At 38.4% G+C, this 144,179-nt stretch overlaps 1 protein-coding gene, 1 non-coding gene and 1 pseudogene across 3 annotated transcripts; 2 read left to right on the forward strand and 1 right to left on the reverse strand.

The window, feature by feature from the left end:
- Positions 1–4,646: 4,646 nt before the first annotated feature.
- LOC125279172 lies at positions 4,647–4,760 on the reverse strand. The gene has a single exon (XR_007187343.1). It is a non-coding gene; the product is annotated as a U5 spliceosomal RNA (small nuclear RNA).
- A 5,109-nt stretch (positions 4,761–9,869) lies between these two features.
- On the forward strand, positions 9,870–107,808 carry lrfn2b (leucine rich repeat and fibronectin type III domain containing 2b). Of its 2 annotated transcripts, XM_048208398.1 has the most exons (5): positions 9,870–10,047; positions 84,385–84,483; positions 95,329–96,725; positions 102,828–102,993; positions 103,220–103,507. In XM_048208398.1, the coding sequence occupies exons 3-4, from the start codon at positions 95,350–95,352 to the stop codon at positions 102,958–102,960; spliced, it is 1,509 nt and encodes a 502-aa protein (XP_048064355.1). In that variant the 5' UTR covers positions 9,870–10,047; positions 84,385–84,483; positions 95,329–95,349; the 3' UTR covers positions 102,961–102,993; positions 103,220–103,507. The 2 variants fall into 2 exon arrangements, with proteins under 2 accessions (XP_048064355.1, XP_048064354.1); XM_048208397.1 differs by lacking the exons at positions 102,828–102,993; positions 103,220–103,507 and adding an exon at positions 106,703–107,808.
- Positions 107,809–127,666: 19,858 nt separating this feature from the next.
- Positions 127,667–138,607, forward strand: LOC125279002 (annotated as a pseudogene).
- Positions 138,608–144,179: the final 5,572 nt, after the last annotated feature.

Here is a 144,179-nt window from a genome sequence, read left to right on the forward strand (position 1 = left end):
TTATCTAGAGAAACCATCGCTTATTTTCTAAAAAAATAAAATTTTATACTTTTTAACCATAAATGCTCATCTTGAACTAGCTCTCTTCTTCTTCTCTATTTGAATAGAGTGTATTACTGCCCTCCACAGGTCAAAGTTTGAACTAATTGTTACTTGCACTAGCAAGTGCAAGTATATGGTTAAAATGTATAAAATTGTAATTTTTTTTAGAAAATGAGCAATGGTTTCTCTAAAAAAGACTCTTATTCCTCGTCTGGTATCGTTTAAAGCTCTCTGAAGCTGCACTGAAACTGTAATTTTGACCTTCATCCGTTTGGAGGCCAGTGAAGTCCACTATATGGAGAAAAATCCTGTAATGTTTTCCTCAAAAACCTTCATTTCTTTTCAACTGAAGAAAGAAAGACATAAACATCTTGGATGACATGAGGGTGAGTTATCAGGAAGTTTTAATTTGAAAGTGAACTAATCCTTTAATTAGAGAGAGAAATTAGCGACATCTAGCTCTGTAAATAAGGTAGTCAAATGAAACTTAGTTTTGAACAAAGATATTTGTATTCAACACAGATATAGTTACAGTGAATTGCATATTACTATTTCTATTTAAAATAATTCAGAGGATGCAAGCATTACAGGGCTGCCACACACAGTCTATGAAATACATAAAATAGTAATAATATTCATAAATATAATTTCAGGGGAAAAAGGACTAAACATTATGGTGACTCAGTTGCAGATAATAATGAAACTTAACCCCTTCAGACCTGAATTATGTTCCACTGAGCAAAAATAATACATTTTTATCCACTTTATATTTGCTCTTCTTTAATGTATAAATGAGTCTGAAAAAAAAAAAAAGATTTGTGCAAACTCATTTTTTTATTAGATTATTTTTTCATGTCCACTACAATGGACATCAGGGCTTAAGCAACAAAAATTTGTCATATTTTAACCATACATTTCTCATGAGCTAGAGTTCAAACACAATATGTGAACTATAGCATTGAAGATTTTGAAAATAACACACACTGTAACAAAGAGCAATGCAATAAGAATGTAAAGAAAACGTAAGATGTTTAGATGAATTCTCAAAAAACGTTTTGCATTTTTGTGACATATCAGGACACAAATGTGTATAATGACATGGGTATGACAGGTATTACAAGGAGAGGGTAACTTATGAGAACATTACCCCATGTCCCCATTTTTCAAAAGGCTTATAAATCATACAGAATGAGTTTTTGTGAGAAAGTAAAAGTGTGCACAGTTTCCTGTGATGGTTAGGTTTAGGGGTAGGGGTAGTGTAGTTTCACTCATGGTTTGCTTCTTACTTAAAGAAAAGAACTTTTATAGTGAAGGTTGGTAATTTCTCATCACATCCAGAACATCTTACTAGTGGGGTTCCCCAGGGGTCCATTTTGGGCCCTATTTTGTTAATATATATGCTCCCATTGGGATTAATTTTTTAAAAATATGGTATCTCGTATCACTTATATGCGGATGACACGCAGATCTACTTGCCTCTAAAACCTAATTGTACTGATTCTTGTGCTACACTCCGTAGCTGTTTGGACGAAGTTAAAGTATGGATCTGGTTCAGTTAAATGAACGTAAAACGGAAATTATGATTTTTGGTCGTTCAGCGTTGAACAAGGCGGAAATTGACATACTAGGTCCATGGGCTTGTCATTTGTAGGACAGAATGAAAAACCTTGGAGTCATCTTCGATTCATCTCTAAAATTTGACAGTCAAATAAAAACTGTAGTTTGGAATTGTTTCTTTTATCTGAGGGCAATAGCTAAGTTAAAATCAATCCTGTCAACTAGCGACTAAAAGTCATCCATGCTTTTATCTTCTCCAGGATAGATTACTGTAAAGTTATTTATTCTGGAACCTGTCAGACTTATGTTGCACGTCTCCAACTTAGAATGCTTATGAAGGGTCAGAAGACTGATCATGTTACTCTGCTGTTGTCTTCATTAGGCTGGTTACCAGTGTATTACAGGATCCAATTCAAGCTCTTAACGTATGTCTTTAAGGCATTACATGGAATGGCGCCAGAATATTTGGTGGAGCTCATTAAGGGGAGACACTACAGGCAAAAACACTGTGTTTTCAGGCACCTGTCAATTTTGAGATTTTGCACTTTTTGGCTTTTCATAACGTATTTTTTCAGACTGGTGGAAAGAAAACATACAAAATACACTTTTAAGTGTACATTTTATAGCACTTTATCTATTTGCATCAATAGATTTCAATTACAGTAAATGTCTTTAAAGGCCGTTTTCTCAAAATGAGTTTTTTCTCCTGCTCTGAGTCAGAAATCTCCACTTCAGCAGAACTTATATACACCAAACTTTACAGTTTTATTTATTACAGAGGGATTTGTTGATATATAATTTGCCTGATTTTATACAAAATTTTATTCCTAAAAAAATGGTGAAAATAATTTTTTTTGCTGGCTATTGATAGTATTTTCTGATTTATGGAGTGATAAAAAGAGATATCCAAAATTCCCTCTGTAAAAACCTTTGAATTTAAAATGTCCAAAAAATTAAACGAGAACTGTGAATCTGACGTCATCCAATATTCTGATTTTTGTTCTAGAAATTTATGCAAATTAGCACATATTTAATTAGATAACACCTCATTTGCATATTTAAACATTACATTTTAGAAAACTTGTAATACAAAAAATGTTTGCAATTTTTAATGTAATCAATCACCTAGGGTAGTATGGTGATATCTATTAGTTATTTTTTTTACCCTATTCACCTGGGGTGTCTCGCCGCCATATAAATCACATTTAATGTTGAGATCTTCAAACAAACTTTTATTAGTGATCCCAAGAGTACGTCTTAAATCCAAGGGAGACCGCGCATTTGCTGTCACTGGTCCAAGATTATGGAATAAGCTTCCCTTTGAGGTTAGATCGTCCTCTACATTAGGTATCTTCAAGAGTCGTTTAATATTACATCTGCTTTCTCTGGCGTTTTAACTTTACACAGAAGTATTTATTATTATTGATGAGGACTATTATTGATGATGATGTGTTTTGTTGTGTTGTTTGTCTTTTTGTATTTTAATCATTGATTTTGTTTACAATGTACAGCACTTTGGAGCTACAGAGTAGCCTGAAAAGTGCTCTATAAATAAATAAATAAATACAAAAAATACAAATAGTGTAGGGGGATGGAAAATACAGTTTGTACAGTATAAAAACCATTACGCCTATGCAATGTCCCCACAATTCACAAAAACAAACGTGTGTGCGTTCCAGTGTATACACTCATTTCACATTTGCTATTTCTGTTTTTCACTAAAACTAATGAAAAACTGAATGACAGCTTATGATCACAACACAGAAGACAAAATCAGAAAGAAAAAAAAAAAAATTGTATTAAGACATCAAACTTCAAAAAAAAAATCCTGTGTTCTTCAGCTCTGAAAGATTTTCAAATTAACTTTGAATATTATCACTTGATATTATTAAGATTATAGGTGCAAGTTGATGATGCCATGAACATAGATCTTCATATAAAACATAAAAAAGCAGCTCCTCCTCCTCCTGTCTAGTTGGTAAGTCTTTTGTGATGCCTGAAGCACAATCAGATTAAGTTATGGGTCATTCTTTCATTGTGATTGGTAGATCAGGGACCAATCAGTGACCAGGCAGTATATTATAAACCAAAATCCATGTGATGTCCATTTCAATGGACGCAGGGTCTGAAGGGGTCTCTAACAATAAGGCGGGGCATCATTTTGACCAGAAATCACTCTTGTTTACTTTAAATGGACTCATATGAGCCAGTGGAAATTACGAGAGGAGAAAGGGAAGAGAAAAGTTTTGATGGTATTCATGGTAATCCACAGTTATTTTTTTATTATTAGTAATGGTTAATACTTGTCTGTCTTATATTTTTGTTATTCATAATAAAAAAGTGTACCTGTTCATCAGAAAGATAAAGTATATCATTGGGTTATCCATTTGTCATGTAAATTTATAGTAAAATAATGGCAAACAGTTTATAATATACTGTTAATATACTACAGTATGTTACTAATTCCATGCACTGAATTACAGTACACTGTAAACCTAAGTTAAAGAGGAAACCAATTGCCTTAATCATTTAAGTTTAATAAAAAGCTGTATTTATACTGTGGAAGTACTGTGAACTTATTTCATTTGAGTCCACTAATATCTCTTAGTATATAATTAAACTATAAACACTGTTCACTGGTGTAAACATACTTTGTGTATCTGATACCTGAATTATGTAAATTCATTTAAAATAGAAGCAACAATTTAACTCATATCTCTTGGCAGTTACATGTTAGCTAGCAATAATTAAGAAATGGTGTTCAGGTAAGATTTAAAAAAAAAAATCTCATTGCAGGATGCATAGATCTCAAAACACACTTTTGATACAAGATGCGGTAACAGAAATAGCCTAACAGCAAAATAGAAAGATCATATTTTTGACATGAAAAAAAGAAAGAAAAAAAGAACGCATTGGCTATAGCTTTTGCCCTTTATAAATACTGTGTTACAGTGAATCATTCTGCAAAAAAACTGCTTCAAAAAGTTTCCGTTATGCCATCTTCGCTTCAAACACAAACCAGTCTCTGTTTTTGAACAAAAGCATGCAGCTCTGCTGTGAGCAGAGCCCCCAAAATATCAAAAACTAGCAAATGCTCCCCTCCATGGAAATCTTTAGTAAAATGTGAAAGATTTATACGTGAATGAAGAGAAACTCGAGCTGTGGCCCTGAGACTTTGGGCCAATGTGCTCCCACTAAAGCACCACAATGCTCAGCGAGGGTAATATCTGGTGCAGGATCCTCCCACCCTGCTTTTTTCTTTTTTAAATCGTCGAGCCATTTCCATTGCACGTAATGTAAGGAGAATCTGCCCCATCACCAGATGACCTGTCAATCCCTGTGTAAGAGGATGTCACTGAAGCCGATAGTATGTTGAAGGCCAGTGGTAGTATTCACGTGAGACTTTTATGAACTTCCTGGAAGCTAAATGAACAAACCCTTCATCCCCTGCCATTGCAGGTTAATTCCTCCATAGGACAGGGTAAGCTCCTCTTGGCCAAAATAAAAAGGTTAAATAATAACTCCAATAGTGGAAAGCATATCCAGCATTAAGTGACTTCTTCTCAAGGTTTGCGTATACAAAACAGTGCCGTGCCGTGCAGAGACGCACCCGAAAATCTTCGTTAGTATAATGGACAGTATCTCCACCTGTCATGCGGAAGACTTGGGTTCAATTCCCTGACGGGGAGGCTCCATCTTTATGATGGCCAAACACCTTGCATGAGCTCAGGCTTTACCATCACCTTCTGGATCTTCCCTCCAGATCTTCACAATGGCGTCCAGATGTCCCTCCTGTTTTTGAAGCATGGAGATAATGGATTCCAGTTCAGTTATACGATCACTGTGATGCTGGACGTTCCAGTTTTCTGATAGTGTCTGCGTTGGAGTCCACTTTCTGTTGCACAGGCCCTAGCCAGTCTTTAACTTCTTGTCTAACTATGGCGATCTCTGACCGCAAATCCGTTGACAAGGAATCAATTTTCTTGCATATATAATTTTCGACAAGACTCCAGAATGCATTGAAGGACAGTTATATTTGCAGAAAAACAGTCTGCAGCTTGTGCATGAAATTTGTTTATTCGTTCTTCTGTTTACTTGTCTTTAATGCTTGAATTTTATATTTGTTAGGCAAGTATTATTTTTTTTTATGTGATCATAAATTGGAGTGGAGAATTGTGAAATTTCTTAAATATTAGAAATTTCATGTTTAAGAATGTTTAAAATGTTGGTATCATTTTGTTACAGGTCATAAACAACAAAAGCAATAACTCAGTATTTCAAGCAAATGTTTTAAGCAAACACTGTTAAAGGGTTAGTTCACCTAAAAATGAAAATTCTGTCATCATTTACTCACCCTCAAGCTGTTCCAAACCTGTATGAATTTCTTTCTTCTGCTGAACACAAAAGAAGATATTTTGAAGAATGTCAGTAACCAAACAGTTGATGGGCCCCATTGACTTTTTTCAAGTCAATGATGTCCATTAAAACGAAAACACCAATGATAGATATTTTGAAGAATATATTGGGTAATTAAAGGGATAGTTCACCCAAAAATGAAAAGTTGATGTTTATCTGCTTACCCCCAGGGTATCCGAGATGTAGGTGACTTTGTTTCTTCAGTAGAACACAAATGATGATTTTTAACTCCAACCGTTGCAGTATGTCAGCCGTATAATGCATGTCAATGGGAACAAAATCTATGAGAGTAAAAAAAAACATGCACAGACAAATCTAAATTAAACCCTGTGGCTCGTGACGACACATTGATGACCCAAGACACGAAATGATCGGTTTGTGCGAGAAACCGAACAGCATTTATATAATTTTTTACCTCTAAAACACCACTATGTCCAACTGCCCTGCGCATCCGGTTAGTGCGGTCTGATCACGTTCTGATGACGGAACTGATGTCTCGCACTCATTGAAGCAAAGCGCGAGACATCAGTTCCATCATCAGAATGCGTTTTCTGACCTCACTAACTGGATGCTAAAGGCAGTTGGACATAGTGGTGTTTTAGAGGTAAGAAATGATATAAATACTAAGGGTGTAACGATATATCGGAGTACGATATTTCACGATGCAAAAATGTTACGATATGTATCGTAGAGTGATGGCGATACTTTTATGATATGACGGCAGTCTAATCTTATTGGTTGAGCTGCCGACGTGACCTACTCTGCAACATGGAGGTGGCAGTGAGAGAAGCCGGGTTGTCACCGCATATTAAGGGTGTGTCTCAATCAGCTCTCTAGTTCAGTAAGTGTTTTGCGCACACATCGAATCTTGCAAGCAGGTTTAAACGTTTCTCGCGTCAGTCGCGTGAGAAAAGACATGACTTTCTTTCACTGCAGTGCCACAGCAACAGCTGTGCTCACAGAAAAGCAAAAGATGCTTATTCAAATTGTGAATAAAAAAAGAATGCAATAATTTACAAATCTCATAAACTTATATTTTATTCACAATAGAATATAGATAACATATCAAATGTTGAAAATGAGACATTTTGAAATGTCATGCCAAATATTGGCTCATTTTGGATTTCATGAGAGCTACACATTCCAAAAAAGTTGGACAGGTAGCAATAAGAGGTCGGAAAAGTTAAACGTACATATAAGGAACAGCTGGAGGACCAATTTGCAACTTATTAGGTCAATTGGCAACATGATTGGGTATAAAAAGAGCCTCTCAGAGTGGCAGTGTCTCTCAGAAGTCAAGATGGGCAGAGGATCACCAATTCCCCCAATGCTGCGGTGAAAAATAGTGGAGCAATATCAGAAAGGGAGTTTCTCAGAGAAAAATTGCAAAGAGTTTGAAGTTATCATCATCTACAGTGCATAATATCATCCAAAGATTCAGAGAATCTGGAACAATCTCTGTGCGTAAGGGTCAAGGCCGGAAAACCATACTGGATGCCCGTGATCTTCGGGCCCTTAGACGGCACTGCATCACATACAGGAATGCTACTGTAATGGAAATCACAACATGGGCTCAGGAATACTTCCAGAAAACACTGTCGGTGAACACAATCCACCGTGCCATTCGTCGTTGCCGGCTAAAACTCTATAGGTCAAAAAAGAAGCCATATCTAAACATGATCCAGAAGCGTTTTCTCTGGGCCAAGGCTCATTTAAAATGGACTGTGGCAAAGTGGAAAACTGTTCTGTGGTCAGACGAATCAAAATATGAAGTTCTTTTTGGAAAACTGGGACGCCATGTCATCCGGACTAAAGAGGACAAGGACAACCCAAGTTGTTATCAGCGCTCAGTTCAGAAGCCTGCATCTCTGATGGTATGGGGTTGCATGAGTGCGTGTGGCATGGGCAGCTTACACATCTGGAAAGGCACCATCAATGCTGAAAGGTATATCCAAGCTCTAGAACAACATATGCTCCCATCCAGACGTCGTCTCTTTCAGAGAAGACCTTGCATTTTCCAACATGACAATGCCAGACCACATACTGCATCAATTACAACATCATGGCTGCGTAGAAGAAGGATCCGGGTACTGAAATGGCCAGCCTGCAGTCCAGATCTTTCACCCATAGAAAACATTTGGCGCATCATAAAGAGGAAGATGCGACAAAGAAGACCTCAGACAGTTGAGCAACTAGAAGCCTGTATTAGACAAGAATGGGACAACATTCCTATTCCTAAACTTGAGCAACTTGTCTCCTCAGTCCCCAGACGTTTGCAGACTGTTATAAAAAGAAGAGGGAATGCCACACAGTGGTAAACATGGCCTTGTCCCAACTTTTTTGAGATGTGTTGATGCCATGAAATTTAAAATCAACTTATTTTTCCCTTAAAATTATATATTTTCTCAGTTTAAACATTTGATATGTCAACTATGTTGTATTCTGAATAAAATATTGAAATTTGAAACTTCCACATCATTGCATTCTGTTTTTATTCACAATTTGTACAGTGTCCCAACTTTTTTGGAATCGGGTTTGTAGTAGTAAAGGTAATACAAGGGCTAGAAATCAATTTATACTTTGCTGAAACTTCCTGATCCTCTTGGAGAGCGCAGTTCATGGTTGCATAGCAACGACCGACGCCACGGGAGCGCAAGCGCTTTGGAAAGAAGGAGAAGTGGTGCGGCCACTCCTTCCACGCGTTTTTAGACGTAATATGTGAACGGTCCCTTAGGATTCTTAATTCTAATTCATGTTAAATTTAACATTTTTTTCAGTGACAGACAGACCTATTCAGCTGTTAATTTGAATACAGAAGGCTTTTATTAAACCTTGAAATGTGATCTTGTATGCACAACAAGGAAAATTATTGAAATTTGTTAATGTTTTTTAAATAAATCTTATTTGAATTTCAATATCATTTTGTTCAAAATATCGTGATACGTATCGTATCGTGACCTGAGCGTATCGTTACACCCCTAATAAATACTATTCGGTTTCTCGCACAAACCGATCGTTTCGTGTCTTAGGACATCAATGTGTCGTCACGAGCCGCGGGGTTTAATTTGGATTTGTCTGTGCATGTTTTTTTGTTTTTTTACTCTTATAGATGGAGTTCCCATTGACATGCATTATACGGCTGACAGACGGCAACGGTTGGAGTTAAAAATCATCATTTGTGTTCTACTGAAGAAACAAAATCATCTACATCTTGATGCCCTGGGGGTAAGCAGATAAACATCACATTTTCATTTTTTGGGTGAACTATCCCTTTAAATACCCAATATATTCTTCAAAATATCTATCATTGGTATTCAGCAGAAAAAAGAAATTCACACATATTTGGAAACACTTGAGGGTGAGTAAATGATGACAGAATTTTCATTTTGGGTGAACTAACCCTTTAACACAAAGTTAACAAAACCTACACGTTTTAATGCTAGCTAATAAAATGCAAATACAAAGTGAAAGAAGGTGAAGTGAGAGGTTTGATCACAGAACTTACCCTGTCCTGTTCAACTTTGCCTTGTTTTGCATCCTCACTACTTTATACCAGACCTGACATTTGATGTCAATATCTTTTTTATTAAATAATACTAAAATAGTGTGGTAACATTTTGTGGATGGATTAGTGATTCAGCATCAGCATCTCTCTAACCCTAACCCCGCAAATAATCGGATTTGCTTTTATTAAAAAACAATCTCTAGAGATGCTGCGCATTGTGTATGTTCCTGATTTGCCGGTGCTTATGTAAACTATATATTAAGTTTAAATCCACGGCAGCATCTAAAGTCCGTTTATCAGATAAATAGAGACGGCTGCAGCGCGCCCGGGCTCGTGCACGTGTGTTTGATGCGAGTCGTTCAGCACGCGCACAGCGGATGTGTTTCTGCTCGGTCACTCTGCGCGGACGCAGAATGTCGATATGGATCGAGTTTAAACAGTGGAAATGTAATAAAACGCTCAAGAGGTAATGCTGTGTGTTTAAGCGACATCGATGGACGATCGTGACTCGACGTCCCGCACCAAAGGTGAGAGCCGCTGATGTGACAGTGAGGTTGTGTTAGCGATGGAAATTGATATTCGTGATAAGCTGCTTAACACATTAAACTCGAGATAGACAGGTTGACTGATGCCGAAGAACGTTTGCTGGATGGCTTAACTAATAACTTTAGTAGAGGTGGTTTATATCACACTCAGGAGGTTTTGACTTCGGTTCGATTTCGTGGCATTTGGTCCCAAATTTTGCGCGTGCACTTATCTCATATGATCGCTTATATAGGATAGATAAGCAAAAGTGTCATTCTGGTTCTGTGTGATTTAGTGAGTGACATCAGACTGATTTCTGAATACAGTCCGTCTGATCCTCTCTTGGGTTTACTGGTATGAATAACAGACGCATAACGGCTCCAGGAAGCTTTCTATTTTAAAAGATTTCAAGTTAAAAATTTTCCTGGATGTGCAAGAAAAATGTATGCATGTCCTTTAGCGGGTCTCTTATTTTTTTAGCCTCACTTAATGGTCATGCAGTGTGACAAACGTTAAAAGTATAACTTATAAAAGCTGTATGCGTAATCATTTTAAGATAATTAGCAAAATGCATTTTAAAATAGTTGCAGATAGAGTGTATAGCATGTCAATTTAAATGTTACTTGGAGACCGAAGTGAATCAGTATTGTAATGATGTCAGTTTCGTCCAGGCAGGGGTTGAAAAACCAATGAATGTTTAGTTGAAAGGGCATTTCTCCCTCAGAATTAACCAATCCTCATCACACTGCTGTTTGGACAGGTTGGTATGTGATGTCCAGCAGTGCAATGCTTGTACTTTTATAAATGCACACAGTTTTTATTTTTATTTTTTCATTTTTTTAATCCTTAAATCCTAAAGTTAACCATGTAATTTGTAAGCCATTTCCACTGGACAGTGGTTTGGACAAATGATCACAGTTTGAATGAACACGTATTGTACAGTATTACTTTATTAACTTTGTAAAGCTAGAGTCTATGAGTTTATATAAAGAGTTTATGCCTACTTTTCTACTACTTAAAGATGAAGTATGTAAGTGTGTGCATATATATATATATATATGAAGACTTCAGATGCAAAAGGCTCTAAGAGCTGAAATTTTCTTCTAAAATGAGTGTTTTTATCAGGCTGCTATGTTTTAATTTTAGTATTTTCACTTTATTGGCAGTTAATAGATCCTTTTCATTACCGTTAAAGTGAAATAACTGAACATAAACATAGGAGCCTGATAAAAATGATCATTTTAGAAGAAAATTTCAGATGGCACTTAAAGGCTTTTGCATCTGAAGTCTATATATATATATATATATATATATATATATATATATATATATATATATATATAATGTTAAAATACATTCTATTAACCCAGAACATTAACCCATCAGAATAAACATTGCAATTGCAATTTAAAATGCGATTTTTAAAACTATCAAACCAAAAATTATAAAGGACAGCAGGTTTGTTGTGCTTATTTGTGAGGCTGGACAATTTGGCCAAAATGTTGTTTTATATATATATCAATATGACTAATAATAATAATAATTATTACTAAATACAATCATTAAAAAAAACAAATAAGAATGATTACTGATGTAATAACACAATTTCACTGCAGGGGGCCTATAACTTTAAAATCATTAGAAAGGTCTAAGGTTTTATTATAAAATGTTAAATTATTATGATAAAATTTGTGACAGTAATTTCTTATTTTTTGTCTTTGCATCTACTGAGAAAAACTTCCAGCACACTTCTCTACACTGGAGAAAATCATTTTAGCAGGTGGCATGCTCACTCATGAGATTTATTTGTTTGTTTAATTTTTAAAAATGGTCTTCTGTGGTATCATCCACACATGCAAATTTGGTTGATAACATAACTGCAATAAAGAAATAGCCTAGTTAACAATCACTTGTTTAGGATATATGATCGATTTTAAATTAAGCACATAAAACCTTCCTTGCCATGTTAGGTCAAACTAACTTTGCTTAAATCAAGTTTCTAATGTTGTTTATATGTCTATGTGGTGTTTTTGCTTTAAGACCATGCGCAAATTCATTAGTGTAAGATTATTTTAATCTCCGTTTATTGTCCCGAATCGTGCCTCATTCTCAGTTTGTCTTTTTCACTCATTGAATGCATCGAAAGCCTATGGGAATGAGTCATGAACATGAAGCCAATCCGTTCACAAAACCTCCTCCCAGTCTTACTTCAGTACATGGCATGTACAAGGGGTGGTGTAGCAACTGTCCAATGAGAATATACTTTCATGATATAGGAATGTGGTACATATAAAAAAACAAGTCTAAATATGGTCAGTTTCCAGACAAGTAACCATGCCTTCCTGGGGCTCCAGTAAGGCCTAAAAAGCAGGGACCTTTCCAAGAAACACACACACATGTACATAGTGTACATTAAAACCAGATGTGTGATGAAACAATAACATCTCTTCTCCGTTCTAATTTTGCAGCCTTAAAGACCAGGAGAGAGAAAACAGGGAGAAACAGGGAAAGAAAAGTCAGGCTGATAAGAATATCTTACAATTAGTCAACACCATTGCTGAGTATTTTCTTCTTATAACTGCAGTGAACCAAAGACAGCCTCAAAAAGCGTGTGTGGGCGGGCTTAAGCATATCATTAACTATGCTGCGAAGCAAGGGGTCTCAAGAGAAGCCAGGTTATATTTTTCTGTTGATATAAAAATCAGGTACATTTAGCAATAATGATATTACAATGTTATGATGAACTATGTGTCTGACGTTCTGAGATGTTCAAAGCATTTCTAAGGATGCTGATGAATGCGGAAACACATTATTGGCTGCTTGATAACATAGTCAAGCCAAAGGCTAATCATATTAATTACCATTTTGTGTCTGATGTTGTAGAGAGCGATACATAAAACTCATTACCATTCTGATAAATCGACTTGTAGGCGAGCCTGTATAATTTGCGCTTCCACTTCATTTTTTTGAATCAGTTTCTGGTTCAAACATATATGGCTGAATTAAACCAGTATTTCCACTTGCCATTGTGGATCAGGTACTCTGACTGAGCTCGTGTGATTGGGTGGAGGCAGTGATAATTCGCTTATTCATGGTTCCGTGTATTTCTGCATAATATTTTCCAATGTAAATGATTTTTTGCTGGAAAACACTTAAATATGTCCAGAGCAGTGAAGGATACATCTATGCTGCCTTCAACAGTCGATCAGATGAAGGTGTCTCAGGAGACAGGAAGTGAAGCTATTCAGCTAACATTGGATTGGAGTGTGCCTTGATGCCTTCAGATGCATTTTTAAGCTTTCAGATGCAGCCGCGGACACAACTTAAGCAGTGACTCGTGATAAAAGTGGCGGTCGCTGTTGTATCCAGAGGAAGTTTCTCACACCTAAAGTCCTAGCTGTGGTCAGTGCTTGCGGTGGGAGGATTCTTGCCGGCCTCCCACTGTTCTTTTGGGTTGTTCCTCTATCTGCCCTTCCATTACCAGTTATTTTGCTTCAATACTTTAAGTTCACAAGTATTATCCTTCTCTGCAGTCAGTGGCAGACCTGGGGCTTCAGTGTCTCCCACAGAAACACACTCCGTTTCACTATCCCTTATCTGAACCCTCTCTTTTTTACTGATATTGCATGATAAGATGTGCCACTGTCACCAATATGCTGACAAAAATAAAAGTTTCTCTGAGCTACATACAAAATAAATGTGATTATGATTCAGAGCTCTGCTGGGAAGGAGGCTGGACCTCTTGGACTGTAACTGAACACGCTCTCATGAGATTGTGCTGCTCTGTTTCGGGATTTACACTGGACCGCTGCCAATCAGATCACTAATCACTCTGAAATTAAAAGCCAGATAACAGCGATGACAGTCAGACATATTTTTAAGAATGGGAACATTACAAAACAAGCAACAACAACAAACAAACAGTCAAAAAAAAAAACTGAAACAGCAAAATAATCCAGTGTAACAGTGTTAGTTATTGTGTAAATTAAACAAGATTATTGTAATGCAGCTATTATTATTTTGATTCTACATTTTAATTTCCTGCTCATGTTCTCTTAAAGGGTTAGTTCACCCAAAAATGAAAATTCTGTCATTTATTACTCACACCGGGTCCTAACCAGATGTGATAACATTCCAGCAACAAGCAATTTGACTGTCCATATTATCCCAGGTGAGAAAAAAGTACATTTCTATAGTATACTTAAAGTGATTAACTTATGTACACTAAGTGATTAACTTATTAAAGGTCCCGTTTTTCGTGGTTTTTTGAAGCTTTGATTGTGTTTATAGTGTGCAATATAACATGTGTTCATGTTTCGCGTGTAAAAAAACAGTATTTTTCACATAATTTACTTATCTGTATACCGCTGTTTCCACTGTCATAAAAACGGACTGATGACTTCCTTGTTCTATGAAGTCCCTCCTTCAGAAATACGAAACGAGTTCTGATTGTGCCAGCGGTTCCTGTGTTGTGATTCGACAGCAGCTTCTGCTCCATCTTTCAAGAATATTCTTTGTGCGAATCCGGCATTAAACTGATTGAGATTGAGGAAGCTATCCTCAGCAAAATGTGCTGCACATAGTTTTACATGTGGATTATAATTTTCGGGAACCGAGTTAAACATAAATTGTAACCACTGATCTCTAAGTACAGCGTCCCTGGGAAGGCCAAACAAAGGTGATTGGACTGCGGGATGAAGATAACAGCGTTTCGACGACATGGCGACAGACACACTCTACAAACGCAACTCTTGCTCTTCTCCGTGGGAGCGCAACAAGACCACGCCCCCTTTTTTGTGTATTCCTGTGTGCGGAGGTTAGTCAAAAAACTGTTTTAGTGACGTCATTAAAGAAGGAAGTAGAGGGATGTAGTCCAAAATGGCCGTTCGATGTAGGCGACTTCTGTTAAATAAAATATCTCGCTTGGCATTGAACTTTGAGCTTTAAAATTTTACAGATTTTATTTATACTCTAACAACAACATTACACACTAACTAAAGTTTGAAACATGGGATCATGAAGAACGGGACCTTTAACACTTGTAGTACACTATGGGTTCAAATGTACTATAAGTAGTATCTAAATACATTTTTTAAATGGAGATAGTATATTAAAAGCACATTTTAGTTCATATTCTCAAAGTAGCACAGTTGAGCACACTTAGATGTTCTTAAGATGATCTTAAGAAGTACTAAAGATTAATTTTTAGTGTATTAAGTACAAAATTAGTGCACGAAAATAGAGCACTTTTTTTAGGGTTAGTTCACCCAAAAATTAAAATTATGTCATTAATGACTTACCCTCATGTCCGTTCATCTTCAGAACACAGTTTAAGACATTTTAGATTTAGTCCGAGAGCTTTCTGTCCCTCCATTGAAAATGTATGTACGGTATACTGTCCATGTCCAGAAAGGTAATAAAAACATCATCAAAGTAGTCCATGTGACATCAGTGGGTTAGTTAGAATTTGTTGAAGCATCAAAAATACATTTTGGTCCAAAAATAACAAAAACTACGACTTTATTCAGCATTGTCTTCTCTTCCGGAATCCTTTCCATTGAACTGATTCCATTGAATTGATTCCATTGAATCCTTTCATCTGTCAGCGTTGGTAATGCACTTTTACGTCACTGTGGTTGTTTTTGGCGATTAGGACATCCGCGACATGCACACTTATGCACCATTTTAAAAAATATAGCAATACCAGAATACAAACAATGTAGAATAGCTTGAATACAGCGTGCGTCTCCCTCAGACTGTAAACGAAGCTCTGGCGCATCGGATAACACGTCAGCAGCGTCTTACATCAGCAGCGTCACTGTGGAGTCGTGAACCACACTCCGGAGCAGAAGGGGGCGGTAATGCACCAATAAGCTGGATGCCAATCGCCGTAAAACAGGAAAGAAGAAGAAGAAGAAGCGGAGTCGTGAACGCGGATTGACAACAGACCCGGAAGAGAAGACAATGCTGAATGAAGTCCTAATTTTTTGTTATTTTTGGACCAAAATGTATTTTCGATGCTTCAAGAAATTCTAACTAACCCACTGATGTCACATGGACTACTTTGATGATGTTTTTATTACCTTTCTGGACATGGACAGTCTACCGTACATACATTTTCAATGGAGGGACAGAAAGCTCTCGGACTAAATCTAAAATATCTTAAACTGTGTTTCGAAGATGAACGGAGGTCTTACAGGTTTGGAACGACATGAGGGTGAGTCATTAATGACATCATTTTCATTTTTGGGTGAACTAACCCTTTAAGTATATTATAGAAATGTACTTTTTTTTCACCTGGGTTATGATATTATCATTGCCATACTTTGTGTTGCTGTTCCAGCCGTGATGTTGCGAAGAAATTGAAACCGTTTCTAAAATAGTATCGTCGCATGTCGCTGTCATGACTGGTTAGGACAAAAACTCTGATTAACATGGAAAAGATACCTTTTATTGTGTGTCGCCGTGTCGTGTCTGGTTAGGACACCGTGTCACCCTCGTGTCGTTTCACATCCGTAAGACCTTCGTTTATCTTCAGAACACAAATTAAGATCTTTTTGATGAAGTTTGAGAGGTTTCTGTCCCTCCATAGAGATCCATTGCAACTTCCACTTTCAAGGTCCAGAAAGGCAGTAAAGACATCATTAAAGTACTCCACGTGACTCCAGTCGTAAATTATGTTTTTTGTGTGCAAACAAAGCACTTGTGTCGCTTCATAAAATTGAAGTTAAACCACTAGAGTCACATGGAATACTTTAAAGGTCCCGTTTTTCGTGGTTTTTTGAAGCTTTGATTGTGTTTATAGTGTGCAATATAACATGTGTTCATGTTTCGCGTGTAAAAAAACACAGTATTTTTCACATAAGTTACTTATCTGTATACCGCTGTTTCCACTGTCATAAAAACGGGCTGATGACTTCCTTGTTCTATGAAGTCCCTCCTTCAGAAATACGTAACGAGTTCTGATTGTGCCAGCGGTTCCTGTGTTGTGATTCGACAGCAGCTTAGCGAACCTTGCCCGGAAAGGTCACGCCTCTTACCATAACGTGGAGATGCACGCGCTCAGTGTTATTGTAAACATGTCTTTAATTTTACCCTATCAATTTGAGCCGGAATCAGACCCGGTGATTGGACTGCGGGATGAAAATAACAGCGTTTCGACGACATGGCGACAAACACACTCTACAAACGCAACTCTTGTGTATTCCTGTGGGCGGAGGTTAGTCAAAAAACTGTTTTAGTGACGTCATTAAAGAAGGAAGTAGAGGGATGTAGTCCAAACTGGCTGTTCGATGTAGGCAAATTCTGTTAAATAAAATATCTCGCTTGGCATTGAACTTTGAGCTTTAAAATTTTACAGATTTTATTTATACTCTAACAACAACATTACACACTAACTAAAGTTTGAAACATGGGATCACGAAGAACGGGACCTTTAATGATGTCTTTACTGCCTTTCTGGACCTTGAAAGTGGTAGTTGCATTGGATCTCTATGGAGGGACAGAAACCTCTCATTCCTCATCAAAAATATCTTAATTTGTGTTTGAAATCGAACGAAGGTCTTATGGATGTGGAACGATATGGGGGTGAGTGATAAATGCGAGTATTTTCATTTTTTACTCTTTAACTGCAATGAACTACTACTACTACTACTATACAGTGACTAGACAGCAGAAATATACTGTGCATTTTTAAACTTTTATTTTGCATTGTGGAAATATGATGTTTGTTTATCATGAAGAAACACTGTATGTCTTAAGTCCACACAGATCTCCAGGTTTTCAAATAATACCTCTCTAAGTAGCCCTTGGGCCTCAGAGGATCTGCTGGCTATAAATAAGGGCACATATGTTCTGGCTGACGTGAACTAATCTCCCTCTGAGCCAATAGAGCGAGATCTGTTTCACTGCTTTCTCACAAAGCTCATCGTCCCCTCTTACAATTCCGTGTGATTTTTCCATTCTTCACATAATGCTGCTCTCGTCTCCCTGTTCCCCCAGTCACCTTTCCGTTTTCACAGCCGTCTCTGCCACGTAAGACTGCAAGCTGACAGACAGGCTTTGATCTGACAGGACAAGATGTGATCAGGATTGAGTTTGTTTGACTCAAAATCCCTTGCCATATGTCATACTTCATTTGGATGCTCGTAAATCATGGATGCCACCGTGACACAACATCAGAAGAGCATTCAGCTCACCGCACAGCTTTGAAGTAGGGAAAAAAGAAAAACGCACCATTTGTACAATGATATTTCACTTGCAATCACTACAATGTGATGTTTACATCATATTAATTTAAACAAACAGGGAAGGCTGGTTATATTCAGGGACGGTAATTGAATCATTAAAGGGATGTTGAGCAGAGAAAACTGATCCTCTGATATTAGCATGAAGTCTTTATCTTTACATATTCTGATTATAGATCATTTAAACCAATATGAGTCTGATAAAATAAACATAAAAATTGCATGATATTTTTTTATTTAGTACTGTCCTCCTGAATAACAGATGTTAACACTTAGTCCACAAGACAAAATAATAACTGAATGTACACAAATGAACCAGTTCGAAAGATAGCATACCCTTGAATCTGTTGTTACCTGGATGATCAACAACTCTTTCTGTGTTTTGTAATAGTTGTTCACGTCTGCTGCTCTTCAGAAAAATCTTCAAGGTCCTGCACATTCATTGGCGTTCCAGCATCTTCGGCATATTTGATCCCTTTTCAGCTGTGACTGAATGCTTTTGAGATCCGTCTTTTCACACTGATGACAATTGAGGGACTCAAACACAACTATTACAGAAAGTGAAAACATTCACTGATTCTCAAGAAGGAATTGAACATTTAACTGAATATTTTTTTTTATTTTGTTTCAAGGGTATATACTTTTTTCATTCTGCCCTTCAGAAGCTACATGAAATATTTAAATGTTCCCCGAAGATAAAATAAGTACAATTTACTCTGATCATCCAATTCAAAAAGTTTACACCCATCGACTCTTAATGCATGGTTGTGGAATTTCTGAATAATGCGCTGTTTCTTAAGATTATACAGCAAACTAAATAAAATAAAAATAAATAAATATAGAAAACAACAACAACCCACCAGCAAGCAAAAAGGTTTTCCAGTTTAATGTTCTGAATGCCATGTATCTTTGTTGTATTACAATTTTGGTCATATACAGTGGGTTCAGAAAGTATTCAGACCCCCTTAAATTTTTCACTCTTTGTTATATTGCAGCCATTTGCTAAAATCATTCAAGTTCATTTTTTTTCCTCATTAATGTACACACAGCACCCCATATTGACATGATGAAAAACACAGAATTGTTGACATTTTTGCAGATTTATTAAAAAAGAAAAACTGAAATATCACATGGTCCTAAGTATTCAGACTCTTTGCTGTGACACTCATATATTTAACTCAGGTGCTGTCCATTTCTTCTGATCATCCTTTAGATTGTTCTACACCCTAATTTGAGTCCAGCTGTGTTTGATTATACTGATTGGACTTGATTAGAAAAGCCACACACCTGTCTATATAAGACCTTACAGCTCACAGTGCATGTCAGAGCAAATGAGAATCATGAGGTCAAAGGAACTGCCTGAAGAGCTCAGAGACAGAATTGTGGCAAGGCACAGATCTGGCCAAGGTTACAAAAAAAAAAAAAATCTGCTGCACTTAAGGTTCCTAAAAGCACAGTGGCCTCCATAATCCTTAAATGGAAGATGTTTGGGACGACCAGAACCCTTCCTAGAGCTGTCCATCTGGCCAAACTGAGCTATCGGGGGAGAAGAGCCTTGGTGAGAGAGGTAAAGAAGAACCCAAAGATCACTGTGGCTGAGCTCCAGAGATGCAGTCGGGAGATGGGAGAAAGTTGTAGAAAGTCAACCATCACTGCAGCCCTCCACCAGTCAGGGCTTTATGGCAGAGTGGCCCGATGGAAGCCTCTCCTCAGTGCAAGTCACATGAAAGCCCGCATGGAGTTTGCTAAAAAACACCTGAAGGACTCCAAGATGGTGAGAAATAAGATTCTCTGGTCTGATGAGACCAAGATAGAACTTTTTGGCCTTAATTCTAAGCGGTATGTGTGGAGAAAACCAGGCACTACTCATCACCTGTCCAATACAGTCCCAACAGTGAAGCATGGTGGTGTTTTTCAGCTGCAGGGACAGGACGACTGGTTGCAATCGAGGGAAAGATGAATGCGGCCAAGTACAGGGATAACCTGGACGAAAACCTTCTCCAGAGTGCTCAGGACCTCAGACTGGGCCGAAGGTTTACCTTCCAACAAGACAATGACCCTAAGCACACAGCTAAAATAACGAAGGAGTGGCTTCACAACAACTCTGTGACTGTTCTTGAATGGCCCAGCCAGAGCCCTGACTTAAACCCAATTGAGCATCTCTGGAGAGTCCTAAAAATGGCTGTCCACCAACGTCCATCCAACCTGACAGAACTGGAGAGGATCTGCAAGGAGGAATGGCAGAGGATCCCCAAATCCAGGTGTGAAAAACTTGTTGCATCTTTCCCAAAAAGACTCATGGCTGTATTAGATCAAAAGGGTGCTTCTACTAAATACTAAGCAAAGGGTCTGAATACTTAGGACCATGTGATATTTCAGTATTTCTTTTTTAATAAATCTGCAAAAGTGTCAACAATTATGTGTTTTTCTGTCAATATGGGGTGCTGTGTGTACATTAATGAGGAAAAAAATGAACTTAAATGATTTTAGCAAATGGCTGCAATATAAGAAAGAGTGAAAAATTTAAGGGGGTCTGAATACTTTCCGTACCCACTGTAAATTAAGCCACTGGCTCCTGGTTGCTTTGGCAATGAGCAAAACTAACACCAAAGCGATAATCCCACTGGTCAGCACTCACATCTCACAGCCACATTTTGACGGACAAATCAGGTTAATCAGTGTTCACCCAACTAATCACTCAACCAACTCAACCAATTCTGGAGTCACACCAACAGTACATGTTTGAACTCCTCCAATGTAAACACACCTGATTCAACTCGAGACTCCAAGACCTGAATAGCTCAGATTAGGGAGACATCCAAAACATGTCGTGTTGGTGAACCTCTAGGAACACCTGAACAAGCTATTCAAGGTCTTCAGGATCACAGAAAGCTGAAGTGGAAGCCAAGTATTGTAATCCACACGCAGAATTTGTCCTCTGTATTTAACGCATCCAAGTTAGAGCACACATTATGGGTGCTTCTCAATATCCTTCCTCGTTTCCTCACTCCTCCATCCTATGACCCGGAAACCGATTGAGCTCAGCCATCTTGAAGGGCATCTCAATTCTCTAATTTCACTGTGAGGAGGCGAGGATCGAGGAGTGAGGAGGCTTCCCGAGGAGTCATGAGCGAGGATACACCGGTGCATCCTTTGCGGAAGTCTTTCTCGTTGAGAAACATGACGCATGCATAAATCCCCCTTCATATCTGTCACAAAAATTTAAATGCATGCTTTAATGTATGCAGTTTAAATAAACTTTACATCTCACATATTTCAACGGGGCATCTTGCTTTGTTAATATATATTATATATTTTTTTAAATAACCAAACTTTAACAGCATATGGGTAGATCCCTTGAGTGCAACTGATGACGTTTTAGTGACACTAAAGGGAGCGAGGATATATCATTTCACTTGACTCAATTCCTCCATCTTCACTTCTTTTCCTTGCGTCCTTCCCTCGCATCCTGAAGGGGTGGAGACGCAAGGAAAGGAAACGAGGATGCACAAACAAGAATTTAGAAGCACCCTATGAGTATAGCGAGCAATGAACAGACACACACCAATGGACAGCCATTTTATACTGTGGCGCCCAGGGAGCGATTGGGGGTTAGGTGCTTTACTCAAGGGCACTTCAGTCATTTCCTGCCAGTATTGAGATTCAAACCCGCAACCTTCAGGTTACCAGTCTGATTCTCTAATTATTAATGTTCCATCATAAAAATGCTTGACCTTAGATGTCCAGTTGCTATTATTTCAAATAATATCACAAAGTGTTAAAAACATATTTGTCTGTTGCTAAGCCCCAGTACACACAGCAGTAATTAGCAGAAGTATTGTTAAAGATTTGGGTAAGCGATATTTGAAAAATGCCGTTTGAAAGTTGGTAGGATTGACACAACCAGACACAACAACAAACATTTAGCCAATCAGCATTAGGGGACGGTGGAGGAGAGAGAACGAGCAAGAGGGAGATTTTAAGAAAGACTGTAGAAAGAGAGATGGCTGAGAGACATTACAAAAGAGAAAATCTCAAGAATATTACTGGAAAATGAAGGGTTATGATCAAAGCTTTAGGACCCGTGTTAATATTAGAAAAGCTTTCCAGCACTGGAGAGAGCTAAGCGGGAAGGCCTGAAAACAGATGTGGAGGCTGCTTTGATTCTGCTTCACATGTGAGTAACACTGGGTTTGAGTGTCATTGTTTGAGCTGCTGTATTGTTGGCAACTAACAACGAACTCTTGTTTGTGTGCTGTACGTTAATTTTTTGTGCTTCCTTGTCATTCATTCATCATCTTCGCTTTATTTTTCGTGAAGCATTATTTTGTTGCACTTCTGCTACGATTAATAGACATTCAGTCTTGCATTGCATGCGTATCACATACCAGCTAGTGAGAGTTGTGCAGGCTGATGCAGCAGGGTTGCTGATGACTGCTAGAGAATGCGGTGTTGTTTACTGTTTAGCGTCCTTGTTAGTTCACCCACCTTGCATTGCCAGTGATCACGGTTTGAGACCGACTCGGAGCCGGGTGGTTAGGATTGGAGGGTGAACTTTGGAGTAGTGTTGCACGATATACCGATACTAGAAAGGTATCGCAATACCCTGCTTTTAAAAATGGTCCGGTTCTTCATTTTATTAGTACCGGTACTTTGGGTGCCAGCTGTATTTCCTAATGTGCCACAGCAGGGAGCAGTGTGCGTGCAGCACGCTGCTTCTAAGGCACATTGAGTGTGTTTATTCCTCTCAACTGCGCAACGGCTGTTATTGTGACGAAACGAGAGGTATGGTTGCATATACAGGTGCTCTTGCAGGCCGTCTACAAATTGTTGAGAAAGCAGATGCACGAAGCGAAATATGCCATTATTTTGCTTACATTGCCGACAGTCAGGGCAAGCCCACGGACACCACAAAGCCCGTCTGCAAAAGATGTTACAAAATAACGCAAGCGAAGGGAGTCAAAAGCATCTTGCCGACAAACATCTCGATTTGTACAAAGAATTTAAAGAGCGGCAGGTTAGTGAATGTGATACCAGCATTATTTTTATGCTCTCAAACATTAAATGAGTGTTTTTTATTTATTTTACTCGTGCAAGCAGACCTGAGGTGTATTATTGAGTCTAAGTTTAATAAGTGATATCTGGTTGCAAAAATAAAATTAATTTAAAAATACATAAATATGTGAAGAGTATATACGGTTATTTTAAACCAATTTATGCTTTAATAATTGCTCTAAATATTTACATGAATATAATTTTTACAATAATCTTACTGTCAATAACACCTACATGTATAAAAAAACAGCAAATAATTAACAATTTTATTGAGCATGAAAATAATAAACATTAAAAATTATATTGAATCTAACTCTAACTTCATGGCAATGAAGCTCAAATCCAGAAGTATCAGCCTGCACACTGGTGAAGAAAGAAGTTCTGTCATATGTTATTTATTTACTTTTCCTGCTGTTTTAGGTTTTTGTCATAGTATTGTTTAAGTATCGGTATCGTGATATTTAAGTTAGGTATCGTATCAAAGTCAAAGTTTTAGTATCGTGACAACACTACTTTGGAGGCGTAGCAATGAAGAGAGGGGTGTGTTTGTTTTGGTTGTTTTTAAGTATCAACAATGTTCAGCAACGACTTTGAGAAATAATTTACGGCACCTTTAATTATCCAAAAATGCACCATTCATTCACAAATAAAACATTTTATACATTCAGATTTCAAATGAATTAAAGGGGCTCTATGTAATAATGACACCCAGTGTTCAAAATAGGCACTGCAGTCTAAATTCAAAATATTGTTTGCCCCGCCCCCTCGTTCAAAGACGCGGGTTGCCAGCAACAATAGGGAGCGCAATTCACAATGAAAGCTGAAGAGACTTACACACTGTAAGCTGATGAGTTGATGTATCTGTTTCAATATGCTGTTGTTCATTGAGATTTTTAGATGGATGCAAAGGCTTTTTAGGTCAGGAAGAATCTGTGATTCTCTGACCCATTTTGTTTGCTGGTTTCCATGGTTGCAATACACGCTGTTTTCCACCAACTGGCAACCTGTGATGTCGAAATACTATTGGATAAACTGACAGCACGAGGTTTCGCACAGACCAAAACAAAGACAGACATTCCGACATGGAACACACATTTCAAAGTAGAATATCTATCTGTAGCATTGTTTTTCAGAGAAACAAGTAGGTGAACTTAGCATGTTTCCTAAATATCTGCAAACATATCAGGGTATTTTTATGCTTTATTAAAGTAAAAATCTTACATAGAGCCCCTTTACATTCCAAAACAACAAATACAAGTACAATATATATTTCAAAGTGAGTTCACTAAAATTCTGTTCTTCTATTAAACTCTAACTGACAATACGTATGAATAAAAATGCATATTTTTCATAATAAACAGAACTGAAATCATCAGTGGCTCCCCAAGTAATGCTCCATCTCAAAGTTCACATCAGGAAGTACAGATCCCAGAATGTGTTCTTGCTTCAACCCTTTTATCGAGGATGAATCAGTGCGGACTTCAGACAGCAATGGTGGACGAAAAAAAAAACAGCATCATTTTTGAAAACGCCACTGTTGTTGTTTTTTTTGTTTTGTTTTTTTTTATCAGTTTTTTAGGCAATAGTGTTTGAACTTCAAATCTGCTGTCACTTTATAAAGATATTGTCTATTTAAAAACATGCTCTGATGTTACCTGAATTGTGCAGTCCGGGCGATCACCGGGCGATCAGTGCTCATGTTCCCTGCTGAGAACAGCATGATCTCGGTATGTCCTTCTCACTGGCTCTGATGTTTCTGTAGTGGTGAAACATGAGATCATTCATCATATTCATCAGTTCGTTTTGGGTATATGTAATGGGCAATCTTTCATCTCACAAAGCAGTTATTTGTTTCTGGGGAAATCATTTTGGCTGAGGGCAAAGATACATTTAATAGCTTTATATTTTTATTTAAAGGTGCCCTAGAATTAAATATTGAATTTATATTGGCATAGTTGAATAACAAGAGTTCAGTACATGGAAAAGACATACACTGAGTTTCAAACTCCATTGTTTCCTCCTTCTTATATAAATCTCATTTGTTTAAAAGACCTCCGAAGAACAGGCGAATCTCAACATAACACCGACTGTTATGCAACAGTCGGGGTGTACGCCCCCAATATTTGCATATGCCAGCCCATGTTCAAGGCATTACACAAGGGCAGAACGTCTGGATCTGCACAGCTGAATCATCAGACTAGGTAAGCAAGCAAGAACAATAGCGAAAAATGGCAGATGGAGCAATAATAACTGACATGATCCATGATAACATGATATTTGTGAATTGTCTTTCTAAATGTTTCGTTAGCATGTTGCTAATGTACTGTTAAATGTGGTTAAAGTTACCATCGTTTCTTACTGTATTCACGGAGACAAGAGAGCCGTCGCTATTTTCGTTTTTAAACACTTGCAGTCTGTATAATTCATAAACACAACTTCATTCTTTATAAATCTCTCCAACAGTGTGTAATGTTAGCTTTAGCCACGGAGCACTATCAAACTCATTCAGAATCAAATGTAAACATCCAAATAAATACAATACTCACATAATCCGACGCATGCATGCAGTATGCATGACGAACATCTTGTAAAGATCCATTTTGAGGGTTATATTAGCTGTGTGAACTGTGTTTATGCTGTTCAAGGCAAGCGCGAGCACCGGGGGAGGGGAGCACGAGATTTAAAGGGGCCGCAACCTATATATCGGTGTATAGTTAATGATGCCCCAAAATAGGCAGTTAAAAAAATGAATTTAAAAAAATCTATGGGGTATTTTGAGCTGAAACTTCACAGACACATTCAGGGGACACCTTAGACTTATATTACATCTTTTAAAAAGATGTAGCCAAGCTTGGTGTACTTGGTATTGAGAAATGTCTTTTGTCTGTGTTCGCCCCAAAGATTTGTTAAAATCTAAATGTGACAGGTGAGCACTAGCCAGTTGGATCAACATTTGTGTGTTAGTTCTGGCCACTGCTGAAGAAACCGCTGATCTTGAAGCCTTCATTATACCTCCACTGTTTTAATTCCCACTGTTTCCAGTGTAGATTTTGATATGCTACAGTTGCATATGGTCTCTCGTTTTGATTAGTGAGACATGTGCATATAATGGGGCCTCCAGGACCATGTTTGGGAACCAGTGGTGTAAACGATGCACCAGAATCTCTTTTGATCATTTCGCCAGTAACTCAGCAGGACTGGGATGTGCCTGTGCCAGAGCTAAACAGAGCAGAAACCTTGCACAAGCTCTTCCCGTTTTATGAATTCTGAAATCAATTGCCCTCACATTTACAGCTCATCTAGACAGTTTTTGATTCATTTTGAGTTTTGCTCAAATGCTCAGAGTTCTTCTCTTTCATGTGCTCGATTCAGGCAGAAAAAGATGAGCTGTCACAGGAGTATGGTTAAGTGTTGATTGACTTAAAGAAGTGTGTCATTTATTGTCATTAATTTTTTGTCCCAGTTTAAACAGAAGAAGTGAGAGAAAGAAATTTACAGGTTGGTTCTGATGAAAAGCGTAACACATGAATAGGCATGTGACGGTATCAAATTTTCATGTTGCGATTAATTGCTGAAGCTTTTATCACGGTATACGGTATTATCACGGTATTGAAATAAGTTGCAAAAGAAGTGTTGTCATAGTATAACAGGTTTGTAATAACAAAAATAACTCTGAATGTTTAAATACAATAATACAATACACAAAACATATATAAAGTAAATTTTTCAAACAGATTATAATGCAAAATAATTAGGCTATAAAGAACAACAGGTAACACTACAATAAGGTCTCATTATTTAATGCATTAACTAAGATTGAGCAATAGCTACATTTGTTACAGAAAGTATTAGTTTTTGTTAATGTTAGTTAAGAAATACAATTGATTATTGTTAGTTTTCTCTCAGGTCCATTAAATAAGCTCTTTTTATTTTAGTAATGTTATTAAACAATAACTAAGAAATTAACATTAACTAAGAATATTTAATACTTTATAAGTATTTTTATTGTCAGTTTGGTAATAATGAATTAAAATGTTAACTAATGAAGACATATGTTTCAAACTTTTTCTGAACAATACCAAATAATCAGAACATTTCTAATAATTAGAGCATGAGGTAGTCCAGATTAAAATATAAGGTTTGAAAATAGACTTTTAAGTCTTCAAGTATTTGGTGATGAACAACATTGAGATTAAAAAAAAATTAATGGCTGTTTGAAGCATTTTAAAAACTTAACTAGTTCTTAACTTTGTTTGCGCGGTTTCCGGGGTAACCGCTGCATTCTGCTGTTCCATCAGCGCCCTCTGCTGTCAGAGAGTGAACGTGCACTTTCATTCAGCGCGTCTCCTTCACTCGTTCCGCTATGTGCTTCTCATGTACTTTGGGTTTGTTTACATCTGAGCGCGTGTTCTTTTGACGCAGAATACAGCAATGTTTTGCATTTTATACGGTTGATGGGTAAAGTATTCTTAATTGCATTATAAAAAAATTAATAATTGGTAATAAATTATTATTTACGGTATTTTAAAATGCCCACGATAACAATATCGTGCATATTCATTATCGCGATTTATCGCATTACCGAATATCGGCACATGTCTACACATGAATTACCAATAGCAGATGTGCTGGTGTTCAGGAAACCTTTTTGAAAACAGTATTTTTGCAGTTCTGGTTGGTGATTTAGTTTAATTCAGAGAGAGCAAGAGTTAGTTCCAGTTATGCAAGACTCTCATTAGAAGAGAGACCGCATGTCTGTGTCAGCGTGCCATGAATGACCTGGTGCCACATGCCGTGCCAATTTAGAGAGTCCTGTCATAGTTCATTTGCTCAGCAGTTCACGCCGTGTCTTTTCTGACATATGCCATCTAATTCAGTTCCACTTTCTCCTGCTGTTATTTTCTATCAATGACAGCACCATGTGGGGGCTTCTGAACCCTTCATTTCTGTTCTGTTTTTTAATTTCACTAATCACTAATAAAAGGATGATAATTACACAAGTTTAATCTACATATACTGCTTCCAAAAATATAAGAAAAAATCATACTTAAAGATATTATCAATGCACTGACAATGTTTTAAAAAATGTGGAAAGGATCTGGCTGTTTGAAAACCATCTCAAAATTACGGTATTTTGCAGTTTGTCCAGCATGTGGGGAACGTTGATCCTGGAGGGCCACTGTCCCTCAGAGTTTAACTCCAACCCTGAAAAAAACACTCATCTATCTGTAACTTTAGTAATCCTGAAGACCTTGATTAGCTTCAGGTGTGTTTAATTAGGGTTGGAGCACAGTGGCCCTCCAGGTTCAACGTTCCCCACCCCTGCTGTAGACGCTTCAGGACTGTCAAGACAAACTTTAATGTTGGCCTGAGAAAGCCTGGCCAGAACGTTTGAAGTAGTTTCAAAAGCTTGAAGATTGAGACCGCTTTAAGTATGAAGAAGTTTTAAAAGCTCAAAGTTTTCAGCGCTTTCTGCAGTGTTTGAGCTGGAGGACAGGCGTGCTTTTACTTTACTAAGGCTGCATCCGAAATCGCACACTTCCCACAATATAGTATGTGACGAGAACTATGTCTGAATTCACAGAGTAAATTCACAGTTCACTCATAAAAAAAGTACCCGGATGACCTACTACTTCTGACGAGAAGTGTGCATATGATGGACACTTTATTTTTCGGTATCAAATGAGGCCAATGTATGTTTTATTTTACTGACTTCTGAAAGTTATGAACAGTCTCAAAGGGTTAGTTCACCCAAAAATGAAAATTATTTATTACTCACCCTCATGTTGCTCCACACCCGTAAGACTTTCGTTCATCTTTAGAACACAAATTAAGATATTTTTGATGAAATCCGATGGCTCAGTGAGGCTTGCATCACCAGCAATAACACTCCCTTGATTACAGTCGTTCAACTTTAATGTTATAAAGCGATGAGAATACTTTTTGTGCACCAAAAAAACCAAAATAACGACTTTATTCAACAATATCTAGTCATGGGTGATTTCAAAACACTGCTTCATGAAGCTTCGAAGCTTTACGAATCTTTTGTTTCGAACTGCCAAAGTCACATGAACTATTGAAGTTTCAAAACACTTATGACGTAACGAAGCCTCGTTTACTGAAATCACGTGATTTTGGTTCTCTGAACCACTGATTGAAAAACATATTTAAAACAGTTCATGTGACTACAGTCGTTCAACTTTAATATTATGAAGTGACGAGAATACTTTTTGTGCACCAAAAAAAAACAAAATAGCGACTTTATTCAACAATATCTAGTGATGGGTGGTTTCAAAACACTGCTTCATGAAGCTTCGAAGCTTTACGAATCTTTTGTTTCGAATCAGTGGTTCGGAGCGTGTATCAAACTGCCAAAGTCACGTGAACTATTGAAGTTTCAAAACACTTGTGATGTAACGAAGCCTCGTTTACTGAAATCACATGATTTTGGCGCTCTGAACCACTGACCACTGATGTTTTGAAATCGCCCATCACTAGATATTGTGGAATAAAATCGCTATTTTGTTATTTTTGGCGCACAAAAAGTATTCTCGTCACTTTATAATATTAAAGTTGAAAGACTGTAATCACATTAACTGTTTTAAATATGTCTTTAGTAGCTTTCTGGGCATTGAAATAGGGAGTGTTATTGCTGGCGATGCAGGCCTCACTGAGCCATCGGATTTCATCAAAAATATCTTGTGTTCTGAAGATGAACAAAGGTCTTACGGGTGTGGAACGACATGAGGGTGAGTAATTAATGACAGAATTTAAATTTTTGGGTGAACTAACCATTTAACCACCAACTTGTAAGACTAGCCTTAGCGGTTTATGCAACCGCCCCCTGTTGCTATAGAAACAGTCAATGCTCTGAGATGCGCACCTATGACTGCAAATGTGCATTGGCTGGTCCAGCCTGAAAAATACGCTTTTTTAAATGCTATATTAACATAAGAAACCACATTTATGAGACAGTTGTTGTCAGATTTCATTGGTGATTTCAAATATGAAATGTAATCATAAGCTTGGTGAACAGCTTTGAAGAATTTGATGTTTCCCCATTCAAAAGTTGCGTCCCCAAATGACGCACTATACACTATGCACTTATACACTATGTACTTGTGCACTATGCACTCATCCATGTAGTGCGTGAATTGTATAAGGTTATTTTGTCATTTAACAACGGAGTCCGATCCTCCCTTCCCTTCCTCTACGTAATTAAAGCTGCGACAGTTGAGTGCACGAAGTGTCCAACATTCCACACTTCGTTTTTCCCGTTAATTTAGTGCATCATCCAGGTATTTAAAGTGCACTTTTTCTTTTTGGAATTTTCAGTGTGAACGCACTACTGCACTATTTGTACTTAAAAACGTCATAGAATGGTGCACAAGTACGCAAATTGGGACGCACCTAATGAGATGTACTTGCAGACGCATTTCAAAGATGGCTGCTGAGTGAAATGACTTGCCTGAAATTTTCAGCTTATATTTCGGCTGATAATTTTTGAATGCTGAAATTTCGGTGGATCCCTAACCAGAAGATTACAGAGAACTAAGGGGGAATCAGATTGAACAAAACTTACCCATAACTCCATACATGTCCACTGAACTCCATACTGTCCACTCAATACCACCCAGAATACCTGGTGGTTTTTGTCAGTAAAATGTTCAGCGTAGTACATTTATTAATAATAGCTGCATTCACATGGACTAATAATCTGTTTGTTTTCGGACTAGTAGCACAGTCGGATCAAAAAAATCAGACGTAACCATGTCAGTCGGAATAAATAGGACAAATCCGATTGATATTTCATCGTGATTGTAAGGGGTGGGTTAAACCTTTTATAATCCTCTCAGTAGGACATGTAAACACTTGATCAGATTGAAAACCAAAACTGGAAAGTTCTGTGCATGTGCAGTGATGTAGTGTAATAACGTATGACGCATGGAACAAACTGTTGAACGTAGTGTTAGTGTCAATCTGACATTCTCCTTCCACACAGGATGATGGTTAGTTTGCGCCAACAGCTTGTTTAATTTAAATTGGTTAAGTTTAAGTTTATACAGAACACAGGTTGTATTTACCCCAGAATCTGCCTTAATATCTTCTATTGTGAAACTGTACAAATGGATAAGACATCACTGGACATCATTGTCCATTCAGCTTGATATGGATTTCAAATCATTTTATGGTGTAATTGTCCCAGAATTGTGTACTGGTAAATAACCTGGCTTGAATCAGCGAAGGGATGTGCTCTTATCAGAGAAACCCAGCGTTGTGCAGGAAACAATATGACTTCATTAACTTAAAGTGCATTTCAGATATCTGCGAACGAGCAGCCAGAGCCCACAAGCACTAATGCTCTCACACTGTGTGTGTGCGGCTCATGATCTCTCAGAGACTCAGACCACACTGCCATAAGTGCAGCTTGTCATTTCACAGATTTTATTAAGCTGCTTTACAACAGAGCAACAATCACATTCCGGAAAAAAAATATAAGTAAAAATGCATTCATTTATTCCGGTCGGAGATTCCACCATAAGCGGTGGTTCAGTGTGTTTTTATTTTATTGTCCTTTGTAAATTCCCGTTGCAGTTCTGTTTGACGTTGATGATCCTGGTCACTGAACAGCGTTTACCTCATACTGTCAACAAGACAACAATGATACAACATTTGTGTTTGTTTTTCTTCAGGAATATTGCAGTCGGGCATTTGTACTGTAAAAAAAATAATAAAATAAACACAGGTTGATCAAGATTATCTTGTATCACCCTGAAGGGGTTTATTTTGCGATAAGAACCATCTGGCTGTACATTATTTCACGGCTACTTGATGCATAAGTAAACAATTGGACACAAGATGGTAATTTGAGTTGATACATTTTATTTGGCCACTTGTAATAAAAACAGTTCATAGCAAGAGGCTTTATTTCAAAACAACAGAACAAGTTTAAACAAGACCAACATGTACAATTATCCTGCTTATTGCATGGCTACTCTTCAGATAAATAATTATGCACTCAAGAAATATTGATTTATAATATTGATTTATAATTTATACGCTGATTCATAACGCTCCGAAGCTTCCTGAAGCAGTGTTTTGAAATCGGCCATCACTATATAAGTCGTTATTTTGTTTTTTTTGGCGCACCAAAAATATTCTCGTCGCTTTATAATATTAAAGGTGCCCTAGAACTTTTTTTAAAAAAAATGTAATATAAGTCTAAGGTGTCCCCTGAATGTGTCTGTGTAGTTTCAGATCAAAATACCCCATACATTTTTTTAAATTCATTTTTTTAACTGCCTATTTTGGGGCATAATTAGAAATGAGCCGATTCAGGGCTATTGGCCCTTTAATTCTCGTGCTCCACGCCCCAAGAGCTCGCGGTTGCCTTAAACAACATAAACAAAGTTCACACAGCTAATATAACCCTCAAAATGGATCTTTACAAAGTGTTCGTCATGCAGCATGTCTAATCGCGTAAGTACAGTGTTTATTTTGATGTTTACATTGATTCTGAATGAGTTTGAGGCTGTGCTCCGTGGCTAACGGCTAATGCTACACTGTTGGAGAGATTTATAAAGAATGAAGTTGTGTTTATGAATTATACAGACTGCAAGTGTTTACAAATGAAAATAGCGACGGCTCTTGTCTCTGTGAATACAGTAAGAAACGATGGTAACTTTAACCACATTTAACAGTACATTAGCAACATGCTAACGGAACATTTATAAAGACATTTCACAAATATCACTAAAAATATCATGTAATCATGGATCATGTCAGTTATTATTGCTCCATCTGCCATTTTTTGCTGTTGTTCTTGCTTGCTTACCTAGTCTGATGATTCAGCTGTGCACAGATCCAGACGTTAATACTGGCTTGTCTAATGCCTTGAACATGGGCTGGCATATGCAAATATTGGGGGCGTACATATTAATGATCCCGACTGTTACGTAACAGTCGGTGTTATGTTGAGATTCGCCTGTTCTTCGGAGGTCTTTTAAACAAATGAGATTTATATAAGAAGGAGGAAACAATGGAGTTTGAGACTCACTGTATGTCATTTCCATGTACTGAACTCTTGTTATTCAACTATGCCAAGATAAATTCAATTTTTGAATCTAGGGCACCTTTAATATTGAACCACTGTACTCACATGAACTGATTTAAATATGTTTTTAGTACATTAATGGATCTTGAGAGAGGAAATGTTATTGCTGGCTATGCAGGTCTCACTGAGCCATCAGATTTCAACAAAAATATTTTGTGTTCCAAAGATTAACGAAGGTCTTACGGGTGTGGAACGACATGAGGGTGAGTAATTAATGACATTATTTTCATTTTTGGGTGAACTATCCCTTTAAGACAACCCTAAAACCAGTGACTTGACTTGTAGTCACAGCTCATGTGAGTCTTACTATATTTAGACATAGTGTGGCTTCAAATAGGTTAAGTGGTGGAGATATATTGATTCACCTTCTGTGAGCAAAAGTAGACCTTCGTCAGCTTTTCCAATCAAGGGTAATTGGTTGAACGGACTCAGCTATTTATGGACTGTGCACAACTTAAGAGAGCATCACCAGAACAATGGCCTCAAGTCGATCCATTCATATTTAATTAACTTAAAAATAGACCAGCACTCAGAGCCTGACTTCCTACAACTGCTCAAGAATCAGCATTGACAGTCATGTTCCCGGAATGAGAGCTATTCCACAAAAGGATCTTCCCACATTACAGCTTTATTGACCTGCCGAGTGGGCACAGGATTATGTAGTGCTTGTTACTTTTGTTGGCTGAAGATCACAGTTGTTACTTGAATGCTGCATTCAGTGTACACTGACGTACATTTTCTAAAAGAGATTTATTTTTGTTTGTTTGTTTTGTTTTTATGTAAGCTGAAGTGCCTAATTAGTGAGAGGTGCAAAAATAACTCTTAAATGTTTTTGAATCTCCCGTTTATTGTGTGCCATTTAACAGAACATCATCATATTTTGGTTGGTTAGAACAGCCTGAACTGATACCAGTGACAAAGCAATAACAAGAATTGAGATTACCAACTAAAACGGCAATAATCTAGCCTTCTAAAACATCAAAGAAATATTACATTATCATACTCAGTAGAGCTTTAATCTTTGTGGCACAGGAAGTTCAATATAACATAATGTAGGTTATTGTGTGAGAGGGCGCTTAACCAGACAACCAATCAAAATGTGACTTCGCAAACCAGACTGATCTAAACTAGTGTCTAGAGGCATCCCATTTACACATTTGGCAGACGCTTTTATCCAAAGCGACTTACATTGGATTATACTATACATTTGTATCTGAGTATGTGCAATCCCTGGGATCGAACCCATGACCTTTGGCATTGCTAGAGCCATGCTCTAACCACTGAGCTACAGGAATGCATCCCAGCATCTTGAGATTGATTTTTCATCTTTGCAAGTCTTAATTTCCTATGCTTGATCGTAGTGTGGTCTTCAGTTGCCTCACTGCAGAGAATGACCTCTCACATGAACATGGTCACTGGTGGTGTGAGGTAGATTGAGAGGATGGTACTGCATGTTCATGTGATCCAGTGTTTCTTTTGCTGTTGATGTCAGCACTCTTTGAAGTTTTCGTTTGTTCTACACTTTACGTCTGTGAATCTCCTGGTTGATGGATTCTGGTTGAGGAAGGCCTACTCTGCAACTTGACACCATGTTGCTTTTATTTTGTGAGTTTGGACAGAGCTGGAGGTATTTGGTTTGCAGCAAGCAGCTGGCTCAGAATTTTCCACAAATCTGGTGTTTAGTTGGCTTGTCACATGGTCAATAAAATTTTAGAACAGATTGTCAGTCTGTAATGACGCACACACTTTTTTTTTTATTGGAACCACGTCAAAGAGGCTGGAAATATTTCACTGTAGTCCTCCTCATTCCAAACTCGCAATGTTTCCTAGTTCCTGGAGGCACACCAGCACTACACACTTTGGATGTCTCCCTTATCTGACCCTTATTTTACATCTTGGAGCCTTTACTAATGAGCTGATGAGTGGAATCCGTTGTGTTTGATTAGTTGTAAATGTGTTCTGTTGGTGTGACTCCAGGAACAGGGCTGGGAAACACTGCCATAGTGAGGAAGCGACCTGAGCCTAATGTTGTCAAAAGTACCAACTTCGATACCAAGTTGGTACTGAAATTTAAAAAATGTGACGCTTTAAGCGCTGTTGAGCAGATTCATAAACACCTCTGACTGGTCATTGTGTTCACACGCTCAACATGTCTGTGATTAGCTACAACGATCAACGCACGGGAGTGTTTGAAAGCACACAGAAGACTGGAAGACTCCCGTGTGTATCTGTGTCGCTTGGTGAAGAGCGTCATTGATGTCTATTTACAACATGTTGAAATTGAAAAATTGATTGAAATTGAAATTGAAAGCATTTATTGTCATTGCTTTGTATACAACGAAATTAGGAGCACTACTCCAGACTGGTGTTTTCCAAACAAATATACAACCATATAACAATAATAATTAACACCTTACAACTCTTAGTGCGTTGCGTTCAGATATTGCACATTGGACATACTGCACCTTTTACAGAACAGCAGTATAGACAGATTAGAAGTTTACAGTAGAATAAATAAATGTAAATAAATAACATGGCTGGAATAATAGTATACCTTTAGTGCATTTTTGAGTTTAAAGTCCAGATTGCAACTGGAAAGAAACTGTCCTTGTGGTCCTTGATTAAACAGATGGTGCCCTGGGTGAGATGTGTCCCCAATGATGCCATTGGCTTTTGTAAGATAGTGAGAGCAGGCAATGCTTTCCAGGGAGAGAAGTGAACAGCCAGTAATTTTTTGGGCTGTATTAATTATCCTTTGAAGGGCTAACTTGTCTGCTGCAGTGCAACTGGAATACCACACTGTAATGCAGTACATTAGCACACTTTCAATGGTAGAGCGGTAAAAGGACACTAATAATTTACGGTCTAGGTTGTTTTTTCTGAGCACCCTAAGGAAGTGCAGCCGTTGCTGTGCCTTTTTGATTATTTCCGAGGTGTTAGCAGACCACGAGAGTTTGTCCGATATTTGGACTCCCAGGAACTTAACACTCTGAGGTCTGAGGTATCGCCGGCGATACCACCGCGTTTTTTTTCTTACCAGTGTGAAGACTCAAAATACTCCGTCAATGTTGCACATACAATTAAGAGTTATACACCATTTTAATCTGTGGAATATCTTCTTTTATTTGTGTACACTCAGAGTAAAAACAAAATGTTGTGCTTTTTGTAAAATAAAGAAAACTAACATGATGCATGATCTCTCGTCTCCCTCTGAACGAAGTCCAATCGGATAGTTCTCAGAAAATGAACTGTAACTTAGTGAATACTAATGACAAAAAAATTAGACTTATGTCTAAAGAAACGTTGAAATGTCAGGCTTTAAATCATGCAAGTCAAATCGAAAACAAACATTCTCTGTTTATGTAATCTGTATGAAAAGAGAGCCATGTCAGAAGTCCGTGATTCAGCTCATTATCCACTAATGCGGCCACGCCCACAGAGCCAGCGCTATTCAGAGGCAAATTCAGAGGCAATACATGCATTCATCATCTCAATCGTGTATTTATTATCTTGAAAAGTGTTTATCTGGATGTTAAAGCCATGGTTAGCGATCTCTAGAAGACATGCAGTTAGTTCCTGGTTCTTCTTCTTCTTTATATGGATTTGTGGCCTAAAGGTGCACAGAGAGCGCCCTCCGGCTGCAAGTATGAATTGAAAACACCATTCCTGAAATGTCCTCTTCTTCTTTAGAATAATTTGTGGCCTAAAGGTGCACAGAGCGCCCCCGGCTGCAAGTATGAATTGAAAACACAGTATCCAGCACTCATAGTGATAAGAATAAATATAGAATAAATATTACTCCTCTGTATAGAAAATTGACATAAACATATAAGAATCCATCAATATGTCTCCAAATGTGCATGCTTTTAAACTAAAAACCTATATTCAGACTCTTTGCATCACAGAAATACATATTTTAAAGAATATAATAGAATACCATTATTTTAAATTGCGCTGAGACATGATTACAGAGGGTTTTTTTCACAGCCTACCTGACTGAAAGGCCTCATTAATATGCAAGTCATTTCAGGTCATTATTATGCAATTCTTTTGTCTTCTCAGGTGCAAATGACCCATTATTCATGATGATTCATGCCTCCACGCATACTGTGTTTCTTGACAAAAAGTGACTTACAAAAACTAAATCAAGATTTTGTTTTATATGAAGGAGTAAGCTGCATAATTTTTACATGTGGACCTTCTCCACACAGTCTCCATTGATGTGAAGTGGGGCTGGTTCAACCCTGCTCCTCCTGAAATCAAAAATAAGCTCTTTTGTCTTTGAAATGTTCAGGGACAAGTTAAGTTGAAGAGTTGATCATTGTAGCCAATCACAGACATATCTGATGAGCTTGTGAACACGATGTCCAATCAGAGGTGTTTGCAAATCCACTCAACAGCGCTCAAAGCGTCAGATTTTTAAAATTTCAGTACAGACTTGGTACTGAAGTCGGTACTTTTGACAACACTACCTGAGCCACCTCTCTGGCCTATTTGTGCGCAGTCATAAGGTGACTTATGTCATCTGGTGACTGTAATTCATTTAATCCATGTAGCGTAGGGCAGGGACATCTGACAGGGCGTCTGTTGTCATAAGTTGTTATGCTGGTTGGAGTTTGACGATGTTCCTAATTGTATTTCTACGAAAGCAGAGTGGGCTACATTGAAGTGATCTAGAAAAGCACCCACTGTCTTCCCACTGGAGCCCCAGCGTGTGTCCAAAATGAGTGGGATGCTTGTGTTTCTGTGCTTCCTTCCTGTAACACGTTCTTCCTAACAGAAAATGCAGAGGAAAAGCTCTGCAACATTCTCAATGAGGAGGATTTTAGAGCATCCATGGACTGCCATGAGGTTGAGTGTGTGTCTTTGACAATGTGTGAATAGTGCCCACGGTTGAAGTGCTCTTAGGCATAGATAACCCTGCTACTGGAGGGTTCAGTTCCAAGCCTGCTCCAGCACACTTTCCCGTTGATTTCAAGTGACCCTGGATTGGGCTGCCCCTGCTGTAATGCATTGCTGTACTCCATTCTCATTGTGCTGGCTCTATCATACCCCTGCCCTATGAGAGAGGATGGCTTCTGTAATAGATGGCATCTTGTATAGCAAGATGACCCAGAACCTCTTCACATATCTGTGCTCCATTGCCATGTTTTGGGTAGTGAAAGCAGATCCATGCATGTCCATTGTTTCCTCTGCAAGGAGAGAGAAACCTTGCTTTTTTATATCCTTAACTTACTAAATCTCAGCTTCACAGTTTGCTCATAGTTCATTTTGAATCCTTGATCCTATGTATTTGGCATGTTTTGCAAGTTGATGACTCAGTGTGGCATCAAGTGAAGATTTTCATGTGAGGAAATGATTAAATTTCCCATCTTTACTTTCAGCTTTCCTGTCCAGTTACCACGCAGTGCAGTATCTCTTTGACAGATCCTGGCTTTAACAGATTACAAACTTATCTTTCTCCTTCCTTGTCATTTTATAGTGTAATTGCTTTTCACTAAACTTGTTTTAGGGCAATACTGGTTATGTTTGGACCACTTAAAAAGACAGTACTCATCTTCATTTGTTAGTAGTTTATTTAAAACGTGGCTGGATTAAATTCACATTGAAAAGTCTTTTTGACTGACACCGGCTCTCTCTCTCTCCTCTCTTCCAGTCTGTTCTTCTCAAGCATTACTCTGCATGTGTGATGAGTCTCTCTGAGTCTTTTCCCTTTGTGTCCCCTCTGCTTTTTTTATCAGCCTCCATTTCTATGTCCCTCTGCTTGCCGTAACCTGCTCCCTCCCTTTTCTGGTCTCCCTCTGTCTTTAATATTACATTTGTTTTGTTTCTTTATCTCTCTGTCGTCTGCTCTTTGTTCTCTCTCTCTCTCTCTCTTACTCTGCCTGTCCCTTTCTCCTCACTTGTCTCCCCTGACTAGATGTATTAACTGTTTCCCCACCATTTTCCGTCAATAATGAGATGCTTCCCCACCACTGACGAGTTTTCCCAGCAATCTGTTTTCACTGATATATGGTAGGGGACAGTGTCGGGCACGTTACTTTAAAAAAGTAATTAGTTACAGTTACTAGTTACTTCTCACAAATAGTAACAGAGTTAGTAACCGAGTTACATAATTATAAAAGTAACTAATCACCAGGGAAAGAAATTATTGCGTTACTTTAAAAAAATGTAAATATGTCAAATAATTTGGAATCCCCTAATATTAAATTATTCTTGATCCGACTCATGATCCGCTCTTGCTCACGACATGAAATTTCTCTAAACTGTACTACGTGTTGGTAGCCATCAAAGAAAACATAGTTTCATATTTATGTTTAAATATTCCTGTGTTATGTTTTGAATTAATTTATTTGATTATGAAAAGTGAACAGCATGAGTAAGATGCATCATAAGATGCGCAATATATGGGGAGACATGGAGTGGGTCAGACATGATTTTGATCACTTCATTAAGTTTTGTTTTGTAGAAAGCCTTTCTTTAAAGTGAATTTTGTTTTGTAAAAATTGCATCTTAATTTTAATCAATGTTTCTTCAACCAATTGCCTGGATTTAATAAAAAAGAAGCAAATATAGCAGAAAATATAATTATGAAAGAGGCGCCGGCGCGATCACTGGCACGAAACTCAGTGTATAGGCTGCTTGCCTCACAAACATGAGAAAAATATCTATAGAAAGCTTGAAATATCCACTTTAATGAAAACAAAATAATTAAAAACGAAAAGAAATAGGCTACTTTGATTATGCATTCTCCCTCTAGGCACGTCCAGTATGCGGAGATGATGAGAGTCAGCAATGTCAATCTTTGCAGCCGACACTGATTCAGAAAACGTTTATTAATAAACAATTAAAATGTCTCCTTTGCTGTTTTTGTCACATTCATAATCATTACTTTTGGCGGTTCTTTATGGCAAGCTTTATGCGTTCGCTTGAGTGCTGTATAGACTATATTAAATGCTCATTATTATGGTTTATTCTCTCCAGTATTTAAGAAATAAAATTAATATGAATGTGATTAGTCAAATAATGGCTTAAATGAAAAACTACTAGTCGTCTAGAAAAAAAAAAAACTATTTTCGATCCAGCATGACACAAAGAGTGTTCTGGTTTGAGCTCGCGCTCCGCTCGCATGCTCACAGACACACACACACACACAGAGCATCAGACATTATTATCAGTTTAAAATTATATTTGTGTACGACTAACCCCAACACACACCAGACAAAACACTTTGCAGGTCATTTGGCTGAGAGAGAGCCTACTCGGATGAAAACCGCTTCAGAGAGCTCAATTATAGTAACGCGGCATTTTTTTGTCAGTAACGGTAACAGCGTTGTAACGGGGAAAAAGTAATTAGTTTGATTACTCGTTACTGAAAAAAGTAACGCCGTTTATTTATAACGCCGTTAGTCCCATCACTGGTAGGGGATGCTATTACACATCTTCTGAAAGAGAATCTCCTGATCAAAACACAGGCGAATAAGAAACAGAAATAAGTATTAGAAGCATTGCTGGCGCACATGTAAATTAACGTCCAAATCACCTAGATCAGTGACTGTCATAAAATAAGTCGCTAAACTGCAGGACGTGTTTGATAATAAAAAGAGTTATCGAGACTGTGAAAGTGATGATGTTCTCCAGCGCATCCTCCGAGACGGAGGGAAACACGGGCAAGCAAAGTGAACTTTAAGCTTTGGGTTCGTGCCTAAATGGTAAAAACACACAGAAATATGTCAAAATACCCATAGGAATATGTTGCTTGCCAATAAATTTCATGATACTAATTTGAGCTGAATGAGGCCATCCTATCTTTCACTTCACCAATTCTTTAAAAAAAATGTATCTTCCTACTTTAAATTGAAATCCTGTAAATAGACAATTAGTAGCCTACATACTCTTCTCTTCACATTCACACATTCTACACACAAGCATCAGTGTGCAATTAATCTACAATTATCTTGTCTTAAAACTACTAATGTGGTCAAAACTCTCTTAATCTCTAACATGACATCAAACACGCCTCCATGCGTCTCTCCTTCAATCGCTCTTTCAGTGGTACTTAGGTTGCCAGATATTCATTCCAAGGATCAGTACACATTAGTAAAAGGATCCATTTTCATTTTTATCTTTGTCTACAAATAAACCTTTTGGTGGCCATGGTACATTATAAAAAGTAGCCCAAAAACCTGCAACCCATGACTTTGTAATTTTTCCCATGACTGCATTTTCAAAATAGCCCAATTTTGTGGGAAGACTGAGACCCTGGCAACAAGGAACACTAGAAAGTCAAGGCCCGGGGCTTTTTTGCTCGTTATGCCACATTTAATCATTCTGGGAAGGCCCGGGTGAGGGACGTCACCCCCTCGGCCTGGTCGTTGTGTCGGGCTGGTCGTGATGCTCAAACAAACAGATCAGTGTCAAAGTCACAGTGTTTCACTCTTCAGCACAATCAACCTAATATTAATCAGACTGATGGATCAATTGGACTGAAAAGAATTATGTAAACACCTCAGGCAATAAGTCTGAGCTCAATTTGATTGAAAGGAGTGGTGTAGATATTACACAATTTGTTTGTCAGGATTATTTTAACCATATAAATACTTTCTCAGTTGGATTCAAAATAAACTTGCGCACATGCGTGATGTATATGTTTACATACATATTGTGAATCTGTGTATGTTTGTCTTTGTTTTACAAACTGGTTACTGTAGGAGACATATTTCCTAAAAAGCTTTTCTGACACACAGTAGTGGCCAAAAGTGACGTCTGGCCTGGGAATGATGAGTTAAAATTGTATTAATAATCATATTTTGTAATTGTGCTTGGAGTCGATTGTTTTATTTGTGATAATAACACGTGCAAAAACAAGAATGAACCAACAAAATATTAATAACTGATTATGTTGTACTCAATGCATGCTTTTTCCTGTCAGCTTTTTGTTTTTATATGTATTTTTTTGATTTAAAAAAAAAACAAAAAAAACCTGTAGCTGCAGTTTACCACGTTATTTGCCAAAAAAAAAAGTCAGATAAATACCTTAATCAAGTTTAGTGTATTGTTCTTCCCTCATATTTAAAATATTTAAAAATATAAAATATTTTTCCTCATATTTTGGTGGTTATTTCAACTTATAGGGTCATTTAAAAAAAAAAAAACATCCCCAAATCAGTCCCCTCTGGACATCATTGACGACATCGCGACGAGTTTCTCTTGTTAAGAACGTGACGTCTGGACCCTGTAAAACATGTAGTGCACATGTAAACATATGTGAATTGTCAAAACTTTCGTAATCTGATAAAGGACTGGATTCTTTGGAATGACGGACATCAGTGCATGTAAACATACCTGCTGACTCTGAACATGACATACGAGAAGTCAGAAATCACACTTTATGCTTCAACATTTTATTTATTTTAGATGAACTGTGAAAGTGCGCATCTTCATAGCAGTTGTGTACTTAACATGTCTAATCAAGCCTGTCTACAGATGATCTGCAGTGGGCCAGAAGGTCGTGCATTTCACTAATCTGCCTTTAAGCCTAGAACTTTCCTGAGAGTTGAGTGGACGGAGAGTACAGAGAGCAGCTGAGGTCGAGCCGCTGGTGATGATGTTCTCCATCAAGGCTCAGTTACAGAGCAGTTACAACAAATTTAAGCAGTTGTATATAACATGTTAGTGGGTAAGAAGTGCCATAACCTTAATCTAGAAAATGGCATAATTCTTGTCATGTGACCATATTTATAAAGGCCTTATCATATACAGCTCCTTGTGATTTGAGAGATGCACCATGCTGATGAATGATCAGTGTATTAAACCATGTAAAGGATTTAGCCATGAATTATCAAGGGAAGCGTTTTACTCTAAACGCCAGCTGTGGGGTGAAGTGTAAGATGTGCCAGTGGCTCAGCTCATATAGAGATGAAAAATACAAGATGTTGAATATTGTTTAACTACATTCAAATAATCTGCATGTTAAACCTTTATGAATGCATGCACACATGTGTAACCTAACAGTTATTGCATAATCAACAGCCACTGATGTGTTGGACAGGTCTTTCAGAGAATGTTTTTTGTGACTCATCTTTTCCTCAAGTAGTCTGTTTAGCAGAGTGATTATGCCTGAGTTTTTATTCTTTGAGTATAAATGTATTGTTGATTACAGTTTGTCACCTTGTCAGTCTGAAATTGTGTATTAAAGGGTCATGACCCTAAACTGAATTTTCTGAGATTTTAACAGTTATGTGTGTTGAACATCACAATTATATCGTCCGTTATTTAGTTAATTTTAAGCTTTTGTGTCAACGTCAAATTATGTGGCATTTTCTTGTACTTTAATACATCGATGACTCATGAGTCTAGTGTCCTTATCCTATGAGAAGATGTCTTGCTTAATTATTCATGACAGCACACATTCATTTCCTCTGACAGGTGCTTAAAACAGTGAGATCCTTATTCAGATGCAGCAATGGGTCAAAATGAGTGTTTGTTTTTGCTTTGTAAGAGTCTCTGCATCAAATAAGTTCTTTTCAATTTATCCTTTGACACAGACACAATTCATCCACACTGTGAGTGTAACCACTCTTTATGGTCATTTAATTGATAAAACGTTCCAAAAACAAGCCTCAAAAGTTATTAAAGGTGCCATAGAACGTGTTTTCAAAATATGTAATATAAGTCTAAGGTGTCCCCTGAATGTGTCTGTGAAGTTTCAGCTCAAAATACCCCATAGATTTTTTTTTATTAATTTGTTTAATTGCCTATTTTGGGGCATCATTAAATATGTGCCGATTCAGGCTGCGGCCCCTTTAAATTCTCGTGCTCCCCGCCCCCCCCGAGCTCTCGACTGCCTTAAACAGCATAAACAAAGTTTACACAGCTAATATAACCCTCAAAATTGTTCTTTACAAAGTGTTCGTCACGCAACATGTCTAATTGCTTAAGTATGGTATTTATTTGGATGTTTACATTTGATTCTGAATGAGTTTGATAGTGCTCCGTGGCTAAAGCTAACATTACACACTGTTGGAGAGATTTATAAAGAATGAAGTTGTGTTTATGAATTATACAGACTGCAAGTGTTTAAAAAATGAAAACAACGACAGTCTTGTCTCCGTGAATACAGTAAGAAACGATGGTAACTTTAACCACATTTAACAGTACATTAGCAACATGCTAACGAAACATTTAGAAAGACAATTTACAAATATCACTAAAAATATCATGATATCATGGATCATGTCAGTTATTATTGCTCCATCTGCCATTTTTCGCTGTTGTTCTTGCTTGCTTACCTAGTCTGATGATTCAGCTGTGCACAGATCCAGACGTTAATACTGGCTGCCCTTGTGTAATGCCTTGAACATGAGCTGGCATATGCAAATATTGGGGGCGTACATATTAATGATCCGACTGTTACGTAACAGTCTGTGTTATGTTGAGATTCGCCTGTTCTTCGAAGGTCTTTTAAACAAATTAGATTTACATAAGAAGGAGGAAACAATGGTGTTTGAGACTCACTGTATGTCTTTTCCATGTACTGAACTCTAATTATTTAACTATGCCGAGGTAAATTCAATTTTTAATTCTAGGGCACCTTTAAAGATGCAACAGCCATTCATATATTTTCAATGCAGAGTACAAATGCGAACATATACAGTCAAACCAAAAACGATTCAGACACTAGATATAATTTTTTATATTTTTTTACTAGTGGGTGCAGGACACTATAGTTCATAAGTGAGAATAGCATATAACTTTAATCACAAAATAAAGGGAAGTGCAACAGCAACATAAAGTCCAGTCCTGGTCCTCTCTCGTCCTTCACTGTCGTCACTCCTCCGTTTATCCTTTTGGAACTGCTCCATGGGACTCGAGGCCGGTGTGTGGCGCTGGTGATGCTCATAACTATTCTCAGCCCCGCCCTGTTTGCCACACTGTCCATCTATGCCTTTATGTCCACATGGATAGGAAAGTGGATGTAAAGGCATAGATGAATGGAACTGTGAATGAATGGAACTGATTTGACATTTAATATGATTTCTGGTCTGTGTCTGTACATTTCGTCCCCTCTGTGTCCGTAAAACCTCTCTGAATTATCACTGTTGCTCAGAGACAGTGGAAGGGAATGACTGAGACGTTCCCGTGAACCTGTTGTGATCTTCAAGAGGGATTTGAGCAGGTGCAGATAAGCCTGAAGAACTGAGCTAATTAGCGCAGATGAATTTATCCTCACACGCACTGATATGCAGGCCAATATCTCACACGCTTAAACATATTTTATTTTTACTTTTTCTGCACACTGTACTGTTTTCAGTACTGTCCTGTTGTTGTAACCTTTGCAGAATTATGAGTCAACATGAAAGGCCACAGGAGCGATTATGCTCTTTTGAGGCTACATTTGATGAGAGCAAAAGCGATATGTTCTCCGCTCATCTCTGAGAAGATGGATGCTGAAATATGAGATGGCAGAGATTCAGCAGCAGCAGCATCATCTCCCGCTGGAGCGCTGTGTGTCTGAAGAATATAGCAGTGAGGAAAGCAGGATTACACCCGGATAATCAGATAACCTCAGCCCTGAGGCTTTTCTGTATTTAACCTACTTAATTGCAGCGCTGGTGATTCTTCAGGAAGTCCCATCAAGAAACGTTACAGTAATAAACAGTTAGAGCTTGCTGATAAAGCTGAAACAAATGAAGAGTTCCATTGCAAAAACCTCTAAATCCATCTAATAGGTTTTCTTTAAATTAGCATTTTTTTACCAGGCTCCTATGTTTTGGTTTAAAGGTGCCATCGAATGAAAAATTAATTTACCTCGGCATAGTTGAATACAAGAGTTCAGTACATGGAAATGACATTCAGTGAGTCTCAAACTCCATTGTTTCCTCCTTCTTATGTAAATCTCATTTGTTTAAAAGACCTTGAAAAACAGGCGAATTTCAACATAACACCGACTGTTACATAACAGTCGGAATCATTAATATGTACGCCCCAATATTTGCATATGCCAGCTCATGTTCAAGGCATTACACAAGGGCAGCCAGTATTAACGTCTGGATCTGCACAGCTGAATTGTCAGACTAGGTAAGCAAGCAAGAACAATAGCGAAAAATGGCAGATGGAGCAATAATAACTGACATGATCCATGATAACATGATATTTTTAGTGATATTTATAAATTGTCTTTCTAAATGTTTCGTTAGCATGTTGCTAATGTACTGTTAAATGTGGTTAAAGTTACCATCGTTTCTTACTGTATTCACGGAGACAAGAGCCGTCGCTATTTTAATTTTTAAACACTTGCAGTCTGTATAATTCATAAACACAACTTCATTCTTTATAAATCTCTCCAACAGTGTGTAATGTTAGCTTTTAGCCCGTTAGCCACAGAGCATAGCCTCAAATTCATTCAGAATCAAATGTAAACATCCAAATAAATACTATACTCACAGGAATCGATGCATGCATGCAGCATGAATGACGAACATCTTGTAAAGATCCATTTGAGGGTTATATTAGCTGTGTGAACTGTATAACTGCACTTATAGTCGAGAGCTCAGGAGGGCAGGGAGCGAGATATTTAAAGGGGCCGCAGCCTGAATCGGTGCATAGTTAACGATGCCCCAAAATAGGCAGTTATAAAACAATTAATAAAAAAAAAATCTATGGGGTATTTTGAGCTGAAACGTCACATACACATTCAGGGGACACCTTAGACTTATATTACATCTTTTGAAAACACGTTCTACGGCACCTTTAATGCATTTTGCACTGAAGTGGCTTCAAAGAGTGATTGTAAACACAAGAAAGAAAATACAAGTCATGTGTTTCACCCTGTTTATTACTAAATAAACACAAGGAATAACTATATTTCATCATTTTAATTTTTAAAGTCTTTGTTGTGCCGATTCGGTCTTCAAACACGGCCTTCGAAGGATGCAGCCTCTGATTTTGGATGCAGCGTCGGTCTCGTTTAATGGTTTCCTACGTAGCTGTGCTAGTTTCATGTCTCTCATCACTTCATGCTTGGTTTGTTCACAAATTAATTTAGTCAAATCTATTTTTCATGTCCAATTTATTATTTATTTGGCCAGTAGGCTAGTTCTGTAATGAGCAGGTTAATCTCCAGTCATCTGCTTTGGTTTGGTTCAGATCTGCCTGTTATATTCTTAGAGATTTTCAACAATATCTGGCTGTGCGTTTGCATGTGGACGGCAGAGCTTGGATTTGACGTCCTGTTCTGAATGTAGAATGCGGTTTTGTCTCATGACTTTGTTTTGGCAGCTAGTTTAGATGCCTTCATTTTCATGCAAGACATCTTCACCCAAGCCAGGAGGAAAAAAACTGCACATGATTTGATGAATAATATCCGGCTTGCGGCTGGGCTGTGTGAGCGAGACTGAAGGTTTTTGATGTGTTTGCTGGTATGTCCGAGGAGAGCAGACGTGTCTCTGTTCTGCCAGCTCGTGTCATACGCTGTCTGAGTGACTGTGTGGACACCGGTCGCAGAAGATGCACTGATGTTTATTCACGTCTCCCGAGGATGGCTATATATACACACACCTTTCCGTGCAGGAATAAAAGAGCTCTCTGCTGAAAGAGCAGCTCAGTGGAAGCACAGACAATAATGATGCCTATTTTTAGTTGTGCATATCATAATGTTTTGAATAATGCAAAAGTGAATCGTTAACGAGGTCTAGAACCAAACCGCGGCGCGCAAGCAGGACGAAAATAACTGAGCCCAACATGACAAGATGAGGCATTTTCACTGCATGTTTTCACATTGAACCATTTATAGTTTTTCATATACTACATATACTAAACCAAACCATTCTTTTAAAATAATAATAATAATATGTTTAAATTTTTTAATTAAAATAAATGCGGCACACGATAGCTGGCTGGTGAATGGTCCATATGTGGAATATAAACATTCTATACATCATTGAAATCATCTTCTCATTGGCTAAATGTTCTGTCCATCAATCATTTACCACAAACACAATGGCTGACAGCAGAAAATATAAGATGTGCCTCTCAAAACCTCACTGCACTGTTGGGTTAATACGGTAAAACTACCGCCCTTTTTAAAAATAAATGTTGAAGGCGGCCTCATTTTGTTTTTTGAGAGTCTAATGTATAAGATCAAATACAGTTTTAAAATTGCTTAAATTGAATAGTTTTTTGGAGAACGAGGAGGGTAAATCTGTCAGGTACACAATGGAGAATATATCAGTATTTCTCAACATGAAGTCTTTTGTGGACAATAACTCCTGTTGGATGTTTTTCATTGTCACAGACAGTTTATCAGATTGGATTTTATAGTAAAGGTATGAAGTCCCTTTTCATTTTTGCATTTTTCATTTGTAATCCCAACACACATGACTATATGTCTGTTGCTGATGAATCTACAATATATCACAAAACAGAGACCAAATATTGGTGCTAAAGCCTTTGCCATTTCAAACGATGTATAATTTGTCAACTTTAATACTCTTTTTGGTCTCTATAGTGAACGTAAACAACGTGATGTCGAGCCTGAGGACCAAGAGGTTTCTCACATATTCTCACACACATAAAACATAATCAAGGGATGTCATGTTCTGCATGCACACTATAGCTTCTTCCTAAAAACAATACATCTGAGACTTGAACCCTTCCCATTACAGATCAACCCTGAATGTGGAACCCTGATCTGTCTTGATCATTACATTTAGAATTAAATGTTGAAATCTTAAGGTACAAGGATGTGTGAGATGTCTAGTATATGTCCATGTGCTCTAGAGAGCTGTAGGATCATCCTGAGCCCAGATATTGAGGTTTTTGTGAACATCTGTGTAACCAAAATTAGTTTTGGGCCATGACACAAAGAGTGGTTAAACCATGTAAAATAATAATAATAATAAGAAGAAGAAAAAGAAAACACTGGTGGTTTTGCTATACAAATACTACATGAAGGCAACTACTAAAAACAACTCCAAGGCAGCCACATAAATAAAAATGGTCAAGCAACCAACTTGTCATTTTGTAATTGATAAACTTAAAAAAAAAAAATCCTCCATTCAGAATAATTAAGTTGGGTGACAGGGTGGAATGGTTGAGCTTGACGAATGCAGTCAACACTATAGTTTGTCAAGACAGAAATAGAATACACATATGATGTTTTCAGAAATGACTTACTTTTAATGCTAGTTTAATTGTGTATTAGATAATAGTTTATCAAACATATCTAATAGTTCCCTTTCAAAGTTCTCAGGGAACCATGGTTACAGTTGTAACTTGAGATGTTCTTATGACAAAAACACAAGAATTTTTCTTCTAATGTGTTAATGTCATGGGCAGGGCTTAGAAGCTGGGGAAACATCAATCGGTTCAGAAACGGAGCACCCACATATGAAAACAAACTCCATTTGTGCTTGATTTTGGTAAAAAGTTAGGCCTAATAATATAATGACACGCAAGTGTCTGACCATACATAAAGCCACAATATCAACTCTGACAACATAGTGTTTAATTGTTTAAAAAATAGTTGTTGTTTTTTTCTTGAATAGTAGCTATTCTACACTAACCTGCAAGTTTTGTTGGCTTCAAAACACACACCACACTGGACATTACCTGCCATTCATTATAATACTTAGTGACATATCCTCGGAAAAACTCCTGAGATCCAGAAGCTAATGCCAGCATCTTACCTATGATGACTTGACAGCTGAGCGCGGGCATTTCACTCCCGATGGATGCGTCAACGTCACATTTGCATAGGCTGTACTCTTTGAATTCATGATTGGTTGGCTGCCAAATTAAAATAACTGAACCTTAAAATAACATAACCATAAAATAACGTTATTAACCATTTAATGGCAATTTCTGTTCAGAACTATTAAATTTGATGTTGTTTTCATTTTTGTTTGTTCCTGTGAATTTTAGTTTTTGATCCTTGAGCCAGTTCAGAGCCCTCATCATGGGATGACAGTGATGTAGTTTTGCACATTCTTACAAAAAAAAAAAAAAAAAGTCTTCTAAAGTGAGGTCATGTTTTTCTCCTCTGTTAGACGAGTTGATCTGAGTCAAATCCCTAAGCTGACAGAGGGCACGATTTGCCTAGAACTCCCATTAAAGTTTGTGTCTGGGAAGGATTGCGGATGAGAGCGGGTTTTGAGGGTTCTCAGGAATGGTGGATGCGTTGACATAAGCTTCTCCTCGCAACCCTAAATACCTGAACAAAGCTAGGAAACGGCAGGAATTTTGTGAGGTCTGGCAGCGTTTATTGACAGAAGATGCGTGAGAGCGGTGAGTGTAAGAGCCCTGCGAGTGCCGGCGATCTGAAATAATCCCCTTCTCTCCGAGGGCCGGACCTGACGGATGAAAACGCTCTTGATCTGAGGCAAATGAGGTCACCTAAGCCCTGATTAAACAAACAAAACTTCAGCATTTCTGATACTTTTTGGCTGTTTAGCTGACAGAAGGATGTTTTTTCCTTGACGAAGCAAAGTCTCAGTGATTTAGTGATGACTGACTAATGCGGAGGGAGAAAACTTGGTTTCTCTTTACGTAAAGGCTTTGCCTGTCAACATTTGCTAGAAAGTTTGCAGACCGACTTAGGGCGCTACAGACTAAAGTTGATGCTGCGAATGCATTGATCTCAATAAGGTGTGGGTCAAGGCAAAAACACTAGGGTTTGCCAAAAAAAAATCATGTGACCAATTTAGTGTTGTCACGGTACCAACATTTTAGTGGTCCGTCAGTAAAATTTCACAGTTCTCTGTACAGATTTTGGTACCATAGCAAAAATATTGTAACTATTTTATTTTAAGTTGTTTTTTTTAGTAGTACTCCATACGACTGGTACTGCAGAATTGCTGGTATCATTACATTTTTAACCCTTAAATGCATGAATGTTTCGCCAATCATTATTACATATTCGGATCTTTAGCGAACCAGATCTACCATCCATCCAGACACAGATGGATCTCCTGTTGCAATAATATAAAACTCTCCTGATATTAGAGTAACAATTACACAGAAATAAAATAAAGTCTTTTTTTTTTTTTTTTTACATTTTAAGCTTGGAAGGGTTCAGTTTGAGATGTTTTATACCATCATCACTGTCCTCATCAGATCTCATTTCCCAGTACATTCAGCAGCTGGCTTATATTTGCGATTTCAAACATATTCATTTTCATCTTAAAAATCAATATTGACAGCTTCTCCACCAGATCCACCATTGATAGTAATGTTTGACTGCATTCAGTACTTGCTTTCAGTAAAACCTGAAATGGCTCAGCGATTTACTGCATGATACTTCCTTTTGTTTACTGCCTGCAGTAACTATGAGTGAAACGTCACTTCATCCTTGTGTGTCATACATTGCCTCCTTGTGGAATAAATGTGAATTGCACTTATTCAATCATCTAAGTTTCAATTATTGTTGAGTAGAAAAAATATACTCACACTCTTACACACCTTGGATCTATATGCAATTTTTACAAAAAAAAATAATTGGAAAACAGGCTACTTTTATAATTGTATTGTTTTTTTTTTCTATGATGAATTGATTGAGGAATACTAAGAACGTTGATGACTAACTTTAAAAACTGATGGGAAGTGAATGATGTCCTGGGTCACTAAAGACACGAGGTATGCGACTTGGTACCAAAGTACCAGTACTTTTAACAACATTAGACCAAACATTGAGAATGGATTTTACTTTCTGCAACACCTCATGCATCGTTGACCAATGAGACTCCCTCTGGTCCACTTGGTTTCAGTTGTACATGGCATGCTCCACATCCCCAAGACACATCTAACACAGCAGAGGATGGTCCTTCTGAGTGTTTGACGGATAGGGACACATAAACAGCCTCCCTGTTGAAGCAAAAGTATTCTGCATGTGGTTTTTGAAAAGTGTTCAGAATTTCAAAACAGAGCGAAGACAAGCAGCGCTCTTCATCTGAGAGATAAGTCATTCAGCAATCGCAGATCATAAATCTTTTTATGCTCTTTAGAAAGATTAAATCGGGTCTCTAGACTCCGCATCACAGCTTGCTGATTGTATTTATGAGTATATCAGGATGCGTCGCAGACACTTTTGTATGCAGCCCCAGGCGCAAGACTTCCTCAGACCCCCCTGCTGCATGACATCCACGGGAAGTCTGCGTTTGACATCTTCAGGGGTGTCTAGCTGCGTAACCAGGCATTTTAACACAGAAGCTGTTCTGTTTGTTTGATCTCGTCTCTTTAGTATGCACTGCAGACCTGCACCGTTCACTAACTCAAGAGGATTATTTCATCCTGACTGAAATCATCAGTTTTATTGCATATATGAATTCTCCATCAGCTTGGCTGAAATGCTGCAGGTCTTTGGCCGTCCTCCAGACTTGGTCATGTGACGTCAGGATCTCATGTAAGGCAGGGCAGCTGCACGATTGTGCCCTTACTCAGGATTATGTGTCTCCAGTGGTGGAAACGCAGAGGCTGTGGCTTTGATGTGCAGGAACACATGCAGTCACAAGAAACAATTTCACAGTTATTTAATCATTCTTCAAGTACTAGCACCGATGTCAACACCGTTTCCTTTTCAGGTGTCCTGACAGTTTTGAATTCATACTGGCATTCTGTGCATTGTAAAAAATCTCAACTCATATTTTGTTTCTTTGTTTTTTGCATGGGTAACATAGCAAATTAAGTTTAGTTTACTAAAAGCAAAACATTGTTAACAGTGGGTGGACTTATTAAGAATCTTTTTTTCATTCACAAAACAAATGTATTAGATTTAAAGGGTTAGTTCACCCAAAAATGAAATTTCTGTCATTAATTACTCACCCTCATGTCGTCCCAAATCCGTAAGACCTTTGTTTGTCTTTGGAACACAAATTAAGATATTTTTGATGAAATCCGAGGGTTTCTGATCCACACATAGGCAGCAACGACATTGCACCTTTTGAGGTCGAGAAAGGTACTAAAGACATCGTTAAAACAGCCGACGTGACTGCAGTGGATCAACCTTAATTTTGTGAAGTGATGAGAATACTTTTTGTGCACAAAAACAAAACAAAAATAATGAATTTTTTCAACAAATTCATCTGTCCTCTGTCATACTGCTACGATATTTTCGTTGCAGTTTCGTTGACGATTTTAACAATGTCTTTAGTACCTTTCTCGACCTCAAAAGGTGCAATGTTGTTGCTGCCTATATATGGATCAGATACCCTCGGATTTAATCAAAAATATCTTAAAGGTCCCGTTTTTCGTGGTTTTTTGAAGCTTTGATTGTGTTTATAGTGTGCAATATAACATGTGTTCATGTTTCGCGTGTAAAAAAAAACAGTATTTTTCACATAATTTACTTATCTGTATACCGCTGTTTCCACTGTCATAAAAACGGGCTGATGACTTCCTTGTTCTATGAAGTCCCTCCTTCAGAAATACGTAACGAGTTCTGATTGTGCCAGCGGTTCCTGTGTTGTGATTCGACAGCAGCTTAGCGTACCCAGAGCCATAGAGAGCGCACCTTGCCCGGAAAGGTCACGCCTCTTACCATAACGTGTGCTGCACATAGTTTTACATGTGGATTATTGTGGTGTCGTGCCGAATGAACACAAAAGACTATAATTCCCGAGAGAATGAACTCTTTAATCTCCACAAGCAGCGACAGCACTCAGAAGAGTACCTCATACGGAAAACAGCCATATACATAAACATAGTCCCCTCTTGTGGCCATTATGTGCACTGCAGTCCAACATTAACTATTGCAGTAAGGATACCACAATTATAATTTTCGGGAACCGAGTTAAACATAAAATGTAACCACTGATCTCTAAGTACAGCGTCCCTGGGAAGGCCAAACAAAGGTGACTGGACTGCGGGATGAAAATAACAGCGTTTCGACGACATGGCGACAAACACAATCTACAAACGCAACTCTTGTGTATTCCTGTGGGCGGAGGTTAGTCAAAAAACTGTTTAGTGACGTCATTAAAGAAGGAAGTAGAGGGATGTAGTCCAAACTGGCCGTTCGATGTAGGCGACTTCTGTTAAATAAAATATCTCGCTTGGCATTGAACTTTGAGCTTTAAAATTTTACAGATTTTATTTATACTCTAACAACAACATTACACACTAACTAAAGTTTGAAACATGGGATCACGAAGAACGGGACCTTTAATTTGTGTTCCAAAGACAAACAAAGGTCTTACGGGTTTGGGACGACATGAGGGTGAATAATTAATGACAAAAAATTAATTTTTAGGTGAACTAACCCTTTAAGGCAACTGCCAAACACAGCCTTAAAATTAGTGCTGATGCAAAATTGCACCGGGAATCCAACTCTTTAATAATGTAAAGTCAGAATGCATGAAATAGCATTAGACATCCTCCTTAAAAATGTTTTATTGGTTTGACACTACACCTTGTAGTGGCTTCAGATAAAAGCATCTGGCAGGTACATACATGTGATCTGTGTAGCCATGTCACTTCTCAGCTTCTTGTTTGTTGGTTTGAGAGCTCAGTTCTCTGGAGTATGATGGCAGATTTCCATGTGTATGTGCAAATTTTCCATTGTGCAGAAATGTGAACATGGTAAAAGTTGTGCACAACACCCCTTCTGTCTCTCTCTAGTTCTATTTATTCTGATAACCTATCTGCAGGTTCACTTGCATTTATGACACCACTGCAGAGATCTGAGGTGAGAATGATCAGTTCATTTCTCAAACCCATTAGCTCTAAACTGCACGTCGACAGCAGAACACAGTCAGCAGGGATGCAGAGAGCATCTCACCACCCGTGTTGTCTTTATTGTGCCCCGCGCAGGGTAATCAAAGGTCGGCAGCATGGGAAATGGATAGAATAATTCAGCAAGGCCATCAGAACGCAGCTGCTATGAAATGGGACACACAGCAGCAGATTCACATTGTTCTGGTTTATAATGCTTGATGTGGTGGGCCTCATTATGTCCTGTTTCTCCCACACTGTTCCTCTGCACCAGTAAGATCATAGAAGCCTCAGATCACCAGTACTTTCTCCATTTTAAGGAAAAATAGGTCAAAATTTGACCTAAAATTCATGACTTACCTGCCTTTATCTCAAATTTGCATGACTTTCTTTCCTGTAAAAGGGAGAAATGAAAGAACCATCAGATTTATTTTATTTTATATAACACAGGATAATTTCTTCCAGCCTGGTCCAGCCAGCGGTTCAGTTTTTTGCCTGCCCTGCCCAAAATTTCACTGGCCCCATTACAAACAATAAATAAATAAATAAAAAATATTGTTTTCATTGTTTTTGACCCTTTATTTTGTAATAAATAAGGTTGTTACGACAGTTAAATTCCAATTTAACAGTCGATTCCAATTTCTGACCACAGCAAAAAGTAGTCTAACTACCCAAACTAATAAAAAAGTTTAAACATTATTAAAGACAAGTATACAGTCAATAATAAAATGAGAATAAACAAGCAATACCAGAAATAAATTCAGCAGAACAAAGCAGAAATAAATCGATTTTCAGGTAACAATAGTATTCAGGCAAGAAATACTACAGAATTTGACAATAATCAAATGTAAAATAACTCTGCTTCACTGTATAAATTAAATATAGATTAATCCTTATTAAAGCTACACATATTATTTAATCTAAAGCAGTGAGTGCTTTTTTCTTTTTTTTTGTTGTTTGATTAACATTATTTGCCATACCTGTTGCTGTCTAAGACCTGATGCACACATAATATACTGGATCGACACACATCTGATTTTCTCCCAGCTGTTTTGTTCACTTAAGACTTAAGAGTCAAACTGTGGCAATGAGGATACTTGCCAAGACAGGATCTCTCTGTGTGTGTAATCACATTTTTATTCAGTTTTAAAACAAATAATACACTTTTGTTCACTTTGTACAATTTTATGTGCAAAATACCTTGCATGAATATTTGCAAATCAACACTGAACACAAAAAAATATGAAGGAAAGTACCAACAGCATTACATTTTGCATATCTTTGCATAGCTTCATTTTAAAACATCTGTTTGGGGAGATACAGAACTTATGAGCAAACTTTTAATAAATCATTTGATGTGCCGGATTTTGTATTTGTCCATTCAAGTGCTATAAGATGAGAAATAGAGCTCAATTCAGTGCACACACGCTTTCTGAGAGGCGGATTACAATGTTACAATTTTACCATTGCATATGTGAGGGATTTAATGGCATTGTAAAGGGCTGAACAGAGAGTTTCTGTGTGAACACACCCGAAGCACGCACACAGAAAACTGCCTTTTCAACCCTCTACAATGCAAGTAAATCACTTGCATATGCCACCGAAATGTAACACCATGCAACTATAAAATATCTTGAATTATCCAATGGCTAGTAAATTGTACGATTTCAGTCGCCTGTTATTTAGTTAGAGACAAGAAATAAGTTCAGCGCAGATATAATTTAATCGCCTGAAAGCACCCTCTGTCGCTTTCTCTCACACGCGCAAACTCAACGTCAGAGAAAGAGATGCTTAGACATGTTGCATAAAGAGAATTGACACACTAGATCTAAATGCAGAGCTCAACAATAGCTGACAGTACTGTCACTGTCCTGATCCGATCAGTACTGCATTGTCATAAAAGTTTATCATGTGAGCTGTGTGAGAAATTTCTTTCATGTCTTCTTGCGCTTGAATGGGCAAATTCACACAAAATTGTGTCAAAATGCTCGTCTTGGGAGTATCCTAGTAAACATAGTTGGTTATGTCTTAAGTGAATGTAAACAGTTGAGAAAGAAAATGCTTGTGTATCAGAATATTGCATCCATGCATTCTGTCTTAAAGTGACAGCAGCCTAATATTCCTGCTTCTGCCTGTGTTTTTAATGTTCAAACAAGAAAAGACTCACTGCAAAAAAACCTCACTGCTCTTGACTGAACAACTACTGTATCTTTAATAAGGCTTCATCTATATTTAATTTTTACAGTGAAGACTATGCAGTTATTTCACATTTGATTATTTCTCTAGAATTTTTGTGCTGTTTTCTGCAGAGCTGCTCTATAGATAAAATGAACTAGTTTAATAATTGATGATCTTTACAACAGAACTGAATCAACACTGAACTGACTTCAGCTGAAATTATATTATTTTCTTTTTAGAGCTGCTGTACAGCCAAAATAAACTGTTTGCATCACTGAATAATTTTCCTGTTAGCACTGTAAAGCTTCTTTGAAACAATCTGGGGTGCGTTTCCCAAACAACGCTGTAACTCGCTGCTGAACTACCATAGTACGATGCATCGTTGAACAGATCAACTAGCTAGTGTTACAGTACGCTGTAGTTGTAGAGACAAGACGTAAACGGATATCCAAAGTGAAGGTATTTAATGTAGAAACGTGGGAGATAACACAGGAGTATTCAAACCACAACATAACATAGCATAACATCAAGATCCGACAGGGAGTGAAGGGAGTGAGTCCATTATATGGGGAGTGCTGACAAGGGAGTCCAGGTGACGATGATCTGTGATGGGGAGATGACGAGGGAAGTGAGTGCAGGTGTGGAGAACAGGAGGATCATGGGAATTGGAGTTCTAGAGACAAGGGATCTGTGACAGTACCTCCCCCTCCCGGTAGGCGCGTCCTCGCGCCGTAGATGTAACACCGGGAGGGGGGTGGGCGCCCTGGAGACCTCATGCCGGTGCAGGGAGAGGCATGGGTAGGAGTGGAGGGCGCGTCCATGAGCCATGGCGGGTCAGGTGCAGCGGGCAGCCATGGCGGGTCAGGAGCCTTGGGTGGCCATGGCAAAGCCCCACCCACATGTGTGTCCCCCACATGTCCCCACCCACGGGTACTTGGCCCCCCCCAAAAAATACTTGGGGAGGTTTAGGATCTTCTTGAGGGGTCCCAGAAATATCGTGGAAATGTGGGTGGAGGAGCATGGAGCTGGCTTGGCGGCGCGTGGGGCGGCTGATTCGGCTGCGGCGCGTGGAACGGCTGGCTCGGCGGCGGCGGCGGCTGGAGCTGAGGGCTCGGCGGCGGCTGGAGCTGAGGGCTCGGCGGCGGCGGCGGCTGGAGCTGAGGGCTCGGCGGCGGCTGGACCTATTGGTGATGCCCGATGAGTTTCTGATGGGGCTGGACAAGGAACACGAGGATTCTCTAAATCAACTTCGAAATTGTAACCATTTAAAAGGAGAATCAAATTTATGGAATCGGCTAGGGAGAGATTACAGGCAGGTTCGCAATAGCGAATCATGTCCTTGTCCAGACCCATCAGAAAAACTGCATTGAGGCAAGCATCAGTCCAACTCACCAGAAAAGCAACCTCCAGAAACTCCTCCACATACCTCTCCAACGATCCGTCATTTTGCCGCAAACAGCATAGCCTGTCCGTTGCCTGGAGAGACTGTGGAGATTCGGGGATCAGGAAAATACACATTGTAGCACTTAAGGATATCCAGCAGTTTGGTCGGATCTTCTGTTACAGTACGCTGTAGTTGTAGAGACAAGACGTAAACGGATATCCAAAGTGAAGGTATTTAATGTAGAAACGTGGGAGATAACACCACAACATAACATAGCATAACAACATCAAGATCCAACAGGGAGTGAAGGGAGTGAGTCCATTATATGGGGAGTGCTGACGAGGGAGTCCAGGTGACGATGATCTGTGATGATGGGGAGATGACGAGGGAAGTGAGTGCAGGTGTGGAGAACAGGAGGATCATGGGAATTGGAGTTCTAGAGACAAGGGATCTGTGACAGCTAGTTACGACCGTTTCCCGAAACCGTATTGTCGCAAACTTGTCGTTCAACCACGTTGGTGAATGACGTCACGCAGGTGGTGGAGTAATAACTTCTTTAAATGAATCCGTTTGAGATTGAATTAATGCTATAATTTTTGCTATAAATTACGGACATGGCATTAGAGGACTAATTTTCATTTTCCTCAGTTATTTTGCTTTATTTCCAGATTAAATCAAATGCTTGTTCTGACGTACTAGAGCACATACGCACATGCGCACACTTCAAAAACGGTGCTTAATCTCTTGACAAACTAAAATATATAAATTACATTTGTATATATTCGAAATAAAATATATACATTGTACTTAATGTCAGCTTGCTTATTTTGCTCAAGATAATGATTTATTAAGTCCACATGTCATAAAAACAGGAAACTATGTCTCTAACCACAGGTCGAGAGCTATCGTTCTAACCACACAAGTTTGCGATGCAGTTTGCGAATGTTCGTTTGAACGATGGTTTCAGGAAACACCAAATCGTTGAACTATGTAAGTAACGACGAAACTTGCGATGTTAGGTGGCTAACGATGCTTTTGGGAAGCGCACCCCTGAATTGTATAAAGCGCTTTATAAATAAAGGTGACTTGTCTTGATTAACTTTTATGACGACACACACAGTCATCAAATGACCCAGTTGTGTTTGATGTCCCTACAATGACTGTCAAACAACAAAACTCTTTCCATCTTGGTGTCGATAGCCTTGTGGGCAGCACCGACATATAGCGTCATTGCGCTTTGGGAGACCCAAGTTCGAGTCATGGCTTGAGGACCTTTCCTGATCCCCTTCTCTCTCCCACTTCGCTTACTGTACTATCATAATAATGTCAAAAAAAAAAATAAAAAATAAAAAAAAATCTGCCAAAGCTCTGAAATTGTTAGTGTGTTCAGATTCAGAAGTCATGCTATGCCCGGCTTTACAACATTGAAACTTTAGCTTGATGCTTGAAATGTAGAGTGTAATTCATATGGATACTGGTACTTTTGGCAGTCTTGATCACTCTAAACTGTTATTTAGTGGAAAATAATTAGTTGGTTCTGTTGCATTGTTTATACAAGTCTTACAAGTTAGTCTTTTTTTCTTTTTCTTTAAAGGTTCCCTAGAATTAAATATTGAATTTACCTTGGCATAGTTGAATAACAAGAGTTCAGTACATGGAAATGACATACACTGAGTTTCAAACTCCATTGTTTCCTCCTTCTTATATAAATCTCATTTGTTTAAAAGACCTCCGAAGAACAGGCGAATCTCAACATAACACCGACTGTTACGTAACAGTTGGGATCATTAATATGTACGCCCCCAATATTTGCATATGCCAGCTCATGTTCAAGCCATTAGACAAGGGCAGCCAGTATTAACGTCTGGATCTGTGCACAGCTGAATCATCAGACTAGGTAAGCAAACAAGAACAATAGCGAAAAATGGCAGATGGAGCAATAATAACTGACATGATCCATGATATCATGATATTTTTAGTGATATTTGTGAATTGTCTTTCTAAATGTTTCGTTAGCATGTTGCTAATGTACTGTTAAATGTGGTTAAAGTTACCATCATTTCTTACTGTATTCACGGAGACAAGAGAGTCGTCGCTATTTTAATTTTTAAACACTTGCAGTCTGTATAATTCATAAACACAACTTCATTCTTTATAAATCTCTCCAACAGTGTGTAATGTTAGCTTTAGCCACGGAGCACTATCAAACTCATTCAGAATCAAATGTAAACATCAAAATAAACACTGTACTTACGCGATTAGACATGCTGCATGACGAACACTTTGTAAAGATCCATTTTGAGGGTTATATTAGCTGTGTGAACTTTGTTTATGCTGTTCAAGGCAAGCGCGAGCTCCGGGGAAGGGGAGCACGAGAATTAAAGGGGCCGCAACCTATATATCGGTGCATAGTTAATGATGCCCCAAAATAGGCAGTTAAAAAAATGAATAAAAAAAAACTATGAGGTATTTTGAGCTGAAACTTCACAGACACATTCAGGGGACACCTTAGACTTATATTACATCTTTTAAAAAGACGTTCTAGGGCACCTTTAAGACTGTTCATAACTTTAAGTCAGTTAAATAAAAAGGTAGACTGGCATAACTTGAATCTAAAAAATAAGACTGATTACCACTGGATTAACTGCTAGTTGGTCAGACTAGGTCTTAAGACACAGTGACTGTATTTATCCAACTGACTCTTCAAAATTCCTCCTTTTGTGTTTTACTGAAAAACAATAATTGCATTCTGGTTTAAATGACATGAGGGAGAGTAATTGATATCAGAAGAATTATTCCTTTCACAGTGGAGTCACTTATTTCCATGTAGAGACGGATGTGAGAGTGCTGGAGCAGCGTATCAGATTGTGAATGTGAAATCAGACCTGCTGTGTAATCTTGTCAGCCATTTTCAATGGACAGGATTGTATATCAGCCTAATGAATTGAACCTCATGAATTCGCCAGACACATGGCCACTGTAATTGATATGTAGATTGATTCCTTTATAGCCATCACTCTCATTGCCATATTAAATGTAGACAACCACTTACACTATGATCAAAGCTGATTAAAGATTTAGTGCATATGAAGTATATACTTTGCTTGTATACTGTGTTGAAACCTATAGTACAATCGATATTTTTACATGAGTTCAGGAACAAAAATGCACAGATGGATGACTTATATGCTTCTTGTCAGTAGAGAAGCCATTTTACTGATAGCATTGGGAAACGCTAAATGACTGAATAGTTTTGTCGGTCCTTCAGACGGCACAAAGACACTTGGCTCATTCAGTCATGTCCAGCCCTGGTACTAGTGGCAAGCTCACCCTCACACTTCACCTCATCTCAGGACACTGTTGTGTGAGATTAAAAGAAATAGGCAAAATACCCTGTTGAAAAAAACAGCATATGCCAGGACCAGAATGGACCAGCTCAAACAAGCTCAAACCAGCATCCCAGCTTCAAAACCTACCTTACCAGCATATGCTGTTTTTTTCAACAGGGTAGTCTGAAAATAGAGATGTTTTCCACATCAAAGACATCCAACAGGACTTTACCAACACTCATTCAGGTGAGGCGCTAACTATTGGATACACACTATTAAAACTATTGCACGTAATATATATTTACTTTAGATGTTCTTTTTCTCAAAGGCAAACATTGTTAAATTAATTTCATGAATTACTTCATCTAGGGTTTAAGACAAAACAAAATGTAAAGAAAGAAAAGAAGAGATGACGAACTTCCCGCTCACTTCCTGGCAAAACTTGTCACAGTAACTCCATGAAATCATTTATTGAAAAAACAACAACATTTTTATCATAGAGAATGCAGTCGATGAACTAACTTCTCTAATCAAAGAAAAACATAAAAAGAACTGTTCTGGAGGCTGTTGGGGAGCACAGAGAAGCTGTTGTAAATGGGGGAAGAGATTTGAAGCGCTTTCACTTTCAGATGCAAAATATTTTAGCAACGTGTATTTTAGGCAGAATTTAATGGACTCACTTGCTGTCACGAGGAGCCTTTATGCAAAATGGAAATACTGCTGAGAGTTGAGTCCACGATTTGTTTCCCCTTGATCCACATGGTTTGTTTGTGATCAGGTCTTTGATGGCTGATGTGGGATCATCTCTTTGGTGTCCTGCCTGGAGTTTTCACACCTGTCGATTGTTTGTTTTGTTCCAAAACAGGGACTTAATTTGTTACAATGTTGCATTTTCTTCTTGTTTCGGTTCGCTTTCACAAGGCAACATGTCAAAGCAGGGGTGTCCAATCCTGCTTCTGGAGGACCACTGTCCTTCAGAGTTTAGCTCCAACCCCAAATAAACACACCTGAACCAGCTAATCAAGGTTTTTAGGAATACAGGAAACTTCCAGGCAGATGTGTTGTGGTAAGTTGGAGCTAAACTCTGCAGGTTTGGAGACCCCTGCGTCAAAGCATAGCAAAATGTGTTTATGCAAGTCACGTGTGAGTAAAACTGTCCTCTTATTGGTCAAAGTTTCCCTCTGTCATCCATCAAGATAGATTGACAAGTTCGCTGCGTGATTCATTAAGAGGCAATAAACATGAGAAGAATACACACACACAATTTATAAAACAGTTAGAGCGGTTAGGCTTCGTCGGGACTGCATTCTTGAAATGCACAGAGAAAAATATTTTAAGGTGAAGAGGCGCTCTTTCGTTTTCAACTGTGATAACAGAATCAGACACTGCTGCTTTTGATATAACACATTTCCCTTTATGAATTTTGATACCTCTTGGTTTGTTGGTCCCTTGTGTCGGATTGCTCTCTCACTTCAGCCGAACCACCCCAGAGTTTGTTTTCAATCGGGCCATTCATTCAGGCGATCTCGGAGTGATTGTTTTGGTGTGGATCTGAGTGCAATTGCCTTGTTCATTTATGCTTAAACGAACAGAACTAAGGGAGAAAATGCACCAGGTTCTGAAACCAACACTCCAAACGAGGCAGGTGTGAAAACACTGCAGGGAAAGCCAGTCGAAGGCACGTTTGTCTTTTAATCAGTGCGCTGAAGATGAGCCGAGATGGCGTCTGTGTCTGTTCCAGAACAGAAGTGAAGGTCAGTGTTCACCTCTGATTGAACTGCTGAGGCGAGTGATTTATGTGCCTTCTAAGCTCAGATTGTGTTCACTGGCCTTCATTAGTACCTGGCCAGCAGTTGAAGCGCCAGCTGTTTGCATGCGTGGAAGAGCTTGTGTTTGACGGGTGCCACTTTAGGGAGTTCTTGCTCATATTGATGACAGCTGTTAAAGGGATAGATTCACCCCAAAATCAAAATAGTCTGAGAATTAAAATCATTTACTCACCCTCATGTTGTTCCAGAACTGTATGACTTTCTTCTTTGAAATGCAAAATTAATATCTCAGTGGGATTTTGTTGTTGTTGTTTTTTTTTTTTGGTCCAGACAACAACTTTTTTGTTACCAAACTTTTCAAAATATCTTCTTTTGTGTTTCACAGAAGAATGAAAGTCATGCTGGTTTGGAGCAATGCTTGTTTAATTTTCATGTCCCTTTTTGTTTTTTGAACTGCCTGTGTGAAAGCAAAGAACTAGTAAAAGAGTTTTTCTCAAGTTCGAGATGTTTGGCTCACATAACGGATCTACAACACTGTGGCAGCACAAGGTTAAACCTCACCCTGCTATAAAGATCCAAGATATATGCAAAACATTGACAAAGACATCACTCTTCAAGGACCATCAGCAGTATGGATTATTTGAAGCAGAAAACGTGCATAAATAAAGACACTGGTCAGAAGTAGAGTTCTGCAGTCATCTTTCCACTCACATCTCTTCACAATAATAAAACGCACTTTCATTTTCATCCCAGTGCATCAGTCAGTTATAAAAAAATAGAGTTCTTAAGGAATTATTGAAGACACTATAGCAAAAAAGAAGCAAATGATATGTAATTGGAAGACACATAAATAGAATGATAGATGATGAAAGATACAAATGAAATAAAGTTTTTCAGGAAGGTCAATTTATCAGAAGTAAGAAATACTACAGAAATTGAATAAACTAATCAAATGTTAAATAAAACACTGCATAGTTTGAATACACTGATTCTTATTAAAGTTATTCAGTCAAGAGCAGTGAGTGATTTTCTCATTTTCTTTTGTTTGATTGACATTAATAACAGATTAATTAGGCTGCTGTCACTTTAAGATTTTATTTGACTATGTTTGTCAGTACTCACTGAGACAATATTTTGGCGTGTATTTGACTGTTCAGGTGAGTTATCACAAGCACATAAAGCCACCCGTCAGCGTGCAAGTGCTGAATTAAGTTCTGTTTCACGGCTCATTTTGCTTTACATAACTCATTGTCATGTCATGTCCCACTCTTTATTTTCTCATTCATACATGTTTCTCTAACGTGCCAGTAACTTTATACAGTGTCCTCCACAAATATTGGCACCCTTAGTAAATATGAGCAAAGGCGGCTGTGAAAATAAATCTGCATTGTTTAACTTTTTGATCTTTCATTCAAAAAATTCACAAAATTCTAACCTTTCATTGAAGGAAAAGAATTGAAAATGGGTGGAAAAGCTCATTATGAAATAAATGTTTTTCTCTAGTTCATGTTGGCCGCAATTATTGGCACCCAATTATTGCAATGTCCTTTTCCCAAGATAACAGCTCTGAGTCTTCTTCTATAATGCCTGATGAGTTTGGAGAACACCTGACAAGAGATCAGAGACCATTCCTTCATGCAGAATCTCTCCAGATCCTTCAGATTCCAGCTCCATGTTGGTGCTTCTTCTCTTTAGTTCACTCCACTCATTTACTTTAGGGTTCAGGTCAGGGAACTGGGATGGCAATGGCAGAAGCTTCATTTTGTGCTCAGTGACACATTTTTGTGTTGGTTTTGATGTTTGTTTTGGATCATTGTCCTGATGGACGATCCAACCACGGCCCATTATTGGATTTCTAGCAGAAGTGGTCAGGTTTTGATTTTTTTATCTGTTGGTATTTGATAGAATCCATGATACCATGTATCTGAACAAGATGTCCATGACCTCCAGCAGAAAAATAGGCCCACAACATTAAAGATCCAGCAGCATATTTAACTGTGGGCATGGGGTGCTTTTTATCCATGTGTGCACCAAACCCATCTGGTGGGTTTGCTGCCAAAAAGCTATTTTTTTAGTTTAATCTTACCACAGAAGCCGGTCCCGTTTGAAGTTCCAGTCTTGTCTGACAACTGAATATGCTGGACTTTGTTTTTGGATGTGCAAAGAAGGATTTTTCTTGAAACCCTCCCGAACAACTTGTGGGGATGTAGGTGCTTTTGATAATTTTTTTTAGGCTTTCTGAGACTCAAGACTCAACTAATCTCTGCAATTCTCCAGCTGTGATCCTTGGAGAGTCTTTGTCCACTCAAACTTTCCTCCTTGCCACTCATTAGGATGATTTAGACACACATCCTCTTCCAGGCAGATTGGTAACATCTTTAGTTGATTGGAACTTCTTAATTATTTCCCTGATGGTGGAAATGGGGATTTTCAATGCGTTAGCTTTTTTTCTTATACCCATTTTCTATTTTGTGAAGCTCAACGATCTTTTGCTGCACATCAGAACTATATTCTTTGTTTTTTCTCATTGTGATGAATGATTAAGGGGATTTGGCCTTTGTGTTTCCTCATGTTTATACTCCTGTGGAACAGGAAGTCATGGCTGCGCAATTTCATGCTCCTAGTCACCCTGGTGTGCTAAAAAATGTAAATGTGAATGGGAATATACTTCAGAGATATTTTACTCAGAAGAATTTCTAGGGATGCCAACAATTGTGGCAAACATGTATTGGAGAAAAACATTTATTTCATAATGAGCTTTTTCCCCCATTTTCAATTCTTTTCCTTCAATGAAAGGTTAGAATTTTGTGAATTTTTTTGAATGAAAGATCAAAAAGTTAAACAACGCACATTTATTTATTTCACAGCCGCCTTTGCTCATATTTACTAAGGGTGCCAATATTTGTGGAGGGCACTGTATATTTACTTACAACCATTTAAACAATTCTGTTGCTGCTGCATCACCCTGTCCAGTTTAATATGAGTTGAAGGAGCACATTTGGTTTTTTGCTGTTGACAGTTGTTGTGCATGAGACACAGTTGAATGGAGGCAGTAGAGCGGGTCTGTAGAGAAGAGACGCATGCCGCCGTTCTGATCCCAGTTACTTCAGTACGCGAGAGGCTTAGCGGCCGCTCTACACCTGCCCACGAGCCGTATGGCATCTGCAAGCTGGCCAAGAACCGGCTGCGCGCACTCGTCTTTGCATATCTCTGCTGACAAAAGTATCCAGCCATCTGCCGCTGCATATGGAGATCTTTTGAAGCTCCGACAGGAGCTGATGAATCAAAGCTTGTGCGGTTTACTTACCTGGCATCTCAGCATAAGAAATAGCTGAGTTTGTGTACTTTCCTTTGTCTGTGCCAACAGATGCCTTTTGAAAAATACACGGGATGCTTTATGTCGAAGGTGTCTATAATGCCTAGAGTTCTCCATCTCTCCATCTCAGTGGTAGTTGCACGGCTGGTGCAGTGCATGACCTGCTTGCTGCCATCTTTGCTCACGGGAACAGAGGTATTGAGCCGATCGCCAGAGCTGTAGCCCTGCAGTATTGCTCTTCTGAATGGCCGTCATGGAACATGCTGGTGTAGTTACTGCATCTAGCAGCAGGAGCCAACTAACCATGCCAAACCTTTGAGCACTGGGGAGTGAAACCATCTTACTAAGTCTTTGTGCTTCACAGTCTCTGACACTTAAAAGCAGAGAAATAATGAGAGAAGAACCTAAAATGGAAACATGGCTCATCCGTGAGGCCCGCGGGACCTTCTTGTATCTCTGACAGTTTTGGTTTAAAACATCTACAGATGGCTTCAGTGTGCAGATTAATCCATGTCTGCTTGAAAGGGCTCACCTTCTCCAGCGGCGCCATGCAGAAACAGTGGCTTGTAATTGCCCCTCGAGGACGCGGCAGGGGGAGCGAAATAAGTAGTGCGTGCCGCCTCCTGTTAACCAGCGCTGAAGGGCTTCGGCAGTAACGAGCAGGAAGGCTAACGGGAGACACGCGGGAGAGCTGATCTTCAGCATGTTTTTGTGGGTAGGAATGGAACAGAGAAGGAGAACAAATGCCAAATGTGTGAACGTCAGAGGAGAGATCCTGCATAATGCTGCAGATCACATGCATGTAATGAGGTGACCTGCTCAATCTGCCCGATTCATGTGAGAAAAGCAGCACGCATTTGGTGATGGGTGGTGAGAAAATCCTCACGTCGTCTCACACTCGTTCTTCGCCTCCTGTTAAGATTCCATTTGCACAATATTCTGGGTTGTTTTCAGCTAAATCTATGTGGACAGTGTCTGTGTCCATTACCACAAACAAAATAAAACAGAACAGAAAGAAGACGCTCAAAGCACTTGAATCTATCTGTCAATGAATGGTCCTTTTTTCTGTGGTGTTACTGTGGATGATGTTGCTGGTGTCGCATGTGTGAGTTCGAGTTTGATTGTGCTTTTTTGAACACTCCATCAATCAAAGTGTTAACAGGTCAACTGCAGGAATCCACACATTCACTCCTCTGAACATATACATTACTGTTTATTTATCTTGTAAATGTAAGGAATTCTTTATTAAGATTCTATCAGTTACTGTTACCCTTATAAAAACACAACATTTCTTGCATAAATTTGAAGTTCAGCAAGTATTTGATTATTCAAACACTCCAAATAACTGTTTTGCGAAGTGGAAATATGCACATGGCCTAGAATTCATAACGTTTATAGAATCAGTAAGATTATGTTATGCACAGAGAAAAGCATCTCACGAGTGCATTAAATGGCACAAGCGCTCCGACAGCACCTCAACCTGACCTACATTCAGCTCTACTGTTAGGAACCTCTTTGAAGCAGTTAATGTAAAGTTTATGTAGAGTTCATTTTAGACACTTGTTTGGGCGCACAAGCATGCTTTCTTTTGATGTTTTTTGTTCTCTGATAGACAGCTAGCTCTTTAATAGTCACCTTAACGAAGAGCAGGAAGAGATGTGATAAACCAGTTCTGTCAAGAACATCTGCTTTAGACCAATCATGCATGGTTACTTGATTCAATTGAGACAAAGGCTGAAAGTGTGTCTGGTGACAAATGCACGAGTCTGCAACTCTGAGTAAAGCAACATCTGGAAGACTGATTTGATTTGTTAACATGGATATCATTTTATTGTAACTTGTTTTTTAATCTTTTAAAAATCTTTTAGTGTGCGCCAGCCTTGAGTCAGAGTCAAGAGTGCATCATTAACCATTATTTGTGCAAACATGAGTTCTGCTATTTCTAACACAATTTAAAACAGAATTATCACGTGCCAAGCAATCCTTGCTGTTGAGAAAAAAAAAAGTAGTGTGTTCAAAAGTAGCTCATATATATATGTATGTACAGTATGTGTATAAATGGAAAGCGGAAAACAAACCACTCTGTTTACATCATTACTTTGCTCACATCAGTAAACAAGTGTGTATGCACAGTTTAGAGTACGGCTGCCCCTGGATAAAGATTATTCTAGTTGACTTGTAGTCGTTCATTTTATAAATTATTGGTAAACTAGTTTTCTGAGTCAGTGTCGGCTGCAAAGATGAAGTTGACGATGCTGCCTCGCCATGTCCTCAGTATAGTGAATGTGCATTTAGAGAGAAATGTACCATTTGAAAGTAGACATTTCATGCTTTCTGTAGATATATTTCTCATGTCTGTGAATCAAGTAGCCTATACTAGTGTTGTCATGATACCAAAATTTTCACTTCAATATGATACCTAACTCAAATATCACGATACCGATACTTAAACAATACTATGGCAAAAACCTAAAACAGCAGGAAAAGTAAAAAAATAACATATGACAGAACTTCTTTCTTCACCAGCGTGCAGCTGATCATTCTGGATTTGAGCTTCATTGCCGTGAAGTTAGAGTTAGATTCAATATAATTTTTAATGTTTATTATTTTCATGCTTAAAATTGCAAATTATTTGCTGTTATGCTTTTTTGCTGTTTTTTTATACATGTAGGTGTTTTTGACAGTAAGATTATTGTAAAAATTTGATTACTGTAAATACATAGAGCAATGTTATTAAAGCATAAATTGGTTTAAAATAACCGTATATACTCTTCACATATTTATTTATTTTTAAATTAATTTTATTTTTGCAACCAGATATCACTTATTAAACTTAGACTCAATAATACACCTCAGGTCTTCTTGCACGAGTAAAATAAATAAAAAACACTCATTTAATGTTTGAGAGCATAAACATAATGCTGGTATCACATTCACTAACCTGCCGCTCTTTAAATTCTTTGTACAAATCGAGATGTCGGCAAGATGCTTTTTGACTCCCTTCGCTTGCGTTATTTTGTAACATCTTTTGCAGACAGGTTTGTGGTGTCCGTGGGCTTGCCCTGACTGTCGGCAATGTAAGCAAAATAATGCCATATTTCGCTTCGTGCATCTGCTTTCTCAACAATTTGTGGACGGTCTGCACCTGTATTTGCAACCACACCTCTCGTTTCGTCACCATAAAAGCCGTTGCGCAGTTGAGAGGAATAAACACGTACTCAATAATGTGCTTTAGAAGCAGCGCACTGCACGCACACTGCCCCCTGCTGTCACACATTAGGAAATACAGCTGGCACTCAAAGTACCTGTACTAATAAAATGAAGAACCGGACCGTTTTTAAAAGCAGGGTATCATGATACCTTTCTAGTACCGGTATATCGTGCAACACTAGCCTATACGCTGTGTTTCGATTCATTTTTGTGACGCGCTCCAGTTCATAGAGACCGAGACAGCATAAAGTGCATCCTGTTTGTTTTCTGTATTTTACAATGTTTTGTTACTATTGTGAGTTTACACAAATAAAAGTACCCTTTATGGTTTTGAATGATGTATTACTCTTATCTGTATGACCAAAAATTAGTATTTGAAGTTGTTTCTGCTGTTATCAGAAAAAAATGCAAGTGATTGCGCCGGCGCCTCAATGATATGCAGTAAATCACGCTAAACTTCAGCTTCCACACTACACACAAACACTTGAATATGCGCCTAATAATATCGCACATTTATCTAGGTTAATGTTAGAGCGAGCAGCCATGTAAAGCCACTTCCTTTGGATTTTTTTTTCTGCAACTAACTGACTAATACAATTTTTATCGACTAAGCCTCTTCTCATCAACTAACGTTTAGTCGACTGTTAGTGGGCAGCCCTAGTATAGAGCGTTTATGGAGATTTGCATACATTTCAGTGTTTTGATTTTGTGCATATGCAGCGTTTTCTTCATCAGGCACTGGTATTTTTCTCATGGCAGTAGGCTGTAAGGGAGAGCGAGGTGCAGCTGTGAGTCTCTCTGAGTGTCGTCAGAGTCTGTGGTTTGTGTGGATGTAATTGATGTGTCTGAGTCTCTCTCCTCGGGGACACAAAGCATTAAGAGTCACAGATGCACATCCACAGCTGACTGGCCAGTTTCTCAGCCCCATGCTGATAGTAATGGACTGCGCTGAGCTCTATTTATTAGTCGACACTAGCTGCTCGGCATTGCATCGAGTGCTGCAATTTAGTCTTTAAAGACTGTGAGGATTGTGGGATATTCTGCTCTGTGCGAGATGTATTTTCCTCTCTGTTTCTTAATGCGCACACAGAGAGCTGAGAGCTCGGCCGCTGCTCCTCAAGATAACAGCAGTTGGATCGTAAGCTCAGGAGAGATTCTATTATTGCTGTCTGATCCACAATAAATACGAAACCACAAAGGAACATCAAGCAAAAGCAAATATCATATTATGATTTCTCTGTCTGTGATAACAGAAAGATCATTATAGGGAAGATTTGTGAATTTCATTCCTGAAAATCACACAGAGCAGCAGTACATGTGAGGGCTGACCTTAATCTCTGCTGCGTGCTCGGCTTTGACTCGCAGCGCTTCATCTGCATGCAGGATGTGTTTACTCGCAGATGGAGTTTCACATCGCAGACTGCATACGTTATATTGCACATTTATTTTCTCCTGTTCCTCTCAGTCCTGTCTGAACTTGACAGCTCTTTCTCTATTAACTTCACCTGTAAATTGAGGAGTTCATTCACACCGAACCCTTCAGTTGGCAGTTTGATTTGTGATGTCTGCACATCTGTAATGTTAGGCTAATTCACTAAACTGTTGTGTCACTTTCCCATGCTGTGTTTCATTAAAACAACCTGCGTTTACTCACAGTTCAGGTAAAGCAGGTGCTGAATGAGCTGCTAGTGCAGTATTGTATAATTGAATTCATTTCGTCCATCATTTCAGCCCAGACGCACCTCTTTTCTCTGTAAACTAGACTGATAATAGATTTTAGCTTAAGGAGGCGACTCTCTAATCGATTGTAGTCATTGTGGCATCTCATTTCGGTACCCACTGATAGGCAGCTGCTTTCAAATGGTCCCGAGCTTATTTGTGTTCACACTCTATAGTCTGAAGACCGTCAAAGGTTTCTAATTACAATGCGATTTGCAGCTTTGAACATTGTAGCCAATCACGTTGTATCTGAAGTGATTGACAGCTTCAGTCATTCTAAAGGGAGTGCTCTTTGCCTGCTTTCTGTATATAATCTATTCACAGTTTGAATAAAAGTTTTATTCAACATTTATTGAGCTTCTTCCGCCTCTGAAGAAGAAGCTCAACTCCTACTTCTGTATATACTTCACACATGACGAGTTGTAGGTAAATAACAGATGTGACGCTAACACTGGATCGAGCAACTAAACAATAAACTTGCCTTTAAAGAGTGCCAAATGTTGTGCAGTGCCAGGTGGAAAAACACAGTAGCTGCATTGGATTTGCAAAGTGCCTGAAGTTTAAAAATGATGCTTTGTCTTCTATATTGGATCTGACAGGAATGGCGCAACACACTTTTGTGAGTAAAAAAGTTTTTACTATGTCACTATTGATTTGTTACAGATCGTTTGATGTGAATGGATTATGTGTACATGTAATCACCAGTGGCCAGTGATTTCTGATATGTAATGATTCATGTACAGTTGTCTTTGTCTTGTTTATTGTTAGTAAATCAAACCAGTGACTAAACGGTCAACTTCACATTGTTTCTCTTAGTAGGATGCATATAGAAAGTAAAAGAATGCCCCGTTACAATCGGTGGAGCTGTCAATCAAACAGCGCTAGTTTATCAATGACTGAGCTCTGGATTCGCTCCAAAACTCCTGTGAGAATCAACAAATCTCTTATTTACATTGAGTTTGCACTGTTAGTTATGATGAAAGCATTCGTGAGAGTGCAGAAATCGAGTTACAATAATGAGATCACTGCTTTCATGCACTCAACATGTCTGAGATCGGCTACAATGTTCATCACTGCAAACTTTCATGCCGTGAACTCAATATTTAACACTCTGAGGTCTGAAAACGCGCCAGCGCGTTTTGCAGTTTTTTTTTCACATTGCAGCAAAACAGACTTAAAATACTCCGTCATTTTTTGTCATAGAGACATAAGTAATATATCAATTGAAACTATAGAATATCTTCTTTTATTTGTATACACTCAGAGTAAAAACACAATGTTGTGCTTTTTGTAAAATAAAGAAAACTAACATGATGCGTGATTTCTCCTCTCCCTCTGAACGAAGTCCAATCTGATAGTTCTCAGAAAATGAACTGTAACTTAGTGAATACTAATCACAGAAAAATTAAACTTATGTCTAAAAAAACGTTAAGATGTCAGGTTTTAAATCATGTAAGTCAAATCGAAAACAAACCTTCTGTGTTTATGTAATCTGTATGAAAAGAGAGCCATGTCAGAAGTCCGTGATTCAGCTCATTATCTGCTAATGCGGCCACGCCCACGGAGCCAGCGCTATTCAGACGCAAATTCAGAGGCAATACATGCATTCATCGTCTCAATCGTGTATTTATTGTCTTGAAAAGTGTTTATCTGGATGTAAAAGTCATGGTTAGGGAGCTCTAGAAGACATGCAGTTAGTTCCTGTTTTCTTTTCTTCTACAGATGAATTTTAGATGAGTTTTTGTTTCTTTAGCGCCCTCCGGCTGCAGTATGAATTGGAAACTCCATTCATGGAATAGCCTCTTCTTCTTTTAGATGAATTTGTGGACTAAAAATGCACAGAGAGCGCCCTCCGACTTCAAGGATGAATTGAAAACACCAGCGCTCATAGTAATGACAATGAATATTAAATAAATATAACTTCTCTGTATAGAAAATTGACATAAGCATATGAGAATCCAATATTTCTCCAAATGTGCATGCTTTAAAAACTAAAACCCTATATTCAGACTCTTTGCATCACAGAAATACATTATATTTTAAATTATATTATAAAACCATTACTTTATATTGTAATAATATTTTTCTGTATGTTTCATATATCATGATGAGCTTGAGACATCACAGAAGGTTTTTTTCACAGCCTACCTGACTGAAATGCCTCATTAATATGCAAGTCATTTCAGCTCATTACTATCCAATTCTTTTGTCTTCTCAGGTGAGAATGGCCCATTTTTCAGTGGTGATTCACGCCTCCATGCATACTGTGTTTCTTGGCAAAAAGTATCTTACAAAAACTAAATCAATATATTGTTTTATATGAAGGAGTAGGCAGCATAATTTTTTACATAATTTTGAAGCAAAAACTCTAGTTTACAACCTCCAATACCCAGAAGTCTTGTGAACACAGATTTACTATACTTTTTTTGGCCTTATTTCAGTGACTTAAGTTTTTTCAATAACCACACATAAACATTATTCCTTCAAAAACACAAACATGTACATACATGTTCCTCACATATTATTGTAGCCTAGTTTGTGCTGAATACAGTGTAATGACACTTTTGTCATTTATATGTTTATGAACAACTGAAAAAAGCACAAATGTCAGGGCATGTCAAAACTTCTCCAGGCCCCAAATCAGCCTCAGACTCCAGAGGGTTAAATACTTTTCATGATTAGTAAACCTTGAGAACTGTAATAGTGAAAACGTGCTAAGAGAGAGTAATACTTTTTCATATGCAAAGATGTCAGCCAATCACAGCAGTGGGCGTTTACACTGGGTGCCTTTGCTCATGTGCAGTGTGTTTCTGACCTGTAGGGCTGTCGCGATAACCGCAATTTCGTAATACCGCGCTTTTGACGAGCCAACCGCAGAACACTGCAAAAACCGCAGCAACCGCGATATTTGCATGTTTTCTATTTTTTGAAAGGCTATGTCCTTCTCGTTTTACACTTCATACACGTGTACTAAATATTAAATAAGGTAATAATGATAGCATAATGTGTACCATGGTGATTTGTAGAGGCTCCGTAGATTTGCACTAAACAAGCCTAAACAGACAGTGAATGTGAGAGAGATCGACTGAGCGCGTGCGATTACCTGCGTCTGTCCTTCAGGCCGAGACACAAGTTATATTCGTGAAAAAAAGTTGTCGTGTCCAAGGATAGCGAAATCTCTGCCTTACCATCGAAGCATTACTGGTCAGCTGAGCCTTATAAAGTGGCGCTCAACGTTAAAATGATTTCAACAGCTTGTTTCATTTCATCTCTCTTTGAATGAATCTGCGTTTTTGAACGTGCAGTTGAATGAACGGTTTAAAGACTCAAAGACAGTCCCTTGCCTCCACCTTGTGTCACAACAATGTAACTGCACTGACTGACAGCCCGTCTAGAACGCGCAGAGATGAGTAACGTTAGTTCTGCTTATACTCGTGAAATATCAGCAGAAAGTCTTGTTTAGTCAGATTCGAGGATCGAAACTAACTATTAAACATACAACAATAGCTCTACCATCTTATTGTCAGGTTTATGTTCTGTTTTGTAGACCCTTATTTTGACATTCTCTTTATTTCAATGCTCTTTAGTTTCGTTATTGAATATGACCTCTCTCTTTCTCTCTCTCTCTCTCTCTAAATATATATATATATATATATATATATATATATATATATATATATATATATATATATATATATATAATGGCGGTAATACCGCATATCGCGCTATTGAGCCACTCAAAAATACCGCAAGGGAAATTCCTTAACCGCGACAGCCCTACTGACCTGCTGATTTTAGAGCACTAGATGCTCACTGACAGCTGAAAGCATCATCACACAAGCCAAAACGCCAAATAAAGCAGCACACAATGTGTGGAGGACATGCAGATCCTTGCTGAATGATGAATGGCTCTACTGAGAGTCGGCGATGCTCTGCGGCAGATGTCGTGTGGGTCTGTGATGAGCTCTGATGATGATGATGATCTTCCTCTGGCTGCGATGTTGCATCCATTAGCTGTACTGACACTGTCAATCTCTATACGACACAAGGCAGCCGTGTTCATTAGCAGAATAACAGCGGAGCTGACGATGATGAGAGCTTCCTGTGGGCATGAGACGAGTGCTAAAAACATCACTTCCTTTACATAGATGCAGTCCTTCTACAGTGTTTTAGTGATAATCAGTTTACATTTACATTTAGTCATTTGGTAACACTTTCGATGGTCCACTTTAGACATTATACTATCTATAAGCATCTTTGCACCTGCATGCCAGCTAACTCTCATTAGTAGACAACAACTCACTGTTTAGAGAGGATCGGGGCTGAACACACGGGACGATTCAGCATGCAGAGCTCTCCAGATGTGTTACTAAATGTATGACTGTCTTTATTAAACAAGAGAACATTTTCTATCAAGCCTGTATTTATAATGCACTATAAGGGTATTCTTAATCCATTATAAAACATGCATAATGCCTTATAAACAACCATATAATATATTGTATCATCTTATAAATAATCATAACAACAGGTACAATACATTATAATACTTACCTATTTGTGGTTCTAAGTTTTAAGAGTACAATGCATTATAACACCAGATGAAGCCTGCATTTATAATGCATCATAAGGGTATTCTTAATGCATTATAATACATGCATAATGCCTTATTAACAACCTTATAATGTGTTGTATCATCTCATGAATATTCGTAATGACAGTAATACTTATCTATTTGTGGTATTAACTATTAAGAGTATGATGATTTATAACACACATTGAACATAATTTTATCCACTTTAAGTTATAATGGATTATATATCCCATAGTTTCATATCTTTTACTGTCCCGAGTCTCATATCTTGACATTGTTTACATTAGATCTGCACAGTATCATACTACAACTTATGAGTGTCTTTTACTGCTTAAAGTAAAAAGACAAAAACAAAGTCTTCTTTTAAAAATCTAAAAAGCTTTTTGATGTTGTCATAATATTTACATAACTATTTACTTTAAGTATAGTAACAAAAGTTAAGTCTTCTTTTAAACAGCCATAAGATATCATGAAGTGGTTATAAGACATTTGCTTTGAACGGTTTTTATCTGCTTTGATGATTTTTTTTTGTTTTTGCAATACTTAGAAAATAAAATGTGTTCAATATGTAAAATCAGTTTAAACAATATTGTATTGTTTTAAATGTAAAGGTGTTTCCATTGAGCTTAAAGGGAGTTCATGAGATGATACAACACATTATAAGGTTGTTTATAAGGCATTATGCGTTTATTATGAATTATGCATTAAGAATACCCTTATGATGCATTAAAAGTGCAGGCTTCATCTGGTGTTATAATGCATTGTACTCTTAAATCTTATAACCACAAATAGGTAAGTATTATAATGTATTGTACCTGGTATGATTATTTATAAGATGATACAACATAAGGCATTATGCATGTATTATAATGCATTATGAATATCCTTATAAATACCATTATAAATACAGGCATCAAAGAAAGTGTTACCAAAATTTTCTCATAGATGTAAAAAATGAATATGATTCAACCAAATGGTCAAATACCTTATGATCTCCGACAGTGTGACAACTCCATATAAAACACCTTGTTCTAATTGTATTATAATTATTGTAGATGCAGATTTCATGAGCTTTTCACCACGTTTTAATAAGAAACAATACTGAGTCTACAAAACACGGCAAATCTCCACGAGCAAGCGTATCGGTGAGAACACTCGTTTACACACCGGGGCATTGGACTGTACATAATATGTTGGACATTATTGATACTGCTTGCAATCGTAATGCAACGGACCGGTTTATAACTGCTAAAAATGAATAAAAATTAAAATGAACACAAATTTGCGTTGCATTTACAATCCTGTGAAAACAGCACCCCCTCCTCCCGCGCCCCTGTGAGCTATCATACAATATTTATACAGCAAATCCAATTATCACACCACAGGACCATGTCAAATGAATTAGTGATAACAGAAAGTAGAAAATGCTGTTTCTCTTCTTCAAATATAGACATTTTACCCTATAGTCTTGATGTTGACAATCAACATGAAGATGATCTTTCATTTTTCCAAGTACCCTTAAGTTGTTTTGCAGTTCGCTCTGGATGAATGTTCTCTGGTGTGCTAACGAAGGGCAGTCAGTAAAGTGCAGTGCTTTAGCAGGTGGTCTCACCATCTTCTGATGTTGTATGGACCTGTCTCCTCCAGGCAATGTCTGTGGATCTGTCTGTTGAGAAGATCCTATAAAGGAAACGATCAAGACTGCAGGAGCTGCTTTGGATCTAAAGCGTGTTTGTGCTCTCAAAGAACCTGAACACCCCATGGTGCCATCGGGTCATGAGGGTTATCCTCTGGGAATCAGCCCAACAGGGAGTCTGTCTTATGTCCTGATATATCTGGCTCTCTCTCTGAGCTGCACGGACACCCCACAGTCGCTTATCTACCATTCTCCAGCCTACTGGAAAAATACACCCAAAAAATGCCATCATTTACTCAAAAGGAGATATTTTTGAAGGGTCACAACTGTCGAGCTCCAAAAAAAATCTAAAAGCATCATAACAGATATCCATATGACTCATGCACTATATTTCAGGTCTTCTGAAGTCATGTGATGCTTTGTGTGAGGAACAGACTTTATTTCGATGGTCCACTTTAGACATTTTACTAACTGTAAGTCACTTTGCAACTACATGTAAACTTATTCTACTAACCCAAACCCTTAGCTGAACGTAACAGTCTACTAATACACTAATCATGAGAGTTAGTTGCAAAGTTACTTAGAGTTAGTAGAGTGTGTGGACTATCCAAATAAAGTGCAATCCAGATGCAAATTTAAGTCATTATTCACTGATCTTCCCTTCCACTGAAGCGTGTGTCTACGTTCATCAGTGAATAATAATTCACATTTCATTTGGTTTCTCATATAAGGACTCATATGACCTCAGACGACATGGAAAGCTGTACAGGAGTAACTAATGACAGATTTTCCTTTTTGAGTGAAACATTGCTTTAATGCTGCCTAATCTGCTTGTGCTGATGGAAATCGCCACAGATTTTCCATTTTTTTTTACCATGGCCAGCAGGCTCGTCTCATCAGAAAGACACATGTGAGGTCATTTCTTTTAAGAGCGAGAGCTGGCCTCAAATGTCCCTCCTGAACTCAAGCTGAGTACGACTTACTGAACAGATTTTCAAGTGGAAGTCGTGATGAAGTTTTGAGATGTATTAGAAATAACATGGCTGCAGTGATGGCAAACAACATTTTATAAATCAAGCAGCAGTTACTGGGACAAGCACAACAAACCTAAGATAAGCGAACATGGATGGCCATCAAAGCCATCGGAGGTCATATGAACAGGCAATATGAAATGGTTTTAGATAAAACATTTATAACAATTTTTTCTGGAATGGTCTGGTCTGATGATGATCTGTTTGAAATTTGGTGAAGATTGGACAAACCATCTAGGAGTTTGAAAAAGTAGGATTCTGTAGGACTGGGATAGAAAGAGGTGATATTTGAGACTGTCCTCCAAAAAAAAATTACCCTATATGACTGTCATTACCAATCAAAATGCGTGTTCATTTAAATGCAATGTGTGGACTTTTTACACCATTTCAGCAAAACTCATTTTTTATTAATGACTACACCCACCCCATCCCTAAACCTAACCTTAGTGATTTATAGTGCATACACACTTTATGAGCACATGTGTTCCCTGGGATCAAACCCACGATCGCATGATCACATGATTGCATATTGTTGTTGCAATGTTTTACCAATTGAGCTACGCGAAACCCGAAATATGACGCAGATAAAAGGAAACAATGCATTAAAATGAAAGTGTCCTGTTGTCGAAAGGGGTGCAACTTTAGAAAACGCTCCTATGGGTCGTATTTCAGGTAAGTGACAAACAACCTATATGGTCGTATTGGTTGGAGAACATGTTGGAGAATGTTGTGATATTTATAGTCATCACACAAATTTCACAAAAGATATAAGCTTATTTGTATAGTCTTTTGACCACTAGATTGTCAAAACTTGATAAGTTGCTTCAGGGTGCTTCATGTTGCCAAAGACACTTTTATTAAGTTTCATAGCATACCTGAATGCATCTGTAGTATACAACAATGGCAATTCTCCAGTGACGGCACTTTTCTGAAACTCTTCTGGCACCTTCAGTCCATGATGGCTGTGACAATATAGTAAGTTCTGACACCAAAGCATTGCAGAGATACAGCCTCAAGTCCTGTTTGGCATCAGCTTCGTTGAATCACTAAATAAGGCTTAGCCTCTCAAAAATCCTTAAATGTGACCCAGGACCACAAAACCAGTCAAAAGTCACATGGTTATATTTGTAGCAATAGCCAACAATACATTGTATGGGTCAAAATTATCGATTTCCCTTTCGAGGGAACTCGCACTGCGTCCTGAAGGGGGTATTCCCATAGCGCCCCCTTTGGGACGCAGTGTCTCGTTCCCTCTCTCAGGGAACTATGGTTATAGTCATAACCTGAGACATTTTCTATTATGTCAAAAATCATTAGGATATTAAATAAAGATCATGTTCCATGAAGATATTTTGTAAATTGTCAACCGTAAATATATCAAAAATGTATTTTTGTGAGTGGATATGCATTGCTAAGGACTTCATTTGGACAACTTTAAAGGCGATTTTTTTTTTGCACCTTCAGATTCCAGATTTTCAAATATCCGCCAAATATTGTCCTATCCTAACAAACCATACATCAGTGGTAAGCTTATTTCAGATGATTTATACAATTCAATTAAAAAAAAATGACCCTTATGACTGGTTTTGTGGTCCAGGGTCACATATAGTAAGTTCTGACACCAAAGCATTGCAGAGATACAGCCTCAAATCCTGTTTGGCATCAGATTAGTTGAATCACTATATAAGGCTAGGCCTCTCAAAAATCTTTATGTATGAGTCAGTTTTGGTAGAGGACGATGCAAAGTCAAGGATTATGTCAAAAAATAAGTTTTTCAGATTTTAGTAATGGAAAAAAAAACGTTATTCGGCATGAGCCAAGGTCAATGAATTAGAGGAAAAGTAGTAGACTCAAAAGTGGGAGAAGAACATACTGGTAAGAATAGGTGGCTACACACCTTCACTTCTTGTTTCTGATCTGAAAGCTTAACAAATTATTTTGTATTGTCTTGTTTAATTTGGCATGTGTATGGAATTGAATGTGAATTGAACTGACATAAAGAGGAATTCAAGGAAATTCAAGTCACACAACAGATGAATTTCATTAGTCCAACATATTAACAAATAATTTCATCTTTACTTTAGATGAATTATAGCTATTTATTCCCTAAAATGGGTTTAGTTTTATCAGCTGATTTTTCCACCACAAATAAATATTGTTGACTATGTAATATATTGAGTAAATTAAAAAAGAATCCTTGAAAATGAATTGTTCTTCCACCACGATCTTTAAAATGAAAGTAATTTATTAAATATAATCAAATAATAACAGTGTTGTTTGAAAAATGACACAATTAACTAGTGACTCTGGAAATACTCCATATGTTGTGTGTGTGAGTCATCCATTATGAAACATGACTCTTATAGAAGCTAGATGAATTTAATTTCATTTGAATTCTACTTCCTTCACTTATGTTTCTGCATCTTGTTTGCTTCTCAATTCAGATGCAGGGATTGTGAAATTATAATTTATTTTATTATAATCAATCAGTTGTGGATGTAGCACAATCACATTGTTCTGGCATCATGACAACAGTAAGTAAAAAGTGCCATAGAAACCGCTCTGTTGCCGGTTCTCGATCAAACGCTCTCTAATATATTCCCAGTGGCCTGAAGGGTTTGGGCAGAGTTTCTCCCCATCTCTCCTTTCACCCAGTTTTGTCCTGCTTGGCCATTTCTGCACCAATCATCCGTCAGACTGTCAACCAATTACAGACTTTAAGGGTGGACGAACTGTGTGTGAGGATACAGAGCTATTTCTCAAGCTTGTGTGGCAATTGAAGCTTTCTAACTGATTGATGTCTTCGGGAGTTGAAGACATCTGACCCCAGTAAATATGCATTAAACACAGTCCGTTTCTCCGAGGACAGAAACAGCAGTAGCAGTGCTGCATAAGAAGCTTGTATTTTCCCACCTGGATGCACCTAGTGCTGCTAAACCCTGTTTAAACATGGAAATCCCTGAAATCAAATTCATTATAGAACAATGAACCCCTGTGTGCTTGGCATTAAGCACACCAAATCCCCCCTCATAACACACGCAGACTGAATCGCAATGATGTGGGGCCACTGAACCCTCGATGAGCCGGAGCGTTTGTTTGTGATGCAGCTGGACTGAACTGAAGCTCTTTACTCTCTTGAACACTTCTCTCTCTGATTTATCCTGGTCTGTCCTGATGTATCTTTCTACATTTCTGCCATTCAGAAAGTGTATATCAGCTGGTAAACAGCAGGTCTGTAGAGGCAATGTTTCCTACAATGTTGATTGTTAGTTGGAAACAGGAGTGGCCTTGTGAAAAAGAACACTTTAAAGGTTTTTAACTTTAGTTAGTGTGTAATGTTGCTGTTTGAGCATAAACAACATCCGCAAAGTTACGACGCACAAAGTTCAATGCAAAGGGAGATATTTTCTTTTAAAGGATTCTCTGTTTAACGACTACAACAAACGGCTGGTAGGGACTACAACGAGCTTCTTCCCGGGTTAGTGACATCACAAACCCCAAAATTTACACAAACCCCGTCCTCGAGCACACACAACAAAGGGGGCGGGGCCATGTTGGGCTGCTTTAGAGAAGAAGAAGAGTTGTTGTAGTAGAGTGTTGTTGACATGCCGTCATTTTACGCCGGACTGCTTCACAAACGAGGATCAATTCAACACAAAAGATGAACATGACGGCACATGCTAGTCGTTGAGTTGAATCAACTCCACAGCAACTACATAAATTTATCCACTAACCATTCAGAAACGTCCAGTTTCATTCTAAAAGTTGTAACTTCTTCCTGAGTCTCTCCATCAGTGTCGACTCCGGTTTGAACAATGTAAGGCTGAACACCGTTACTGACAATCCTCATTTTGGGTGCGTGAGATTCTCCAGCTTTGTTGTTGTTGAGCTGTTAAAGCTCCGCCCTCTTTTGGAAAGGGGGCCAGGAGCAGCAGCTCATTTGCATTTAAAGGGACACACACAAAAATGGCGTGTTTTTGCTCACACCCAAATAGGAGCAAATTTGACAAGCAATCATAAATGATCTGTGGGGGATTTTGAGCTGAAACTTCACAGACACATTCTGGAGACACCAGAGACTTATATTACATCATGTAAAAGGGGCGTTTTAGGTCCCCTTTAACTTACTTTTAAACAGCGAACTTGCAAGGTTGCATTTTTGATCTTGATATTAGTGGGGACATAAAAGCAGTACCCCCCCCCCCCCCCCCAAAAAAAAATTCCACAATTTCATGTCCCGAACACCAGCGACTGCACACAGAACTTTGAACTCTGCATCAAAGGATCAAACTGAGATTTAATGTGATGCGTGTGAACACTGAGCTCAGAACAGGTTTGGTTTGATTCTATCCTGTGCCTGTTGCTGCTGCAGAAAGTGCAGGGATTTGCCATCGGCGTCCGCTGGCTCTTACGGAGAGTGTCCAGCCTCAGGCCAGAGAAACTCACTCCTCATCTCCTTTAATCATCATTATTATTGCGAGTCATTTTTATCTTTTATTACACTCTGTGAGATTAGTCGCCATTCGCATGGAATCCCATCTAACCAAACGCTGCTGCTTTTGGCCTCATCTTCCCCAAATCCATTGCAGAAAAAAACGAAACCTCCAATACTGCAAAAGCATCAAACGTTTCCAGGCTGATTCTGTGAAGACTCGCTGATTCATAGGAGAGTTATTAGCGATAAGTGACATGTTGCTTGAACGGACAGCCCTGAGGTTTGTTCAATCTAAGTAATATCAGGACTTAATTTTTAAAAGCATGTCCCTCGTTTACCCTCAGCAGCTCTTACTATCTCCTTTCTGGAGAAGTGTCAAATAAGGCATCATATAATTAAATAAATGAATTGTATAAAAAGTAATTTCTTTAAAATGAATTCATGTAATCCTGTCCTCTGAGCCATATGGTAATAATGGAATGATTTTGCACACAATGTAGATATAAACGTCTAGTCATGTGATTCTGTCAGTCAGTATCACATGAGCTTGTGTAGTAGAAAGCTGAATGTCAAACATGAGAGAACGCACACCTGATGCTTCTCCTCTCTTCTCCTCAGGTGTGTCATCAGCCTTCAGCTGGAGACGGGAGGATCGCGAGGCTTGATTGACGGGCCTCGCCACTAAGGACCCTATGGCAGAGCAGCAGCGCGATACAGGTAAGAAACCCACGCTTGATCGACAGCAAAGCTTTAAAACATATGATGACATAAAACGGCAAATGCATGCATGATGTCTTGTCTCTGCTGACTCTGATTGATAATGTACAGTATAAAAATAAGTCAGTCATTTCCTCTTAGCAGTCACAGTGTTGATCCTGAAACATTTTTGCAATATATCACACAGTCATTTTGATGTGAATATCACGGCGCAGTTATGCTTCAGGCGACCTGAGTTTGGCTGCTGGCCAACTCTCTGAACTGTCCTGTATAAATAAAGGCCAAACTAAATCGTATAAAAACAGTGAATTTTTATCCCCTGGAACATCAAATCAGACCTCTGGACATCAGCCGAGGTTCTGCAGCACATAAACCTTACTTCTGTGCAGAGCTGATAAACACTTCTTGGAGTATTTATTAATGGAATAGGAAAAATGAATGTATGGTATATGAAAATAAGATGACATTCTGCTCTTTCAGCAACATATGTGGCATATGGCATGTCAAAGTGAGACAATGGATGTCAACAGGACTATGCACTTTAAACGCATACGTGTGCACATATTCTTCTGAACAAAATGGAGCTGTAACTGTTATCACTCTTTCTTTTGAGACTCCTCTAGCGTTGAACTTTACCGGTGTGAAAAAGCAATAGCAGCTGTAGCGCTTGACATTTTGTCTGTCGCCTGGTCTCTGCTTCTGGAGAAAAACTGCCTACCACAGGACACAGTGTTATTTTTAGAGCGGCAGCTTTGTTTCGGAAGTGTTTCCCAGCAGCACTGCAGATTATCTGCTGGATCTCGCGCTGTCGGAGGCCTCAATGTTGGAAGAGTTCAAGTACCGCGCTGTTTTAATCTCTCAGTGTGACTGTAAGTGATAATAGATTATGATCGCAGAGCTCATCCCTCAGTGGCCGCCGCTCAACCTCAATCTGGCATCCTGACAGATAGCTTCAGTCCAATCTAAAGGGATGAACGGGGCGGCTCCTCACTGGTTTCAGCTTCTGTCTCAGCAGATCATTTTATGCTCAGCTCCTGGACCAGGCATCTTTGTCTTCTCTGACTCTGAGACAAAGCCGATCCTCTGTAAAAATTTCATCAGCGGGATGTTGAACTGATCCGTTCAGTATTTAAGCGCCGTGTCGCTTCCTTTGGAGAGAAATTGCCAATTGATTCTGCTTTCAAAAGAGGAGCTTTTAGTGTGACGTCCAGAACGAGAGAGATTGAAGTGGATTAGTTTCTTTTCTGACCTCTGTGTCCAAAAAGGCAGTCCGCTACGAAAGCTTCTCTCCCTCTGTGTGGTGTGGATACAAACCGGCCGGCTTTTAAATATTCATGCACTGATAATTCATTTACAATGCAGATTTTTTCACATACTCTATGGATTAGACCGGTCATGGTCCTGCTGGTAGGCGCTGTACATATTTTAGCCTCCATTTCGTTTTTTCCTTGAGATGAATGGGAACACTAATGGACAGAGTCTCCAGGTCTCACACTGTACATCAAACTCTTATTCATAATTAATCTAGCGTTGAGGGTTCGTTCCCTTTAAGACGAGAGGGGGAGAAAATGATGGTGTAGCTCAGCAAACAGAAATGATCTATTATTAGAGAAAAAGCGAGGCCACTGAGATTATTTTCACCACTCATCAACAGCTCTGTGTGTCTCGCTCTGCTCACATGATAATGGAGCACATATTCGTGGGTCTATTCATAGTTCATTAACACTCTTCAGCTTGCGCACAGGCTGCTTTGTTTGCTCTGCCTACGCCTTTGCACCATTCTGTAGGTGGAAGATCAAACTGAATCTAAGCTGCTCTTTGACTCGCTTTATTTTCTTTCTCTGCCCTGATGCTGTGCTCATCTGAGTCATGACATGCCTTTTTATATTGCTTTAATATGTTTCTTAAAGTTCACTTATTGTGTTAATGAAGTTCATATGTGCACAAATGCGCAAATTATGCTAAATTTCAAGTTTTTAATTTTATTTTTGGGGTCTTCTATATTTACATGACTTAAAGTTCAAACAACACATTATTTTTCTCATACTGCACATTGCTACAGCACCTCTTTTCACCCTCAGTCTAAAACACTGTTTTATTTCTTGTGTCTTTAAAAAGCGGTTAGTTATGTTAGTATGCTTTTTACATCAAAAAATTGTCATTTTTTAGAAATAAAAGGCTTGATTTTAGCCCTCTTATTTGAACGCTCTGTTTTAAGGGGCGTGTCTGCTGTGAGACTTCAGTGTAAATGCCCACTGCTGTGATTGGCTGACATCTTTGCATATGAAATAACTTAGTATTACTCTCTCTTTTAGTACATTTTTACTACTACAGCTCTCAAGGTTAACTAATCATGAAAAGTGTTGATTATAGCATTACATTTAGATCTATTGCATTATATTTAGATCGCAGCATGAAAGGTTGCAGTGATGAACATTGTAGCCGATCACAGACATGTTGTTGAGATCATGAAAGCAGTGATCTCGTCATTCTGCACATTAACAAATGCTTTCATCATAAATAACTAAGATATTCATTGAATAAAATGGGAGTTTTGGCGCAAGTCCAGAACTCAGTCACTGATAAACTAGCGCTGTTTGATTGACAGCTCCAGTGATTGTAAAGGGAGTGTTCTTTGATTGTTTTCTATATATAATTTAATCACCGTTTAAATAGCAGATTATTTTCATCCTACTAAGAGAAACAACATGAATGTTTAGACACTGGTTTGATTTACTGACACACAGACAAAGATCATCTGACTGTACATGAATCATTAATATCAGATCAGGCATTAGAATGAACACAGTTACTGACATGTTGTTGCATTACTGTCGAGTTCATATTGTAAAAGTCTGTTTGCTCTGAAATGCGAAAGATTTACCAAAGAATCCACAGTGAAATGTACCGAACACAAATAAATAAAGCTCAACTGAGACATTCACATTGTTGAAAATAAATAACCATATTCCTGCATTAGGATCCTTTGAAAGGTAATGTTATTTTAGTCCTGTATCGCTCTTCTCTGCTCATCTCACTAACACACCAGTGGGCGTGGCTAATGATGCAATGATGAAGTAAGCATTGATTTCCTCTGTGGAGGCGGAGTTTCACCTATCTATGATAGATAGGCACATTGCGGGTTTGTTAACGATTAGCTATTAAGACTGAATAGGCATGCGTACTTGTAAAATAGTACCAGTGGTTTGCGACATTATACTGACACCTGTGTAGTTTGTCACTGACTCTTCACATAGAAGCTGATTGTTTGTCTTTTTTTTGCTCTTTTTATACCATATTTTTCTCCATCCCATACAACATGCATTAATAATATCATGCTGGTTATGTGGCTCTCCCATAAGCTCATAAACTACAACATTACATTACACTTTGAATGCAGTGATCTTCACATGAAGAACTGCTGAAATCATATTTCTAATCATTTAATAACGTCATTGACATTTCTTTGTATGAGAGATCTGCAGGTTTTGTTATTGTGTAAATCATTATTAATATTATGATCAGTCAGTGACTGTTTACTTTTGACTTTGTACTGCGAATTCAGTAACTGTGCAGTAAATATTTACTAGTAATTGTGCTCCTACTGTCACTGACACTAATCACATTACATAATTATTATTAGTGGGATTTCACAAGCCCTCTGTGATCCTGGTGGGCTATAAAGCTGCTCACTGAAATATCTTTCTGTTACCCGAACATTAAAGGTGCTATATGCGATTTCAGACATTATGCTGGTGGTAACGGGGTTATGAAGAGATCGAGTTTAAAGGGGCTTATCCTACACTCTTGGGGCATATAAGCCCACTTATCATGTTAGTCATGGTTTCTGTGTGTGGCTTCATGAAAGGCTGATTTGACTGAAAGTGAAGAAGGTAGCAAGCGAGAGAGAGGGATGTTTTCTCCTTATACACCTGAATCAACTGATTGTTGCCTGGAAAACGGGTACAAAAGATTATTTGTTACAGCTAACAAGGAAGGATTTCGCAGACCTTTTCTGTTTTTTGCATTTTGTGGTGATTTTTTTCTCAAAAATTAGGGTGATATTTGCAGGACATTTTAGGTGAATGTGATTTCACCAAGTAGGACATGTTCCTGGAGGCAGATGTGAAAGCACTCCAAAGGCTAATGTGTCAAACGGGGCTTTTATTGTGTTCGGCCTCATCCCCAGGCAGACCCCGAGGGCTGATAATTTAAATAATTCAAATAATTCACAGCAGCATCTCAGCAACTCTCTTTGCGGTTCATCTCATTTATGCTCTTGCCAGCCCTGTACAGGCACACTATCCCCAAAATATGCATGATGTTTTAATTCGTGAAAATGAAGAGGACATACCTATCTGGCAATGATGAATAAATTAAAGATAATTCTTGTTCAGATTTCTTAAGTTAGCTAGGGTTTAGAAGATTGAGTTGTGTTTGCAGTTGTTAATGTGGGCTGAAATGCAGTAGGTTGAAATGCAACACTGGCGTTCAAAACTAATGTGCTCCCAGGAATCAATTCACAGTTTTGATGTCACACCCGTATACGAACACCCACCTGGAGGGCAAAACAAGGCTTTCCTCCACTGCCCGCCAGGTTTGTACTAAGTACTAATGTAGTAAGACAGTGATATTAAAAGACCAAATTCAGTAATTCATGTGTCTTTTCTTTTCCACCTGTTTTTGTCTGACCCCGCTGACCCAATGAGCATTTTGCTGTCCCTTGGTCATGCTTTAACTTTTCAATTTCTAGTATTGCATTAGTATTGCGTCCTTCTCATGAGTATTTAATAATTTTTGACTTTTCAGTCTGAGTTAAATCTCTTTTTTGGCTCATTTTGCCAGTAAAAGAAAACTTGCCTAATAATTCTGCACACCTGAATATAAGGCATTTTTCATTTCCAGCCTTCATGAACAATTATATATCACTTATAAATGATTAAAAACAATATTAATAGTAGTTATTAAGATTGATGTGGATTGGAATTGGTAAAATGTGCTTGGGAAAAAAATATGATCAGAAAATCAACTTGCCTAATAATTCTGCACTCCCTGTACAGCTTATGCTATGTACAGGCAAGCAGATGAACCCAGAATATAAATGCAATGCGCATTTTCTTGTTAATCGCTTTTCCATTGAAAACCATTATAAAGAAAACAAACATTTTGCGTGTTGTGTTCATATTCTGAACTCATCTGTTCGGCTGTATGTAGTATGCATCATCAATAAGGTATATACTGAATTTGATATTATTTGATACATTGAAGGTGCCCTAGAATTAAAAATTGAATTTATCTTGGCATAGTTAAATAACAAGAGTTCAGTACATGGAAATGACATACAGTCTCAAACTCCATTGTTTCCTCCTTCTTATATAAATCTCATTTGTTTAAAAGACCTCTGAAGAACAGGCAAATCTCAACATAACACTGACTGTTACGTAACGGTCGGGATCATTAATATGTACGACCCCAATATTTGCATATGCCAGCCCATGTTCAAGGCATTACACAAGGGCAGCCAGTATTAATGTCTGGATGTGCACAGCTGAATCATCAGACTAAGTAAGCAAGCAAGGACAATAGCGAAAAATGGCAAATGGAGCTGACATGATCCATGATATCATGATATTTTTTGTGATATTTGTAAATTGTCTTTCTAAATGTCTCGTTAGCATGTTGCTAATGTACTGTTAGATGTGGTTAAAGTTACCCTCGTTTCTTACTGTATTCACGGAGACAAGAGCCGTCGTTATTTTCATTTTTAAACACTTGCAGTCTGTATAATTCATAAACACAACTTCATTCTTTATAAATCTCTCCAACAGTGTGTAATGTTAGCTTTAGCCACGGAGCACTATCAAACTCATTCAGAATCAAATGTAAACATCCAAATAAATACAATACTCACATAATCTGATGTATGCATGCAGTATGCATGACAAACACTTTTTAAAGATCCATTTTGAGGGTTATATTAGCTGTGTGAACTTTGTTTATGCAATGATAAAGTCGAGAGCTCGGGAGGGGGCGGAGAGCGCGAGCAATTAAAGGGGCCGCAGCCCGAATCGGCGCATTTCTAATTATGCCCCAAAATAGGCAGTTAAAAAAATGTATTAAAAAAATCTATGGGGTATTTTGAGCTGAAACTTCACAGACACATTCAGGGGACACCTAGGACTTATATTACATCTTGTGAAAAAAAAACGTTCGATGGCACCTTTAAGGCTTTTTAAGTGTTTTTCACATCAAGCACTTTAGGATGTCCTGCTGTTTTTAGTGATTGAGCTTCTGCAGCAGGTGCTGTCTATGGATCACAAGTGCCCAACATTTCCATTTTGTTCACGTATTTTTGTTTTTCTTCTTTTGAGAGGTGATCTAAATATTCATGGCTTGAAACGGATGGAAAAACTGACAGGCCTGTGCTGCAGTTCTGCGGATGTTTTGCCCTCCAGGTCCCCACAGCAGTCACATGACTGAAAACTATGTTAATTAACATTAACTTACAATGAAAATACTTTTTAGTTCACGATACTTAATGAATTAACTAATGTTAACAAATGTTAGTGTTTCTTTCATCTACTTGTTCTGTGTTTTGATAAATCTTGTTCTTAATTGTAAGTGCATTACCCGTTTCACTTACATTTGCTAGTACTTATATTTAAGTTATAACAAACATTTTATATTTGTTATGTTATATTGTTTATAATTATACTAAATATTGTTAGTAAACAAATTAGATTACTAAACTAAAAAAAGTGTAAAATAAGATTAAAAAACTCCATGTGCAGTAGCATTAAGTAAGAATGAACAAGGAGCATTAATCTGTCAGATGGGCCCATGCATTTATTTTGTCGTGGGCCTCCACATAATCTGGTTTAGATCTGTTTACTGCTGATGATGTAATGAGGCTGCTGTTAAGCACTGACAGCTCTCTGCTGCTTTGACAACACACGGGTCTGAGATGCATTGTAGAGATGGATCTCAGTGTGATTTCACATTAAATGCCAAGTGTAAATGTCCCCAAAATGCATCACTGAAACCACATTTGGAGGGTGTCTGAGATAAATTACCCCCACTTTTAAATGCAGCATGTGTTTTGAATGATCTGTCAATGTGTTTATAATAAGGAAGTGATGAGTCACATAGAGTAAGTGCTTTCGAATCTCTCCTCCTGCATTGGAGACACGTTGGAATAAGTTTAAATTCAATCCAGCTAAAAATATCTGGATACCAACATATGTTAATTCCAGATATACTGTAAAGGGGACCTGCTTCTGATCAACCTGGGACCATCATGCATATATCTGCACTACTATATCTGCTTTAGTACTGTCCTGAATAAGATTTTTACATGTAGTCCACAACACAAAATAATAACTGAATTTATAAAAATGACCTTGAGAGTTTACATAACCTCAAATCTTAATACTCTGTGTGGTTACCTGGATGATCAACGACTGTTTCTATGTTTTGTGATAGTTGTTCACGAGTCCCTTCTTTGTCCTGAGCATTTAAACTGTCCAGTGATCTTCAGAAAAGTCCTTTAGGTTCTGCAAATTATTTTGTTTTCCAGCATCTTCTGCATATTTGAACCCTTTCCAGCTGTGACTATATGCTTTTGACAGTTGAGTTGAGGACAGTTGAGTGACTCAAACACAAATATGAGTATACAGTCATTTCTATAGCAATTAATTGTCAGCAGTGGTCATGGTCAGACTCCAGACATTCTGGTTTTCTCTTTATTCCTTCAATTTTATCTTCTTTCTTCTGCTAAGCATGTGATTTGTTGTGCAGTTTGCACTATTGACCCCAATTAGGACCATCCCATTAACTGAAGTCTTAAGCATCCTCTGCTTTTTAGATTTTAATTAGGGAAAATCCTCCTCCCAGACTCTCTGTGTCTCTCTGTCATGGTCTGAAGGTGATGAGGCCTGTGCACAGACAAATGTCTCATTTCTAGCCAAGCATGTTAATGAGCTTGCAGGGGAATAAAATGTGTAATATTCCTCCAGTGAAGTAAGAACCCGTAACGATAATGTTAGTTAGCTTCACACTGGTTCTCCAGAGGCCATTGCCCCTGACAACCCATCAATGTCATGGTCTCAGCAGAGGCAGATACTCATGACCTCCCAATCCTACACAGCTTGTATGAAACACATTGCATGCATAGAAATTCACATATAAACATTGATAAGCGAACATGAGCTTAAGCTCAACCATACTTGCTTGATGCGTGAGAACAAACCACATTGGTTCTTGTGGAAGCTCAAACGTGCTGCGTAACATGAGAATGAATCTCATTGGTAAAAATAACTGTTTGCAACATATTAACTTATTCTGCAAGTGAAAGCTGATTTAAAAGGTCATTAAATGTCACATACTCTGAACATTAAAAATTAAAGAGTTAAGATGACTTTCTGGTTCCTCACTCATTGACTGTCTGCCCTGGCTGTTACTCCACCACAATGATTTATTCTGCTGTGTGGTGTGTTGGGTCATGTCACTCTGATGGAGTGGTAAGGGGAAAACGTACTCCAAAAGGACATTATATTTGCTTCCTTAAAGACTGTGAAGGAAGATACAATGGCCCAATTCCAAATGGCACACTTCATGTGAACTTGATCTCATGTGGACATACCGTGGATGAGACTGTAGGGTGTCCTATATGTCATTTTAAGTTTCAGAAGGGTGATTTTTAAAGTTAAAATTTTGCCATGTTATGCCTTTATTAGATAGCAATGGGGAGGAGAGAGAAGGGGAACAGAACAGGCAAAAGACTTCAGGCTGGGACTGAATGCTCAACCCGGGTAACCTGATGCGCAGCTGTGCCATTTTTTTGGAGCGCTGGCCACAAGGCTATTGCTCCAACACGAGCTCCATCATTGTGGCTGCTATACATGCTTCTGCTGAGCCCATGATGGGGCGATCTCCAGAGCAGACTTCTGCCCAACAGTCAAAGCTGTATTACATCACAAAAGTGTGGACTCCAAGTGAGATTGCAAGGGCTTAGAGTGCCATTTGGGACAGAGCCAATCTCTTCCCTAGGTGCTCCATGCCAGTATTTTTTCGCTTGTTTGTTTGTTATAACAACAAATATACATTGTAGTTGATGTTGCCTAGTGAAATCAGTATCTTTAGATGCAAATATTTGTTCAGACACTTCACACATCCTGTGTCTGCCACAGTCACGGCTTTGTGCATTCACACTGCATGTGTGAGCAGCCCCACGCTGTGGCACAAAAAGTAGAACTCTGCCTTCGAGCCTATTTTTGCAGAGCGTCACGTGCAACTCAGCAGAAAACACTCTGAAAATGCACTATAGGCTTTTTTGAAGCAACATGCAATACAGAAGTGAAGTTAATTGTTCAAACAAGTACATCTGCATGTTCTACACCTAGTGACAAACCTTTGATGAAAACTTTTCAGTGGATTAAGATCATGCACTTTGGCCTTTGGTTCTATGTAGATTAATTATCATTTGGATGAAAATGTGGCACTCCTCATTTAAATTAGATTTCATGATGATCAAGTTGTAATTATTCTCATTAGCTCACTCCTTACAAGCATTTTTTTATTCATGGCCACTGAAATATTCAGTGTGGTTGAACAGAAATCACTTTATTTTCTGTACACAACAGAACACAACAGAAATGCTGTCAGTTGAAAGCACAACATTAACTTGCTGTTGAAACCATAGAGCTGCACCCTGTGCTGCCAGACACAAGACAGGCCTTACTATCTCTCACAGCTCCGGACTGATCCATTTCATCGCATCCCGCATCTTGCATCCTGCACACTTGTAACATACATTATTAGGGATGTCCCGAGACAATTTCAAGGATCCAGTCATTTTTTTAACCGATCGGTATCGGCTATCCTAAGCCTGATCCTTTATTTACAGCAGTATATAGCTTAGTTTTTTTGCTCTCACACAGGTGTTGTGCAGTAGGTGGCAGTATGCACCTTCTAGTGGGTTTGCCAACCTCCATTAAAAGGAAAAGAAGAAGCTCAAATGTGTGTGCATGATGCTCAAGAACCAATGAGGTCTGCTCTAGCGCATCACACATGCGTTCAAGCTTCCATGTTTAGCATACTTGATGCACACTTTTGTAACAAAACACTCAAAAGTAATTTATTTACTGCTTAATTTTATCTGCCGTCAGACTGTCTATCTTGCCATAACGTGTTGATATGGGTTACGTCTTGCTTCGGACTTGACTGACAGACTGGCATTCTGACACCTGTGAGATTCATGCTTTCCAACCTTATCTCCACTTTTTTTTTCTTTTTGTTGCAATTATTCTATATATTCATTAGTGTATATATATATATATAGAGAGAGAGAGAGAGAGAGAGAGTGAGTATCATAGATAGATAGATATCATTACTGTAGTAATTGTTACATTTGAATGACTCCATAGTGATGACTCCTTTTTTACATTTGAGCCCCTGAGAAACTCTGCACATTTCCTGTATACATTGGATTGATTTTAATAACTCTAATGTATTTGAAGTGTGCACCAAGCACTAGGGAAATACAAGTATCGGATTGGGACTTAATATCAGCAGATACTTAATATTCAATGACTCAGATCGGATCGAGACACAAAAAACCTAATCGGAATATCCCCACATATAATGCATAAGTACTTAATCTGCATTAGTGTGGTTACCAACAGCTGATCAGTATTCACTGAGTGAATCTAGAAACTTACTGCACATGCACAAGTCCTCTGTTGCTTCCTAACATCTGTCACAGTAACCTGATTCAAAGACAATGAAATCATAAATGATCCTCTGTTTGATGATACTGATTGTTGCTTGTGTATTCTTGTCCTCCAGGTCCCTTCATGTGAATCTACCATGGACCACATGCTCTGTCAGATGCTGGTCCTGGGTATGGCTGTAATGACTGCCCGTGCATGCCCCAAGTACTGTGTGTGCCAGAACCTGTCGGAGTCGCTTGGGACCCTGTGCCCGGCTAAAGGCCTTCTCTTCGTGCCACCTGATATAGATCGCAGCACAGTGGAGCTCCGGTTGGGGGGAAACTACATCCTTCGAATCACACAGCAGGACTTTGCCAACATGACAGACTTGGTGGACCTTACGCTCTCCCGCAACACAATCAGCTACATTCAGCCCTTTTCCTTTGGGGACCTGGAGACTCTCCGTTCTCTTCATATGGATAACAACCGTTTAGTGGAGTTGGGCCCAGATGACCTCCGAGGGATGGTCAGCCTGCAGCATCTCATCCTCAATAACAACCAACTGGGTCGCATCTCGGAGAGGGCGTTTGAAGACCTTGCAGGATCACTTGAGGATCTGGACTTGTCCTTCAACAACCTTCAGGCTCTGCCCTGGCATTCAGTCCGGAAGATGATCAACCTGCACCAGCTGAGCCTGGACCACAATTTGTTGGACTACATTCCCGAGGGGACCTTTGTGGATCTGGAGAGGCTGGCCCGCTTGGACCTCACCTCTAACCGGCTTCAGAAGCTTCCGCCGGATCCCATCTTTGCCAGAGCGCAGGATTCAGAGGTGATGGTCACACCGTTCGCCCCTCAGCTCTCACTCAGCATAGGAGGGAATCCGCTTCACTGCAACTGCGAATTGCTTTGGTTCCGGCGTCTGGAGCGAGATGATGACCTGGAGACTTGCGCCTCGCCTCCTGGCTTGAAGGGCCGCTACTTCTGGAATGTTCGGGAGGACGAGTTTTTGTGTGAGCAGCCACTGATTACTCAACACACCCATAGGATGCTTGTTCTGGAGGGGCAGAGCGCAAGTCTACGGTGCGAAGCCATCGGAGATCCCATCCCATCTATCCATTGGGTGACCCCTGACGATCGTTTGCTGGGCAACTCTTCCCGCACTGTGGTGTACCGCAATGGGACCCTGCAGATCCTAATAACCACTTCAAAGGACTATGGGACCTTCACCTGCATTGCAGCCAACCTGGCTGGTGAATCAACTGCTTCAGTGGAGCTGTCAATTATTCAGCTACCCCACATAACCAATGGCACAGGCCAGGCATCACAACCCAAGTCCCGTCTGTCAGACATTACAGGGAGCTCAAGGACCAATAAAGGTGCTCCCAAGAGCAAGCCAGAGAAAGCAGTGTCCGTGTCTGAGGTGACTGCTGTGTCTGCCTTGGTCAGTTGGTCCATCAGCAAGACCGCTCCCAAAGTGAAAATGTACCAGCTACAGTACAACTGCTCAGATGATGAGGTCCTTATCTACAGGTATGAAGCAGATTGTCTTCTTTCACATTTCCAGGGCTGTGACAGAAATACTGATACCAGAGAAAGATAAGTTGTGATTTAACGATCCAACTGCTTGTTGGTCTGTTTTGAGTGGGTCACAGAGTATGTGGTCAAAGAAACAACAACAAAAACGTAATTCTTAATGTTTTACTGATGTGAGACTTATTTTGAAAGATGTGCGTGAAAGCTGTTGACTCTTCTGTCAGATGCAGTTTAAAGCCCCCCTGAAATCAAAATTTAGGCTATGGCTTGAATATGTTAGTCTTAAGGTTATGCATAAGCTGGTGTGTTCCAAAACAATGACAAAATTCGCATTTAGGAGATTCAAAACTTACAGTCTCTCGCTTTCGCTAAAATGGATCATGGATTTTCATGATATCACAGTGGACTTCAGCTTCTCATAAGATCTTCTATCCAATCAAATGCTCTCTAGAATCTAAAGCGTCCCATACCCTACATTATAAATAGACGCTGAAGCTGCTGCTGAATCGGTCACTTGTTCACACATTTACTATTTTCTACATGGTGAATGGCACATAGTGCACTATATAGGGGATAGGAACGATTAAGACAGTGTAAATATGCTTTACATTGAGGCTAAGGAAGTCTTGTTTCATGTTATTGTAATGCGAACCACAGCACACACAGTTTGCTCATATCTGCGAGTTGCCGCAGACCAAAAAAACATATTGGACCCATTTGAATTCTGCACAGAATGCTATATTTTAAAGCGATATGGAGGAGATTAGAAGGAGAACCTGTTAGAGATTAAAAGGAAGCTGTGATATAAGTGGAATACTACTGGCTATTTTTAAAAAGGGGAGGAGCTGTTTGATATGTTCCACCCTCTCTTCCTGTTTTATATCAACACATTGAATAATGCTGTGCGTTCCAAGGCACTTTAAAGCAGCTAAGCGATCATTAGATTTAATCGCCATTGGCAGCGTGATTTACTGTAATGCTTTTTTTCCCCTCAGTTAGTCAGAACAAAAGTGGCAGACATGTTACTTACTTGTTCAGATGACATTCTCCAGTGAAAATTCTTATTTTGGTCATACTTCCAAGACTACAATCTGTAATCACAGATTGTAGTCTTGGACACAGCAAACATTAGATTCATCTGTGCTGAGGAGACGCACGTAAAGATAATAATTCTGCAAACAACTGCAATTGCAGGTTTCAAACAGAGGCAAAGTAAATTACAAACATGCAGTGTAGTTATGTTGTTAATTATTAAGTCATGACATTACCAAAAAGTACCAATAAATTACGTAACTGGTACGTCATGTATTAGCTGGAAGGTATGATCTTCATCAGGATCAGTGTTCATGTTTTATTAACAGTTCATGTTATTATTGTGTATTTACCATGGTAAGTTTCTATAAAATTAAAGGTGTACTATGTAACTTTTTTGCTAAAAAAATTACAAAATTTATATAATAAGAAAGTACAATATAAATAGATTGTATTTTTTTGAATGAATTAGAGTTAGAGAGAGAGAGATTGTATCTGTGTAAAAAAAAATGGCGATGCTTCAAACCTCATTGAAATATAGTGTAGCGTTTCATAGGGCTGCAACAATAAATCAATGAATAGATTCTGAGATTTTCCAAATGCATTGCAATTCTCTCTCGAATCGATTCTGAGCTTAGTTTTTAACAGCAGATGGCACTCTAGGCTAGTTTTTAACCGCACACTCAAATGCACAAGAAGAAGAGCGCTTGTGCGTTCACTGAGTCTGACAATGTTTTTGCACCTCAGATTGCTTTTATGATGCGAGATTAATGTAAACAGCCCACTGCAAACACCCTTGTAATTCGCTTCAACCTTTTCAAACTTAATGAATGATTACTTTATAGAAGGTTCTAGTGGTGTGTGTAAGGAATTGGAAGCAAGCAGAGTACAGCTGTTTCTAAAGCACGCAGTGCCATCTGCTGTTAAAAACTAAGCTCAGAATCAATTCCAGAGAGCATGCATTTGTAAAATCTCAGAATCAGTACAGAATCATTTCTCAATTTGCGATGCATCGATTTATTTTCCCAACCCTAGCATCTCAGTAGTGAAGCTATTTTAGTAATAAAAGTCGTGGGGCAGCTTTGACAACAGTTTTTTGTGCTCCTTAATGTTTCTGTGTGTGCACTGCACGATCTCTGATCACTGTGTGAGTGACTGTCTGTATGTGTGTGCATGCGCTTCAGTGAAGCCGTGCAGTGATGAAGCGAATTATGTCATTGCTTTATGGATGCGGGTCCCTATCCACCCGGGCCCATAGGCACATTCATACTCTGAATAACTAGACTCTACGCCACTGGATCCCAATATCTCTGGGATTTAACCATATTGGGCCCTAAAAAAATTAAGATTCCAAAAGAAACATTTCTTAGGAACCCAAATCTAAAAGGATACTGAGATTGTGATCATTAACTCCCTGAGGTCTGAAAACGCGCCGGCGCGTTTTGCAGGATTTTTTTCACATTGCAGCAAAACAGACTTAAAATACTCTGTGATTTTTTGTCATAGAGACATAAGTAATATATCAATTGAAACTATAGAATGTCTTCTTTTATTTGTGTACACTCAGAGTAAAAACACAATGTTGTGCTTTTTGTAAAATAAAGAAAACTAACATGATGCGTGATCTCTCCTCTCCCTCTGAACGAAGTCCAATCTGATAGTTCTCAGAAAATGAACTGTAACTTATGAATACTAATGACAAAAAAAAAATGACACTAACGTCTAAAGAAACGTTGAAATGTCAGGTTTTAAATCGTGCAAGTCAAATCAAAAACAAACATTCTGTGTTTATGTAATCTGTATGAAAAGAGAGCCATGTCAGAAGTCTGTGATTCAGCTCATTATCCGCTAATGCGGCCACGCCCACGGAGTCAGCGCTATTCAGATGCAAATTCAGAGGCAATACATGCATTCATCGTCTCAATCGTGTATTTATTGTCTTGAAAAGTGTTTATTTGGATGTTAAAGCAATGGTTAGCGATCTCTAGAAGACATGCCGTTAGTTCCTAGTTCCTCTTCTTCTTTAGAATAATTTGTGGACTAAATGTGCACAGAGAGCGCCCTCCGGCTGCAAGTATGAATTAAAAACACCATTCCTGAAATGTCCTCTTCTTCTTTAGAATAATTTGTGGACTAAAGGTGTACAGAGAGCGCCCTCCGGCTGCAAGTATGAATTAAAAACACAGTATCCAGCACTCATAGTGATGACAATAAATATTACTTCTCAGTATAGAAATTGACATAAATATATAAGAATCCATCAATATTTCTCCAAATGTGCTTGCTTTTAAGCTAAAAGCCTATATGAAATGCCATAGAGGTAACATAATTGTTCAGACACTTTGCATCACAGAAATACATTATATTTTAAAGAATATAATAGAATACCATTATTTTAAATTGTAATAATATTTCACAGTATTGCTGTTTATGATGAGCTGAGACATTATTACAGAGGGTTTTTTTCACAGCCTACCTGACTGAAAGGCCTCATTAATATGCAAGTCATTTCAGGTCATTATTATGTGATTCTTTTGTCTTCTCGGGTGTAAATGGCCCATTATTCATGCAGATTCACGCCTCCACGCATACTGTGTTTCTTGACAAAAAGTGTCTTACAAAAACTAAATCAATATATTGTTTTATATGAAGGAGTAGGCAGCATAATTTTTACATAATTCTGAAGCAAAAACTCTAGTCTACAACCTCCAATACCCAAAAGTCTTGTGAACACAGATTTAATATTACTTTTTTTGGCCTTATTTCAGTGACTTAAGTTTTTTGTTTTTTCAATAACCACACATAAACATTATTCCTTCAAAAATACAAACATGTACATACATGTTCCTCACATATTATGGTAGCCTAGTTTGTGCTAAATACAGTGTAATGACACTTTTGTCATTTATATGTTTATGAACAACTGAAAAAAGCACAAATGTCAGGGCATGTCAAAACTTCTCCAAGCCCCAAATCAGCCTCAGACTCCAGAGGGTTAATACTTCTAGAGTTACAGGCACACAAACATATTTATTATGGTACTCAGACAGGAACGTTATATGTAGTTGTTTTGTTAAAGGAAGACAAGATACATTTTTAGTTTCAACACAAATTGTTCTTTAGACATTCCTCTTTGAAAGAAAAACAGCTGGATGGAAAGTGACCCACGCTTGTTTTTCAAACCCTGAAAATGTGTACAAATTAACAATTTACTCATGGAGCCACAATGACATCCCCATATCTCTAGAAATGAACAATATAGGGCCTTAAATATGGTTGCCAAAAGAAAAGCTTGTTAAGAACCAGAATCTAAAAGTATATTAAGATATCTTTAATATTTCTTGAGTTATAGGAATGCAAACTTTAGGGAAAAAACACAAGAAGTGCTTTTTCCTATTTTTGAACTGTCACCGTTGGCATATAATGCAACAAAGACTGCTTAAGTCAACAGATTTTACTAATAGACCTACCAATCTCTGTGTAAAAATAAAACATGATGACACGAAAGGACCCTACATTATTTTCACTTTGTGTTATGTTCTATATTTTTTATGACTGTGGTGGCTCAGACCAACTTACTTACTTTATTGTATTACCTAAACACAGTCTGGGACTGCTATTTAATAGCCTTATACTGTTTATTCATCAGGGTTAGTGTGCAAATACTGTCAGATATATCAAGTGCTGGGTGATGTGTTTTGTAGTTTAAACAGCAAACTGTACCCTGGATAGTTTATATAGCATACGTTTGTAAACTGTAGTTATCTGCAGGGATTCACCCTTTATCCTTCACTATGTCCGCTTGACTCATACAATACATAGACAAACAACATGCGACCTCTACTGATCATCTGATCACTTACTCAAAAAGCTTCCCTTCCCTTCTGTCACAGTCATTCTCGTTATGTCTAATTGATTATTCTCTTTATTCACAATCTAAGGGGATTCTGAGACTCCATGTGTGAATAGTATGTCAATCCTCTGCTTTTTGATGAGGTAATAGTACATTATAGCAGCTGCTAGAGTGCACTTTCAGAAAGGGAATCCAGACAGAGGGAAAATCAAATTACTGAAGCCATTCACTCATGAATACCTGAAGAAACTGCTCTGCTCAGCTCATGGGCAGCAATTCTGTGTGGCGTCTTTATCAGAGGCGTCCGTGTTGTGCCGGTGTGAGAAAATACATTACTGACTCGTTTCTTCATAATGGCTCGATGGCTCAGCAGCAAACTGAGTAATAAACTCTCACCGTGGCTAAGATTACAGCGTCAAAACCAGCTGCAATGTGACAAGATTCCTAGAACAAACAATATTTCTATCTGCACTCAAAGTAAAAATGCAGTGCTATGCAACAGTCACAGCCTTAGACCCGTGAGGGTGAGATCTCTCAGTTTGCATGCTCTCTCACACTCATAAGAGTGAAACACAAGAAAACACACCTTGAGTTTTGATAAATTCTGTGATACTTCTCCAGATGGCATCCTTTTTTGTGATTTTCCTTGTGGAACTTGAAGGATGTCAACATTTGATGTTAGTGTACGTGAGGAGCGGGTCCAGTGAGTTTTTAGAGTAGGCAGGTCTACTGGAGCAACGCTGCATAAATTGAAAGAGATAGTTTGTGTCACTTGTAGTGTCTGTGTAAGCGAAGAGGCATCTTATTTTCCTCAGTGACCTCTTATGAACATCTCCCTCTCACAGATCTCTTATTCTAAGATCAAGCATTTCTGACCTATAATCACATTTGCTGATTCCTTGCACGTCAAATGAATGTCTGTTTCATCACGTCTCACTGCGATGTTAAGACGTCCTGTCAAGTTAAAGCTGAAGTGTGTCATTTCTGCATCACTGGTGTCACATGCAACTGCAAAAATAAGCATTGAGTGTTCATGCTGAGTGTCTGAGTGCTGTCTGCTGCTGGGCTGTTAAAGGTGCAGTAAGCGTTTGCTGAGAAATGCTGTTGAAAATTGAAACAAATAAACAATTTTGTGAATATTTGCTAGTTGTGTGTTCTATGTGTGTCCTGAGAAAAAACATTTTTGTTTTTGTGTGTATGTGTTTTTTACATAGTCCTGGCTGTGTGTATAGGAGAAAAAACAAAGTGCCACAACACTCTTGTAGCCATTCAGCAGAAGGGGGCGTGTCTGCTCATGATGAGATTTGTAGAAGGACTGTAGAAAGAAAGATGTTACTAAAGCCCTGAAAGGACCGAGGTTGTGTTGTCTCAGCTCCATACGTGAGTAACAGTGGTTTTTCTATGTTTCACAGAAGTAAGATATGCTGTTGTTGTTACTGAATCACAGCGGATTCATCCATATTGCACAAGCTGTCTGATGCACCAGCTGTTAGTCGTTGCATAGTGTTTCTTTTGGGTTAGAGGTGTGTTTGTTTGGGTTTTGTTTTCAAATATCAATAGTACTGTTTCTCAGAAATCACTTACTGTACCTTTAATCTCTGATCAGACACCAGCATGGACCCCTAAGAGCAGCCATGAGTCGCACGGCAGGAACAAACGTGAGGGATGTTTGCACTGAACGTGCGCTGCATGTGCTGCAGTGTTGTGTTTGCAGGGCAGCGGCTGTCTGGACGTAACAACCTGTTGAAACCAAATCTATATACAAATTAAATAAACCTGGCTTTGATATGTTTTTTGTTCAAGATTCTTTGAAAGTTCAAAAGAACATCTTTCTAAATGCCTGTACTGTCACTTTTGATAAATTTAATGCATCCATGCTGAATAAAAATATTTACTTTTTTCTCTCTTTTTTTTTCTTACCCCAAAAACTTTTCCATAAAAATGTGCTGCTTCATAACTTATTTCAACATTGATAATACTCATAAATGTTTCTTGAGCAGCAAATCAGCTTATTAGAACTATTTCTGAAGGATCATGTGACACTGAAGACTGGAGTAATGATGCTGAAAATTCAGCTTTGATCACAGGAATAAATTACACTTTACTATATATTCACATAGAAAACAGCTGGTTAACATTGGAATAATATTTCACTGTTTTTACTGTATTTTTGATCAAATAAATGCAGCCTTGAGCAGAAGAGAGTTATTTCAAAAACATTAAAAATCTTAATTATTCCATACGTCTGAGCGGTGTAGGAAGGTTGTGAGTCAGTTGTCAGTAGTGATGCATTGACTATGATTCCAGAGCTGCTGTTGAAGTGTCAGTGATGGGTTTGTCCTCTGCGTCACAGCAGTGATGCTCCATCCTTCAGTGCTTCATGTCCGCAGAAGAGCCTGTACCATCATCCTCTCACTGCAGCGACCCACAGATAAACTTATGCAGAAGTGAACGCTTTACAGCTTTTTGTCGTTATATATATATATATATATATATATATATATATATATATGTGTGTGTGTGTGTCAGTGATATCAGATTGCTTGGCCATCTGCTCATGGCAGCAGCACAGATGGGTTGAAGAAGTAAATTAGCCAATTATGGTTGGTTGGCTGTCAGCTTAGCATGGACAAACTCAAGTGAAGTTCAAGTGAACAAGTGAAGTCCACTAGTCCACACCAGTCATGTTTAGTGGACAAGTAATGGCATAAAATCGAGGCCAGTTTGTGGCTTATTGTAGTCAAAATAACCAAAATAATAAACATGAAAAAAAAAAAAAATCATTAAAACAACTGTCAGAAAATTAGAACAGAAAACACTAAAGAAATGAGCAATAACAGGGGCTGATTGTGGATATCAAACAAACAGTTTAATTTAAAAAAAGAAAGAAAGAAAGATTTTAGTACATAATTGATGCATGTAACATTGGCAAATCCAGTAACTAGTTCTTCCCTAAAAGTCTTCATTGTGTTGGACCAGTACTTACTGTCAATCGTACTTCTAATCTCATTCAGATATTTCCATCTTTGTGTGCAGTAAGCATCAGATAGCAGCTAATTTACTTCATGGGAAAAGAGCAAAAATAGTGCACTTGAGATATAGACGCTACATCACAGACGTCAAAAAAGAGTCTTGAAATCTGATCTGACACTTCAGACACATTTAAACAAAAATTCACATTTTAATTGGATTCCCAACTGTTGTTTTTTCATATTTCTGTGATATGTCAGATTCCAAGTGTTTCTTTTTCTTCAGAATTTTACGTGACACGTAAGTGTAAATTGTGCTGTAGCGTCTGCTGCTGTCTGAATTTTCATCTTCTCTTTCCCTGCTTTGCATAAGAAAGCATCTGCTAAATGAATAATGTGCCCTTCAAGTGGAGTCGGAAATATCGTAATTACCAGTTCCAAGCACAAGAAACACTGGGTGAACTCGTATTTACAAGTGGGAAACCCTTCATATTAGGTGATACACCAGTTAAAAGGGACATCTCTGTTTGAAACAAGGCAGAAACACTGATCTATAATACAGGTTACATATGTATAATCTATATAGAGAAATCAGTGGGCAGAAAGCAAGTCTGTAGCTAATTGTTTTAATCACTGAAATGTTTGGATCACATAATACCATGTAACATATGTGAATTAATATTTTTCATCATTTTGAATTCTGATGTAGTTATTTGGGTTTACTGTTTACTTTTCTCTACTACCACGTTGCGTTTCCAACTTGAATGTGTGATGTGTCATAATAACGAATGCCCGACTCTTGAGGTACAAGCTTCCCAAGCGCACTTCAATGAAGTTTGGTTTTGATGTTTTCTGTTTGATTCTATGAAAGTATTTATAATAATAGAATATAATAAAGGGTTAGTTCACCCCAAATGAAAAATCTGTCATTATTACTCACGTTCATGTCGTTCCAAAACAGTAAGACTTTCGTTCATCTTCGGAACACAAAAGATATTTTTAATGAAATCTGAGAAATTTTTCCTCCATTGACAGTCTACACAACCACTTTGATGCTTCAAAAAGTTCAAAAATAGATTATAAAACTGATCCATATTAATTTGCGTGGTTTAGTCCAAATTTTCTGAAGAAACACGATCACTTTATATGATGAACAGATTGAATTTAGGCTTTTATTCACGTATAAAGATTGATCAGCGAACATAAACAGAAGCTCAAACCTGCTTGATGCTCAAATGTGTAACGAATCATCACTCTGGCAGGGATCCATTTGCATGCTTTATTAATAACAATCGTAGTCGTACAGGCAGGGTCAGACAGGGGCAAACAGGTGTACAGGGAACAGGCAGAATCATAGTCAAAGAACAGGCAGGTAGTCAGGGCTGGCAGAAAACACTCACAGAGTCAGGCAAACAGGCAAGGGTCAGAGGTAGCAGCAGAGGGTAACAGCAGAATCAGCAACAGGTAATCAGACAGATAGATAACACTCAGTAATGTTCACCACGGCAAAACAAGACTTTGCGATCATGTGGAGTGTGAGTGGGTCTTAAATAGTCCAGGTAATGGGTAACAGCTGTGCAGTGATTAGTCCAAGGCACGGGCTTATGGGAAATGTAGTGTGAAAGAGTTAGTATTCTGGAGAAGGCTCCCTCCCATGACCAGAGGAGGGAACCACGGAGTTCGTCTCTGTGACAAAATGTGCTGCATAACACGAAAATGAACCTTATTAGTTTTCACACGTCAAGCGAACATGCTTTAGCTTCTGTTTACCACAACTAATGATGAATATTTATATGTGAATAAAACTGTTGATCATATAAAGCTCTCTTCAGAAAAATCAGGAGTAAACCACTCAATTTGTATGGATTAGTTTTACGATCTCTTTATGAACTTTTGAAGCGTCAAAGTGACAATGGAGGGACAGAAATCTCTCAGATTTCATCAAAATGATCTTCATTTGTGTTCCGAAGATGAACAAAAGTCTTACAGGTTTGGAACAACATGATTAGTAATTAATGACAGAATTTTCATTTTTGGGTGAACTAACCCTTTAATTCAGTCGATCACATGATGTTCTGATGTGAACTGTGTTTGATGCATTTGTCGTTGTGTGTTCGTAGGATGATTCCTTCCTCCAGTAAGGCCTTCCACGTCACCAACCTGGTATCTGGGACTCGCTACGACCTGTGTGTGCTTGCGGCCTGGGACGACACCGCCACCACGCTCACGGCCACCAACGTGGTGGGCTGCGTGCAGTTCTACACCAGGGACGACTACCCACAATGCCAGTCTCTACATGGACAACTGCTGGGCGGCACCATGATCCTGGTGGTGGGCGGCGTGATCGTGGCCACGCTGCTGGTGTTTATCGTGGTTCTGATGGTGCGCTATAAGGCAGGGGATAGCGGAGGGAGCAGTGAAGTCTCTGTCAGCAAGCTGAGCGACGTCAGTGAAACGTACTCTCAAACCAATGGAGGACGGCTGGGGCAGAACGGGGTGCCTCTGCTGATGCCCAAACCCAAAGTGACCCAGCAGGACAAAGTGGTCAAATTCAAGTCTGGTTCGCTCCAGAGCAGCTTGTCCTCCTCCTCCTCCTCCTCTTCCTCCTCAGGTTCAGTAGATACCACGTCCTACAGCCCCAACAGTGCCCTCGCCAACATTTTGAGGTCTGCGCCTCCCAAGCCCCGCAACAACTTAGACCAGCTTCTAGGGGCCTTCACGTCGCTGGACCTTCGGGGTCAGGCCAAAGAGCCGCAATTATCCGGAAGCCCTGCAAGCGCGGCTGCTGGTTCTGCTGCTACTTCAGCCCCAGCGGACCCTACTGACAAAGAGCCTCTGTTGGGCCGGACACTAGACTCACGGATTAGCAAGTTGCTCATGTTGCCTCTGGACTCCAAACCAAAGAGGAGCCATTCGTTCGACATGGGCGACTTCACGGTGTCCACGGCGCAGCAGCTGTGCTCGTATCCGCGGCGGTTCAGCAGCATCTGGACCAAACGCAGCCTGTCGGTGAACGGCATGCTGCTGCAGTGCGATGAGGAAGGAGACAGCAGCGGGAGCAAAGGCACCATGGAGAGCTCTGACTGGGTTATGGAGAGCACTGTATAGGGGCCGAAATACACACGTTATATACTCCATCCTGCATGACATGAATTTTTTTTTATTGTTATTGTTATTCGCCTTGCCATAACCAGAACAGGTAAAGAGTCAGCGGCATTCAGAGGGTGAATTCACAGAACAGTTACACGATCTAAAATGAAGTATTTCAGTGCAAAATAAACCCCTGCTAAATCTTGCGAATCACCTGCGGTCCAGTTTTCAGAACAAACATATAAAAAAGTAGGCTTATTTTAGATTACGCCTGAAAATTAAAGATAAGATAATCCTGAAAATTAAAGATAAGATTGAAAATTATCCTATGATTTACTCACCCTCAAGCCATCCTAGGTGTAAAAGGTGTATATCTTCTTTCAGACTAACACAATCCAAGATATATTTAAAAATATCCTGGCTCTTCCAAGCTTTATAATGGTTGTGAAGGGGGAAGGCACATTTTAAAGCCAAAAAAAAAAAAAATGCATCCATTCATCATAAAAATAATCCATACGGCTCCGGGAGATTCATAAAGGCCTTCTAAAGCAAAGCGATGGGTTTTTGTAGAAAAATATCCATATTTAAAACTTTATTAACTATAATATCTAGCTTCTGAAAAACAGCCATACGCATCGATTTGCAACAGAAAGAGTGACCTCTGACCTGACATATGACGCAATGACGTATGCAGAAGCACAGAGGATAGAAACAAAACACCGGTCACGAATTAGAAGTCTAAAACGAGAAATTTTAAAGAGAACTGTCAGAGGATTTCGATATAAGAGAAGATGAGCTTGAGTTTGTTGCCTGGCCCTGTTTTTTTGAACCGTGAGAGGTGTCTAAGGGTGTGTTCACACTTGTAGTTTGATTCGCTTGGTTCATTTGGTCCAGACCAAAAAAATAAAAAATTTAGTCCTGGTCCACTTAGCATTCAGATTTGCATTTTTATCACCGAACCAAAAGATACCGAACCTAAAGGCACAGGAAGACGTTCACAATCTGATTGGTCAGCGTTTATGACGTATTGTCTATTTTGAGACAGAACTTACTGAACATCCAAAACAAGGCTGTGTGCTGATATAAATGTGCTCGTTGTATGTGTGTAGCCTACATATGGTGGTATTTTGACCAGCTGAGAATTTGTGAAGGGCTTATAAAATGTGTAAAGGAGTCAAAACAGCTGCAGGAATCCCTCTGTCACAAACACGAATGATTTGGAGACACGGTTCTGATGCCTGTACAGAACTGTGATGGGCAACATCAAGACTATGATGAGAAAAAAACATATGCGTGAGCATTCTGTTATTTTTCAGAATGTAATTTTTCATTCTGTAATTTTTCTCATCTTGCTGTTTTGGGTTCGTTCACATGTCTTTGGTCCATGTTGCGTTCATATATCATTCAAACCGTACCAGAGTCGACCGAGACCCATCTTTTCAGTTGTCTTGGTCCGCTTGTTTGGTGCACCAGGGTTCGGATGATAGTGTTCACACATGTTCAAATGAACCGCACTAACAGAGCAATCACACCAGAGTTCATTTTAATTAAAAACAAAAATGCCAAGTGTGACACACCCTAAACTTACAGTACTCCTACATCCTGCATCATGTCACAGGTTACTCATTTGGTGCAAGTCAACTTGTGCAGTAAGTGTACGGTCGTCCGCCGGAAGCTAGTAATTTATAAATTCAAAGTTTTAAATATGGATATTTTTCTTACAAAAACATGTCACCTCACTCCAAAAGGGAGCCATATGGATTATTTTTTATAATGGTTGGATGAATTTTTTGGGGCTTCAAAATCTGCCTTCCACCATTATAAAGCTTCGAAGAGCCAGGATATTTTTAAATATATCTCGATTGTGTTCGTCTGAAAGAAGATAGTCATATACACCAAGAATGGCTTGAGGGCGAGTACATTTTTGGGTCAACTATCCCTTTAAGACCTGTGCACATGAAGGACGATAACTGTAATGATATAGTTCTAAAATAGTCCACATCACAACTATAACGGTAACGGCACTGTCACTTTCAGAATGATTTTTGCAGCTGTATAAACATTGATAGCCAATCAGAATCCATCCTGAGTTAGTGTGGATGCTAATATAGTATATAATATAGATATACCTAATATATCATTATCTTTATAGTCATCGTTCCTTGTGCAAACGGGCCTTTACCTGGTGCAGTTACCGTCGCACTATTACTGTCTCCAGACGTTTATTCATAAGAGATGATTTTCTACCGCAGCAGTTATTCATCAAATGGAGAAGAGCATTATGACAGACAGTGTGATCGAAGGCTTTCAGTGTATTAAAGAGCTGATTCAGGTGTCTTGATCACAGTGCTGAGCTGATGCTAGAGTCACAGTGAAGTCTGTCAGATCGATGGTCTGCTGCATCCTCCACAACTCAACACTCAGAAGTGACCCGCAAGACGGGTGCCGTTAACATGATTTACATAATCACTGAACCTGCGCAGTGGTTCATTCTTGGTGAATTCCCCCTCAGTTTGCTGTGCTGACTTATCAGTGTGAGATTTGTGTGTGTGTGTGTGTGTGTGTGTGTGTGTGCATGTGTGTCATCTTTATGTCTTATTTGTGTCTGAATCGGATGGGTTGGAATGAATGTGGAAGAACTGTGGGATAAACTTGTGCTACTGCAGTTTTTCAAGGTTGATATGAGAATTGATGCACACAGACAGAGGAAATTGTAGCAAATTGCCATGCCAATGGTTTCTCTGAAGAACAACATAAAGACTCTGTGAATATCTTCTTGTGCAACATTGTTTATATGTGTAATGAATTTAAAAATTTTATATTTTTTATCTTGTTGTTCAAACGCTCTTCTTTCTTGATGAAAGAGAATTCCTGAAATTTCACTGCATTCATCTCATTCTCACTCCCTTCATGCTCTCATTTACTCATTTTTTCCTGTGAGAAATGTGTACAATTTCAATGAATCTTCAAATATTTGAAGCTGGTTGTTTACATGTGATGTTTTCTATATTCATGTATTAACAAAGGTGATGGAATGACATGAGACATTAGAAATGAAAAAAAAAAATCTTGAAACATGACTGTTGTGTTATTTTAAGTCACTTTACATACAATGACAATCAACTTTACTTCATGTGTTTTAAAACAAGGTCTGTCCAGTTGTTCTCAAACAGAGGCTGGTGTCCACTAGACGGCGTCAGATAACTTCTAAGTAGGCTGTGGGGTGACTAAAAGTATTTTTTAAGTATTTAACTCGCATACAATTGTATTCCCTTTCCCCCCATAAATAACTATTGTTTTTAATGAAGAACATCCAGTCCTTCAAATAATGTGTTGGGAAACGGGCAGCCATAGAGAGAACCACTGGCCTCGTTCATCCCACCAAAGACAGCTGAAAAAAAGAGAGAGAAAAAAATTGAAACATCAATTTGGGTTCATTGTTATTTGTTCTACTTCACTTCACATGGGCAACATGGTTTCACCTGATTCTGTTCACACACAGTTCATTTATTAACAGGAGTGACAACCGCATCACACAACCCAGTTCATTCCTGAAGGATTCAGCTAGTGACAAGTGTGTTTATATGGACTCATGTGAGTAACAGAGGTTTGTGTCTGGAGTCATTCACACATTTCTATATTTATTTTTCTCCACTGCAGTTTCTTGCATCAGCTCTGTGGCCTGTTAATGTGTCTACACTGAACAAGACCCAGAACATGAGTCTGGATTAGTGAAACTAAAGCCTGAAACCAAAATACACAAAAACTACATTGATAGGACTTCAGTGATATGAATCAAGTTGTTTGAAGTTAGGACTCGCATCTGAAAAGCACACATACAGCATCCCAGAAAATAATGATAACTTCAGATTAGTGTGCTGTGTCACAGTCTTGCTACGTTGTTTAATTAAACAATAAGAACTTCTCCATCCATCTCCTGGCCATGGATGAATTGGTCAAAGTTTGAATGTTTTCTTTGTTTTTTCATTTTGTCAGGTTTCCCCTTAATTTTGTAATGAATACTTATTTTTTGCCCTTACGAGATGAACTGTAACAGCTGACAGTGGGTTTAGCGGGTGGATCAGACCAAAATCTCAAATTATGGCACAACTTGATTCATATTTGATATCATGGACATGGTAGTCATTTTTGCTGGAATTTCAATGCCCAAAATTGTATATTAAATAATCATGAGTTAATGTCTATTTTTGATAATCTTTTACAAATGAAAGGTGTTCGCTTTTCTCACATTTTTATTTGCATCTTGATGGACACAAACCAAAACATCAGATTATTCATAAGAAATGAGTCAGTCTGAGATTTTTGACTCGGTTTGTTGGCAGTTGTTTATGTGAGTTGTTGGACCACATCACAATTTTTTCTTGCTAGTTTAAAGATGACTGAAATTTCATATCAATCTGTAGCTCACTGACTAGGAGTGAGTGCAATGAAAGAAACTTTAGCATTCAATCACTTGTTTTAATTTTGTTTTGTTTTCTAAAATAAAAGAGAGATAAAACAATGATATACACCCACTTAAGCACCACTGAAATAAAAGTGTCCTTGTCCATCTTACATAATATTCTTTAACATGCTCTCTCAAACCAACAGCATTTGCAATAGTGTATTCCACTAAGGGCCATTTCTACAGCTTGTGGTCTTTTCTTTGTGTGCAGGGAGGGTTAGTTTCAAATGGACATTGTGTTGAAACGGTGTCATGACAGTCAGTCTTAAGGGAGCATGTGATAAATGGAGTTCAACTCCTGCTTAAGGCTGGTAGTTTAGTCATTGTTTTATAAAACAGGCCAGAAACGCTTGTCCGCCGACCTGGACTGACATGTGATGGCGCCGTGTGTGGCACGCCGTTTGCTGTCGTCAGTGTCTTTTAGTTCATTTACGTCTATGTGGCTGTCGCTGTTTTTATTACAAGTCACATCTTCACTTTTAGTATATGACCGCCATATGCTTCTAAATTTGCGTATCTCCGCTGAAGTGCTTCATAATCAAACTCAGAAGGGATCGCGGCATTCGCCCCCTCCATTCCTGGCATCTCTACCGGCGTGGCTGCATCGCACACCATATTATGTTCCGGTGAATAGACGCCGGAAAAGACGGGGTAAGCGTGGCGGGGTGGCCGTCAAGCTCAAGTTTTGGCTTCGGACGCACGATGAGCTGAATATCAAGCCTGGTCGATCTACGAGTGAAGGTGATTGTAACCGCTCCTACGTCTGGCGTTCAACGTTGGGTGCCTACGCCTGGAATGTACCCATTCTACCGAGCTCGGGGAATCAAAGGCCTCTACACCTTTCGCCTCGGCTCCGCCGTCGCGGCGTCTCGAGACATCACCTTCGGCCGCTGCGCAGAGCATCGCAGCAAGCTGAAGACTCACCGCAGATAAAGATGGCTTTGGTGAACGCGAGGTCTGTGGTAAATAAGACTTTTATTCTCAGAGACTTTTTTACTTCTCAAACTTTGGACTTCTTATTTATCACTGAAACGTGGCTTTCAAATGGAGATTTAACGCCTTTTTCGGAGTTGTTACCACCTAGGTGTAATTATTTTAACTCCCCCGTGTTGTGAAGAGGGGTGGCGGCTTAGTCACAATTTTTAAGGACTGCTTTCAATGTCGGACTATACAGAGAACCACATATAACAGCTTTGAACTGCAGTTGTTTGTGCTGGACTCTGACACTCCATTAGCTGTTGCTGTGGTCTATAGGCCTCCAAAGCCACATAAAGACTTTCTTACGGATTTTGCAGATTTTTTGGGGGCCATTATCCTGAATTTTGAAAGATTTTTAATCATTGGGGATTTTAATATTCACATATGCTGCCCACATAATTCACTTGCTAAAGACTTCATCAACCTAGCAGAAGCTTTTGATCTGGTGCAGCTGGTTACAGGTCCTACTCATATACAGGGACATACCCTTGATCTTATACTGTCCCATGGAATCTCGTTGGGTGACATTGAGATATGTGATTATAGTTTTTCCGACCATAACCCTATTATTTTTAATTTGCCACTGGCATCTAACATTATGAAATCCCATACAACGGCCCATGTGGCGAGGAGAATCACAGCTGCTACCTCTGCTACTTTCTCTTCAGTGTTTGAGGAGTTTTCCTTGTCCCCTGATCTTTTCTCACCAGAGCTCAGCCCGGACGAATTACTTTATAATTTTAATTCTGCTTGCAGTACAATTTTAGATGATGTGGCTCCATTGAGGACAAAACACCAAAAGTCACTCCCTGAGCCATGGATGGACAACACCACTCGGACACTGAGACAGGCCTGTAGGAGGGCCGAGAGGAGATGGAAGAAGGACAAACTTCAGATCTCTTATCAGATGTTTAAGGACTCTCTTTTTAATTATCAGAGTGCGGTGAGAGTGGCCAAATCAGACTATTTTTCTACTCTTATAGACAATAATCATAATAATCCAAGAACACTTTTTAATATCATTAACGCTGTACTAAACCCTGTTGTATGTACCTTACCCGACAGAGTCAGTAGCTATGTGTGAGCGGTTCTGCCAGTTCTTTATAGATAAGATTCATGGAATTAGACATAACATCACACCGGCCATTGGTGATCCTGGAGGTCAATTAAAATATACAGGTGTGCTTAGCCAGTTTACACCTATTTCGTTGTCTTTCTTAAATGACATTGTGAAGCAGCTTAAACCAACAGGGTCACCTTTAGATATAATTCCTGCACGGTTATTTAAAAAAGTGTTTAATGTGGTGGGTCCAACGATCTTAAATTTTATAAATAAATGTCTTGTGTCAGGAGTCGTTCCTGAGGATCTGAAACGCGCCTCAGTTCAACCCAGACTTAAGAGGCCTAACTTAGATTATTTTGACTTATCAAATTTCAGACCCATCTCTAATCTTCCTTTTTTAACAAAAATTTTAGATAAAGTAGTGTTGTGTCAGCTCCAAAACTTTCTGGCAGAGTACAAAATTTATGATATCTTCCAGTCAGGTTTCAGAAAATTTCACTCTACTGAAACAGCTCTTTTAAAAGTGCTCAATGACATCTATCTAGCCACTGACTCTGGAGACTCGGTAGCATTGGTACTTTTAGATTTAAGTGCCGCTTTTGACACAGTAGATCACAATGTTCTGCTGTCCCGTTTAGAACAGATAGTGGGCATCAGAGGTTCAGCTTTACATTGGTTCCAGTCATACCTGACAAACAGGAGTTTCTCTGTCAATATTGGTAAATTTCATTCATCTTCTGTACCATTGACCTGTGGGATTCCTCAGGGCTCCACACTAGCTCCTATGTTATTTTCTTTGTACATGCTCCCTCTCAGTACCATCTTCGAAAAGCATGGCTTAAATTATCATTGTTATGCAGACGACACACAAATATATTTTCCTCTTAAACACAAAAATGGCACTGAACAGATGGCCGCTTGCCTTTTAGATGTTAAAACATGGATGGCTCTGAATTTTTTAAGTTTGAATGAGAGAAAAACAGAGGTTGTGGTGTTTACCCCCTCTGATGTACATGGTACAGGAGATGTAAATCTTGGTGTTCTGGCACCTTATGTTAAACCATGTGTGAAAAATTTGGGTGTGTGGTTGGATAGTGCCCTAAAGCTCGATAAACAGATTAATCAAGTTGTGAAGTCCAGCTTTTATCAGCTGCGAACCTTAGTAAAAATGAAATCTTTTCTGTCATTTGCAAACTTTGAAAGAGTAATACATTGTTTTATCACTACAAGACTTGATTATTGTAATTCTCTTTATTTGGGGATTAATCAGTCATCCATAAATCGCCTTCAGATGATTCAAAATGCTGCTGCCAGAGCCCTGACAGGAGTTCGCAAACGAGAACATATAACTCCTGTCCTTCAGTCACTCCATTGGTTACCAGTGCAGTATAGGATACATTTTAAAGTATTGGTATTAGTTTTTAAGTCGCTGAATGGGTTAGCACCACCTTACCTTTCAAATTTGCTGACAATCCATCAGCCTACACGTGCTCTCAGGTCTGCCAACCTGAGGCTTTTAGTGGTTCCTAGATCGCGGCTCAAGACCAGGGGAGATCGAGCCTTTTCAATAGCGGCACCAAAACTCTGGAACAGTTTGCCCACGGATATTAGAACTGCCTCAACTCTGTCCATTTTTAAATCTAAGTTAAAAACTGTATTATTCGATCTGTCCTATTCTACATGACGGGTGTTTCGATGTTCTGTCGTCTATTTTGTGATTCTGTCGTTTTTATTTTGTACAGCATTTTGTACGTTTTTATTGGTCAACAGCAGTTGTGTTTAATTGTGCTTTATAAATAAATTGAAAATTGAAAAAATTGAAAAATGTGCATTATTTACTGGGTTGACCTGTGCCTGCTTATTTTAGAGGCAGTCCCTAGAGTTTGGTGTTACAGGGCTGTTTGCATGACTAAAACATGATGCTGTGATGTGCACGCAGAAGCCCGGTCACAGGATCTGGACCTGCTAGTCTTCAGTGCTGTTTATAGCTCATACAAACCGCTACTTTCATGTTGAAAGCAGCTCACACAGTCTTCAGCGACTCTTCTATACTGGATGACACATTTGGCAGAAGCTGTAATTGTGCTACAATAACTCTGCTTGAAATCACGGGTCCCGAGACAAAGCTAGAATCAATGAGTTGGAAATGCCATAGTTGATCTCAGTGGATTCCCCTCATCCCACAACACTGTTCCCAGACCTGTCCACAGGAAGGGGCTTCATTGACAAGCAGGTACACTCAAGGGGGTCTGATTCTGTTTTTCCCCATGTTCATCTTTCTTTAGTGTGTAGTGTTGCTGTTTGAGCATGACAAAGCTCTGCTGTAATGAGACGAGACTCAGGCAGAGATCCATTTGCAAGCTTTATTACAGAAGTAAGCGTGGTCGTACAGGCAGGGTCTAAGCAGGAGCAAACAGGAACAGCAAGGGCTAGGCAGAATCGTGGTCAGGATACAGGCAGTAGATCATGGGCAGGCAGATATCGTTCACAGTCCAGATAACAATAAACAGTCCAAAGGCAGAAGGCAGAGAATCATAAACAGGAAACAGGCAGGATCAATAACAGACAGGCAGACAGGATACAAACGCTCAAGCGGGGGGGGAAGCTTAGCTTAATTTTCCAAGTGAAAATGTCTTGATAATTTGAAACTGAAATGAACACAAGAGCATCTCAAAACGTTGAGTGATGATGGGAGGAAAACATTTCTAAAGCAATTGTTAATGTAAATCTCTTCTGGTTAAGATCTGAACTTTCATTTATTCAGGTTTGACATCAATGACCATTGCTTTATGTGGGATGAATAATGAGATTTGGAAGCTGCAGCAGAAGGAACATTTCAGGATAATTACTTAAATGTGTTTGTATTTTGGAGAAAATAACATTTCTGCATGGTTATTGAAAAATTAAAATTTTAATTCACTGAAATAAGGTCAGAAAAAACATTAAAGGGCACCTATTATGCCCCTTTTTACAAGATGTAAAATAAGTTTCTGATTCTCCATCCGGCCCTCCTCCGGGGGAAGGAGCGATGCGCTCGCCATCTCCTGAAGAGCAGCATTTATAGTATAGCGTTATTATGAATGTCGAGAGCACATTATTGTGATGCGAGAGCATATCAATGTAATGCGCGAGCGCAAATCTGTCCGCTCGCGCGCGGATTTCCTTTGCTCTCGCGCAAAACTGGACGCGCGCTCTCAAATATACAATGCTCTCTTATGAACTGCCTCTCCTCTCGCTCAGATATTGCGCACCTGTGCGCTCACGAATCTATCCGTGCTCTAGCAGAAATTAATTTGCTTTTGAATTAAACGCTGTCAAAAGTTATCAACCAATCAGAAGGGACGACTGATCCATGAAAAATGCTACGTGGAATCTTATTGGCTGAGAGTGCGCCTGGAATTCTTTCTACAAAAATTGATATTTCATTTCTTTACAATTTAATAATGTTCAGTAATATTAATCAAAATGCAGGTCATATCTTAGAAATGGCTTGGAATGGGGCGCTTGGATGTTTTCTATATTAATAAGCTCGTTTGTCTAACTCCATCACATTACAGGTCAAACCCCACTGAACGATTTATCCAAAACCATCATATTAGCCAATATCATGGACCAAAACATTAAATTAAACATTAATTAAAAACAAAAGATTAAACAACTCATTTAATGTTATAAATCAGTCTATTTAGAAATGTGTAAAATGTTATAAAGCCTATTAAAAAATGTATTAATTTAAATGAATTCATTACAATATCGTTTGAAATGAATGAAGACATGTTTTGTCGAGTGTTTTTAAACGAATTTCTTGAATTAATGATTCTGATACATCAAATACATTTTAACAGTCACTGGTCACCACCTACTGGCAGAACAGTGTAATAACATTAGTTTCAAAGGTCATTTATTGCTGAAATCAGTGTATATTCGGACTATAAATTGTTATTGCAATACTTGCATTATTTTTTAATGTTTGCAACCCAGAAGTAGCAATAGTGTGTTGTTGAAAACACTTTGTGAAGCTGTTTAAAACATATAGCTTACACTGCTTTCAGCGACAATGCAAAAGCAAGTTTAAATATTCCGTTATGATCATAATTTCAAAGGTTTAATAGACAACTGAATCGTTGTCATTTAGGAATAAGATCGCGTTCTTTTGCTTAATCGTGCATACATAGGAGCTTAAGTATTTTTGTATGTCATGTTTTATACCAGACCTCAAAAGAAATTGACTATGGTGGTATATGTGATCTCCACATTTTAAGTATTAAGGGAATGATGATTTGACCCTGATCTTGTTCGGTCTTAAATCAGAAGATATTTTTGGTAATACTTTACAATAAGGTTTCATTAACATTATTTAACTGCATTAGTTTACATCAACTAATAATGAACTGCACTTCTACAGCATTTATTAATATTTGTTCATGTTAATTTCAACATTTACATTATTAAAATCAAAAGTTGTATTTGTTAACATTAGTAAATGCACTGTGAAGTAAACAACCAACCAACAAACAGCTGTATTTTTAATGTTAAAAAAGATTAGTAATTACAGTAATGTATTGCACATTGCTAGTTCATGTTAGATAATACATTTACTAATGTTAACAAATAAAAACCTTATTGTAAAATGTTACCTATTTTTATATAAATTTCAACACAAAACGTATGACCACGATAACTTTAAGAAACATTTTTTGTTTGTTTGTTTAGATAAATCTGGGTTTGACCTGTAATGTGATGCAGTTAGACTAGGTTACATTTGATAAATATTATTAAATTGTAAAGAAAAAAAATATTAATCTTTGTCGAAAGAATTCCAGGCACAGTTCACTCTCGGCCAATAAGATTCCACGTAGCATTTTTCATGGATCAGTCGTCTCTTCTGATTGGTTGATAACTTTTGACAGCGTTTAATCCAGAAGCAAATTAATTTATGCTAGGGGGGGGGCAGCTCCCTCCATCTCTGGGTCGCCCATCTCAGGAACGCTGCTTCGACTGATGGACCGGGATGCAGCCAGCTCCACATATTTATTGTCTCCCTTAGGAGAAATTTGTTTTAGATTAGAGAACTGCTGCAACATAACATACAACATTAACAACCATTCTATTCCTATAATCCTGCATCATAAAAACAATTCATACTATTAAAATAATTAATTTTTTAAAGGGATAGTTCACCCAAAAATGAAAATGTGATGTTTATCTGCTTACCCCCAGCGCATCCAAGATGTAGGTGACTTTGTTTCTTCAGTAAAACACAAATTATGATTTTTAACTTCAACCGTTGCTGTCTGTCAGTTATATAATGCATTTGTCTGGCTATCACCAGGACCAAGCTCAATTTAAAATTGAACATTGGTCTGAGGAGTCTGTATGTAATGTCTACTGCACAAGGGGCGTGATCAACGAGCATTATTCACGCAATTGGATAGTCCTTCAACCAATCAGATCAACGATCCGGGTGACGTACTTTGCAGAACGACGCGAAAACTCCAGACAGGTTTAGTTTGTATTGGTTTGTAGCATTGATCAGCAGTTTGCAGAAGCAGTAATGGCATCGAGCGATTTTTGCAGGTTGTGCAAAAAAAAAAAAAACATGAAAGTGAGTGGTATTTACACCCACTCGAGCGATTTGTTTGCTAAACTAAAGAAGTCATTCAGCATCGTCGAGAGGTTAAAAGGAATTGGATTGACGGTCGTGCTTGCCGTCGCTTCTCTATCATCATCGTGTTATACCCGCCAATAGCGAGCAGTGGATAAGCCAGTCTGTGATTGGTTCTGTTTTATGATGCGTCTCTAAGCACCTTTACCTTATTTTTATTATTCTCAGGTTAGGTAAGAAAGTCAAATCTGACCTAAATTATAAGCATTTTAAAATACTTACAATCAGACAGAAGACTTCTCCGTGGTCTGTTCAGGCTCAACGACTTAAATTAATGCCACATGAGGCCGAGTTTAGTTATAAAGTTATAGGTTCATTTATTTATTACATTGGGATTACTAGCATTACATATATTCTACTAACATTCTATACAAGTAATTAAATAAAGTATAAGTATTGAGAAGTTCTTCAGTCAAGGCAATATCAGCGATGGAGGCATCATCAGCTGGTTCTGGTGTCGGAGGTACAGCCTCAGGTGTGAAGCAGCCCCCCCTGTTCTCTTCATGGTCCAGCCTTTTATAGACTATCTGACCACTTGATGTCATCTTCTTGGGAATTCCCCTCATCTGAGTCTATATATAGAGGCCTCGTCTCTTTGTTCTGGACTCTTCTCCTCTGGTGCGTCCTGCTCTTCTGATCAAGACATCCTTCAACGGTAAGACTGCCTTTCTTTCTAATACATGTTATTTCCTTTCTAATCTACTAACATGTTACTAACAAATGCATTTCCAGTTGTTTTGTATTCTTTCATAAGTGATTAATACATGCTTTAATAAAGACGTTACAATACCAGTTGTCTGTCATTCTTCAGTGGTTAAAATATATGCTATTGGGCTCTTTTTCTTTCTACATTCTTTTGATGTGATCACATCCTTTCTATTGACCTGATCAAATACCTCTGTTCTTATACACAAATATCAATCTCGTACAAAGACATCATTCTCGTACAAAAACAAATATCTTTCTCGTACAAAAATAAATATCATTCTCGTACAAAAATATCATTCTCGTACAAAAACAAATATCATTCTCACACAAAAATGTCACTTGTCTGTCATTCTTTAATACAAACATCTGTTGTTGGGGTTTCTTTTTCTTTTTCCACACATTACTTTCCAATCTATCAACTCTTCCAATTGTTTCACTGTTTACCCATAAACAAGTTATCTATATATCTCTCATAACAGCCGTACTTCATGAACAGCTAACTTCTTTTCACTTGTTTACACACAAACATGTCATTGAACATGTTTCTTCCTCCAAGGTATCTCTTTATGATAGCTGTACCTCATAAACAGCTTACTTCTGTTTATCTTCAAGTCAAAGTTGTGTTGTCATCATTATTCTTTATAAGCTGAAGATGTACAAGTAGCACAGAAAAGTTGCATTTCCTATTGAAGCAGGGTGTGGCTCATATCAACAGTTCCCGCAAAAGTGTAACAGAAGCAGTTAGAAATGAATGTACAGGTTTCCAGACTGAGTTGCCGGGTGAAATCAAATCGCTGGCAGATCAGGCTGGGTTTACCCAGTCTAATAATGCATGTCAATGGTAACAAAATCTATGAGAGTCAAAAAACACGCACAGACAAATCCAAATTAAACCCTGCGGCTCGTGACGACACATTGATGTCCTAAGTGTAACATCTGCATCTGCCATCCTTTCCTCCAACCACCAGAGGGAGCCATCTCCCGAGTATTGAACACGGCCGGTTCTTCTCGCCTCTCTTCCTGTCTACACTTGTTATAAGCCATATTGTTTGTGCATTATGTTGCAAAGTATTGCCAGTTTACACCTGTCTCTACCAAGCGTTTCATCTACTCCTGACTGTTTGCACGTTTACGTCTCTTTGCCTGTTCCTGACCACGTTTTTTGGATTACCCATTTGGTTGAGTTTACTGTTTGGACTGCCGCTGTTGTTACCGACCTTTTGCCTGTTGTTTGACCACGATTTCTGCTCGATATCTCTCTCTGTGTGTGCTGTTGTGATCAATAAACCTCCGCACATGGATTCGAACACTCAATCGAGTCAGTCTCCGTTACAGAATACTTTGCCGGAACAGAATCCAGCGGAGCTGACGCAACTACAGGCCGCGTTCGCTTACCAGAATGAAATGATCAAGGATTTCCAAGGCCAACTCACTTCACTACGAGCTGCTAACAAACATCTCACACGCTATATTCAATCCCTCCCTCCGGCCAGGCCTGATCCGGTAAGATTTTCATTACCTGATAAGTTTGATGGTACCGCTGAGAAATGCAGAGGATTTTTGCGTCAATGTACAATTTATTTCAATAACCAGCCTGAGGATTTTCTCAGAGATTCGACTAAATGCTCTTTCATGATGTCATTGTTAACGGGAAGAGCTCTCGAGTGGGCATCAGCTGTCTGGGATCAGGATGACTGTGTAAGAACCTCGTATGATTATTTCACTAAGCAAATACGTGAAGTTTTCGAATATCCCGCGGGAGGGAGAGATGTCTCGTCACAGCTGTTACAGTTACTCCAGGGAAACCGCACAGCAGCTGATTATGCCGTAGAATTTCGTACCCTAGCGGCACAAAGTGGCTGGAATGAGGCAGCATTGAAACCAGTGTTTAAGCAGGGCCTCAGTCAGACGTTGCAGGCCGAACTTGCATGCAAGGACTTTGGCTCAGATCTTCACCAACTGATTTCAATGGCAATAAAACTTGATAACCTCCTACGTAATAACCCACCCAGCTTATTTGCAGCCACAGCATCTGCCCCAGCCACCAGCTTTCAGGAACCAGTCGAGCCCATGCAGATCGGATACACTAGAGTATCTATGGAAGAATGTGAACGACGCAGAACCAACCGTCTGTGTTTCTACTGTGGTCAACCAGGTCATCAGTGTCGTTCATGTCCTAACAAGCCCACCACGACCAAAGTGAGTACTGCCTTATCGACTATGCTGATTAGATGTTTTACTCTTCTCCTAACACTCTCATATGATAATTCTGCTCAATGTGTTCCAGCGTTGATTGATTCCGGCTCAGCACTGAATTTGATCCATCATGAACTGGTCCATAAACTCAAAATACCTGTTATCCCTTGTATACCACCTATCAACATTACAGCCATTAATAGCCAACCTATTGGTGGAGGCATTACTCATCAAACTGCTCCTGTTACAGTCAAGATAGGCCTGTTCCACTCGGAGACAATCTCTTTGTATGTAACATCGACACCCCAGCATCCTGTAGTCTTGGGAAATCCATGGCTAACTATTCATGATCCACTAATTTCCTGGAATTCCAAGGAACTCACTAAATGGTCACCACATTGCTACAACCATTGCCTCCAGCTCCAGTTACAACTCCCGTGTTTAACTACCAGCGTTGAAAGCCCGGCAACTAACGAACCAGTTTCTATTCCCCCAGAGTATGCCGACTACAGTGAGGCCTTCAGCAAGTACAAAGCCACCCAGTTACCTCCACATCGCCCCTGGGACTGCGCGATTGAACTGTTACCAAACACTGCACCTCCTAAGAGCAAGGTATATCCATTAACCATTCCTGAAACGCACGCCATGGAGAAAAACATTGAAGAGGCTCTAGAATCCGGTTTCATTCGTCCGTCCACATCTCCAGCAGCATCAGGTTTTTTCTTTGTTGAAAAGAAGGATGGTGGACCATCAAGAACAGGTACCCATTGCCATTAGTTCCCTCTGCATTAGAACTGTTGCGTGAAGCCACCATTTTCACTAAATTAGACCTGCGCAGTGCTTATAATCTAATCAGAATCCGAGAAGGTGACGAATGGAAAACGGCTTTTATCACCACCAGGGGGCACTATGAATACTCCGTTATGCCGTATGGCCTGGTCAATGCTCCGTCCGTGTTCCAGTCATTCATTAATGAGATTTTCCGTGATATTCTGAATCACTATGTTATTGCTTATATTGATGACATCCTGATCTACTCAAGAACATGTGAGTTACACATCCAGCATGTAAGAAATGTTCTGTCTCGATTACTGGCTAACAACTTGTATGTCAAGGCTGAGAAATGTGAATTTCATGTCTCTAGTACTACCTTCCTTGGCTACAGGATCAGTCATAAAGGAGTAGAGATGGACACTGGGAAAGTTGAGGCAGTCAAAGAATGGCCACGCCCTACCACGGTAAAGGAATTGCAAAGGTTTTTGGGATTTGCTAATTTTTATAGGAGGTTTATCCGTAACTACAGTTCTATTGCAGCTCCTTTAACATCTTTGCTTAAGGGTAAACCAAGGAAACTGTCTTGGACTCAGTCTGCACAAACAGCATTTGAGGCTCTGAAAACCAGCTTTACTACTGCCCAATTCTGAAACATCCAGATCCTGAATTACCATTCATTGTGGAAGTAGATGCTTCTGACTTTGGCATTGGAGCTGTTCTATCCCAGAGACATGGAAACCCTGGTAAAATATTTCCCTGTGCTTTTTTCTCCAGAAAACTAACAACAGCAGAAAGAAACTATGATGTGGGTAACAAGAAACTGTTGTCTATCAAAGCAGCACTGGCAGAATGGAGGCACTGGTTGGAGGGAGCTCGCCATCCTTTTCAGGTTATTACTGACCACAAAAATTTGGAGTACATCAAGTCTGCAAAACGTTTCAATCCAAGACAAGCCCGCTGGTCATTGTTCTTCACTAGATTTCAATTCACAGTCACTTATCGCCCAGGAAGCAAGAATGGCAAAGCTGATGCCCTTTCACGAAGATTTGACTCTAATGAAACTTCTTGTTGTCAGGGGCCAATTCTACCTCCTTCTGTTATTGTGGCACCCATTCGTTGGGATATAATGGAGGAACTGCAACGAGAACAGCAAACAGAACCAACTCCCCCTGAATGTCCCCCTGGCCGTCATTTTGTCCCAAGATCTCTTCGCCAGCGAATCACACAATGGGTGCACACATCTCTGAGCTCCGGGCATCCTGGCATTCAACGGACAGTAGAACTGGTGCGTAACTCCTTTTGGTGGCCTAGTCTAATTAATGATGTTTCTATGTATGTCAAGTCTTGCAGTGTGTGTGCTCAGTCCAAGACACCCCGTGAACTCCCAGCTGGTCTCCTTGAACCTCTGCCAATTCCTCGGCGCCCCTGGTCTCATCTGGCTGTGGACTTCGTTACTGATCTACCCAGTTCCAATGGCTACACCACAATCCTGGTAATTATTGATCGCTTCTCTAAAGCATGTCGTCTTATCCCACTAAAAGGCGTACCCACAGCAATGGAAACTGCACAAGCATTATTTCACCATGTTTTTCGTGTCTATGGAATACCTGAGGATATAGTCTCGGACAGGGGTTCACAATTCACGTCTTGTGTTTGGCAAGCTTTTTGCAAGCAATTGGACATTAATGTAAGCTTAACATCTGGCTATCATCCCCAGGCTAATGGACAGGTTGAGAGGCTGAACCAAGAATTGGGCCGTTATCTCAGGTCCTACTGTTGCCGAGAACAACAACGTTGGAGTGACTTTTTACCTTGGGCGGAATATGCACAGAATTCACTTACTCATTCTTCTACAGGACTCACCCCCTTCAAGTGTGTTCTAGGTTATCAGCCTCCCATGTTCCCTTGGTTTGGACAACCTTCTGAAGTGCCTGCGGTGGATGATTGGGTCCGAAGAAGTGAACGGGTGTGGGACAGTGCCCATGTGAGGCTGCAGAGGGCAATCAGAGCCCAGAGGATCAAGGCAGACCGCAGGAGGCATCCCCACCCAAACTACCAGCGGGGTCAGAGGGTCTGGCTTTCGACTCGAGATCTACGGTTGCGGCTGCCCAGCAGGAAGCTCAGCCCACGGTATGTAGGCCCATTTCGTATCTTAAGACAGATAAATCCAGTAACCTACAGGCTGGAGCTTCCTGCTCATTATCGTATTTCTCCTTCCTTTCATGTATCTCTGTTGAAACCGGTCCACCCTGCTTCCGGCCCCACTACTGAGGAGAGGGAACCCCCTCCACCACTGGACATTGATGGAGCTCCGGCATGTCTTTCTTTCTTCAGTCAAAAAGAAATTAAGGTTTTTGAGGAAAACATTCCAAACATTCCATTTTTTCTTAAAAAATACAAATGTATGCTTATATAATGCCTATGGTAGATATCGCGCATTCTAAATAGAAGAGCCAATGGCTGATTGGTAAAGTCATTGCATCATCTCAGCAGCCGTTAAAAGCTCCGGTTGCTATGGAAACAGTGTTCTTTCAAAATAATGATGTGAGAGTGATAAACCCTTCCCACAAAGTAATACAGTCAACAACTTTTTTTTTTTTTTTTTTTTGGTAAATGTGCTGTTCACACAAAATAAATTTTACCAGTATTTTTGAATTTACCAGGAATTTACCAGTGTGTAAAAGAGGCTGTATTCTTTATTTGAATATTTGTATTCAGTATTTGAATAGACCTGGATATCATCATCCTACACTGATATGTAAATATCTCCAGTTATAATTTGCATAAAAACAATGCAATGTAAAGACTAGCTGAAATCCCAGCTGAGTTATTAATGAAATTGTATAAACATTCATTGGATGGAAATTTACCAGTAGCCTTTTTTACTTTAATAAACATCTCTCTTAAATGAAGATTTTGTTATCTGATTTGCTGGAATGAACGCGGCACCAGTTTATTTTTATTTTTTTCTGTAAGTAGAATAGGGAAGGCATATACAGTGTAAGCTTTTTGAAGAATATGGAAGTGTGGTTTTGGTGGAAGCATGTGCAATGTGATCGTTTGTGTTTATAAAGCATATACAGTTTATATTTTTTTCTAAAAATGACCAATCGTTTCTCTAGATAAGACTCTTATTCCTCGTCTGGTATCGTTTAAAGCTCTTTGAAGCTGCACTGAAACTGTAATTTTGACCTTCAACCGTCTGGAGTCCAGTGAAGTCCACTATAAGGAGAAAAATCCTGGAATGTTTTCCTCAAAAACCTTCATTTCTTTTCCACTGAAGAAAGAAAGACATGAACATCTTGGATGACATGGGGGTGAGTAAATTATCAGGAAAATTTTATTTAAAAGTGGAGTAATCCTTTAAGAGTCAGGGGTGACTCTTGAACTACTTTTGAACAAGAAGTTGATGTGCAAGGTTTTTTTTAATTTTGTTTAAAGAACATATTTTTTTCATTTAGTTCTGCCCTTTGGAAGCTACAAAAGATACTTACATGTTTCCCAGAAGACAAAAAAAAGTACAATTTATTCTGTTCATCCAATTCAAAAAGTTTACATCCCCGGCTCTTAATGCATTGCGTTTCCTTCTGGAGCATCAGTGAATGTTTGAACCTTTTTTAATAGTTGAGTTTGAGTCCCTCAGTTGTCCTCAGTGTGAAAAGATGAATCTCAAAATCCTACAGTCACTGCTGGAAAGGGTTCAAATATGCAGAAGATGCTGGAAAACTGAAGAATTTGCAGGACCTTGAGGATTTTCCTGAAGAGCGTTGGTCAGTTTAACTGCTCAGGACAAACAAGGGACTCATGAAGAACCATCAAAAAAAAAAAAAAAAAAAAAAAAAGTTGTGGATCATCAGGTAACCACACAATATTAAGAATCAAGGGTATGTAAACTTTTGAATGGGGTCATTTTTATAAATTCAGCAAAAGATTTTATCTTGTGGACTTTATGTAAACAACTGTTTATTAAGTTTATTAACAGTTTAATAAAAGTTTAATAACATGCAATTTTCATGAGCCTTCTTATTCTGTTAAAATGATTAACATATTTCTAGATTCTGTTTGTAGTTCTTATTTCCTAGTGATTTTCATGATCCTTGTTCCTTGTTCCTTGTTCCTAGTGTTCCGGTAAATGTTATTTGAAGATATCTCCTTTGTCATGCATTGAATACTACAACATCTACAGTGACATGTGGCAAATGTACTTTTAGGTACAGAAACGATACCCCTGTTTTTCTTTGTGTGAGATGGCACATTCAGACAGGAATAAAATCACTGAGAAGCTCTGGTAATAATTACCCCAACTCTCCATGTAAAACTAGTCCCGTCTGAATGTTCCACAACAGTTGACCGGCTCTGTTGACTGTGGGATCTTCATGTTAATGGTAAGAAAAAGATGGGAAAGTTAAAAGTATTTTAATATGAACTTTTCTTTCATTAGAATGAAAAACAAACATGAGGGCTTGTTTATACTTTTAATAGTTAACCCTGGGTGATTATAAACCCAAGCAGAATCCTGGGTTACCTTGATTCACCTTTCACGTTGATCATTATTTACCTGGGGTTAACAATTAATTAGCAGTGCTTCACACTGTACATACATTATTAAACCCTGGGTCAAGTTTTTCCTCCAGCGAAACTGCAGTAGTATAAACATGAGCAAAGAACACAGTTGGCTTCAGACTTCAACTGAAGACATTACCAGACGACTTCATTTCTTAACATACCGAATACACACAAGGGCCCAGGTGAGACACCACTTTAAAATGATACAAATAGGTAATGTTATGACAGTGTGAATAAAGACACCAACAGATTATGAGGGGTTTAGATCTCAACAGTATTACAAGGAGACTCATAATGCATTAGGAAAAAAAAAAATATCTTAAATAATCAGATGCATATGTCATTTCACCGCATGTAATGGTTAGAAATTATTTAATGGATTGCATTTAGTGAAGGAAGAATTTATGCCTTTATTTGGGATTTTTTTTTTAACACCAAATTAGATTACATTTTAAGGAATTTTAGAAATGTGAGAACTAATGAAATCAGTAAGAAGTAAAAAGAATTTGAGAATGATAAAGTAGTCATTATTAAACATCAAATGTATAAATATCTCCATTGTTCATTGTTGTTTACTGCAGTCATGGCATCACAGCCCATTGAAGTTGCAGCTCTAGGAAGACCTCTGTTTCCTGGTATGCTTTATGACTGCCGCAAGGATACCTTCATTCCAGGTGGTGTATGGTACCTACTAAAATGATTTATCCTCCCTTTTTCACCCAAATGTGAATCAACACAACAGTTTGTGTGTGGTCATTTTAATTAAGATATGAAATGAAGCACCCAAATATCAAGCATTCTGCATTCAGGCAGGCCTCATAGTCAAGCTCCACTATCAGCTGATTCGCAAATTCCAACCCCACCCATATCAGCTGATCCAATTTCTACGGACTCAATTGGCAACTCCCAAATAAGGCGCATTTCTTAAACACAGCATCAGTTTAACTTAATCAGTGTCATTCTGTTGTCATTGATGCATGCTCTGTCTTCAATAGGGGGATTTTGTGCTGCTCTCCCAGTTAAAAAATGGGAGGTTGTCCCCAGAAGCTGCTGCTGTTCACAGTCTTAGCTTTCATGGAGCTCATGAAAAGGACGGGGAATTTAGAACAGAGCCATACCGCCAAATGTAACTAAAAAATTGACTAAAAAGTTTGTCTATGGTAATTTTTTGACTTAAGTGGTCCTGACTAAAATTAAATTATTAGTCTTATAGATACAAAATCGGCATGTTTAATTCAACAGTCCATTGCACCCTCATACGTAACTGTTAAAGCCATTTCTCATTTCAGGTGTTACTCTGTGGGATAAGAAGTCACTGAGTGAAGATTTGGATAGTCATCGTCAGCTCATGACAGATTTGAAGTTCAGTAGCTCCGACTCTCTCTCTAGTAAGTCCAGTCTCCTGGATGTGAGTGCTTCACTGAAGGCCAGCTTTCTGGGAGGGCTGGTGGAGGTGGGAGGATCTGCCAAGTTTCTGCATGATACCAAATCCTCAAACCAACAGTCCAGAGTTACAATGTATTACAGAGAAACCTCCAGATTCGACCAGCTCACTATGACCCAGCTGGGCCAGATCACCTACCCTGAGGTCTTTGACCAGAAAACTGCAACTCATGTGGTCACGGCTGTACTGTACGGAGCTCAAGCCTTCATGGTGTTTGACCGGACCTTTTCAGAAGAGGAAAACAAGCAGGAGATTGAGGGACAACTGAATATCTTGGTCAAGAAGATCCCTGGATTTTCTATTGAGGGAGAAGGAGCTTTAAAAATGTCAGATGGTCATAAGAAGATGGTTGAGAGCATCGCCTGCACATTTTATGGTGACGTCCACCTTGAGAAGAGCCCCACCACTTACATGGAGGCTGTAGAGGCGTACAAGAAACTCCCTGCTCTCCTGAAGGAGAATCCACAGAATGCAGTTTCCAATAAAAGTCTGGCTCTATCCTCTTTCTCTACTGGATACAAAAGCTGCTCAACTGAAGAGAGACAATTAGCACAAGTCTGGTTTCCAAAACTGAAGATGTAATCGAGGAGCTGGGTGAAGTAGAGAGGACATGCAACGACCTCTTCAGAAATACACTGGTAAATGTTTTCAGAGACATCAAAGAGAGGCTCTGTTCATTTCAGGGCTCTTTTAGCATTTACAAAACAGTGATCCTGAAAGCACTGGCTAGGGTCTTGCCTGCTATACGAGGAGGAGAAAAGGAGGAAAATTCATTGTAAGACATCCTGAAGATCCACTACAGCTCCCCTTTTAAACCTGATATGCTTAAGCCAGTGGTTGGATCATGCAAAGTCTGAACTTAACTTCTTGAGTTCTCACACCAAGGTGCTGGAGGGAATCCTAACTGAAGACTCAGACCGTCTCAACACCATCCTCCTTGATCCTAATACTGATGTTGTAGTGTGCTTGACCTTCACATCTCTGAAGTATGAAGACCAGTATCTTTCAACCCTGAAGGAGTTTGTGCAATCTGCTAAGTTGAAAGAGTTAGATGTGGCGATGAAAACCAGTTCTAGTATGTTAACATCTGACAAAAAGTGGATCAACTATCCTGATGTCATCACAAAGATAAGAGAGAACTTAACTCTTTTCAAAAGTTTTTCAGATGCTAATAAAGATGAAAAGAAGTACAGATTTATTATTTCTGCCATATCCGATCCATTTAGTTCAGGCTCCTCCATCTATCTGTATGAAAAAGGGAAGCTGACAAACACACAGTTCCAGCCCGTGTCGAAGCCTCCCCCACCAATAGTGAAGAATGTCCTGGAGCGCAGTGTGTCCCTGAAACTGCAGAAGTCCCCAACTGGAGAAACTGTGCGGTACAGAGTGGAGTACCAGCAGGTAAAAGCAGGTTCTGGTGCTGAGGAACAGTGGCTTGTCAAAAACACAACTGATGAAGACTTTACCCTGACTGGACTGGAGTTTGGAAAGCAGTACTTGATCCGCTACAGGATAGTGGATAAAGTGGGAGTGAGTGAAGCCAGTGACAGTATCGGCTCCATACTGGCTTCAGGTAAGTTTCATATGCACTTTTTTCTGCATGAATCTTTATCTTTTTAAAAATATATATAATTTACTTCATTCACAGTTAATTCACACAGTCAGTTATTGACAACCATATTTCCTAACAGGTGTGGCTATTAATAAATGTGTAACATGTTGTAAAGTGTTTCCCAATTGACTGTATATGAACATATTTTTTCCTTTGTTCATGTTGTTACAAATAGTCCTTAAAGACAGAGTATATTATGTATTTAATGTCAAATGTAGGCTACTGTACTTAATCATATGAATTCACAATAAGCAATACAAAGACTTGATCAATTGAAACATACATTTCTCTGTATGAAAACCAATAGGACATTTAAAAATATAGCTAACATAAAAATAAAATAAAACAATGAATACATTGCGCATAATTAAAACGAAACATACACAAACAACAGATAATCAACTTAAAACACAAAAACTGTTGACCCTTAAGCCCACTGTATCATGGCATTTCTGCAGAAAGACCTCAGTCATTGCTGAAAAAGAAATGATTGATTAATATAAATAATTTCTTTACTTTAATAAATGCAAATCTCATCATTTATATCCTTTAATAATAATCATTATTAATTATTCATAATAAATGCAAAGCAAAATTCATTGTGAATCTATAAGTCTATATCAGAGGTTGCGTTAGACTTCCACATTGTCTGTCATTTTGACGGACAGGAACATAAAAATTCTGTCATAATCTATTGTTACCCATCATTTTAATTTTCATATATTAATGATAATAAGCTATTTAATAGGCTCTGTTTTTGTTCACATTTTCATGTTTATTCACACATTTAAACAGAGACTGTGGGTCACTTTTCAGGTTTCATCATGAAATTTGTGCAATACATCACAATAAGCTTTGTGCTTTGTTACTTTTGATATGAAACAAAGTGTCAGCTTTTCAAATTCTGTCCATTTTTGTCACAAAATTCAAACAATAAATACCCCCTTTTTTGCGAGATCACTGTAGTGCCACAGTTCAAGCGACCAGAGCGAAAGTGAACGTGTTCATCCCCTCCTCTTTACCATGTTACAGACATAGGCGGAAGGTGAACCAACTCTAGGGTAAGGCTAGATGCGATTCCTCCATGAAAACACATAGGCGACACGTAACTATTTCATGACATAGACTCTATCAGCAACCTATACACATAACATAAATGCAAAAAAATGTGATCTTCACATTCTGAATGAATTAGGCCTATGGAAGCCCGTTTCCACCACTAAATAAAAAATTAAAAACAGTAATTGCGATAAAAAGTCAGAATTGTGACTATATCACGCAATTGTGAGTTTATATTTCACAATTCTGACTATATAACTCGCAATTGTGAGAAAAAAAGTCCGAATTCTGAGATAAAGTCGCAATTACTGTTTTTATTTTTTTATTAAGAGACGGAAACGAGCTTCCATACTATAAAGCCAAGAAAGCGTGCATAAAAGCGCTCCCTTTATAACCACTAAACTGTCACTCATCTTAATTCATTGCAATCTCACAAAGTTCTGCTAATCGATTAAGCTGTCTGAACAATGAATATCTTATTTGGCCTACATAATAACTAAACTTTTTTGTTAAAAGTTAAATTATAACGAGAGGATTTGAGTGTGCAGATCTCAGCACTGGACTCAAACTCATGCATTCAAGAAATCATCAAGAAAGTTTGTGATTGGCTACATTGCTCAAAAATACGTTGTAAATAGAAAACCTGTTTATATTAGTTTCGACGCTCTTAAGAGCACAATCACCAAATCTGTTTAGAGACTGAGAGCATTAGCAAGAGTGCAGAATTCAGTTAGAATTCCGAGTTCAGCTCGCGCACTGAACAAAACTCCGGCGTTTCAGTGATGACTGATCTGAACGCCTTGGCCATTGCAATTGTAAGCTCAACAGAATCGTGTGTGATTGGTTATAGGGTGCAACGCTGTAAAATGCATAAAAAGTATAACGCAACATGAGCAGATCTATATTAAATGCCGCAACCAACACTTTTCATTTAATTTCCATTTTCATTTTATTACTAGATTTAGTTTAAATGTGCAGATGCATTTTTGGCCAAGCCCCCTTTATTTTTTTTACCCATTGCCAGGGGCCTTCCCCAGCCTTACACACGCTTTGCCTATGGTTAGAGAACGAAATAAACATGACTGAACATCAGAAAATATGTTGAAAGATACAGTACAACAAAATCTGTATCATGCCTCTCATGTAATCGCTCAACCAGTGTTTCAATCACGGAAAGACATCGAAAAAACAGTTTGTAAACAATCCCTGCATCCCAATGTGCATACTATCCACCCTATCCACCTTAATATTGAATATTACTAATGTCACATAGCCTACTATTTAGGATGGATAGTATAGAGGGTATGCACGTGACGTCACCGTTGACTGTTATGACTGCGGTTACGCCCACTGAGTGGCAAAAGACTGAGCGGCAACGTCGATTTTCAGTGTGAATGCCGCGAAAAACACACAAAACACATCCAAAACGGGAAAGAGCTTTGTAATTGACTGCACAAATAGCTTTGACACAAAATCTGAGGTATATATTTAAAGACTGCCGAAAGCTACAGAAAAAAGAAGCAGATGGATCGCTGCAATTCACAGAAACAGCTGGACTCCAGCAGAGAAACATGGATTTGCAGTTTAATTTCATGTCAAATTGTTGGATTTTGACGTAAAATCATACCGTATACAGGTGCTGGTCATATAATTAGAATATCGTGAAAAAGTTGTTTTTTTATTGTAAATTATTTTTAAAAATGAAACTTTCATATATTCTAGATTCCCTACATGTAAAGTAAAACATTTCAAAAGTTTTTTTTTTTTTTTTTAATTTGTTGATTAGAGCGTACAGCTCATGAAAGTCCAAAATCCAATATCTCAAAATATTAGAATATTTACATTTGAGTTTCATTAAATGACCATCCCTACAGTATAAATTCCGGGTATCTCTTGTTCTTTGAAACCACACTAATTGGGAAGACTGCTGACATGGCAATGGTCCAGGAGACAATCACTGACACCCTCCACAAAGAGAGTAAGTCACAGATTGTCATTACTGAATGTGGTGGCTGTTTACAGAGTGATGTATCAAAGCATATTAAATGCAAAATTGACTAGAAGGAAGAAATTGGGTAGGCAAAGGTGCACAAGCAACAGGAATGAACGCAAGCTTGAGAATACTGTCAAGTAAAGCCGATTCAAACACTTGGGAGAGTTTCACAATGAGTCGAATGAAGCCGGAGTCAGCGCATCAAGAGTCACCACACTCAGACATCTTCAGGAAAAGGACTATCAAGCCACTTCTGAAACAGAAACAAAGTCAGAAGCATCTTACCTGGGCTAAGGAGAAAAAGAACTGGACAGTGAACAGTGGTCGAAAAGTCCTCTTTTCAGATAAAAGTAAATTTTGCATTTCATGTTGAAATCATGGTCCCAGAGTCTGAAGGAAGACTGGAGAGGCACAGAATCCAAGCTGCTTGAAGTCTAGTGGGAAGTTTCTGAAGTTAGTAATGATTTGGGTGGCCGTGACGTCTGCTGGTGTTGGTCCATTGTGTTTTATCAAGTGCAAAGTCAATGCAGCCATCTTCCAGGAGATTTTGGAGCACTTTATGCTTCCATCTGCTGACAAGCTTTATGGAGATGCTGATTTCCTTTTCCAGCAGGACTTTAGCACCTGCCCACAGTGCAAAAACCACTTCCAAGTGGTTTGCTGACCATGATATTACTGTGTTTTATTGGCCAGCCAACATGCCTGACCCCTGAATCTATGGGATATTTTCAAGAGAAAGATGAGAAACAGTCGATCCAACAATATACAGATGATCTGAAGGCTCAATAGTGCCTCAGCAGTGCCACAGGCTGATCACTTCCATGCCACACTTCACTGATGCTGTAATTTGTGCTAGGAGCAAGTCATTTGCTGTAATACGTGCTGCCGACCAAGTATTGACTGTACAAATGAACATACTTTAAAGAACTTGAACTTTTCTGTTTTGAAAATCCATTTTTTGATTGATCTTAGGAAATATTCTAATATTTTGAGATATTGGATTTTGCACTTTCATGAGATTGTACGCTCTAATCATCAAAATTAAAAAAAAAAAAACTTTTGAAATGTTTTACTTTACATGTAGGGAATCTAGAATATATGAAAGTTTCATTTTTAAAAATAATTTACAATAAAAAAATGAACTCACGATATTCTAATTATATGACCAGCACCTGTATATTGTATTGTTATATATTGTATTGACAACTTATTAAATTAAATATTTTCCATCTTATATTCTGCATAATTGGGTGTTTTTAAATAAACTAAAACTATACTATAAAACAATATATTTTAGGGCTGGACAATATGACGATATATATAACATTGATATAAGTGATTACGCTGATTTAAACCTACTGTACCTATGTAGTTATATAAAATATTCACAGGCAGATTTGCTTCATGTATTTCCCCGGCGTCAAAATCAGACACATGTCAGGAAACACGACTCCTGAATTAGGTTTATTTGACAAGTTGTAAGGAACACTTTCGAGCCTAACATTTAGTGTAATCGTTTGTTTTACTCTCGTTTTCATAGTTTCCTCTATTAAATCCAGTCATGCAGCAGGTTCTTTTGCCACTCGGTCCAGCTGAGGGAGCAGTGTTCCGGCGGGAAAGTGACGTCGATGCACAGCCTCTATACACATTAAGATGCAGGCATAGTCATATGTATCTCAAAAAAGCCATTCGTTGACCATTAACTTGATAGTCACCATCGGTGCACTCGCCACCAAGTGGACAGGGGTGAGAATTACAGTTACAAGTTACAATAGACACTCAGTGTAATCTGTCAAAATGCTGAATGGCTTTCAGATTTTTCCGTCACTGCTAAAAAAAATCTGTCAATGATGGAAAATTTTAAGTTAACGTGAACCTCTGATCTATATAGACCTGTTCCCCCTGTGCTCTTCAGTACTGAAAGAGCATTTCCCTAAAAAGAGCAAGTGGCAGTGAGCGTCTTTTTAGCATCCTCCATCCATGCATTTCTGGATGCGGTCGTTTCCTGTCCTCATTTGATGGCCACATGCCTTTGCATTAGCATGATGAGACAGTGTTCATGAGTGGTTCATGTTCTCATCATGTGGTGCTACACAGACCAATCGCCGGATCGCATGAACATCCAGATCTCGATTCAGGAACCGAAACCAACCTAGACAGAAAAGTCAGGATCCAAAAACACAAACCGAATATGTGAGCACAGCTGTCAGGATCCTGTAAACAAAACCAGAAACAGGAAAAAGGACAACTTAAGTACACTTAAGCGTCATGTTTTAATAATCTTTTGTCATGATTTAAATAATAGGGCCTACACTTATGTTGACATCAAACATACTAAAGCACATGTAAAGTATTTGATTATAATTAATCTGTAGTGTGTTATTTGATATTACATGTAAAGCTAGTTTATTTTTAATGTTTTTTGAATATCGTATTTAATAATATATACTGTATTCACTCTGAATGCCTCTGAATAAAGATGAAAACAAACATTTTTTTCTTTTGAAAATATGTACAGACATACTGAAGGAACTTGAAGCCACAGATAACCAACTCTTGAAAACTCTGGAAACCAGACTTGCTAAAAGTGAAGCTCAGATTGAGAAACTCCAAAAGGAAAACCAAGGTTAGACTAGTGTTTTTAAGACCGATGTGCTGTAATATCATATTCACTGAAAAACAATTGGTGTAGGATTTACTGTGCAATTGTTTGTTTGATTGTAAACTGTTTCAAAGAAATGGCATGGATCACACTGAACTAAATGTGAAATTCTGAATTAGAAAGACTGAAATAGTATTTTCCTGTAAATGTACTGCAATAATCTTTGTTTAATATATACTTTTTTAAATGTAAATGTGTTTCAAAAAGAGTTATGTATAAATTGTTTTCATTGATACTGGGCCAATTTTCAACATTTTAAGAAGGTATATGTTCTCTTCAGACAAACCAAAGGTGGCATTTTCAGCTGCATTGGGATCAAATGGTCTCTTTGGACCAGTAAACGCAGATACAACACTGATTTACAAGACAATCTACAGTAATGTTGGTGATGCCTATAACAAGTTCACAGGTATTGATAATCCAAACTGCTGAAAACAATATCTACACACTTGTATAATTCATGTCTACAGCTGTTAATGGAGATCTGTCTCACTCTTTAACAGGGATTTTCACTGCACCGGTACGAGGAGTTTACTATTTCAGTTTCTTCTACCATTGTGGAGTTGAAAATCCAACATGGTTGGCCTTGTATAGAAATGGAAAGCAACAAGTAATAACAGGACATCACAAGACTGGAGGTCGTACAGAGAATGGAGGCAATGGCTTAACACTGCTGTTGGAGAAAGGGGATCAAGTCTATATGGTACTCAAAAATTATACATGGATCTGGGATGAAGATAATGTCACAGTGTTCAGTGGTTTTCTTTTCAATACCATGTAAATTAAATACACCCCTGGGAACAAACAGAATAGTTATGCAACATGTTATGGGTTTACAGGTTAAGGTGAAATATCAGGCTACTTAATCCAGTCTTTGTTTGATGAAATTGAAACATTGAAACATCAAAATAACCAGCTTTGAATTATTTTAAAATGGACATTTACTCTTTTTGATCAAAACAACAATATCTTTAAAGAAAGTGTTTGTTAGCATTTGTTTCCATGGTTACTTGTTTGATTAATGCACTGCATCTGCTTCATTCTTTGGTTTGGTTAGTATTGTTGAGTATTGGGACGAATATTTCTCATAATAACAATCGATCATTTAATCAGTTATATTTTAATCATAAGAAATCATTTATTGTTTTATGTTTATCATTCTTTTATGACAAAAGTACATTGTTTCTTTCTTGATCTGTCCTTGTTGACCTGTGTTTTTTTCATTCTGCTGTACACATATGCATTCTGAGTAAGTTTCCTCTGGCATGTGCAAATATGTGTTACATGATAAGTACAAGATATTTTCATCTGCAGAAGTAAACTGTGCATGGCCGAGGCAATGACCAAGTACCTTCTTCTTTTTCTGTATGTTCAGTCTCGATCTGATACTCTCTCGATCATGACTCAATTTTACTCTTTGGCATTCTGATTCAACAAGATCTTGACAAACTTTATTTTTAGGCAAGAATATTTTACTCAGATTTTGTTAAGATCTTACTAAGATTTTTATTAACATTTTACTTAGATAATACTTGGATTTTAAAGTTGGTTTCTAACTGTTTGTATTACCCTTTTATCATAATTTCTCTTTATTAAATTTGCATTTTTATCATTCCAAATCAATATGTCTATGATTTATTATTTGATCATATTTTATTAACCAATAAAATCGATTTAATCATCCGACCTGGATCTCCTCATTGCATCAAGTATTTTCTATTAGTCTTTGTTCCATCTTCAAAGAAATTGGGTTGTTCTGTTCATACTTTTTAAGAGATCTGATTGTATGGAGTAGTTTTTCTATTTTTGAGTTTAATAAATAGAGACTGCTGCAATTAGATCCTGATTTTTTTTTTTTTTTGTGTGTGAAAAATCTGTGCTGCAATCAGCCTGTGATGAACGTCCACTGAAGGAGAGTTGAATGTGAACCCAAGTGCAGTTTTAATGAATCCAAAAATGAACAGATACAAAATTACACTTGACTTGAAAACAGAAACCGAAACAGAAACAGAAATATAACACTCAGCAACAGCAGTTGGCAGTTGTTATATACTTGCACTAGCATATTGTATATGACAATTTAGTTCAAACTTTGACCTGTGGAGGGCAGTAATACACTTAGCAGCGTCTACACTGCCGGAATTCTAATAGAGAAGAAGAAGAAGAGCGCTAGTTCAAGATGAACGTCTTACGTCTATGGTTATAACGTTAAAACGTCTGGTATCATTTAAAGCTCTTTGAAGCTGCACTGAAACTGACATTTGGACCTTCAACCATTTGGAGGCTGTTGAAGTCCATTATATGGAGAAAAATCCTGGAATGTTTTCATCAAAAACCTTAATTTCTTTTTGACTGAAGAAAGAAAGACATGAACATCTTGGATGACATGGGCATGAGTAAATTATCAGAAAAATTTGTATTTGAAAGTGAACTAATTCTTTAATAATACATTTTATGTTACATTATAAATCATAAACATTATCATATGCAACATGCTTTAGTGGTCTTATACATACTTATACACACAAGCCATTGAAAACTGTTAACTAATGGTTTAGCTGCTGATGTTTCTAGATGGTTTAGCTGATCGCCCGCACTGACCTGACAAGAGTCCAAACCTTAGTCTGGTTTAAACTAGTTTAGCACCACAATCATTTTGAAATATCATGTTCATCATGATGATGATTATAAACTTTATTAATCCCCTATGGGAAATTTACATGTCACAGCAGCACAACAATAAATAAACAGATAGAAAACATAAACAACATTCATCACAACACTTTTCCTCCCGTATCAGTTTCGCAAAGTATTAAGATTATATACAACCAAGTAGTCCTAGAATATACTCAATCATCTTGTATAACGCTGGTTGTACAATCTAAAAGCGGTTTGTAAAAAAGACTTCCTAAAACGCTCCTTGTAACAGCGGGGATTAATTAATCTTGAACTATAAGTACTCAAAAGAGCTCGCACTCTCTCATGAAGTGGATACAGTAATTAATACGATAATTAATACAGTTGAGATACAGTAATCACTACATTATCTTTAATTCATTGAAACTGATTAAGAAAAAGGGAGGTAGAAAGTGTTACAAAATGTTGTGTGACCAAATGAAATCACTCTAATGTACAGATCTATATAATGATTTAACAGGATTTATCAATGCAAAAGACCAAACAGAAATGTCAGCGGCGAACACAGAAAAAGATTCAGTGTATAAAAACAATTAAATCATGAAATGGTTTTTAGTGTTTTGAGGCTGCTGGAAGTGACAAGAGTGTCCAGGATCCTGACCAAAAAAAAAAAGGTTAAATGGGGTGAAATACTCTGAAATATACATTTTATAACGAAATACTCTAATAAAGCACATACACATGAAAAATTCAAAAGTCCTTCCCTGTATGTCTTATGTCGCTATGTCTTACTTCATGTTGTTTACAGCTAATAAGTCTATATTCAGGTCAGATAGTGGTCTTGCATTCAGTAAAGACTACAACAGCCCTTTACCGCAGTGAAGACCTACACTGACCAGACCTCATCGTGCAAACACTGCTGGCTATGCTGCCGGTCACATCCCTCCACAACAATTCTGTCATCATGGCTCATCTATAAGCAGAATGAGCTTTTAATAATGCCATTCTACAAAAACACTGAGCTGTGCCCCATATTTATGTAATGCATCACCAGCAGATGGCAGTCTCGGTCCACTGACTTCAGGCAAATCCTCCAAGTTCTCAAATGAGACGAACTGAGGCACAGACATAAACTAAAGAAACACAATAATAATAATATAACCTATTAAGGTCATTTTCTTTTAATTACTGTAAAACTTGAAACTGAAGGAATATTATGCAGCATATGAGAGAGAAAGATTCACACTCCAGTCCAGAAGGTGGCAGAAACCTTGGTTTGTCAACCACCATTAAACGTGGAAGAATGAATCTGAAGTCTTCTGACTGCTGTAGTCTATGATAGAAATGAGCCTGAAGTACTTTAATAGATAAAAGCTCTTGAGAAAATGGAAACATTGATTGAAAAAATCAAGAAATAGGTTAGAGACACAATGTTCAGTCATGAAGGGTCAGTGTGAAAGAGTTTCAGATCAGGACAGAACTGTCTCTCGCCCGTTTGTCTCAGTGCTGTGAAGCCATTCAAGTTTAATGCTTTTCAGCTGAAGCGTTTGGTTTCTCTGATGTGTTCTGTATTGTTGTCGGTATTATTTGTTAATATTAGCTTGATAGATAACACAGATGAGGATTTGGCCCAGATTATGCTTCGGTTGTTCAGTCTGATGTCAGGTGTCACAGATTACCTGAAAACTTCTAACAAGGTCATTTCAAAGGGTTTATTTTAGTTCATGTCTGACAACCAGTTCTCAATCATGTTCAGCATTAGCCTACAGTAAGTCTTTTTGTTCAGAAAGGAAGCTGATCTTAGGACTTTATCAAGAAAGTTAAGTAATAAATTAAATAGATTCACAAAAAGCTTAAAAGAAAACACATAAGCTTAGTCATTTTAAAAGCTTACATTTATTATATTTATATTAATTTAAATGCAAAGTTTAATATTAATTTGCCAATTTATGCAATCATTCTATGAATGTGTTATAGGAATTATAAATAATTATAATTCATATAATGTAAATATATTAAAGGTGCCCTAGAACTTTTTTTTTAAAGATGTAATATAAGTCTAAGGTGTCCCCTGAATGTGTCTGTGAAGTTTCAGCTCAAAATACCCAATAGATTTTTTTAAATTAATTTTTTTAACTGCCTATTTTGGGGCATCATTAACAATGCACTGATTTACACTCGACGCCGCCCCTTTAAGACGCGAGCTTCCTGCCACACGAGCTGTCAACTATATTACAGCGCATTTACAAAGTTCACACAGCTAATATAACCCTCAAATGGATCTTTACAAGATGTTCGTCATGCATGCTGTATGCATGCTTCGAATTATGTGAGTAAAGTTATTATTTTGATGTTAAAAGTTTATTCTGAGTGAATCTGAGGCTGGGCTCCATGGCTAACGGCTATTGCTACACTGTTGGAGAGATTTATAAAGAATGAAGTTGTGTTTATGCATTATACAGACTGCAAGTGTTTAAAAAATGAAAATAACGACAGTCTTGTCTCCATGAATACAGTAAGAAACAATGGTAACTTTAACCACATTTAACAGTACATTAGCAACATGCTAACGAAACATTTAGAAAGACAATTTACAAATATCACTAAAAATATCATGTTATCATGGATCATGTCAGTTATTATTGCTCCATCTGCCATTTTTCGCTGTTGTTCTTGCTTGCTTACCTAGTCTGATGATTCGGCTGTGTGCAGCTCCAGACGTTAATACTGGCTGCCCTTGTGTAATCCCTTTGATAATTGTTGGGAACGTGGGCTGGCATTATGCAAATATTGGGGCGTTCACCCCAACTGTTACGTAACAGTCGGTGTTATGTTGAGATTCGCCTGTTCTTCGGAGGTCGTTTAAACAAATGAGATTTATATAAGAAGGAGGAAACAATGGGGTTTGAGACTCACTGTATGTCATTTCCATGTACTGAACTCTTGTTATTTAACTATGCCAGGGTAAATTAAATTTTTGAATCAAGGGCACCTTTAAATAATTAGCTTTCACTGTAAACTGCTGTAATTTGGAGTGTCTTTATTTCATCATATATGTCATTTTACTCACAGCTGATTGGTCCAGTTTTGGTCTGCGATCTCTAACCCAGAACAGAACCAGCTCTGGAGCAGGTTAGCCATATGTTACCATGACGATAAACACCACTAAAAACCAACCCACCTACAGGAGTCTGAAAAACCAGAGTTTGCTCAAACTAATCTCAAACTTACCTGGGTAGAAACTGAAAATGTCTTTGTGGAACAGGCCTCAAGACGTGCTCCGTATAAACTGAACTGAGATGCTCCTCCAGTCTTTCCTGCTTTAAGAACAGAATGACCTGTGCTGCTGGGAATGAACACAGATTTTACCCCTGAACCAGCAAGCTCAGCCGTCTCAGGCATTCATCCTGCTGCCTCTAACACTCCCCATTTGTCCAGGGCCTGCAGCTCCTAGTGTGAGACTGTCTCCGCTACTGACACAGGCCCAGATAAAACTTCCTTCCCTTCCTTCCGTTGCCTCTAACCTTTTCCCTACCAGTGACCTACAGCTCCTAGCATGAGTCTGCCTCCACTAGTGGTGTTGGCCCAGTCACCAGTGTTGATATGAGCCACACCCTGTTTCATTAGGAAATGCAACTTTTCTATGCTACTTGTACCTCTTCAGCTTATAAAGAATAATGATGACAACACAACTTTGACTTGAAGATAAACAGAAGTAAGCTGTTTATGAGGTACAGCTATCATAAAGAGATACCTTGGAGGGAGAAACATGTTCAATGACATGTTTGTGTGTAAACAAGTGAAAAGAAGTTAGCTGTTTATGAAGTACGGCTGTTATGAGAGATATATAGATAATTTGTTTATGGGTAAACAGTGAAACAATTGGAAGAGATAACTTTTTTATAAAAACAAACTGTTGATAGATTGGAAAGTAATGTGTGGAAAAAGAAAAAGAAACCCCAACAACAGATGTTTGTATTAAAGAATGACAGACAAGTGATATTTTTGTACGAGAATGATATTTGTTTTTGTACGAGAATGATATTTTTGTACGAGAATGGTATATTTGTACGAGAATGATATTTATTTTTGTACGAGAATGGTATATTTGTACGAGAAAGATATTTGTTTTTATTCGAGAATGATATCTTTGTACGAGATTGATATTTGTGTATAAGAACAGAGGTATTTGATCAGGTCAAAAGAAAGGATGTGATCACATCAAAATAATATAGAAAGAAAAAAAAAGAAAGAGCCTAAAAGTATATATATATATATATAGGGTATATTAATCATTAAAGAAAGAGAAGACACGGTATTGTAATCCTTTATTAAAGCATATATTAATCACTTATTAAAGAATAAAAAAACAACTGGTAATGCATTTGTTAGTAACATGTTAGTAGATTAGAAAGGAACTAATCTGTATTAGAAAGAAAGGCAGTCTTACCGTTGAAGGATGTCTTGATCAGAAGAGCAGGACGCAGCAGAGGAGAAGAGTCCAGAACAAAGAGACATGGCCTCCATATATAGACATATGAGGGGAATTCCCAAGAAGATGACATCAAGTGGTCAGATAGTCTATAAAAGGCTGGACCATGAAGAGAACAGGAGGGGCTGCTTCACACCTGAGACTGTACCACCGACACCAGAACCAATGCTGATGACGCCTCCATCGCTGATAT

The sequence above is a fragment of the Megalobrama amblycephala genome, linkage group LG11, assembly GCF_018812025.1.
Source record: "Megalobrama amblycephala isolate DHTTF-2021 linkage group LG11, ASM1881202v1, whole genome shotgun sequence".
Classification (NCBI taxonomy): domain Eukaryota; kingdom Metazoa; phylum Chordata; class Actinopteri; order Cypriniformes; family Xenocyprididae; genus Megalobrama; species Megalobrama amblycephala.

Coding starts and splice junctions, on each gene's coding strand:
- lrfn2b (XM_048208397.1), top strand. CDS start 95,350: ATGGACCACATGCTCTGTCAGATGCTGGTCCTGGGTATGGCTGTAATG. Junction 96,726..106,702: donor GATGAGGTCCTTATCTACAG/GTATGAAGCAGA, acceptor GTGTGTTCGTAG/GATGATTCCTTCCTCCAGTA.